Here is a 144,179-nt window from a genome sequence, read left to right as displayed (position 1 = left end):
AGAGCGAGGGATTGGAAATTAGATATATAAGTAGAGTGAAATTTAGACAGTGGTTAGAAAGAAGGAATAGGTAAAATCCAAAGCAGGAATAGGGTAAGAGAAACAAGACAACAAAAGGGGAAAAGTGAGGAAGAGAGTTTTGGCTTAAGGGTAAATGTGAGCTAGAGAGAAATGATGCTAAAGGAACGATGAAAATAGTGTGTATAACACTAATCCCAAAATAAAATAAAGAAAAATTAAAAAAATAATAAAAAATAAAATGACACTTGAAAAAATGGTAAAAGGATAGCAATAATACTGGTTAAAACAATGTAGTAATTAAAAAGGTAAAATCAAGTGATGAAAAAAATAAAAATTAAAAAAAAATAAAATAAAATAGGTTCTTAATGAAATGGTGAAAAAAGAATTTAAAAAGAAATATATATATATATATATATAAAAATATTCGGAAGTGAAGGTGCTTCAGATCTTCCACTCTTCTTTTTGGCACGCCTCAGTCCTGCCAGGCATTCAGGGGAGTGTTGAACTTCCCTGCGATACACTGTCCCTCCGTGCGGTAAACCACAGACCTGATTTTAAGGCAGCTTGTATTTGTTTACCAGACTGCCTTTATTTGTGATCGTAGAAGAGACAGTTCGTGGCTCTGCCTCTGGGTGGCAGTGTGTCTGGATTGACCTCCGAGGCTATAAGTCCTCTCTATCAGTAGGGTTTTTTTTTTTTTTTTTCCTCTATGGTATTGGGAACTGATTCAGGAAAGACCACTGCCCAGAGCTGGTTCCTTGCCACTGCCTGCTGTTTCCCAGGCTCCCCAAAAAGAACTTTCCCCTACAGGCTCTGTGAATGACCCCAACTGGGGAATCCCATGCACTGGGTTTAATAATCAAATGCACGGATCTAAGGGGAACTGTAACAAGAGCCTGATAGTTGTGCGAATTCGCAAGCCTCCACCTTCCAGGTCTGCGCACAGTCTCCGCGCGCAGTCTCCGAGCGCTCACTCGCCCCTGGCACCAAGCAGCCAGCAGATTGGCAAAGTCCAAGGCTGCTCCCTTACATCCAGTCCAGCTATGGGCTCATTTTTCGCGTTCCCTTCTGCCAGCAGCCCTGTGGGGCCCCTTCCCCACTCGCGGGTCACGCTGGTCCCAACGGCTGCAGACTCTGTGGGGCGCAGATTCCGCCCCGCGCGCGCGAGCTCGGTCCTCCCTCCAACCCGAACTTCAAACCGCACCTTTAGGGGATGTCCAACCTTTCCGTGAGAAGAAGCAGTGCTCGTCTGAGTTCAGGCAGTGACGCTGCTTGAGATCCCTTGTTTCCAGGGTAGTAGCTGGTCTCTGGATGCCGGCAACAACCACCCAAGATGGCGCAGTCTCCGCTGCTTAGCTGGCGCACCACGAGAGGCTTCAGCCGCAGTCTCCAACCGTCCTTTTTTTCCTGGGGGTTCTCGGTCTTTCCTAGCTGCAGACAGTCTCTCAGCTGAAAATCCTCTGCCTATTCGGGCTGCATGTTACCCGTTTCAGCTGCTCACCCTTATCTGCTCCAGGACAAGGCACAGGACACGTCCGTTTATACCGCCGCCATTTTTCCTCCTCCCAGATTTCATTTCTTAATGGCTGCGTTCGTCGGTGGAAAGTAGAGCTGCAGGCGGGAATCTGATTTTCTCCTCCCTCTCCCACACCTCCTGGGATTCTCAGGGACATCTCCCCATTCTTGGTACTTAAGGTGGCCTGGAAGTTGCACAGTGAGACCGGTGCTGAGTTCGGGTGCTGTCTTTGAGGCCCAGTACACAGAAACGTTGCCTAAGAATATTGGGAACCAGGAGTAGATCATGGAGGGAGCAATAAAAGCATTTCACAAAGTAGGAGTCCCCATCTTCCAGGCTGCTCAGCTCTGGTTGAAGAGTGTTATCTCATTGACTAATAGTCTTTCCTTATCCCCTCTCCAGCGGTTGCATAGATGCCTCTCTTTGGATATTCTCTTTTGATCCTTCCCTTGGATATTAGTTTTTACCACCTCATACCAGAGTTTTGTGTTTCCATTTCTCTCCTAACTTTTCCACTCAAGGTGACCCTCTCATACATCCATTGCATTTTCAAACATGGCCATACCCTTGCTCAACTGGTTGTGTTCAGTGGCCTCCTGCCACTGTCACTGGCCAGGGGAAACCATTGCCTTACCTCATCGCTCTATCATTTTATGACAAGTACTTTTCATTGCCTTGATACCAGGTGTTTTGATGAACATGAGGTGATGATTCAAACACCTGTTCTATCCTTGCAATTACATAATTACAGACACAGACATAGACACACACACACACACACACACACACACACACACACACACACACACACGTACTTTCTCTCTCCTCTCTCTCTCTCTCTGGTTTTTGGAGGGAGCATATTATCTAAAAAGGCAGACGGATGAATCTCTGTGTTTACATTACACTTGTCTAAGAAAGCTGCCAACTTTACTTCCTTTTTATATCTTTCTCTGGTTTTCAGGAAAGCGTTGTAGGAGCTAGATTATCATGGGTGGCATGGGCTTGGGGGATGGTAATTTTTCAGTCACATCATTAATAAAAGTAAACCTTTTTTTTCAAGTTTACTTAGTTCAAGAGTAAGGAACAGTCTGGGCTCATAACTGTAGAGGGCGCTCTTGTCTTAATAATAGCATTGTAATTGTCATTGGAAAAAGAGGCTGGTGGAGAGTACATATCCTTTTATTACTAGATATTTTATGGTAAAGAAGATAGGGTGCATTTTGGAATAGACACTAAATCCGTATTGTTTTCACATTATCTTTGTAATTTTTCTTAAGAATAAACTCATCTTCAAATTTGTATTCTTTGGTTCAGTTTTTGTTAAAAGTGCTCAAGCCCCACCCAGTGGGAATTAACCTCTTTAATGATTTATACCTTGTGTTGGTCCTGCCACTCGGTAACTGATGTTTTGTGTGCAGGAAGCTGTAAATGGTCTTTCAAAAGTGGCAATTGGAGCAGGACACCCCTTGGCATTAGAGTCTTCAGTGGTTTTCAATCTAGTTTAGAATGAACACCCCTTTTCTTATTGTGCTTACCAAGGTCTTGTAGGAGATTAGCCTCTTCTGACCCATCAGCCTCGTCTCTTTTTCTCTCTCTCACATCCTTCCCCGCCGTCCCACCCAATCTGGGACAGTTGATCTGCCCTGCAGAGCTGGTCCACACTCAACGGCCTCTGCATTTGCTCTTCCGTCCGCGCAGGGAGCCTGTTCATGGCGCTCCTTCCCATTTCTCACTCCCTTATTTCATACAAATTTTTCCGTTGTGTACCATAGCTAAAACAGGCCTCCCCACCCCAGCTTTTTAGTTTTAATTAGAAAATTTAAATTGTGTTATGATTCACATAAGAATAGGTTACATAGCATAGGACTCAGTAGGTTTTATTGTATTCACAAGATTTTACAATGATCATCACTGCCTAACTTCAGAACATTTCCATTACGCCCAAATGAAACCCTTTGCCCTATGGATTTACCTATTCTAGATATTTCACACCCACCTCTTTTGACCATTAAAGCACCCAGTTTATTTCCTTCCCGGCACATATGCATTTGTTTACTTGTTTATTGCTTATTCTCCATGATTAACTTGTAGAGTTTCTTCCTAGTTCAGTCTGCCTAGCAATGCAACCAGCTCAGCCTCTCACTGTCACCGTGGAATGGATCAATGTGGTGGGGTGACCACTTCTGGGGCTGTTGTAGAAGAGACCCCTCTGTGAGGCCCTCTAAGAACGCTTCCAATTCAAAGCATCTACGTTTCCGTGCAACAACTTCCCATTCATTACATTTCCAGCAACAGCTCTTTGGGGTTCCAGGTCTTCCCCACATTTTCCTATTCTTTACTTGGAACCCACAGAATTGCCGGGAGCCAGTCCATCCTTGCTGTTTCAAGGGACCTGGCATATATGGCATACCGTTCTTAATATGTTTGCTCACCTTCTTGGCACTATGTGTTTTAACCAAGGTCTCTGAGAAAGGTTGTTTCCCCAGGTAGGGATTTTCCCCTGAAGTTAGGGAGGGAATAAAACCTCTTAACTAAGTGCCAGGCGGGTAATTAATCACTTTAACTATGAACAATCATGCTTAAGCTACATAATCTTTACTCCCTGGAATGGAGATAAGAAACGCCCTAACCTTTGTAATAGAGATTGATAGGATTGAATCAACTGGTATAAATACAGATGTAACAAGACAGCAAGACACAGAACGTAGAACACAGAACTTAGAAGACAGAACTTAGAAGACAGAACCAAGAGAGACAGAACCTACACACAGAACTTAGAAGACAGAACCCACACAGAACCTACAGACAGAAGAACTTTGCTGGAGAGAACATGGCAAAAGATCCTGGACTGAACCTGACTACAGAAATTGACAAAAGAACCTGACTAGAACCTGGTGACTGAACCTGGCTGGAGAACCTGGACAGAACCTGGCTGGAGAACCTAGCGAGGGAACATGGCTACAGAACCTGGCTGGAGAACCTGGAGAACCTAGCAAGAGAACATGGACACAGAACCTAGCTGGAGATCCTAAGCAGAACCTCTCTGGAGATCCAGACCAGAACTTGGCTGGAGATCCTGGCTGGAGATCCTGGCTAGGCTGCTGATCAACTGAACACTGTCTCCGTGTCCTTCCTTCTTCGCCGACTCCGTCCACACCTTTGGGGACCCCTGGACCTGCTGGGGCAGGACCCCGGCACAGAATCATAACTGATTTAATCCCATTCAACAAAGAGTTGCATTGAGTTTCTAGAATGCTCTTTAGGGCTGGGATCATGCTGTAGCAATAATAACAGTAACACTCATAGAACATGAGCCACATGCCAGGCATGGAAATGTGTGTGCTACTTAACGTATTTTTCACCTATCCCAGTGGTCTTATTATAACCTTGTGAGACAGGTACTACTATTATTCCACTTTGAAGATGGGAGCACTGAGGCTTAGGGAATGGACACATTTTATTCAGATGGTTTGTGGCAGAGGAGGGACTGGAATCCTTGGGCCCACTTTCTTAACCACTCTACTCTCTATCTGGCTTCTTAGGTTTCAGCCGCATGTTTGCTCCAAGTGCTGCTGTAAAGTTTGAATGCAATGTATAATTTAACATTATTGCACCTGTTAGGATTGTTCACTACAATGACATAAATAAAAAACATATTCCTTGCAATTTTTAGCACAGCAGCACACTACCAGGTTTTGTAATATGGGATTCTGTGCTATCCTTTGGGCTAGGGACGTGTCCAGCTAGTGTCCTTTGGAATGCCCAGGGGCTGTGTAAGCATTTGTGCATGGATTGAGGGAAGAATTCCTGTCAGTGACAGAACCTCAAGCTTCCACAGCACTGGCACTTGGAAGAGGGTTATTTCCTGCAGGAGACTTGATCCCTAAGAGAAGTGCCTCTGAGAAGCTTAGGTGCTGTATTAGTCATGCTTCTCCAGGAGCAATAGGAGATATCTATCTATCATCTGTCTATCTCTATATGTCTATATCTATGTCTATGTCTATCTAGGTCTAAGTTTATGCCCATCTCTATGTCTATCTCTATATAAAGAGATTTATTCTAAGAAATTGACTTACATGATTATGGAAGGCTGATAAGTCTAAAATCTGTAGGATGAGCTTGGAGGCTGGAGACACAGGCCGATGCTGAAGTTCAGGTTAAAAGGCTATCTGCTGCCAAATTCCCTCTTGCTCAGGATAGGTCGATCTTTTGTTCTAGTCAGCTGATTGGAGGAGACCCACCCACATTAGGAAGGGCCTTCTGCTTTACTCAAAGTCCACCAATTGAAATGTTAATCTCATCCAGAAATACCCTCACAGAAACATCCAGAATAATATTTGACCACATTTCTCAGCACCGTGGCCCAGCCAAGTTGCCACATAAAATTAGTCATCAGAGCCAAGTACTTGGTGCTTGGGTTAAACCTGCATAGAGCTTGGGCTGCTATGACGGGGGCAGTATTGTTGGAAAACTTTCTACCTCCCACACAGTGAAGGGATTACAGCTCCCACCTACTGTAAGGTACTGCCAGTTGACTCTCCAAGGGAAGTCCTGGTGGGTAAGGATGTGTCTCAGCTACTTTGAGGTTTGCCAGAAAACAAGCACTTGTCTGAGACCTATCTTTGAGTTGGGGGTCCATAAGCAGATGGTTCCTGAACTTTCTAGCTGGGTGGGCCACAGGGACCTACTGATCACTCACCTAAAGAGGACCCACTTTGTGCAGGCTTGAGTCATCTCTGGACTGCATTTATTTGTTTGTTCATTCATTCATTCACTCATTCAACAAACTTTTTTTTTTTTTTTTTATTAGTTAAGGTATTACAAATGTGTCCTCATCCCCCAACAAACATTTGTTAAAGGTCTATTGTGTGCCAGGCCCATTCTAAGTGCTGGAAGTACAGCAGTGAGCAAACACAGTCAACATTGATGTTCTCAAGAAATTTACATCCTGGGAAATGAAGAGAGACAGACATTTAAAGAAAATAAATACATAAAAAATAATATGTTATAGACCAGATGGTGATACGTGTCATGGAGAAAAAGAAAAGTGACAAGGGAAATAGGGAATGCCCCGGCTGTGGTGTGGGTGGGGTGCTGGTTATTTGCATTATGAAGTAGAGTAGTCAGCGAAATCCTCACTGGGAGAAAAGGTGCCTTTTGAGTAAGAACAAGTCCTACAGACAACAGGAGAAAGAGAACTCCAGGCAGAGGGAACAGCAAGTGCAAAGACCCTGAGGAGGGAGTGTGCCTGGAGTGGAGTGATAGAGTGGAGAATTGTGGAGGTGCAATTAGAGAAGAAATAGGAGGCCAGAGGGAGTGGGGCCTCGAGGACCACTGTGAGAGTATCAGCATCTTCTCTGAATAATCTCAATAGCTGGAAGCCATTCAGGGCTTTGTGTAGAGCAGTGGTGACATGGTCTGGCTGCTCCGTTGAGAACAGGCTGTGGAGCGTCTGTGTGTGGTGGGGGGAGTGTCTTAGTCTATTTGGTTGCTATGACAAAATACCATAGACTGGTGATTGATGAACAACAGAAATTTATTTCTCATAGTTCTGCAGCCTGGGAAATCCAAGATCAAGGTGCCAGCAAATTCAGTGTCTGGCGAGGGCCCTCTTCCTGGTTTGCAGCCACCTTCTCATGGTGCTCTTCCCCTGGAAGGGGAGAGGGAGCTCTCTGGAGGCACTAATCCCATTCATGGGGCTCCACCCTCATGACCCTAATCACCTCCCAAAGGCCCCACCTCCTAATACCATCACATTAGGGGTTAGCAGTTCAACCTATAAATTTTGGGAGGACACAGACATTCAGAACATAGCAGGGAGTGTGAGGCAGAAGCAGGGAGACTCATGCCAGAATTCAGGGGAGAAATGGTGGGGCTGTGGAGCAGGTGGTGGCGAGAAGTGGCTGGGTTCTGAGTCTGTTTTGAAGGCCAGGCTAACAGCATTAGCTGCACGCAGTGTAGTGAGGCCTCTGTGAAGTGTGTGCAAAGGTGGAGGAGTGCCGCAGGCGAGGCTTAACTTTTACGTTCCCATCCAGCCCTCTCTTGCACATTTATAGTCAGGGTAGGAAGAAGATGGCGTTTAGATTTTTAGGATTCTTGCCCTCAACAAGTGTGTCTGAGCACAGCCTTTGGGACTGTTTGCGGATGTGTGGCCAGTTTGGTCTTCATGGGAGAGAAACCTCTCCTGGGACCAAGAGTGGCTTCCCCCAACTGCTCGTCTTCCCGGTCCTTGTGTGCTGTGGACACACATGGCGCAGTGGCCATTCCAAGGAAGTGACCTCATAAGAGTGCCTTTCAAGCCACACAGGATGGGTCCTCCTGCGACATTCAGCCGTCGCTCTGGTTTACACCAAATTCAACAACTTGTGGCCTGCAGATCCTCAGTATAAATATCTGGAAAAGCCTGACCTTGACAACCTCATTTCTCATTCCTTTCTTGTTACAGGTAATAGAGCTGAAAATGTGGTTTTAATTATAGCGCTAATGAAAACTGAAAATCCAGACAGACACTTGACGAACTCTGCTGTGCTTTATATTACATTTGTGCTAACTACAAAGTGCCCAGCTGGGTGTAACATTATCCGCCTTTCCTCGAGCATCCGCCTGACTGAAGCTGTATAATTGATGTGTACTTTGGCAGGAGGTCAGCTTAAAGGGTTTTTTTAAAGATTTTTTTTTTTTTTTTTAAAAACATCTTTAACGGTATTTAGGGAAAGGAATACGTTTATTACCTGGGCTGGGAGAACATTTCTCTGGGTTGCCCAACACTCCCCACCCCCATTGCAAATTCTTCTAAAGCATTCCACACATTAGCATCAGGAGAAACTCCGGCCAGAAGTGAGCTTAGAGACTGACTTTAACTTGGAGCCATGTACCTTTCTTTGCCTTTGGCCGGCGACACTGCCTGGGCAAAGTCACGCCTTAGCATGCAAACCTGTGCTGCAATCTGTTCTTTCCAGTCGGAAGGGAATGTTCAGTATCCTGGAAGGGAAAGGGACGGTGGCTGCGAGTGGAGGCTATCCTCACGTCTGCCTGGCCCCATCTGTCCCTCACCTGCTGGCCCACGGCTGTCCCGTTGCCAAATGAAATACAGGATGCCCAGTTAATTTTGAATTTCAGATAAATGACAGATAATTAACATTGGAAAAGCATTTGCTGTATTTAAGACAACTTATTAATTTTGATCTGAAATTTAAATTTGAACCGAGCATCCTGTAGTTTTATTTGTTGAATCTGGCAACCTTATTTACAGGGTGTCTGAGACTGGACAAGGTTTCTGCAAGGACTTCTAAGGAATCCTTGCCCTTGACTTAAAACAGGTATAAATTCTCATTTGGAGACAGTGTGAGGTTAGCTCCAGCTGACACTTACTTTCATTCAGAACCCACCTGACGATGAAATCACCCCTCTTCCGCTCCCTTAGGTCACGTAGAACGCCATGAGTCCTGGGCCACGGCTCCAGAATGATTAGAATTCTTGCCATTGCCGGTCTCAAAAATAATGAGTTTCCGAAGAGACCCATTGATGGGAATGGCATCCTCACTGACTTGGTGGATGGCCTCAGTCAAGCTACATAATTACTTTCGTGTTTAATTTATAATCTTCTTGTTTTTATTTGAATTTTTGAATAGGTGATCTATTCATTACGTATACTGATCTCAACAAAACATAAAAGGTATTTGTTAAGCCATCTTTCTTTCTCTCCTAGTGTCTAGCCTTCTAGTTCCCTATTTGTTTCTTATCTATTTTTCCAGAGATTTTGATGCATGTATATGTAAATAAGTACTATATGTATTTTCCCTCCTCCCCACTTTTATATAATTGTTAACATATCGTACCCACTGTACTTATACTAAAAGCATCTTCCTTTTTTCTTTTATTCTATCTTGACAATCTTGTCACATCATGACATAAAGAACTTTCTTATTTATTTATTATTGCTGCATACCAATACATTGTGTGGATATATCATTATTTAATCAGCCTCCCTTTGATGGTCAGTTACATATGGTCCAGTTGTTTGCTGTTACAAAAAAACAATGCAGATCATGCTTCATTCTTCTGTGTGTGTGAATATATCTTTGGTTAAACTCTTAGATGTGTGGAGTTGTTGGGCTAAAGAGTATATGCATTTATAGTTTGCCGAATTGCTCTCTCTCTTAGTTTCCTATTGCTGCTGTAACAAATTACTATAAACTAAGTAACTTAAAACAACACAAAATTATTCTTACCATATTGGAGGTCAGAAATCTTACAATCAAGATGTTGGCAGGACTGCGCTGCTGCTGGAGGTTCTGGAGAGAATCAGTTTCCTGGCCTTTTCCAGCTTCCAGAGGTCGCCTACACTCCTTGGCTTGTGGCCCCTTTCTCTGTCTTTAAGGCCAGAAGTGTAGCATCTTTAAATCCCTTTCCAAACTCTGTTACCATCATCACATCTCCTCTGACTCTGAGACTCCTGCCTCTGTTTTATAAGGACCCTCATGATTATATTGAGCCCACCCAGGTAATTTAGAATGATTTGCCCATTTCAAGATTCATAACTTTAATCACACCTGTAGAGTCCCTTGTGCCATGAAGGTAACATACCCAGAGCTTCTGAGTTAGCATGTGGAGATCTTTATGGGGACATTATTCAGATGACCATATTCATAGAATTTGTATCAATTTATCATTTAATTAATTAGTTAACTAATTAATTAATTCCTCACCTGAGGATATTTTTTCTTTCTTTCTTTTTTAATTAAATCTTTATTGTTCAGATTATTACAGTTGTTCCTCTTTTTTCCCCCCCATAGCTCCCCTCCACCTGGTTCCCACCCCACCCTCTGCCCTTACGCCCCCACTATCCTCATCCATAGGTGTATGATTTTTGTTCAGTCTCTTCCCGCACCCCCCACACCTTCCCCCCAGAGAATAGTCAGTCCATTCCTTTTCTATGCCCCTTTTCTATGTATTATATTCACCAGTTTATTCTGTTCATCAGATTATTTATTCACTTGATTTTTAGATTTACTTGTTGATAGATGTGTATTTGTTGTTCATAAATTGTATCTTTACCTTTTTCTTCTTCTTCCTCTTCTTAAAGGATACCTTTCAGCATTTCATATAATACTGGTTTGGTGGTGATGAACTCCTTTAGCTTTTTGTTATCTGTGAAGCTCTTTATCTGATCTTCAGTTCTGAATGATAGCTTTGCTGGGTAAAGTAATCTTGGTTGTAGGTTCTTGGTATTCATCACTTTGAATATTTCTTGCCACTCCCTTCTGGCCTGCATGGTTTCTGTTGAGAAATCAGCTGACAGTTGTATGCGTACTCCCTTGTAGGTAACTGACTTTTTTTTCTCTTGCTGCTTTTAAGATTCTCTCTTTGACTTTTGCTCTTGGCATTTTAATTATGATGTGTCTTGGTGTGGTCCTCTTTGGATTCCTTTTGTTTGGAGTTCTCTGCGCTTCCTGGACTTGTAAGTTTATTTCTTTCACCAGGTAGGGGAAGTTTTCTGTCATTATTTCTTCAAATAGGTTTTCAATATCTTGTCCCTTCTTCTGGCACCCCCATAATTCTGATGTTGGTATGCTTGAAGTTGTCCCAGAGGCTCCTTACACTATCTTCACATTTTTGGATTCTTTTTTCTTTTTGTTTTTCTGGTTGGGTGTTTTTTGCTTCTTCGTTTTTCAAATCTTTGACTTGATTCTTGTGATCCTCTAGTCTGCTGTTGGAACTCTGTATAATATTCTTTATTTCAGTCAGTGTATGCTTAATTTCTAGTTGGTCCTTTTTCATATCCTCGAGGGTCTCACTAGATTTCTTGAGGGTCTTACTAAATTTATCAGCGGTTTCTAGAAAATTCTTGAAAAACCTTATAAGTGTGGTTTTGAACTCTATATCCAGTAGTTTGCTTTCTTCAATTTCTGTCATTTGTGACCTGTTTCTTTGTCTCCAAATTTTTTATGCTTGCCTGTGTTGATAGAGTGGCTTTCTGTGCTAGGTGTCCTATAGGGCCCAGTGGCTCAGCCTCCCCAATTACCTCAGGTGGACACTCTTGGTGCACCCCTTTGTGGGCTTTGTGCACAGTCTTGTTGTAGTTAAGCCTTGATTGTTGTAGGTATAGCTGGGAGGAATTGACCTCCAGGCCAATTGGCTGTGAGAATCAGCTGTGTCTACAGTGGGAGAACTTCTGTGCTGAAGACACCCTTCTGGGGCAAGACTTGCTTCAGTGGGGCTTTGGTACTCACTGAGTCTGCCCCCTGAGTGTGTCCCTTATGGATCTGAGGAGTTGTAATCTGGATGGTCCAACTCTGACCACTGGATACACTGGCTCTTGGATCTCTAAGCAGGTGCTAATTTAGCCTGTGCCTGAGGCTACCCAGCAGGAGCTATGGAGAGATCTGCAGATTCCTCTTCTTTGTTTGGGATTTGGAGGTGCCCAGATGAGGCCCAGCTGTGAAGCAATGCAAACTGCTGTGGGACTTTGGGCCTTCTTTTGGAAGTTCTGGGTCTCTCTGACCCAGCTGCAGTTTGTTAGGTAATTTTCAGATTGCAAAGGGCCACGCCTTTCATATGCAAAAGCCTCTGTGCAGAGCTTGGGTGGGGCGGGGTCTCAGGGAATCAACAGGGTAGAGCAAACAGCTAGGGCTGATCCTCAGCCCTACCCTAAGAGGCCCCACATCTCAGTGTCCCAATAATCGCTGCAAGCACCTCTGAGAGAAAGCTGCACTCGAGTTCCAACCGATGCCAGACAGTCCACTTTCTCCCCATGTGAGTCTGGGTCCCCAGAGACTCGCCTGGAACTGGAGTTCAGAGCAGTCGGGAGCTTGAGCCTCCTTCCCTATTGAAAAAGACAACTGTGTTCTCAGTTGCCAGCCCTTTCCAGGTGTGCCTCTGTACCTTTGCACTTTACTTCCGCACCTCCTCTGAGTCTCAGTGTGCTTTTCTCTTTCCTTCTAGTTGCATAATTTCCACTCAGCCAGCCTTCCTGTGGTTCTGGATGATGTCCGTTTTGCCTTTTAGTAGTATTTTTGAATTTGTTGTGGGAGGCAGCAATTTCTGGTATTTACCTATGCCGCCATCTTGGTTCGGTGGCAAGGATATTTTTTCCATTGATTTTTAGAGAGAATGGAAGGGAGGGAGGAAAGGAGGAGGAGAATGAGAGAGATACATGGATTGGTTGCCTTCCACAGGCACCCCAACTGGGGCAGGGGATCGAACCTGCAACCCATTTGCATACCCTCGAATGCGAATCAACTCTTGACCCTTAGGTGTGCAGGTCAATGATCTAACCACTGAGCACACTGGCCAGGGTGAATTTGTATCAATTTAAATCCCATCACAACCTCACTCATAGAATGTGTTCACATTTTTTGAAACTTCACCAATCTGATAGGTTAATAAATGGTATCTGTGTTAAATATCAAGTTACATTTCTCTACTATAGGTAGGTGAGTGGACTCTATCTAAGCCATCTCCTTTTTTCTTATCTTTTTGAACTGTCCAAATCATTACTTATTTTTCTATTAGGTTGTCAGTTAAGAAATGATTATATATTAGAGTAAATAACGTTTCTGCGAAATAAATTACACATATTTTTCCCAGTTTGTCATTTGTATTTCAATTTTGCTTATAAAAGCTTTTTTTTCTTTGATATGCAAATGGTTTTATTTTTATGTTGTTGAAATTATCAAATTTATTTATTTCTTCTAGGTTTTGTGTAATGGTTACAAAGATCTCCACTCCAAGGTAATAAAAAACCCCAATATCCTTTAAAATTTAAATAAGTGAAAATCAACACAGGAAACAGATGGTTGAAAGGTGGAAAAGGTGGAAATATAGATCAACAACATGAAAGAAATAAAAACCACCTAAAACATATATTCCATAAGAGTGGCCTATAGCTTACAATATGTGTGCAAGTTGGGGCTAGGCAGTGGGTGGCTGAGGCTGGCTCACATGGCTTTGCAAGAGCAGTCGAGCCTATTGTATCTCTTCTCACACCACCTTTAGGAACATCAATTTGTAGTTTAAAACTGATCCCGTTGAGAGTACTGACACTATGAAAATTGGCGAATGCTTCAAATCAGACCTTTTCCCCTACAAAACCAGTTGTCAGCACACCACTGGAGAGCTTGTCTAAAAGCCTTAGAAAAAAAATCTAAGTACTAACTTTTCTTAGATTTTTTTGTTTTATTTGGGAGCAGCTGGGGTGGGGAGAGGGTCTCATGTGTATGGTTTATGCATGTGGGTAGCTTTAGTTTGGTGGTGCCTCTGCACACACACACACACACACACACACACTAAAACATCACACTGTATATTAACTCTGGTGACCTGCTTTGTCTCCTTATGACATATTGTTGGCACCTTTCTATCTCAATAAACATTTATCCAAATCGTTATTTTAATGGTTGCACAGTATGCCACACAGTGATTTATTATTGCATTTGACCAACCCCCCTATTAGGAGGCATTTATGAAACTTCTGCATGTCTTGGTTGTCCCCTCTGGTGGATAAGATATCAAAGATGTTGGGATTATAAGTGAGGGAACCTTCAAGAAGTGCTTTGATATCTTCAGATATGTGAGGCCTTTACAATGTTGGCATCGCTGCTCTAATAACCCCCGACCAGGCAGGTCTTTTGGGAGATGCCCTGGTTTCGTTTGGTATAACTTGCTCAGACCCCTTAGAAACATACATTCTGAAGATATTTATGTGGCCATAGCAGCTCAGGAGGCAGGAATGCTAGCACTAGAGATGTGGATTCCAAGAGACAGAAGCCAGGAGACAGCCGGGGAAGGTGACAATTAGGCCATAGATAAAAATAAGGAGGATAAATCCTATCAACTCACTGCGAGGTTTCAGACAGGCTAGCAGGCATGGAGAATTCAGAGTGGAGGATAACCAGAGAAGATGTTTTTGGGTTCAGAGATTTAAAGTAAGAATGACATTTCCTAGTTAGCATAGATTTTTAAAAAAAGTAACACAATGGTTCTTTCTCAAGTACCCAGAATGTCCTTAATACTGTGTTAGTCACTTTGGAGAATGTAAGGGAAATTTAAGAAAGGAATGGCGATTAGGGAAAAATGGGAATTTTCATAAGTTCATAACAACCTTTGCAAAGAACAGTCACTTTTCAGAGCATCAGTTGCTGTATCTTCTTGATGATCAGATACAGGGTTATTGCACTCAAGTCAGTTTAGCGTTTTCCTGTGACGTCTGAATAGCATAATTGCTCAGAATGGGAGTCCCATCTACACAAGGGAGGTAGGGGCTCTGGATTTTTTCAACAAGCACTAAGAACAGTATTGCTAAGAGTGGAATTTTAATTAATGCTTACATTATAACTTTGAAAATAATATTTTTGTATTTCCTTGAGCCTAAGAGCAAACGGACACCACCTAGTTGAAATACTATAGACCAGTGGTTCTCAACCTTCTGGCCCTTTAAATACAGTTCCTCATGTTGTGACCCCAACCATAAAATTATTTTCGTTGCTACTTCAAAACTGCACTTTTGCTACTGTTATGAATTGTAATGTAAATATCTGATATGCAGGATGGTCTTAGGTGACCCCTGAGAAAGGGTCGTTCGACTGCCAAAGGGGTCGCGACCCACAGGTTGAGAACCGCTGAGACCCTGTGGCTTTTTTTGAGTCTCAAAACACACTGTTGCCACTGGAAGGCAGTGTTGCCTAGTCAGTGTGTTCAGCCAAGCCGTTGGGTGGATCTGAAGCTCAAAGAAGTGCTTTTATCTTGGCCTCTTTTCTGAATCTGGCCAAGATCCTGGGCTGCCCATAGAGGTGCCATCCAGGTTGGGTGTTTTCTTGCCGCAGGTGTGCTGGCAGTAATTATATGAAATCAGCCTGTACGACTTAAAGTGTTGAGACTTGATCAATTCTCTTTGGCCTCCACTTTTCATAAATGTAAAATAGGACCATCAGCCCTTGCAAATGCATAGCTTACTTTTTTTTTTAAAAAAAGCAAATGGTAGGATTTCCATACAAATACACACAAGCTGATTAATGAGTTAAAAGGTACCCTTTCAGAAATCTCACTTTGACTATTAACTTTCATTAGACCAAATTATTTTATGATTATCTTACATTTTTTTTTCTTTCCTATCACCTATTACACCTGCTAGAATTCTATGTAGGTCAATCATGAGTTCACAAAGAAAACAGGTTCAACCATTAAATTGTCTTCCTGCATTTTTTCTTCTCATCAACAAATATTCAGGTAATGTTTTGACTTAGAAGCACACTTCAGAATTTAGGTTAGGGAGTGTTCTCTGTTGACTTTTTCATAGTTGACTCCTCTTTAGACTATTAACAATAATCCCTTATCTTTGTACAGTGCTTTAAAAGTATAAAGCCTTTGTCTGTATTTTCTCATTGGCTTTTCATAGCCTGGTGAATTTGGTAAAGGAGGAATCATGATTTCCATGTTGATGCTTAGGAAACAAGTTCAGGGTGAGTCATGCTCCCGAAGCCACCTAATCACTTTCAGGTTATAAGCCATGCTTTTCCCTTCCTCATGCACACTACCTGTAAACAAAGGCCCCTCCGTCGTGTGGGCCATGACAGTATGGCCGGAGTTATATCCTTTTATTCACAGGTTGTTGTATTTTTGTCCATCTTTCCTCCTTCGGTGCATAGACAAACACACCCTTTTTGTGTGTGATGTCGGTAAATGGTCAGCACAGTGTGATTTTCTCATGGACTTGGGAATGAATAAGGGACTCTCTACATTAAAAGCCTTTCTGCTTCTTAGGGCGCTTTATCCTAAAGAGTGTTTCTGTAGAAACGTTTTTTACTTGAAAGACTTTGGATCACTTTTCAAAAGCAGAGTTGTCTTATCTGAGACACATTCCTACCTGTGCTGAAAGACACAGGCATAATCGATGCCTTGATCATAAAGACAATCTTTATCAAAAGTGCCTCAGATCCCAGAGAGCCTGAGGGGATGAGAGAGGAGGCCCTTGCTTGTGTCAGAATGTGGTCAGCAGCTCAGCCCCTCCGTGGACCAGGCATGAAGGAGGGTTTTAGGAAACTGCGTCGGAATTCCTCTCATCTCTTTCAGCATCAGATAATCAGCATATTTCTAGATGCAGGTCACTTCAGTTCAATTGATACCTATATGTCCTGTCACATCTTAGGTTTAGTGTCAGTTTGAAAATTGAAGGCTAGAATGTACTTGCAGTGGTAGGCAGTACACTAGTTAATAATGATTTTTTATCTATTATACTAGCTACCAAAATGGATTAAAAATTAAATTAGTCTTCCTCACTGCCCTCTAGCAAGATTCATAAATAAGGAGTAGTCCCTCAGTGCTGCTTCAAAAATTCAGTTTTACCAGTCGTATTCAGACACAGTCTGTAAGCACCACGGTTAGGGTTCTTGTGTCCTTGAATAATTCAGCTCTGTGCCAGGCATGTTTTTGAGGAGACAAGAGAGGTCCTAGTTGATACTCTTCTTTTTATATTAATGTTGTATGTGATAGTGAATTCTCTTACACTGTGCTTGTGCCATTTAACAACATATCACAAACATAACTTTTAATTTGAAATTTAAAAAAATTTTAAAGTTTTTATTGCGATAATCATAGATTCACATGTAGTAAGAAATAGTACAGAGAGATCCCATGTATACTTCTCCCAGTTTTCCCCAATGGTAACTTTCTGCAAAACCCAAGTATAATATTGCAAACAGGATACTGACATTAATACAATCCACTGATCTTGGTCAGATCTCCCCAGTTTTACTTGTACTCATTTGTGTGTAAGTATATGTGTGTGTGCACATGTGTGCACATGTATTTAGTTCTGTACAGTTTTACCACTTGTGTAGGTTCATGTATCCACCACCACAAGCAATACACGGAACAGTTCCAGCACCAGGAGGATCTTCACATTTCTCCTTTATAACTACACCTACCTCCTCGCCATCCCTGGCAGCCACTAATCTGTCCTCCATCTCTAAAATTTTGTTATTTCAAAAATGTTATATAAATGGAATCACACAGTGTGTAACTTTTTATGATTGCCTTTTTTCACACAGTACCATTCCCTAGATATTCATCCAAGTTGTGTATGTATCAATAGTTCACTCCTTTTCATTGCTCAGAAATAGTGATGAATCACAGTTTGTTTAATCCTTCACTCGCTTAAGGACACCTGTGTTAGTTCTAGTTTTTTTTTGGAAGTTTTGAATAAAGCGTCTATGTACAGATTTTGTGTGAACAAAAGTTTTCATATGTCTGGAATAAATGCCCAACAAATTTTATAAGAGTAACAGGAGTAGAAGAATTTTTATGTTGCCTTCTAGAAGATATAGTCTTCTAAAAGTTGATCCATTTCAGCTTGTGTGGAGACTCCAGACCTGTCAACATGTCTTGGAGACATGCCTATTGTCTTCATCTGGTCAAAGGTAAATAGAGAGCCATTTAGCATGAAAATAATTTGAAGTTCAGCTCATTATATGGCTAATGCATGGGGGAGATGAGGTATAAGTACTTAAAAAACAAAACAAGAAGGATGTACAGGTAGAGTTGTCCCTTCCTGCTTAGCCCTCCCACCTCTAAATTCTCTAGTCATTTGAAGTGCCTCTGTTGTTGCCATGTTACATTGTATTCATCTGTTTACACACCAGACTCCCAACCCTGCTGGTCTCTCAATTCCTTTCCTAGGTAATGTCAAAAAAATGATATAATCCAACATTAAGCCCACATCTGCATTTTACAGTGGGATTAGTGTATGTGTGATGTTTTTAAATATATTACATTTTGACAGTTGGAAGACATTTAATATTATTTTAATTCAGGTTTACATAAGATGATTTCATCAACATTCTTTGGAGGCTATAACCATCATGGCAGAAGGAGTATCAGCAGTGTAGGATAATTTTATTTTACCATCGTGGTTTAAGTTTGATATTTTATTTTAAACTTTATTATGGATATTGTGCTTCTGGTATTAATACCATAGCCTTTGTATATTACATTGCTTTGGTTCTCACTCAAGATGGTAAAGCCTAACAGTCTTAGAGGCCAGATTCTGGCTTTATTTATAGAAATAAGTTTAACTTTAAAATATCTTTGTCATAATGAAAATATTATCATAGACCAGTAAAACATACAAATAATTATACAACTATCTTAAAAAATATAAGTGTAAACTCTCATAACTCTTTTACAGGAATTTCTAAAAATAACAGTATTTAATAATTGTCTTATAATGTCTCCTTTTGCTGCCTGAGCTAGGCATATTTATTTGTAAAGTTGCCAAATGACAGAAAGCTTAGAAAAGTTAGGTTTTGAACAATATAAAAATTTAATTATCTGAAGTAGTCCACACACCCACGTGATTTGTTATGAAATGTTTTTTTTCTTTTAAATATGACAAATTCTACATTATGGGGATTATAGATATCCTCCTTATGTGAAGATCAGCAAAAAATTATACACTCTTCTATTCTTGACATCTTTTCTATTACATTTGGAGAGTGTACATTGGCAGGCAAGGATGTGATATTGTTTTAGAAGCAGCAGCAATTTATAGTTTGGTTGAAGCAAGTTCTTGTAATAATGACAGGCACAGTTCAGCACTAATCCATAGGGATCTATGCAACATGGCAAACAATACACTTTCCAAGACATGTTTGAATTATGAATCCAATGGTGGGCAGTCTCTTTAGTTCTGTGCAGAATAGCTTTGGTGTGAGTTGATGGAGCATTTTGTACCTGGGATTCAGAACTTTTATGAAGGCCAATACCCTGAAACTCATTCAAGCAATAAATTCACTTGTCTTTGAGTTTACAAGGCAATAAACAGTGAAGGCCTTTGACCTTAACATTTACTGAATACATTTGCAGCAGTTGTGTTTATTGACAACTATTTATAGGGAAGCATTGGGTACTGAATTTCTTAAGAGGAGGGCAAGACTAATTTTGCAGGTCTTTTTTTTTTTTAAAAAATAAAAATTCTGAATTTAATTTTTGGCCATTAAACAAATTTTCAGTTTTGGAGTTGGGATTTGAATCTATCTGCATACAAATCATGTTTTGGGAATTTGTTTCTTTATGATGCAACTTAAAGATGACTCCATGGGAGTAAATGCTTGCATGTTCAATTCAAAGGGTATTCCATATTTTGGAAGTAGGACAGAAGTGAATAGCGAATGATAAAGAGCTTTTAAGGCCCCCCCCCCCCCATAGATTCATTGTATGTCATGAAGTAAATTACTTCTCTTCTGGATAAACATCCACTTATATGGATCAATAATGCTGAGTCTCCCAAACATGTTGAGGAATTTATCAATTTCAAATACATTATGCACTTTTAATTTCATGAGTTAGAAATGTGAAAGTGAAACAGGAATCCTTATGATTGAAATAATTACTCTGTTAGGAAAAGGGCAGCCCGCAGCTCTTCTTTATTCCTGAAAGTTGGGCGGGATTGCCATTACTTCTCATTGCAGATGGGGAACCGAGGCCCCAAGGCAATCAAAGTTTTGTTTCAGTAAGAGGGTGAGTCTGAGGTGATGGCTGATTGAGAAAAGATGTTGCAAGCACCTGGGGTATGGGGCATGAAACAACTATAAAAGGAAGAGTCACTTGTACTCAAGGAGAGTCTTCGGAACCACGTTTTCACTGTAGACTCAGAGCACAGTTACTTCTCACCATGAGGACACACCTGAGGAAAACAGGTAACCCCTTTCTGATGATGCTATTTGTACACATTGGAAATAGGGAGAAATCCCTTGCTGATCTTGGTGGGGCTCATGTCTTGGAAAACAAGATTTGCTGATCATTATCTTAACATCTGGTGATGGTGGGAGTTCTTGAGTGGGTCGTTTACAGAATCCATTTCTCCCAGATTCCACCGTAACATTGATACCATACTCCTAGTAGATAAATTCTGCAACAACAGCCTTTGGCAGCCTTGCAGTTGGCTTAAAAAGCTTTAGCTCACAAAATTCTTGATGTGTTCTTTGGGTTGTGTTGTCACTTTTTATTAGGCAGTGTGTTTCTGCAGACCCACTCCACTGGGGCCCAGACTGTATTTTTGCCCATTGGCCTGAATCTGGGCTTGCTCATGTGTCTCTTTTAACAGGTTGTAAAAGGAAAGTAAGTTTCATCTGCTTGTTGATAGGAAGAGGGTATGATCTGACTGAGTTGGTTTCACTAGGTAATCTAGTGTTATGGTGTCAGTGGTTAATGGTTCTAGTTCACTCTGCCTAGAGAAAAAAGTACATATTTCAATCGTGCAGGCTACCCTCTTACAAATGTGGTCATCATTCTAGGAAGTGGAGGAATGGTGTGACTTAGGACAGTTCGTTCATTAAAGGTGATTCCCAGAACAGGTGCTACTGTTTGAAATTAGTTGATGAGGTTAAGGATCAATAACTGGAATCACTTGTTATTTCACAGAAGACCAAGTTTTACATTATCCTTTTCATAATGACCCTATATTTGGTGTGTATAGTAATTATAGCAACTTTCTAATTATATACAACATAACATTTCAATATGGTTATGTCCCATTGAAATAAATTTCATCTTAATGTAGCCATTTGGGTGGCATGTCTCTGGCCTGGAATTGAAGATAACACAACACTCTGCACTGGGTCACCGTGGTGTGTGCAATAATATTAGTTGGGCAAAGCAAGTAGCTGCTTTGAAGGTTATCATGTGTAGCTCCTTTTTCCAGCTCATGAGCATATCTTGTTTTAAACAACTTTTTGAAAGGCAGCCAAAGAAAAGTTTGGCTTAGCTATGCCCTTACCAGCCCTGTTTCGGGGATACAGTGTTCCACTTCTTGGAGGAAGAAGATAAAGCAAAGCTGGCGGTGTGTAGGAATCTCTGTTCACATGTTTAAAGGCCATGCATGAGAGTCAAGCCCAAAGGAAAAGAATGACATAGAGAAACCTGGCAATAGGAAGGTTGATGGCTATCTTATATTCAGTCAAAGGTCCTGGGGTGAGAGTGAAGTTCTAACAGGGTGAATGAGAAGAGTGCATTAGTCAGAGCTGGTGAATACAAGACTGACTGGCTGGCATTGCTTTGGATGGAGGGAAGTTGGGACACGAATGTGAAAAACGGCAGGAAGAAGTCTTGGAGGACCCTCTTTTCTTCCCTGTTCACTCTGATCAAATGTACAGGGAAACCATACAATTTTCTTTGAAAGCCCACGTCTCTAGGGAGTCTGGGTTGTTTTCGTGATTCAGCTGATCTCACATTAACTGGGGCACTTGCCTCCAAACACGGGAAGCTTAACTCCCTGAAACAACTAGGAACTTCCCAGAAAGTGGTGCACTTGTGTTGGCAACAAACAAAACAAGCCCGAAGGCTGCGGAAACCTGTTTGCTAAGCAGCGAGGGGAAATGCCCTCAGCCAGACGGCAACACAGGAATGTTGGGCAGGAGATCAGATCCACAGTCGGAAGGGGAGAAGAGGCCGATAAGGCTGCAAAGAAAGCAGCTTCAGTCACTAAAATTGGTTTCAGGGGTAAAGTGAGGAGGCCAGGATGTTTATGATACAATCGCTTTATGCTGCTAAATCCTGGCACACACCACAGGCGCTGTGACTAAGAGGCACTGTTTGAATAACCCCGCAAATATGGGGCCTACCAAGTGGTGCTCAGGCGAGAAATGAAGTACATTTCATTTAAGGAAAAGCAGTCTTTCACATTCTCAACAAGACTTCTCACTTGGGCAGTCATCACCTTTGAGCAACAGATCAGTTGCATAACTAGGGTTACTGGTAATCGGAGTTTGCACTCAAGACTCAGCACACGTGGGGCTCATTCCATATGTCAATAGGAAGATCATTTTTGTGGAAAGGGGATTCCATATGGTGTTACTTTCCTCAAATGTAGGCGTACTTCCGTGAGCTCCAAGACAAGACTTTTTCATGCTTCTCTTTCACCTTGGAAGTGTAACCTGTTTGGGGTCGATGGCAACTTTGAACATTTCCTGTGCCTTTATGAGTTTCCATGATTTCAGTTTATGGCCCCAATTCCTACCGTGGCCATAATGATAAGAGGTGGAAATCAGAGCATCTCTCAATGGGCCTGCGGCCAGCCTGTGAGTGAGCCTGGTGCCTGTGCAGCCCAGCACCTGAGCCTCTCGCTTCATCACTTCGATTCTGCCCACCGAGGGCACTCAGATAAGAGAAACCACATGCCGGGGGTTCCCGCGAAGCTCAGCTGTATTTCCAGTTGTCCAGAAGCTCATGTTTGGCCGATCCAAGCGCAGTGTTGCTGAGAAGTGTTCAGTCAGGTGTCCACATGTGGAAGCTGAACATGATGCTGAGTGGGAATTGTCAGTAAGTGGAAATCAGTGGCGGACTACCTTAGCCTTCCTTCTTGTTCAGCATTAATCTCGGCGCTACGTTTATAGGCTGATTCCAGATGTGCTTGACTCTAAGGCCGAGTGCTCAGAGTGACAGGTGGCGTGCTTACCTCAGCATAAAGAAGGTATTATAGATCCCCGGGGCACATGTCTGACTGTCCCCCGGGAGTGCCTGGCCGGGCATTTGGCTGCAATCTGGCTGAGAAGCCGGAGGAGAGCGCTCGTCCCAGGGAGTAGGGAGATGTAGTTCTCAACAGTGGCGATAGAGGTCGCAGCTTGAAAGGAAAGCGCTAAGTCACCAACGTGAAATACGAGCTTGTAACTTGGTGTCTCCCTGGTCATTCCTCCCGGTGCAGGGCTCCGAACTGCTGGCTGGCTTTCGGTGTTGTTATTCTGCAGCCATGGTATTTGGTGAGCCCTGTTTTTAGGAACACTTAATTGGTTTGACCTGCCCCGCTGCTTCTTACGTGAGGGGGAGCATTCCAGGAATAGATCTCAAAACTCAGGCCTCTCAAACTGGAGGAATGTACATTGTCTGCGTGCACCCCTGCTATTGACTTCTTTTTATTATTTATACTCGAATACACACCTAACATTGGACACATATTCTTTATGCGTACAAACCCGGTGCTATTCAAAAATATCAGTCTGATTCATGAAACAGTGGATGGTGGTGTTTTGCTAAAGCCCGAGTCCCTGCTTCCTCGTAGAAACACCAACTTGAGATCCAGTCCTACATTTAATTTGTATTTTTAACTTCGGTGGTGCTGGTTCAGAGAATTTCTGTACATGCAAGTGAGTTGTAGGAAAAAGATTAATAACTTCCAGGCTTTGCTAGTTTAGGAAAGTCAGACCTCTTATTAAATCTAAGATTTTCCGAGAATCAATTTTTCAAATAGCAGTTTGAATGAGGCATCAGTTGGGGGAAGGTGTTTTTTGTACTAGAAGATAAGCTTCGCAGCACAGTGGGCTGAAACCTGAATCAAATGGCTGTCTGATTCAGTGATTGTTGGAATTGGGACTAGACATATTCTTTATTGCTTAGTTGCTATTATGCTTATGGTAACAGACTGGTGCAAATAGTTATGTACAAAGGCAGGGGCCACCCAACACATTCACTCACATTATAAATGGACTACAGACTGTTCCGGCAAAGGCTCTTTTGAGCACTGTATGCCTGTATTACTATGTGCCTTGTGATGTCTCAATTCCTCCACCAGGGTTTTTAATGTGAGTACCACAAGGCTTTCACTGTGAAGATCCATGTGGATCACACACTATGGAAGGCAGAAGCAGGCTTGGTTGCCTCAGAGCAGGGTTCAGTTGTTAGGCACCAGCAAGGTGATGCAGAATTTTCTTATTCTATATGCTCGAGGTTTTTGCCATGTGAAAGCAATAAGTTAAAAATTCCAATAAAGGGCTTTCTTTAAGAAGAGGAGGGAAAAAAATAAAAATAATAAAATGGCTATAAATCCATATCTATCAAGGAAAGAAAATAACTGCAGAAAATAAAAAGTTGACAAATATATGAAACTGGATAAAACATCACTGAAGAGGATGCTCTGGATTTTGAGCAACAAAGAAGAAAGTAAAGCAGTTTTCCTTAATTTCAGAGAGATAGGTAAGAAAACTGACAGTATTCAGAATCAGAGGTTGTTTCTGAGTTTATCATATGATTTTTATATTTATCCTATTTGTGCATTGATATGCTTGCCTAAAGGAATCACTGGTAGCATTTCCAACTTGAAAAAATTAGAACAGAGCACAATAACCAAAAGATGGAAACAGCCCACATGTCTATCAACGGATGAATTGATAAATAAAATGTGGTATGTACATACAAGGGACTATTATTTAGTCTTAAAAAGGAGGGAGATTCTAACACTACAACATAGGTGATCCTTGAAGATACTATGTTAAGTGAAAAAAAAAAACAGTCACAAAAGGACAAATATGATTCCACTTATATGAGGCACCTAGAATAGTCAAATTCATAGAGACAGAAAGTAGAATGATGGTTGCCAGGAAGAGAAAGGAATAGGGAGTTAGTGTTTAATGGGTATAGAATTTCAGTTTTGCAAGATAAAAAGAGTTCTAGAGATGGATAGTGGTGATGATTGCACAACACTTAAAAATGGTTATAATGGTAAATTTTATGTTATGTATATTTAATATATAAAATTATAACAGAGCAATTTCGGACACCCAAGAACACTGCCATCTGAGGAACCCCGCCTTGGACTGTGGTTGTCCAGCGTGAGTTGGGGCACCAGGACCAGCCACTGTCCTCGGTGAAACGAGGGAAAGCAGGCTAGTGTGCTAGGTTTTCATAAAGCTGTGTTTATCCATTTAAAAGGTTTTCCTTTATTCTAGGTTTATGTTTATGCCACTTTATTTGAGGGGGGGGGCTTATTCTTCCTTTTATGAAATGAAGACAGTAACAACTAAAGATTGTTTTTCTTAATGCACCTACTTGGCAAAGTAAATAGTTGGAAACACCATGTTGCTAGACCCCAATTGAAAGGTTATTTTAAAAAGTGATTAGTGCTCTGGCCGGATGGCTCAGTTGGTTGGAGCATCATCCTGTACACCAAAAGGTTGTGGGTTCGATTCCTGGTCAGGGCACATACCTAGGTTGTGGGTTCAGTCCCTGATTGGGGAGCACGAGGGAGGTAACCGATTGATGTTTTTCTCTCATATGGATGTTTCTCTCTCCCTCAAAAAAAATTAAATAAATAAATCAGTAAACATATCCTCGGGTGAGGATTTAAAAAAAGTGATTAGTGAAATCCCAGTCTTGTAACTGCTGCTTTTAAAAACTGGCATGTGGTCCTGTTATTCCTTCCCATTTTGATGGCTATACTTACTCAAGGTACATTGAACAAGAGAAAAATTATAGCTTAGCATTCTAGAGCCAGATTGCACCATCTCCCTCAGCGGCCTTTGCAAAACATAAGGACCTGTACAGATGTAAGCTGTTGTTAACTCTCTTTCAATATTTATTGAACACCTATGGTAGGCTTGGGGAAACAAAGATGAATAAGATTTGGTCCCTGCCCTGGAGGAGCCCATGGCCCAGCAGGGGAGGCCCTCACATAAGCGACTCTAACACAACGTGATAAATTCTGTCACAGAGAGATGGACAAAGTGCTATGGGAGCACAAAGGAGAGGCAGTAAATCCGTAACGTTATCCTAATGTTTTACAACTTTTATAGAAAGGACATATATTGTCTAAGGTTTGAAGTCAAACCCTTCTGGCTGAGATGTGGGCCTATTTCCCCTCATGTTGACCCCAGATTAGAAAACAAATCATCCCACCAGGACGTGGGCAGCAGCGGATGGTGAAGTCAGGGTGAGGATCTGTGACAGAAGGCATGTTTGGGGGACACGGCGTTTATCATGACTCCAGCACATCACAGGGAAGAATTAGGGGCTCAGGAGCTGGGTGAATCAAACAAGACCCAGGATGGCCCAGACCCCAGGGAACAGCACTACACGCCAAGCAGGGCTGCACACCCAGCCCACACAGGCCCTCAAGTGGCAGAGGGGCAGGAGGAAGGCTGGAGAGCAGTATTACGAATTGAGTTGATCCCCGAAATGAAGGGACTGGCTCCTTAGGAAGAAGAATAATAGACATTATTATTATTGAAGGCTTACTGTGACCTCAGGACTGTGCTAACATCTATTCTCTCATTTAATCTTCACAACGATGCTGGGAATATTACCATTGTTGTTATTATCATCCCATTTCGTGAATGAGATCACTGAGACTCTGAGAGCTTGCTGACTTGTCCCAAGTCACATTAGTAGAACATGCTAGAGGAAGAGCCAGGGCTTGACACCAGGCCTCCAGGACCCCAAAGCTCATCCTCTCCACCCCAACCTCCACATCATCCTCCCACTTTCCAGCAACAGTCTGTAGCTGAATATTCCAGCAGAACCTCAAACTTAATGTGTGGAAGTAACATTCATGCCTCTTCTGTCTGATCCTGTTAGCATCCCTCCTCTCCTCTCCTCTTCTCCAAACCTCAGCTTGTTCTTTTCTCCTCCCACATCTTTCTTGCCACATCTGAAAGGCCACGCCCCCCTGACCCAAACTTTCCATTCCGATTGCCACGACTGCAGCCCAGCCCCACACTGCCTCTCACCTGCTCATTTGTCCTGGGCACCGGTCTCCACCATGTCCAGTTAACAGGAACTTTGCTGCCAGATAAAACCTCTTTTGAAGCCCAGCTCTGATTACATCACTCTCTGCTCAACATTTAATATAACAATGGAGTTCTTCCTGTGGACTCAAAAGAATGTTTGGCCTGCATAGTTTGTCATTCAAAGCATTCAATGATATTTCAGCCCAGTGTTAAATTGCATTAAGTTACCTTCATGTTCCTTTTTGCCCCCTCATATCCTTTTATTGCAAGCAAAACTTTCGTGTTGCCTTACCCTTTACCTCTGTGCCTTTATTTATGTCCGCCGTTTGTCTGAAATGTGCTCTCCATCCTCTCTACCTGCTGACATCCTACCTGTTGTCCTAAGTCAGTTTCAGGTGCCGTTTCTTCCCCCTCTCACTCTTGTTGGAAGGGAGCTCTGTTGCCTTAGGATGCTGGTGGCATTTTCTATAATGTAAGGCCGTAGTCCCACACTCCCTTTCACTTCCATGTAGACTTGCCTTAACTCCTCCATTAGACTTGACTTTCTGAAGATAGGCATCTTGTCTTTTTCATATTTTGGTTCTCCTTAGGGCCTAGCCTGAGAGCTCAAATATTCACTGAAAGAATGAATGGGGTTGGAAGAGGGTATCAGGCAGAAGAATGAGGGAGCTGAGAGAAAAATGGGTTCTAGCCATATAACCAATGCTCTAGATGCCCCTTGAATGTCTCCTGAAAAAATAGTTCCAGGATCATCCATAGAATTCTGTCTCAGGCTGGATGTTGCTGATGTCATGTCACATTGTCTTCTCTTTCTTCATCATCAAATCGTGTTCTTGTCACTCTCTTTTACTCTGCTGGAAACTGGCCACCTTTTAGGATCAAATCAACACTCTTCAACCACTCCGGAAACTCCTTTATACTTATTTCAGGGATTTGTGTTATATAAGTTCTAAAACTGTTCTTATAGCTTTCTGTCATGTGCATTTTGGGCAATTTAAACTTGTGTTTTTTTTTGGTCCTTGTCCTATATTCCCCAGTTATCCCTTAGCCAAGGGCAGGGCCACTGCGTGGCACAACATCAGGGCCGCACAGTAGCCTGTATGGACGGCATTCTCAGTGCTCAGCCTGCTCAATAGTACCTACCTGCAGCCTTGACTGTGGGCCCATGAAAGTCAGGTACACGTTTGGCTGATTTCTGGTCATTCTGAAAGTCATCGTGGGCTCTACGGGGCCCTGGATAGCTCCAGAGGGCCAGATGGGAAGCCAACTGCATGCTGGTATGTTCAGCCACTCACAGCGTTTCAGGAAAGCAGCCTCGTGTTTGGACGTCCAGCCCTCATCTGTTACTACACATGCGCACTCACAGCAGTTCTCAACCTGTGGGTCGCGACCCTTTCACAGGGGTCGCCTAAGAGCATCGGAAAACACATATGTAATTACATATTGTTTTTGTGATTAATCACTATGCTTTAATTATGTTTAATGGGTAACAATGAAATTGGGGGTCACCACATCATGAGGAACTGTATTAAAGGGCCGCGGCATTAGGAAGGTTGAGAACCACTGCTCCACAGACTGCCAGGGCGAGAGTTGGGAGCCCAAGAATCCACGTGCAGGTGCTAAATATCACATTTGGGTATTCAGAGGGGGCACTGAGGGGGGAAAATACTTGGATCCAACAGCATTGCCAATTATGAGAAGCTAGCTGTGACCTTTTGTGTCAAAATTATGTGCTTGTGGTAGCCCTGGGTACTATGGCGATGGGTCTTGCATAAACAGAGACAAATAACGCTTTATGTTAGTCTACCACCTGCGCCTGTCGAGTTGCCTCTTCACCTCTTCGTAGGCCCACTTCCTGTGGAATAAATGTCGTCGGCAGTGTAATGAGATGCTTCCCCTTCAAGTGTTGGGCCGCTTACTCCCACTTGGGATGCCCAGCCCTCTGAATGCCACAGCGACTAGGGACGGGGCTTTCCTGCGGAGGAGTCATGGTGTGCCGTTTTCATGGAATTTAATGTGAGTTTGAAAGGGGAAATGACCCAGAGGAGGACAAGGATGAAGAGACAGCCCATTAGCAGGCGAACCATATGACAAAGTAAAAAGCAACTTCAGAGCTGTCAACGCGGCAGCTGCAGTGGTCGGCAAACTCATAGTCAACAGAGCCAAATATCAACAGTACAACGATTGAAATTTTTTTTGAGAGCCAAAGTTTTTAAACTTAAACTATGTAGGTAGGTACATTGTTATTAACTTAATTAGGGTACTCCTAAGGCTTAGGAAGAGCCACACTCAAGGGGCCAAAGAGCCGCATGAGGCTCGCGAGCCGCAGTTTGCCAACCACGGAGCTGGGGGAACATGCCAAGAAGCCAGATGCTGGTGCTGATGTTCATCGCAGCCCCTTGCGTGGCCCTGAACACCGGGCTTCATTGCTGGATGAAGTAACAAAGGCAGGAGAGGGGGGAATTGCAGGCATGCCCAGGGGACTAATGACCAAGGTATAGTTAAAGGAAACCAGAAATAGTGAGATGTCTTACCACCCTCACGTGGCCTTATTAAGTCAAAGAGGACAATGACAAGTGGCAACCCTGTTCATTATAACCTACCAGCATTATTAGGAATTTGAACTCCGTACATACCTCCTCTCTAAGGGATTTATTTGGAAAATGACCTAGCTAGTGGCATACTTTAATTTGAAGCTGGATATTAGATTGGTGAGATCCCATTGCTAGATCATCCTATCAGAGTTTCTAGCTTCTCTTTTGTGGTCCCAGGAACATGCATACATGTGAACTCCCAGATAAGTGGAATTTGTTCTCATTTTAACAGATGAGTGAACGGAAAAGAATCTCACTGACTTAAAGGAATGTGAAGTGGCTTGCTTAAAGTTATTCCATTTGACATTTCCAGGAATAGAACTTCCTGAGTGCTGGCGCCCTTGCCTCAGCACTCACCACCAGACTGCACTTTCCTCTCCTTCCCACTACGTCATTGCTCCTCCCCATTCACCTGTTTCCCTCAAGTTTCCTTCCTGTCCCCCACCAGTCTGGCCTAACGCTATCAGAAAATTTATTTTCTTTCAGACCCAAAAGGCTACTGGAGGAGTCATTCCTAGACTTTTTGGAAGAGGAAATCACTTTTTAAAAAAGATTACTTGTACTAAAGAGAATTTCTGGAAACAGGCTGGGTAGATAACTTCAAAAAGATTTGAGGTGTGAGAAAAATGATTCTTTCTGCATCAGGCAAATAGAGCAGTCAGAAGATAAACTGCAGAAATCAAGTTTTATATATTTCCTTAGGTCACTGGGATACTTTGCCTTCACACTCAGAGAGGTGGGTTTTAGTACTGTCTTTGTGTCCACCCTGGGTTTATTCTTCCTCCTGAAAGAGAGCAGGCATGGGACTAAAGTATTCAGCGGTTCTCAACCTGTGGGTCGCGACCCCTTTGGCGGTCGAACGACCCTTTCGCAGGGGTCACCTAAGACCATCCTGCATATCAGATATTTATATTACGATTCATAACAGTAGCAAAATTACAGTTATGAAGTAGCAATGAAAATAATTTTATGGTTGGGGGTTACAACATGAGGAACTGTTTTAAAGAACCAGAAGGTGGAGAACCACTGTATTAGATCATCTAAAACTAGTATGGAGTGTGGTTCTGCCCAGATGCATTTTTATGTGGTTGGGGGAAGTTTGAAGATACTGGGACTTGTTGGCCAGGTCATTAAGCACCTGGGGGTGAATTTCAAACAGGCATCATAAGAATGAGGTATTTTCCTCATTGTTTTGTCTCTCCTTTCTGAGCTTTCCTTCTGTTACAGAGTAACAAGACGTCCTCACTGTCTATCTTAGTTTGGGTTCTCTCCTCAGAGCTAGAGGGAAGGGCTTATGTGCAGGTAGTTTATTTTATCAAGTATCCCAAGGAGCCCTAACCGATTTGGCTCAGTGGATAGAGTGTCGGCCTGCAGACTCAAGGGTCCCAGGTTCGATTCCAGTCAAGGGCATGTACCTTGGTTGTGGGCACATTCCCAGTAGGGAGTGTGCAGGAGGCAGCTGATCGATGTTTCTCTCTCATTGATGTTTCTAACTCTCTATCCTTCTCCCTTCCTCTCTGTAAAAAACCAATAAAATATATTAAAAAAAAGTATCCCAAGGAAATAGGTGTGTGTGTGCGCGTGCGTATGTACTGGGGGTTGGAAATAGTGAAACAGGGAAAGAGTGAAAGCCAAGGCAAAGACACATTATTGAGCTGGTCATTACCATATGCAACTGAGTCTAAATCCACTGGGAACCTCCAGAGAAGCAGTGGAAAATGCATCTTTGAATTATCCACTCCAGGGGCAGAACAAGGGAGCTTTTGTCCACTGGCTCCCATGCTCCATAGGTTAAGGGTTGTGCCACGGGATTACCTTCCTCACACTTCCAGGTTTGTGCATGTGTGAGTGCCAAGGTGCCTCATTCTCCACTTGCCCTCTGATCCCATTGGCTGACCTCAATTAGAAGCCAGAGGGCAAGGGAGCCCAAGATAGAGTCCATGCGGGTCAGGCATCCTTGGCACAGAGCAGAGTGTAGACAGGTGGAGAGTAGACCTGGAGGTGCAGATGGAAAACGTCCAGCAAGGCTGGCGCACTTTTACATGGACAGTTATGGTCCAGTTCTCTCTTATTGGGATTGGGTGCCATTCACACCCACTTGGCAGTGGGTTGTGTTGGCACAAATAAAGAATCTTTAGGCTTACAAAATGATAGGCTTGGCCCTGGCCAGGTAGCTCAGTTGGATACAGTGTCGTCACAATACACAAGGTTACTGGTTCAATCTCAGGTCAGGGCACATACAAGAATCAAACAATAAATGCATAAAAAAATAAATGGAACAACAAATTGATCTCTCTCTCTCCCTTTCTTTCTCTAAAACAAATCAATCAATAAGTTAAAAAATGACAGGCTTAATATAGATTTAACTGGGGGAGGCGGGGTGAGTGGTATGTGGCTCAGAGGGTGACTAGTCTGATCACTATGGGATTTTATTGTATTCAAAGTTACCTGGAAAATATTTTTTTAACAGTGAGATTAGAGAGACATTTATTTAGTATGTAAAAATCATGTTGGCCCCTGGACAAGGAGTAGAGGAGGAAGATGAGATTAAAAGCAAGTTCACAGTTTGTGGTGTAAGTGAGGGAACTCTTCTCTCTTCTAATTTCCTTTGTTGCTATTTTAAGGCTGTTTTTGCAATAAATCAAAAGTAAAGAGAAGCCACTAGTCACCTCGAAGAGCTTGTTTAGGCTTCTGGACAACCATGCTGGCAATACCGAGTATCTTGGATAAGGAAGGCTTTAAACATGAGTATTTCTTGCCTGAGTCTTGGAAACTTAAACTAGAGTCCATGTGAGGTTCATTTTAATAGAGCCCTCTAGGTTTTTAAGCATTTTTTCCCATAATTACTTCTGTTTTCTTTATAAGCAGTTTTATGGGGACTGGAGGGGAGGTATTTTCCTTACCCCTTCAAGTGGCTTCGTGCCAGTTCCCAGGTCACTGTGGATGCACAGAATGAGATCCAGTCTCTAACACAACCTCGTGAAGTGGGGCATCCAATGTTCTGAGACCTGTCCTTTCTTTCGGGCAGCACAGGGTGAGAGGTTGTGATTATTGGGTGTTGGGACGAGGCTGGACTTTATCAGGACACAACAAAGAACGGGAGCTTGCCCACCCTCACCTCCTCCCTGGTGGGGAGGCTACAGCCAAAGCGGGTGTCACTAATGTTTATCTGTGTACACAGACCAAATGCCAGATGCTGTTTCTAGCACATGACCCTGAGGAGTGGAGACGGGTGACTTTAATACTTCTCTTTCTAACCACAATTGCAAACCTGACTCCAATATCTTTGGGATGTCATGAGAATTTACCCTGAGAAAAATATGTCAGTTGAAAGGTATTGTTTCTGATCTCATAGACTATGACCAGTTGACACGTTATCTGAGCTGACTGATTCAGGGGCCTGCCTGGCTTCCAGATGTGACTGGTAGTTTGGTTTTCCAGTCTCCTTTCACCCCCATCTGCCCAACAAGGACAAAAAATTTTTTTTTCCTGTTTACTCTTTATTATTATTTTTAAAAATTCTTTATTGTTTAAAGTATTACATATGTCTCCTTCCACCACCACCCCGCCCCCCCGCCACTGACCTCTCCCCAGGCACCCCCATCCCTCAGCACATGCCCTCATCCCCCTAGTGTCTGTGTCCATTGGTTATGCTAATATGCATGCATACAAGTCCTTTGGTTGATCTCTAACTCCCTCCCCCTCCCCCGCCTTCCCTCTGAGGTTTGATGGTCTGATCAATGCTTCTCTGTCTCTGGATCTATTTTTGTTCATCAGTTTATGGTGTTCATTACCTTCCACAAATGAGTGAGATCATGTGATATTTATCTTTCTCTGACTGGCTTATTTTGCTTAGTATAATGCTCTCCATGTCCATTCATGCTGTTGCAAATGGTAAGAGTTCTTTCTTTTTTATAGCAATGTAGTATTCCATTGTGTAGATGTACCACAGTTTCTTAATCCACTCATCTGCTGATGGGCAATTAGGCTGTTTCTAAATCTTAGCTATTGTAAATTGTGCTGCTATGAACATTGGGGTGCATATATCCTTTCTGATTGGTGTTTCTGATTTCTTGGGATATGTTCCTAGAAGTGGGATTACTGAGTCAAATGGGAGTTTCATTTTTAATTATTTGAGGAAACTCCATACTGTCTTCCACAGTGGCTGCACCAGTCTGCATTCCTACCAGCAGAGCACAAGGGTTCCTTTTTCTCCACATCCTCACCAGCACTTGTCATTTGTTGATTTGTTGATGATAGCTATTCTGACAGGTATGAGATGGTACCTCACTGTCATTTTGATTTGCATCTCTTGAATGACTAGTGACTTAGAGTATGTTTTCATATGTCTCTTGCCCCTTTGTATGTCCACTTTCAAAAAGTATCTATTTAGGTCCTTTGCCCATTTTTGGATTGGATTGCTTATCTTCCTTTTGTTAAGATGTATGAGTTCCCTATAAATTTTGGAGATTAGACTCTTATTGGATATAACATTGGCAAATATGTTCGCCCATGCAGTAGGTTCCCTTGTTGTTTTGTTGATGGTTTCTTTTGCTGTGCAGAAGCTTTTTATTTTGATGTAGTCGTATTTGTTTATTTTCTCCCTAGTTTCCATTGCCCTCGGAGCTGTATCGGTAAAGATATTGCCAGGGACATATGTCTGATATTTTGCTGCCTGTGGATTCTTCTAAGATTTTTATGATTTTCAGTCTTTATTTAAGTCCTTTATCCATTTTGAGTTTATTTTTGTGTATGGTGTAAGTTGGTGGTCTAGTTTCATTTTTTTGCAAGTATCTGTCCAATTTTCCCAACACCATTTATTGAAGAGATTATCTTGACTCCATTGTATGCTCTTGCCTCCTTTGTCAAATATTAATTGAGCATAATTGCTTCGGTCGATTTCTGGGTTCTCTGTTCTGTTCCATTGGTCTATATGTCTGTTCTTGTGCCAGTACCAGGCATTTTTTGAGAACAGTAGCTTTGTAATATAGCTTGATATCTGGTATTGTGATTCCTCCAACTTTGTTCTTCTTTCTCAGGATTTCTGTGGCTATTCAGGGTCTTTTTTTATTCCATATGAATTTTCGGAGAGTTTGTTCTAGGTCTGTGAAATATGCCATTGGTATCTTAATGGGGATTGCATTGAATCTATAGATTGCTTTGGGTAGTATGGACATTTTTATGATGTTGAGTCTACCAACCCATGAACACGGTATATTCTTCCATTTGTTTCTCTCTCTCTCTCTCTCTCTCTCTCTCTCTCTCTCTCTCTCTCTCTCTCTTTTTCGGCACTTTATTACGTGTTATTGCAGAGGCCATGTATGAAGTGAATGATTCAACTTTTTTAAAAAAAATTTTGTCTATTGATTAAGGTATTACATATGTGTCCTTATCCCCCTATTGCTCCCGCCCCACCCCCTGCTCATGCCCTCAGCCCCCTGGTGTCTGTGTCCATTTGGTTGATCTCTTTCCCTTACCCCCGCCCTCCCCTGCTTTCCCTCTGAGGTTTGATGGTCTGATCGATGCTTCTCTCTCTGGATCTGTTTTTGTTCATCAGTTTATGTTGTTAATTATATTCCACAAATGAGTGAGATCATGTGATATTTATCTTTCTCTATATTTTTTTCAATAACCTGTAGTTTTCTGAGTATAGGTCTTTTACATCCTCGGTTAAGTTTATTCCTAGGTATCTTAATATTTTTGTTGAAATAGTAAATGGGATTGTATTTTTAGTTGCTCTTTCTGTGAGTTCATCAATGGTGTGTAAAAAAGCCATAGATTTCTGGTTGTTAATTTTGTATCCTGTTACATTGCTGAATTTATTTATTAATCTAGTAGTTTTTTTGATGGAGTCTTTAGGGTTTTCTATGTACAATATTATGTCATCCATGAATAATGACAGTTTTACTTCTTCTTTTCCAATTTGGATGCCTTTTATTTCTTCTTCTTGGCTGATCGCTACAGCTAGTACTTCCAGTACTATGTCAAACAGGAGTGGTGAAAGTGGGCATCCCTGTCTTGTTCCTGTTTTTAGGGGAAATGGTTTTGGTTTGGACCCATTGAGTATGATGTTGGCTGTAGGTTTGTCTTTTAAGGCTTTTATTATGTTGAGGTATGATCCCTCTATTCCCACTTTGCTGAGAGTTTTTATCAAGAAAGGGTATTGGATTTTGTCAGATGCTTTTTCTGCATCAATTGATATGATTATGTCATTTTTGTCTCTCAATTTGTTTATGTGGTGTGTCACATTTATTGATTTGTTGATATTGTACCACCCTTGCATCCCTGGAATAAATCCCACTTGGTCATGGTGTATGATCTTTCTAATGTAATGCTGGATCCAGTTTGCTAGAATTTTGTTGAGGATTTTAGCATCTATGTTCATCAGGGATATTGGCCTGTAATTCTCTTTCTTTGTAGTGTCTTTATCTTGTTTTGGGATTAGGGTAATGCCGGCTGCATAGAAAGAGCTTGCAAGTGTTTCTTCCTCTTGAATTTTTTGGAAATGTCTGAGGAGGGTAGGTTTTAGTTCTTCTTTGAATGTTTGATAAAACTCCCCTATGAAGCCATCTGGCCCAGGGCTTTTGTTTGCTGGAAGTTTTTTGACTACTGCTTCAATTTCCTTCATAGTTATTGGCATATTTAGATTTTTTGATTCTTCCTGATGAGTTTTGGAAGGTTGTATTTTTCTAGGAATATGTCCATTTCTTCTAGGTTGACCAGTTTGTTGGGATACTAGTTAGTATTTTTTTTTGCAACCCTTTATATTTCTGTGAGGTCTCTTGTTGTTTTGCCTCTTTCATTTCTGATTTTTTTTTATTTGGGTCCTCTCTCTTTGCTTCTTAGTGCTGTTCAGATTGGGTATTTTTCTGCCATGTGTTTGAGCTTGCTAATACGGTCCTCCACTACTTCTAGACTACTATTGAAACCTTCCATTGTGTTTTTTTGTTGTAGGTATATCATTCTTGATTTCCTCTTGATTCTTACATTCCTCTTGATTCTTACATAAGTTATTGATTTTGTCATCCATCCAGTTTATGAAATGTATGACCCTTACTCTGAATTCTTTTCCTGATATATTGCATGCCTATATTTCATTTAATTCCTTTTCTGCTGAGCCTTTTTCTTTCCTCTGTGGGTTGTTTCTTTGTCGCCCCATTTTTGCTCTCACTGAAGGGTCCACGTGTCGAGTCACGCAGGGCCTGCAGCTGAAGCAGTGGGCTTTGCAGGAGGGGAGCACACTCCTGGACTCACAGGAGTCTGCAGCGGGGGAGGCTGGAATCCTGGAGTCTCTGGGTCTGCAGATCAGTGCTATTTACTCTTTAAATGGAGGCTCATCTCTAAAAATTTTTTTTTGAGGCTAAATTATTAGATGGCTCAATCCTGGCATGCGTCTGATATCATCAGGTAGGACGGAATCTAAAGAGAATTTTGTTTGTATGAAATAGAGATGCCTATTATTCTGTGTAAACTGTGGCAAGATAGTTCTGTATTTGCCCAGTGCAAGGAACCAGAATTTAACAGCAGTTGATTATGGTCTCCAGATTTACAGTAAAATTAAAAAATGAAAAGATTACCTGGTAAAGTTTTCTCCTCCTCCTCCTCCTCCTCCTCCTCCTCCTCCTTCTCCTTCTCCTCCTTTTTTTGTCTATGCTTACTTGATATTCCTATCCTTGGTAGGAAATTTGATGTTGAGTTGTCTGAAATGTCGATTGTGCATTTGCGATGGAGTCTAATAAGACAAAGAATGGGCCTGACCCAGGGATCAGGCATGAAGGGGAGGAGAATCGAGAGGCCTGGGTTTGGACCCGGAGTTTTTCCTGTGCTCTTTAAACACGTTCCCAACTTTTGGATGAGTCCCTTTTGCTTCTGTGCCAGCTTTCCTGTCCTTTTTAAAAGGGGATTTTTTTTCTGAGTGTTTGTACTTCAAGCAGCAGGGCATGTGTTAGAGTGGAAACCTTGCCAGCTTTGGAATTGCACAGCATAGATTCAAAGCTTTACCTGTAAACAGCCAGGAAACTGAAAGCAAGATAATGCACCTTTCTGTGCCTCCTTTTCTTAATTTATAAAAGAGAATACCAATTGCTTACCCTGTAGGATTCTCGTGATTCCTAAATGAAACAGCATGTCTAACGATCTTATGCTAAGGTTGCTTTTAATGAAATTATCTATTAAACTAATCTTTTCATGCCCCACTCTTGTCTCACTTCCTGAATCCTCAAATATAAGAAACATGAAATATGGGAGAGAAGGTGCTAACTACAAAAAGAGTGAGGGAGGCTGAGGATCACAAAGGTACCTGTGATTGGTAGGTGGACGATTAGCTGTGTCTGCAAAATGTGCTTTTACCAGCACAGACAGAGCTCCATGCTGTTTTCAAGGATTTCTTTACACCCAAATGTTGGAGGTGAATGTCTGATTTCCCTAAGGGTTTCAATCCACCTCCAGGCCAGTCACCAGACAAGTGATTCACAGACTCGCCTTTTCTCAGGCCCTAAGTCTCTGACCGAGAGCTCCCTCTGGCTCTGCTTTGTAATTGTAGCCGCGCCGCCACACGAGAGCAAGTGCAAATGCAAGGACAAGACAAAAACATTGAGAAATGTTTCAAAATTAGAGACCAATGTAAACTAATATAAAAATAATAGCACTCCCCTGACCCTGTATCTTTGCTATTTCCAGGGCCTCAGAGCTCTTTAACATGTTGTTTCATGGTTCGGTCTGCTTTGTATTTCTCTGAATTGAGGGATGCTGAGAGTGCAGGATACAGGGCTCTGGGAACTTAAACAAAGAAGAGAAAAACAAGGGATGCTTGGCAACACTAAATTTTTAAATATAGTTTTTGTTCTCTTCTCAGAATGTATCCCATCAGACTCTTGAAACAAATTCATGCAGAAGGATTTTTCAAAGAAACCCGTGTGTATGTGTATAAAGTTTCTATGTATGTATTTATTTATGTTTGTCACTGATAGATTTTGCTCATCATATTAGAATAATAGGACAATATTAGTAAAGAGCAATAGGGGAGAGAGAGATGATGAAGAAAGCACAGTAAAATGTTAATTATAAAATCAGCGAAATTCTTTCAGCTTTTCTGTCTGCTTAAACATGATAAAATGGGAGAGAAAATGGCGACCAGCAGGAAGGTAGGGAGGGAGAGAGTGTGAGAGCGCAAAGAAGTGATAGAGGAGTGTGTGGACGCGTGTGGTGTGCGTGTATGAGCAAGGGGCACTTAGATTCTGCAGGTCTTCTAAGGGGCTGCTAAACCGGGCAGTCTTAGGCTGCGGAGTCCTGCTCCCTGCGCGGACACTCCGGGGTGGCCAGCACAGGCACGGCGACCATGCCATCTTGGGAAACAGAGCTCCTTGAGACTAGGATCCTGGCCTCAGCACCACCCAGTCTGATCTCAGACGCATACCAGGACCCTGCAGCCACTGGGGACAGAGACCTGTGACCACAGCTACAGACCTGCGGACACCAAAAGTTCAGAAATCCCCGCGGCAGATCCGTGAGTAACAGAGCCCATCCCCACTTCCCACAGGCTTGCGGGCAGCACCGGAGTAACTAACTGATAGACCCATCCCTTGCCGGGGCCTCAGCGCTCCAGGAACTTTAGCCTGGAAGTGCGCGAGCACCTTGGAACTGATCCCTCATAGGGCCGGCTTCTGAGCCCTGGGCTGGGAGCAAACGCGCGAACACCAGGAACTGAGCCTAGGCGCACTGCCTGCTTCGGAGCCCTGGGCTGGGAGCAATCACGCGAACACCGGGAATTTGTCCCGCGTATCACAGGCCCAGGGACCCCGATCCTCTGGGCAGGAGGCAGCACCAAGCACCAGTGACTTGACTGTGTTTCTTATCACCTGTGCCTGAGATCCTGATTCCCTGTGCATTCATACTAAGAGCCAGTGACTCCAATTCCTGGTGCAAGGGCACACAGGGACCCTAATTCTCAAGGCAAGGTCACGCGAAGCAACAGAGACTCTGATACTGGATTCAGGGGAACTCTGACTTCTGGCACACGCTAGGGGGCTCTGGTTTTCAACACGCTTCAGGGGGTGTCTCTGTTTCAGCACAGTGCAGTCAGGGTCCCTGATTCTAAGGGCGCGTACGAGGCCATATTGAGTGCTGACAACACTGACTCTGAGCGAGCCTGGTTCCCACCAACCCACCACAACCACACATCTTAGTGTCAGAGCTCTTCAGTGACACTAGGGTGGTGGGAGGCTCCCACTGCACACGGCCCAGGCCCAGGCAACTCGACCTTTGAACCATCGGGAGATAATCAGAATGAAGAGACGAAACAACACCCAGAGGAAAGACAATGACGAGTCACCAAGAAAGGACATTAATGAAGTTGAAGCATGCAACATGATAGAAAAAGAATTCAGAATAATGGTTGTACAATTCATTCACCGGATGGATGAGAAAATCAACAACCTATGCAAGAATCAGGAAGAAATGAAAAATGATATAGCTACAATCAAAAACACCATGGAAAGTTTCAACAGCAGACTAGAAGAAGCAGAGGACCGAATTAGTGAATTAGAAGATAAGGCAGAGAAACAAGCTCAATCTGAACAGCAACTGGAGAAAAAAATTAAAAAGCAGGAGGAGAGCCTAAGGGAGCTTCGGGACAACATGAAACAAAGTAACATACGCATAATAAGGCTCCAAGAAGGACAAAAAGAGCAGCAAGGATTAGAAAATCTATTTGAAGAAATAATGTCAGAAAACTTCCCAGATATGGGGAAGAAAAAAGTTACACAAGTACAGAGAGTCCCAGGCAAGATGAACCACAAAAGACCCACACCAAGACACGTCATAATAACGATGGCAAATGTACAAGACAAAGACAGAATCTTAAAGGCTGCAAGAGAGAAACAGAGAGTTACCTACAAAGGATCCCCCATCAGATTATCAAATGATTTCTCAACAGAAACACATCAGGCCAGAAAAGAATGGACAGAAATTTACAAAGTGATGCAAAGCAAAGGACTGAATCCAAGAATACTCTATCCAGCAAGGCTATCATTCAAAATTGAAGGGGAAATAAGAAGCTTCACAGACAAAAAAAAAGGCTAAGGGAGTTTATCACCACCAAGCCAGCAATGCAAGAAATGCTAAAGGGACTGGTGTAAAAAGAAGAACTAAAAAGCCCAGAAAGAAAACAGCCAAAAAAAAAAAAAAAATAGAAATGGCTACAAACAAGTACCTTTCAATAATAACTTTAAACGTAAATGGACTAAATGGTCCAATCAAAAGACATCGAGTGGCTGAATGGATAAAAAAACATGACCCATATATTTGCTGTCTACAAGAGACCCACCTCATTAGAAGGGACTCACACGGACTGAAAGTGAAGGGATGGAAAAATATCTTTCAGGCAAATGGAAATGAAAAAAAGCTGGGGTAGCAATACTTATATCAGACAAAATAGACCTCAAAGTGAAGGCCATAACAAGAGATAAGGAAGGCCACTTCATAACACTAAAGGGATCAATACAACAGGAGGATATGACCCTGATAAATACATATGCACCCAATGCAGGAGCACCCACATACATAAGAAAACTCCTGGAAGATATCAGGGGAGAGATTGACAACAATACAATCATAGTAGGGGACTTTAATACACCACTGACATCACTGAATAAATCCGCTAGACAAAAACTCAGCAAAGAAACAGCAATCCTAAATGACTCACTAGATCAGATGGACTTAATTGACATCTTCAGAACACTTCACCCCAAAGCCACAAAAATATACGTTCTTCTCAAGTGCTCATGGGACATCTTCAAAAATAGACCACATATTGGGTCACAAACAAAGTCTCCCCAAATTCAAGAAGATTGAAATCATATCAAGCATCTTCTCAGACCACAAGGCCATAATATTAGAAATAAACTACAATAAAAACAACCAAAAATACTCAAACACTTGGAAGCTGAATAGCACATTATTAAATATTGATTGGGTTACCAATGAGATCAAAGAAGAAATTAAAAACATCCTGGAAACTAATGACAATGAAAACACAACAAACCAAAACCTATGGGACACAATGAAAGCAGTCCTGAGAGGGAAGTTTATAGCTCTACAGGCCTATCTCAACAAACAAGAAAAAATGGTAGTAAATCATCTAAATCTACAGCTCAAAGAATTAGAAAGAGAGCAACAAGAAAACCCCAGAGTGAGCAGAAGGAAGGAGATAATAAAGATTAGAGCAGAAATAAATGACATAGAGACCAAAAAAACAATACAAAAAATCAATGAAACAAAGAGCTGGTTCTTTGAAAGGATAAACAAGATTGACAGACCTCTAGCCAGGCTCACCAAGAAGCAAAGAGAGAGGACCCAAATAAACAAAATCAGAAATGATAGAGGCGAAATAACAACAGATCCCACAGAAATACAAATGATTGTTAAAAAATACTATGGACAACTCTACTCCAACAAACTAGACAACCTGGAGGACATGGACATATTCCTGGAAAAATACAACATTCCAAAACTTAATCAGGAAGAATCTAAAAATCTCAATAGGCCAATAACTATGGAAGAAATTGAAGCAGTCATCAAAAAGCTTCCAGCAAACAAAAGCCCAGGACCAGACGGCTTCACAGGGGAGTTTTACCAAACATTCAAGGAAGAACTAAAACCTATCCTCCTCAGACTACTACAAAAAATCCAAGAGGAAGGAACACTTCCAAGCTCATTCTATGAAGCCAGCATCACCCTAATACCAAAACCAGGTAAAGACAACACAATGAAAGAGAATTACAGGCCAATATCCCTCATGAACATAGATGCCAAAATCCTCAACAAAATCTTAGCAAATCGGATCCAGCAGTACATCAGAAAGATCATACACCACGACCAAGTAGGATTTATCCCAGGGATGCAAGGATGGTACAATATCCTCAAATCAATAAACGTGATACATCACCTAAACAAATTGAAAGAAAAAAACCACATAGTCATATCAATAGATGCAGAAAAGGCATTTGACAAAATTCAGCCCCACTTTTAGATCCTTCCTGGTGGCAATTTGTTTTTCATGGGCCTCTCCTCTCCAATTCTCTCTGGCCAGCTCCCTCTGTGGGCTGTTCTTGTTCTTGGATGCTTGGATGGCCCTTTATCTACTCGCCATCTGTGTAAGGGGATCCTGCCAAGATGATCAGATGTGAACTCAGTGCCAGAAACATTTTAATTAATTTATGGTGATAAAATGCGAAAAGAAAACTATCGAGGAAAGCCTGGGCCAAAGAAAATTAAACATAAGAGGAAACAAAGAAACCAGAGCCATGTGGCCTTGGAAGGAAGGGCCTGGTTGGCAAGGGAGCCAGCAAACACTTTTCCTCTCTTGCCCTCTTCACTTTTTTAATAACACCAAGTGGAAAGGCCACACAGGACCCAGGGACTGGAGGGGGCAAAGGAGAAAACGGAGTAGCTTGCAATTGTGTGACAAACAGAGAACAAGGCTCCAAGACTGCAGGCCCCCTGTGACAGGGTGACCTGTGCTTCTCAGGTAGGAAGAGGGGAGTCTCTGAAGCTGTAGCTCTGGAAAACAACCTCAGTGGATGTTTAAAATGTCAGTATTTAAAGTGAGTATGGCATCCTTGCAGCCTGGCAAGTAGTACTTGGGTAGGTAATTAATGCCTATAAGGCTGAAATACTAAAGAAGGCAGCATTAGTTAGCTTTATCCCTCCTATGACAAAAACAAGCCAGCAATATTTATTTGTAGACTTCTGGGTCATTTGACTTATTTGAGAGGTTGATTTGATTTTGTTGTTCTTTCTTTCCCTCCTTTTTTTTTCTCTATCACTTTTTATCCTCCCATACCCTTTTCCACATCTCTTTAATGTGAAATACCTACTGAGTGCTGAATGAAGACAAATTTCTCAGTGATTCCTCCCAACTGAACTTTAGATGAAGACAAAAGAAAAAGAGAAAATACCCATGAACCAGGAGTTCTAACAAAATTATTTGATTTCTAATTTATTTGGATATTGCAACTTTATAGATCTGATGGTCTTAATCCAACTGGTGTAATTCTGGGAAAATAATAGACTTTAAAAAAGCAACTTGGAGAAGAATACAACAGTGAAGGGAAAAGAAGGTTACATTGGCTGAAGACAGGGAAAAAAATTAGACAAACTTCTCAGTGATTCGAAGGAATCTAGAGTATATATTGCCTACTCATCATAATTAAGAGGGAACTATATAAAACTGAATAAATAATGTTGAACTTAGTGATGGATTATTTATACAGCTAATTTAATAGAATAGTAGAATTTTAGAGCTGTAGTAACTTCATACTATGTCTGAATCACAACTGCCTAGAGAGGTCATTATTTTTTCTTTTAAAAAATGTATATGATTGAGTCCCACCCCTTGTGGGATAAGGCCTTGGCATATATGTTTTGAAAAAGCTTGTAAGAGATTCTGATATATATTCTCATGCATTTATTCTGTGTGGCATGGCTACAGTGTTTTGGACAGGTTCAAGCCTTGACTGATGAGAGGGCATAGTCCTCTCATTTCCATGTGCAAGTCCCAGCTTAGAGGGCAGGGTCCTCCCAGCACAGTTATAGCCAACAGCTATAGTTGTAAGCTTGAACCCATGGTCCGAACACGTGGTCACACATGCCTGCGTGATAGAGTTCAGGTGCATGTAGTTGAGTAGGATTGAAACCCACGAGAATGTTGTAAACATCTTGATCACGCACCTCCTTTGCCTCGTGGCATCTGCTGTAAAATAAAGACACAGCTTGTGGGTGCTGGCGCTGTCTCTCCATCCGGGAGCAGCGTCCCACCCAGACCCAGCTTTCATTCTCTTGTCTGTCTTTTCTCCATCCTTCACTGCCCCCTCTCAGGGTCACTGAACCTGGCTGAGCTGGCGTGGCACATAAGGCACCCTGGGGCTGCGTATGCCATGGCCGTGCTGGCTCGCCACATTATTCAACATTTATTGAATACCTGCCATGGGCCGGACACATGTGCAGATATAGCAGTCAAGAGAGAGAGAGGCATGGTCCCTGCCTTCTTCTTATTTTTTTAGATATGTTTTTAAATTGATTTTTAGTGACAGAGGAAGATCTGAGAGGTATAGAGATAGAAACATTGATGAGAAACATTATTGATCAGCTGCCTTCTGTACACCCACTACTGGGAATCAAGCCCGAAACCTGGGCATGTGCCCTGATCATCAATAAAACCAGTGACCTCTTGGTTCATGGGTCAACATTCAACTATAGAGCTTCACCAACTGGGCAGATCCTGCCTTCTTAGCTGTATGGTCTGAGTAATTTACAGCCCTTTCATGTTCAGTTGAAGATGCTGTTACTCTGAAAGTTCACATGACCTTCCTTGGATCACCCTATCAGGTGATGGTAAACTGAAGTGGAAGTTATACCCAACTCTCCTGATCTTATTTCCAGGTTCTTTTCACTAATCACACTTGTGATGTTCTGATTATCTTTTATTTAGTCACATTAAGATGCTTGAGATTCCAATTATACTGGAAAAACAGCTGGGTTTGGGTCTAGGTTGAAATCCTTGCTCTACTCTGTTCTAGATTTGTGACACCAGGCAATGGTGTAACCTCTGGCAACCTCCAATCTCCTCAAATGTAAAACAGAATCATACCTGCCACACTAAGGTGGAGGCGGTGGATGTGACTGATCAGACAACATAAGCAGAAAACCTATCTAGAGGCTATGACTTTGAAAGGAGAGCCCAATTATTAGAAGTTCTGCTCAGCTCTAGGCAAGAAGTCTCAACCCTTACTGGGTGCTGGGGGTGGTGTGCATGGGGAGCTAGACTGAATACTAGCAGAGTGACCAAGCTGACTTCACCCTTTGGATTATGCCAAGTCAGTGTTGGGCCCATTGGCATCAGGCGAATCCTGCCAGCAGTGATGTGCTTAGGACGCCAGTGGCTGGTCTCTGGGACTCCTGAGAAAGCACTAGCAGCTTTCCTGGAGCGAGCCAGACATTCAAAGCTGCCCCAAGAGGCTCCGAAACCTCAGCGAGCAGGCAGCCCTGGAGGCAGCCCGGAGTGCTGTGGCAGTGGTTGCAGGAGCCCCTGTTGTATGGCTTCCTGCCTTTCAGTGCAGACCTGGCCCCAGGGCTGGCTGTGGTTCCCAGGCTGCCTGCTGCTGATGCGTCAGCAGTGTTGGTTACAGCCTGAGTCTTGAGTGAATTTCCCCAACAGGACATAATTCACCACCTAACCTTCCTCCAGATACCAGATCATGGTACACAATAAAAAAGGACAAGATGAGAAGAAGTTGTTTGGATTGAGGTGGAACCACCTATATCACTGCAGGTAGTCAGGTTTATAATGTACCACTGAAAGCCTTTTCAGGCCTTTATTATTCAAAAGAACGTATCACCCCTCCTAGGTGTATGGCCAAAAGAAATGAATATCCATGTTTCCCCAGAAGACACATAAAAGATTGTCTACAGCAGCATTCTGTGCAATATTCCCATCCTTATGAACAGTAGGATGGATAAATACATGGTGGTGTAATCATACAATGGTATACACAGCAACAGGAATGAACAAACCAAGGCTACATGAAACAACATGGTTGACTCTCACAAACAAAATAGTCATGCAGGAAGCCAGGTGCAAAAGTGCCATCACTGATTCCATTTATATAATGTTCAAAAACAGGCCAACTTATCTGTGACGTTAGAACTCAGAATAGTGGCTACCTTTGGTGAGGGGCAGTGACTGGAGGAATATGCAAAGTAAGTTCTGGGGTGCTGCTGTTGTGTTCCTTGATCTGGGTGTGGGTTGCCTGGGGGAGGGTCGAGTTTGTGAGAATTTTCATCGAGCTGCATACTTAATGATTTGTGCCCTTTTGTATCTATAATATTGAGCTTCAATGGAAAGTTTACAAAAAAGGAGATGTATTAGTATCTCTGCACCATCATCATCATCATCGATTGCTCCCTGGACTGGGAGTCAGCACTGTGGTTTCTCCACAAGTAAAATAATAGCTAAGTAATTACTTGGCATTTTCTTGTGTCTGGCACAGAGTAGTCACTCAGTAAATACAGGGGTGGGCAAAATGAGGTTTACAGTGGTTCATATGGAAAACAACACAATAATTAATAAGTAATAATACAAGAATAAACTGAGTACTCACAACAGTAAAGCTACTTTTCCCCACCCCTGTATTTGTTGACTAAACGAAGAATGTGTCCTGGCTTTTCTGTGGGAGTGGTAAACTATTCAGTAAGAGTCCCAGGGAATTTACAAATGCCCCCAGGGAAATTTCTATTATCAGGGATTTTCCTCTTCTAAACCATTGCGTCAGACTTTTAGGAGGGAGCCTGCCTCCTCCTGGGTGCCATCTGGCTTAGACCACCTGTGCAATCCCTTGGTACTCCTCGTTGGCAGTGAGAGAACCACCCAGATTGAGGGTGCCCTCCCTGTGGGGAGCCCTTCCTTTGGTCCACAGCACCTGGAGCCCTTCATTAGACCCAGTTCAGCTGGATCTTTGATGTCATCTCTGTAAATGCTGCCCAATCATTTTCTCTTGGTCTTTGATGAGTCAAATGTGAGCAGGAGATGTTTGACCTAGGGGCATGGCTTGTGGTATGGCAGGAAATACCTCATCTTCTTGGGGTACAAGAAAGGGAAATTAAAAGGTACTGTGAGCTGCTTCATGCCAATTGACTCTGAGATCTGCCAAACCTCTTCCAGGAGGTATGGCGGGGCATGAACACAGACTTGTGAAGGGGGCAGAGCTGAGGGAGCAGCCGCTCAGAGCTCCCTGACTAAAAGCCCAGAGGAATTTCTTTCAGTCTGAGGCACTCTGGTCAAATCTGTTGGTCAGGAAGCCAAAGTGTCAAGTGTTTGAGAGCTGGTTTAAGCCACATAAAAGGCCGGTTGAAGTCATTTTCCATTAGAAGATCGCAGGTGCAAACATGCATTCACACGTAGACCAGTCCTATCCATAAAGCTTGGATTTCGCTTCCTTTTTGAATGCTCCAAAGACATCACACTACACAACTCAGATCCAATGCACAGCCCAATATCAAGAAATGTGTACCTTTAGAAACCAGGTTTCCACATAGGTGACTCCTGTATCTCTAAAAATAGCTGCACTTCCCTGGGCCCTGGTGAGATGGGCCAAGAAGTCTTGGCTTTCAGAGCACGAGCCCACACTGAATTCTTTACACCTGCATGGAGTGGTGGCAAGCCAGCATTCCAGTGGAATGGAAGCTTTTTGCTGGGTCTCCTGGAGATTTGCTTCTTTCTAATGATGAAGCTGCTTAATCAGCTTGTGTAACATGAGTACCTATGTTGTTTGCCCAGATCTCAGATAATGATGCTGACATGTGCACAGAGATGAAGTGAAGGGGTGAAGCCTGCCTTCCAGGGGCGGCCTGGCTCACAGCGTCTTGTGGAGCCCGTCCCGGAGGACTGGACACCCGGCTCTCAGTGCTCAGGTCTCGCTCTCAGCTCTGGATGTTATCCTCAGAGGATGGTCATTGTCAGGTAGTACCCTTGGAGGGTACTTTGGCACTGCTGGAGGCTGGGATGATCAGTCTAAGGGGCGGGGGTGGAGGCAGTGCTGGGGAAGGAGAACAGAGAAGAGTTGGATGGCTGCAGGCCCTGGAACTGCCAGAATATGCTGAAAGACTCCAGGTGTTGCAAGACAACCAACAAACATGCAATTAGCAATAAACCCTGGGTCTCCTACTGAAGAACCCCTCTTCTAACACTGCCACCCCAAGAGTTGTGTTTGGGGGTGACAAAAAGGCTTTATTTTAAAATCCTCACCTGAGGATATGTATTTCATTGATGAGAGAGAGAGAGAGAGAGAGAGAGAGAGAGAGAGAGAGAGAGAGAGAGAGAGAGAGAGAGAGAGAGAGAGAGAGAGAGAAAGAAAGAAGAAAGAAGAAAGAAAGAAAGAAAGAAAGAAAGAAAGAAAGAAAGAAAGAAAGAAAGAAAGAAAGGAAGACAGACATATCAGCTGCCAGATGCCTTCCCTACTGTCCCAACTGGGGATAGAATCTGCAACCCAGGTATGTGCCCTGACCCGGAACTGAACCTGCCACCTTTTGGTACATGGGACGACGCTCCAACCAACTGAGCCACACCCGCCAGGGCAAAAGGTTTCCTTTTTATTTGCTTGAGGAAGAGAACAAGAGAGAAAGATTGATTATGAATATTCCTGCCAATCTGGCTATGGGACCGTGGGAAGGTCTGTGGTCACGTGTCCCCCTTGGGTCTCAGTTTTCTTCTCTGCTGTAAAGCAAGATATTGGACTCTCTGATCTCTAAGGTCCCATTTTGCATGGAAGTTCTGTGTTCCAAAGTATCTTCCAATAGCTTCCCAGGGAGATGCTATCACCAGAGGCTTCAGTTAAAATCCAAATCTGTTTCCTGTGAAGGATAACATTGTAAGCCTCATTAACATGAATACCTCAGGTCAAGTGCATTTGCCAAATATACTTGATAGTTTGAGGATCCAGGACACAGGCTTGGTTCATTTATATTGCAAGGGAAGAGAAGAACATTCTGAAGAAAGGGGAGCTGACCAAGGAGCTCAGGTTGGGTGGCATCCTTGGAGGATTCTCTGCCCACTATTTACATGAAAGTTTACGTGAGGCAAATGGCAAGATTCTAGTGGCAGGGTTTCTTTACTCTTATAATTGTCATTGGGAAAATGAAACCCGGCAGGATCTATAGCTGAAAACAGAAGACAGGCAGCCTTTGAGGTGGTCCCCAATGAGGCCCTCCTATTGGAATTCACACACTTGTACAGTATTCTCCCCCAGGGTGCGGGCTGGACCTGGAATCTTCCGCCTAACTCATACACGGGTGGGGAGGGTCTGTGACATATTTGTCATCAATGCACCTATCCTAATACTTCCAATTTCACAAATGAGAACCTGTTTCTAACAGTGTTATCCTAGTAAACAAACCACTACTCTTGTTTTTTGTTTTTTTTTTTAAAGCAACAATGACCCATTTCTGACACTGAAAGCCTTGAGTTTGATTGCTTTATGGATTTGAAACATTGAAGTAGCAGCATCTGGACTGTGGGTTTCCAGCAGAGAATCCCAGCTGACCAGTGACCACTGCAGGTCTGTGTGTTCTTGAGTCAAGTGCTTTCTTGAGCTCAGACAGCCCAGTCCCAGATTTACAAATGAAACCAAGATACACACTCAATGTCCCTTTGCACGTACTGAAGTATCTTAAAGCGAATTATAGACAAGTGGTAAATAAGGGAAGGTTTGCAGAGGGTTTTAATTTCTTGTTCATGTGGATGGGCAAACCCCTAGTTTCCTGTTTGTCTTTTCCTTTTCTTTCTTTTTTAAAAATCCTCACTCGAGAATATTTTTCCATTGATTTTTAGAGAGAGTGGAAGGGAGAGGGAGAGACAGAGAGAGAGAAACATTGATGTGTGAGAGAGACACATGAATTGGTTGCCTCCCACACGCGCCCCAACCTGGGGTTGGGGATCGAGCCTGCAATTGAGGCATGTGCCCTTGACTGGAATCAAAACCAGGGCCCTTCAGTCTGCAGGCTGATGCTCTATCCACTGAGCCAAACTGGCTAGGGCCTGCTTTTCTTCAAATTTTTTATTTATTTATTTATTTATTGAATCAAAACCAGGGCCCTTCAGTCTGCAGGCTGATGCTCTATCCACTGAGCCAAACTGGCTAGGGCCTGCTTTTCTTCAAATTTTTTATTTATTTATTTATTTATTTATTTATTTATTTATTTATTTATTTATTTCTCTCTCATTCTCCATCTCGTGCCCCTGGGTCTTTTTGACACCTGATGGGGATAAAAGAGATGTTCTTTAAGGTAAGATTATCGTTTCCTCCTACTCTAAGGAGGGTTCAGAAAAAGAGGTGAGGAGTGGAGGGAGGGGCTGAGATTGTGGAACTGCCGGTTACTAAGGACTCTGGGTCCATGGCTGTGGGAAGTTGCACAGGTGCAGCAGTCATGGCTCAGACTCGGTGGGGCGTCCCAAGGCTGCATGTGTGTTGGACATCTGGCCGTTGGGCCCCTGTGTTTGTGAAGATACATTTGGACTGGGCTGCCTCAGCACATAAAGAAGGGCCAGACTCTCTGGGGCTCGGCTGCCCAGGCTCAAGATGCCATCAATGTTTGAAAACGTCTAGCTCACAACCAAGGAGGGCCTTGGCATCTACACTGTCTTTTTAGGTGCTCTGCCCAGCACCATTGGAGATGCGTCAGCCTGTTTTAGCTTGACTATCTCCAGGCTTCAAGGTCCCTGGAGGGCAGTTGGGTGACCTAAGTCCGTAAGCCTCATTACCAGATGGGAATTTTGGGATTCCAGGCCCCAGGGAAGGTATATCCTGAAACCCCCTTATCAAAATGCTCCTAAACTGGTAAACAATGGAAATGAAACATTTTAGATTAGATAGAGGCTTGCAAAAGGAAAGCTAAATTGACCATAAAGCTACTTCCTGTTCTCAAAAAGGTTTCTCTTTCCTGTTTTGAAGAAAGACACTGGTGATAAGCAATGACTTAGACCCACCTAAAGCAGTCATCTACCCCATCTCATGGGCTTCACCCGTTCGCTAGTGTTCTACCTTTGCTTATGGTAACTGATCCCCCTTCCTCCTGCAGACCAGCGTTTTAAAACGCTGACTAGATTGAGGAATTGACTTTCAGCACGTGCACACAGGAGATTGGGGGACATAGGTGGTGTCAATACCGTGCCATTCACAGGCTCCCAGCCATTACACAGGATTTGTCCAATGACAACCTCTGGGCCTTTAAGCTGGTCAGGACTGCTTGGCTCCTTGCCTCTGACCTTAGTCTGTGCTGACCAAGCTCCGATTGTGTTTTGCTTGTCGGTCTGCCTGGGTGGGTGAGAATGGAGCAGGCTTCCTTTGGGTGGGGAGGAACATTCCTTTCTTCCTGTGGGGAAGGTGGTATTTATGTTTCTCCGAAAAGAAGTTCCTGGAGAATAACATATGGCTATATGCTTTGGATGTCTGGGATAAACAGAACGATTTAAGCAATCTATTTCTCCTCTGAAGTGCTGTCAGAAGGGTCAAGAGGGAGTGCAACCTAGGAGAGCCCTTCTTCAGATTTAATGTGTGAAGAAAGCAGTGATGCTGAACTCTGCTTAAAATCACCTTGGAGCTTGTTAAATAGAAACAAAACACACCGATGCCAAACTCCGTCCCAGGCCAATGAAGTCCGATGCTCTAGGTGGCGAGGCCCGAGTCTTGGTATTTTTTAAAAGTTGATTGTCAGCTGTGGCCAAGTTGAGATCCACTGCAGTCAAGTACTGTGTAGCTTCTGTTAGAGCATCAGGAGATGAAGCTTGACTCCCTGAGGTTAACGGAGAAAGGATGAAATGCCTTCTCTGAGTCAGGCATTGTGCTGGGCACTTGCCTTATATTATCCCATAATTCCCACAAGGACACGGCAAGGTGGGTACTCTGTCCCTCTCTCCATCTACAGAAGAGGAATGGAGGCCTAGAAAGATGAGCCCATATGCACAAGGTCACCCAGCTAGGAAGTGGTGGAGCTAGGATTTGAGGTAATGTCTCTCTAAGGGCAAAGCCATTAACCCTCATGCTCCTACAAAGTACCTACTAGGGCCAATGAAAGGCAAGGACCACAGGCTTCGGGTGGATGGTATATTTGCGGCTAAAGTAATGGACTGGTCAAAAAAGATGGGCAATTTCAAGGTAGTTTTAAGGGCAGATTTCAAGTATTGCTTGCTGTGCAGCTTTCATTGGTCCTCCCCGCATTTTCTGTGGCTGTTTCTTCTGCCCCTCCCATTTAGTCTGGCCTCTTCTGGCTTTCCAGAAGATAAACTGGCCCAGAATACAATGCATGTCAAAGACAGAATTCATTGTCTTCTGTCCAAACCACTTTCTTCCCCTGTGAGCTGTGTCCTGCCGAGTTGCACCTCCATCTCACCAGGCCCTCCAGCCTGAAAACTGGGCCTTGTCCTCCACCCTTTCCACATTCTTATTTCCCCACATAGATAGAGCTTGGAATAGTGCCAACTCCTAATTATAGGATATCTTCCTCCTCTCTGCTCCCTACTGCCATTAGACCATTGCATTTGTCCTTCTCTCCTTCTTCATTCCATTTGATGACTTCGTTACAGAAAAAGAATGCTACCTATTTAAAAGCAGGAATAAAACAGTGCAAACTTATCTTAGTATGACTTTTTGTACCGTTTTGACTTTTGAAAGCATGTTAATGTTCTATATATTCAAAAAATAAAATCAGCAATGATGCAACGTAAAAATTATCCTGAAATTAGAAGAAAACAGAAGCATTTGAACCCAGCTTCATTTCAAATGAATAAGATTACCACAATGAAGTGGGGAAAGTAACCAACCAGAGTAATTTATGAAACAGTATCAGACCATATACACACAGGCTTGGTAGGTAGGGAGGTGGGAGAACAGCAAACAAGTCCTGGATTCTTTCTAGCAGGTTTGCTCTTCGGAGAAGCCCTTCTGAACAAGGGTTGTCACTGTGGAATGAGAGAGGTACAAATGTGAAATAGGAAGTCAAAAAAGAACTCTGTGAGGACTGATTGGAATTAGAGGCATTGGTATGGACTCAGAATGTAGAATTGTGTGTGTATGTGTGTGTGTGTGTGTGTGTTCTGTTTGGATACATATATATGTAGATTTTCTAGCTTTGTCCACTGAAAAGAGCAAGAAGCAGTGACATCCCAGCAGCAATGAGCACACCTAGTGCTCTGATCTTGGTCTCTAATGCCATTCTTCAATAGAAGGAACCAGGGCTCCTTGGAGCAATGGCCGATTCCAGGGATGAGGCAAGTAGATACAAGATGAACCTGGAATATCTTGTTATTCCAGAAAGTAATAAAATGCTAAAAACAACAAACAACAAAAACCAACAATAATGGAGTATATCACTAAGATGCAGGGGCCAGTTTAAAGGGATTCTCACTGGTCAATTGAGAGATAATTTGACCACTAAAATTAAAGACAGTCATGAATTATAAAACAGTAAAGAAAAAAGAACCCATGAGTCCATCCTGACACTAAAGAGATGAATAAAGAAATCGATGGTTAATACAGGAGGACTCTTGCTTGTAACGGAATGCCAACTCCCTACTGGTAAATGTGGAAGGAGTCCGAAAGTTGGCAGGTCATCATTTTGCCACCATCACAGTAAAATTGCTTTGGAAAGAATCATCAATAGATGCTAACTCCAAGAGAAAAGTTTTGACGGAAAACAATATTTGCTTGATTCTAAAACATCTCCTCTTAATGACAACTACACAGAATGGAGAAATTGAAAGCCCTTTGGTTGGAGATAGAATTAATATCACAAATGAGGGAAAGAAGGACATCAATGTACCTCCAGATGGGAAACTGATAAGGACACAGTGCCACTCGTGTATCATCCCTGAATCTAATCAATAAGGAATATCAGACAACCCTAAATGAGCAACATTCTATTAAATAAAAAGTGGGAGGAGACTATTAGTCAGAAACATCGATGTTCTAAAAGCCAAAGAAAGGCTGAGGAACTGTTTCATACTACTGAGACTAGAGACACCATGACTAAAAATACTACGTGGTCCTAGACTGGAGGGGGAAAATGCTATCAATGACAGTTTTGCGATAACTGACAAAATTGGAATTAGAATAGAAAAGTAAAATACATGTTAATTTTACTGAAACTGGTAACTATAGGAGAGAATAGTATATTCTTAGGAAATATACACTGAGGTATTTATGAGTAAATGGTCATGATGTATGTAACTTCCTTTCAATTGGTTCAGAAAATCAAGTACTGTACACACACATATTTATACATATTTTTTTTAAAAGAGCAAGAATGAGAAAACAAATGATAAAGGAAACAGGGCAAAATATTAACAGTAGGCGAATCTGGGTAAAGCAGATATGGGTGTACTTTATACTAGGCTTACAACTTCAAGTTTGAAATTATTTCAGGAAAAAGAAAATCATTGAAGAACTAGTAGCATGAACTCTCTCAAATGTGCTATGTACCAAATTGTAACACTTAAGACGTCACCAGTTCACAACTCATATTCTAACCAATGTAACACTGTCAGCTTTATTTTTAATACAGTGAGTATACATTAATGACATAAGATGCTTGTTTTATAAATGGCAATCACACCTGACATTTTCCTAGTAAAAGGGTTCCATCTACTGAAAACAGGTTGCAAACGCCTGGCTGACAAGGTAATCATCCAAAGCCCTCCTGACTCATCTCCAGCTTAACTCCGAGCCTCACATGTGTCTCGCAGCTTCTGGGGCCTTCCCTCCAGCCATTCTCACAGTTCCTGCTCCCCCACCCCCTTATGTTGCATTCCGGTGGGGCTTTGTGCATAGTATTTCCTCTGCACGCCCTTCCCCCACTGCACTTGTGAGTCTGGTGAACATGTTTTCAAGCGTAAAGGCATCTCTCCCTGTAAGGCCTCTGAGGGCCCAACTCCAGCCCAGGCAGGGGGATCACCTCACCGATGGACCATTTCCATTTGTGCCTGTATCCTAGCAGTTACCACACTGCCTTGAAATTACTGATTTTCTTCTCTGTCTCCTCCGAACCATTCCCTTGAAAGCAGGGGCCAGGTATAATTCAGGCTTTTGTAGGTGCGTATGGAGGGGTGTGCTGTGTAGTATGCTCAGTGGTGTGCTGGAGCTGGCTTGTACCTGCTGTTATCTGCTCAGCCAGGCCCTGGAGAGCCCTCAGCTCAACACTGGCCAAGGTGGGAGTATTTTCACCATGGAAATCAGCACCGCTTCCTTGAACCACTGGGAAGGGTCCTTTTCTTTCTTCCTTTCTTTCTTTTTTTTTTTCACCTTCTGTGAAGCATTTTATTTATTTATTTTTTCTTGGTTTGCCATTTATTTGGTAATACATATTATTAAGATTTTGAAGGATATGCTTAATTTACTTATTTATAATTTGTGTATATTTTCAAAATTGAATTATATTGTACATAGTTTTTAAAAAATCTACTTGTACCAAGTAACTTTATAATGTGTTATTAGTTTTATATAACATCATTTTAATTTTTTCCCTAATTTTTATTTATTTATTTATTTTTATTTTTTTTTAAGTTTTATTGCTTAAAGTATTACAAAGGGTATTACATATGTGTCCTTTTTTTCCCCCCACCCTTGACAATCCCCCATCCTCCCCTACCCCCCAGTGTCTTATGTCCATTGGTTATGCTTATATGCATGCATACAAGTCCTTCGCTTGATCTCTTACCCCACTCCCTCCTGCCCCCCAACCCTTTCCGGCCTTCCCGCTGCAGTTTGACAATCTGTTTGAGGCAGCTCTGCCTCTGTATCTATTATTGTTCCTAAGTTTATAATGGTCTTTATTATCCATGAATGAGTGAGGTCATGTGGTATTTTTCCTTCATTGACTGGCTTATTTCACTTAGCATAATGCTCCTCTGTTCCATCCATGCCGTTGCAAATGGTAAGAGTTCCTTCTTTTTTACAGCAGCATAGTATTCCATCGTGTAGATGTACCACAGTTTTCTAATCCATTCATCTACTGATGGGCACTTAGGCTGTTTCCAGATCTTAGCTATGGTGAATTGTGCTGCTATGAACATAGGGGTGCATATATCCTTTCTGATTGGTGTTTCTGGTTTCTTGGGATATATTCCTAGAAGAGGTCAAATGGGAGTTCCAGTTTTAGTTTTTTGAGGAAACTCCTATAGTGTCTTCCATAGTGGCTGCACCAGTCTGCATTCCCACCAGTAGTGCATGAGTGTTCCTTTTTCTCCACATCCACTCCAGCACTTGTCGTTTGTTGATTTGTTGATGATAGCCAGTCTGACAGGTGTGAGATGGTACCTCATCGTTGTTTTGATTTGCCTCTCTCGGATGATTAGTGACTTTGAGCATGTTTTCATATTTCTCTTGGCTTTCTGAATGTCCTCTTTTGAAAGGTGTCTATTTAGGTCCTTTGCCCATTTTTTGATTGGATTGTTTATCTTCCTTTTGTTAAGTTGTATGAGTTCCCTATAAATTTTGGAGATTAGGCCCTTATCAGATATGACATTGGCAAATATGTTTTCCCACACAGTGGGTTTTCTCGTTGTTTTGTTGATGGTTTCTTTTGCTGTGCAGAAGCTTTTTATTTTGATGTAGTTCCATTTGTTCATTTTCTCTTTAGTTTCAAGTGCCCTAGGAGCTGTATCAGTGAAGAAATTGCTTCGGCATATGTCTGAGATATTATTGCCTTTGGATTCTTCTAGAATTTTTATGGTTTCCCATCGTACATTTAAGTCCTTTATCCATTTTGAGTTTATTTTTGTGTATGGTGTAAGTTCGTGGTCTAGTTTCATTTTCTTGTGTTATCTGTCCAATTTTCCCAACACCATTTATTGAAGAGACTATCTTGACTCCATTGTATGTTCTTGCCTCCTTTGTCAAATATTAATTGAGCATATTGGTTCGGGCCGATTTCTGGGCTCTCTATTCTATTCCATTGATCTATATGTCTGTTCTTGTGCTAGTACCAGGCAGTTTTGAGAACAGTGGCTTTGTAATACAGCTTGATATCTGGTATTGAGATCCCAACTACTTTGTTCTTTCTCAGGATTGCTGAAGCTATTCGGGGTCTTTTTTTATTCCAGGTGAATTTTTGGAGAGTTCGTTCTAGATCTGTGAAGTATGCCGTTGGTATTTTAATGGGAAGTGCGTTGAATTTATAGATTGCTTTGGGTAGTATGGACATTTTAATGATGTTGATTCTACCAATCCATGAACACGGTATGTTCTTCCATCTGTTTATGTCTTCCTCTATCTCTTTTTTCAACGTCCTGTAGTTTTCTGAGTAGAGGTCTTTTACCTCTTCAGTTAAGTTTATTCCTAGGTAGCTTAATTTTTTTGGTGCGATAGTAAATGGGATTTTTTTTTTAGTTTCTCTTTCTGAAAGTTCACTATTGGTGTATAGAAATGCCTCAGATTTCTTGGGGTTAATTTTGTATCCTGCTACATTGCCAAATTCGTGTATTAAGTTTAGTAGTTTTTTGATGTAGTCTCTAGGGTTTTGTATGTATAATATCATGTCGTCTGCAAATAAGGACAGTTTCACTTCCTCTTTTCCAATTTGAATGCCTTTTATTTCTTCTTCTTGTCTAATTGCAATGGCTAACACTTCCAGTATTATGTTGAACAGGAGTGGTGAGAGTGGGCATCCCTGTCTTGTTCCTGTCCTTAGGGGAAATGGTGTTAGTTTTTGTCCATTGAGTATGAGGTTGGCTGTGGGCCTGTCGTATATGGCTTTTATTATGTTGAGGTATGATCCTTCTACTCCCACCTTGCTGAGAGTTTTTATCAAAAATGGGTGTTGGATTTTGTCAAATGCTTTTTCTGCATCAATTGATATGACCGTGTGGTTTTTTTCTTTCAGTTTGTTTATGTGATGTATCACGTTTATTGATTTGAGGATATTGTACCATCCTTGCATCCCTGGGATAAATCCTACTTGGTCATGGTGTATGATCTTTCTGATGTACTGCTGGATCCAATTTGTTAAGATTTTGTTGAGGATTTTGGCATCTATGTTCATGAGGGATATTGGCCTGTAATTCTCTTTCATTGTGTTGTCTTTACCTGGCTTTGGTATTAGAGTGATGCTGGCTTCATAGAATGAGCTTAGAAGTGTTCCTTCCTCTTGGATTTTTTGTAGTAGTCTGAGGAGGATAGGTTTTAGTTCTTCCTTGAATGTTTGGTAAAACTCCCCTGTGAAGCCGTCTGGTCCTGGGCTTTTGTTTGCTGGAAGCTTTTTGATGACTGCTTCAATTTCTTCCATAGTTATTGGCCTATTGAGATTTTTAGATTCTTCCTGATTGAGCGTTGGAATGTTGTATTTTTCTAGGAATTTGTCCATTTCCTCCAGGTTGTCTAGTTTGTTGGAGTAAAGCTGTCCATAGTGTTTTTTAACAATCATTTGTATTTCTGTGGGGTCTGTTCTTATTTTGCCTCTATCGTTTCTGATTTTGTTTATTTGGGTCCTCTCTCTTTGTTTCTTGGTGAGCCTGGCTAGAAGTTTGTCAATCTTGTTTATCCTTTCAAAGAACCAGCTCTTGGTTTCATTGATTTTCTGTATTGTTTGTTTGTTTGTTTGTTTGTTTGTTTGTGGGGTTTTTGTTTGTTTGTTTGTTTGTTTTTTGTCTCTATGTCATTTATTTCTGCTCTAATCTTTATTATCTCCTTCCTTCTGCTCACTCTGGGGTTTTCTTGTTGCTCTCTTTCTAATTCTTTTAGTTGTAGAGTTAGATGATTTACTACCATTTTTTCTTTTTTTTTGATATAGGCCTGTAGAGCTATAAACTTCCCTCTCAGGACTGCTTTCATTGCGTCCCATAGGTTTTGGATTGTTGTGTTTTCATTGTCATTAGTTTCCAGGATGTTTTTAATTTCTTCTTTGATCTCATTGGTAACCCAATCAATATTTAATAACATGCTATTCAGCTTCCAAGTGTTTGAGTATTTTCGGTTGTTTTTATTGTAGTTTATTTCTAATATTATGCTGTCGTGGTCTTAGATGATGCTTGGTATGATTTCAATCTTCTTGAATTTGGGGAGACTTTGTTTGTGACGCAATATGTGGTCTATTTTTGAATGCGTCTTATGAGCACTTGAGTAGAATGTATATTCCGTGGCTTTGGGGTGAAGCGTTCTGAAGATGTCAATTAAGTCCATCTGATCTAGTGAGTCATTTAGAATTGCTATATCTTTGCTGAGTGTTTGTCTAGAGGATTTATCCAGTGATGTCAGTGTTGTATTAAAGTCCCCTATTATGAATGAATTGTTGTCGATCTCTCCTTTGATTTCTTCCAGGAGTTTTTTTTATGAATTTGGGTGCTCCTGCATTGGGTGCATATATATTTACCAGGGTTATATCTTCTTGTTGTATTGATCCCTTTAGTATTATGAAGTGGCCTTCCTTATCTCTTGTTATGGCCTTCACTTTGAAGTCTATTTTGTCCGATATAAGTATTGCTACCCCAGCTTTCTTTTCCTTTCTATTTGCCTGAAAGATATTTTCCATCCCTTCACTTTCAGTCTGTGTGAGTCCCTTCTAATGAGGTGGGTCTCTTGTAGACAGCAAATGTATGGGTCATGTTTTTTTATCCATTCAGCCACTCGATGTCTTTTGGTTGGAGCATTTAGTCCATTTACGTTTAAAGTTATTATTGAAAGGTACTTGTTTGTAGCCATTTCTTTTTGTGTTTGGCTGTTTTCTTTCTGAGCTTTTTGTTTCTTCTTTTTACACCAGTCCCTTTAGCATTTCTTGCATTGCTGGCTTGGTGGTGATAAACTCCCTTAGCCTTTTTTTGCCTGTGAAGCTTCTTATTTCCCCTTCAATTTTGAATGATAGCCTGGCTGGATAGAGTATTCTTGGATTCAGTCCTTTGCTTTGCATAAGTTTGTAAATTTCCATCCATTCTTTTCTGGCCTGATGTGTTTCTGTTGAGAAATCATTTGATAATCTAATGGGAGAGCCCTTGTATGTAACTTTCCGTCTCTCTCTTGCAGCTTGTAAGATTCTCTCTTTGTCCTGAACATTTGCCATGGTAATTATGATGTGTCTTGGTGTGGGTCTTTTCGGGTTCACCTTGTTTGGGACTCTCTGTGCTTGTGTGACTTTTGTCTTCCCCACCTCAGGGAAGTTTTCTGATATTATTTCTTCGAATAGGTTTTCTAATCCTTGTTCCTCTTTCTGTTGTTCTGGCACCCCTATTATTCGTATGTTGTTTCATTTCATGTTGTCCCAAAGCTCCCTTAGGCTCTCCTCCTGCCTTTTAATTTTTTTCTCCAAGTGCAGTACAGTTTGGGTGTGTTTTGCTTCCTTGTCTTCTAATTCACTAATTCGGTCCTCCACTTCTCCTAGTCTACTGTTGATACTTTCAATGGTGTTTTTTATTGCAGCTATATCACTCTTCATTTCTTCTTGGGTCTTACTTAAGTTGTTGATTTTTTCATCAGTTTCTTCTTGCTTCTTGCATAAGTAGCGGATTTTTTCATCTGTTTCTTCTTGCTTCTTGTATATGTTGTTGATTTTTTTCCTCCATCCGGTTTATGCACTCTAGGACCCTTAGTCTGAATTCTTTTTCTGTCATGCTGCATGCCTGGGTTTCACTTAGCTGCTTTTCTGGCGAGTCCTCCTTTTCTTTCCTTTTGGGGTTTCTGTGTCTACCCATGTTTGATCTCACTAATATATCTAGACGTTGAGTCGTTCAGTGGCTGCTCCCTGGGTGGCAGTGGCTCCTTGGGCTGTGGTTGCTCCTCGGGCGGTTGCGGTAGCAGCTGCTCCTCAGTTGGCAGGAGCTCCTCTGGTGGGTGCTGTTCACAGCTTTGGTGGCTCTTCTGGCTGGTGTGGGGGGGTTTCACGTACAGCTGCTGATCCTCAGAGGGTGTGGTGATCAGGAGGCTGCTGTTGCTTGGATCTGCTGCGTTGATTTAAGGGCACATAATACAACACAACAAGGCACACGTACCAGGCACTGAACACAAATATATTCACGATATTAATAACCCCAAATAAAGGTGACTGCCTGAATTAAGAGGATTAGGGGGTAAGGAAGAAGGAAGAGAAAAAGATAAAAGAGAAAAAAGAAAAGAAAAGAAAGAAGGTGAGAACCAAGATGGCGGCATAGGTTAACGCCGGAGTTTGCTGCTTTGAACAACTACTTCAAAAGTGAAACCAAAAAACAGAAGGGACATCACCCAGAACCACAGGAACGCTGGCTGAGTGGAAGTCCTACAACTAGGAGGAAAGAGAAATGCATACGGACACTCATAGGAGGCACAGTGCTGAAGTCAAATTCTGAGGTGCGGAGTGTGAGAGCGGGCTGGCGGCGGAGGGCGCGGTTGGCGTTTTCAATCGGGAGGGAGTCGCAGACTCTGAGCTCCAGATCCGGGCGAGTCTTTAGGGACCCAGACTCAAACGGGAGAAGCGGGACTGTCTGGCTTCGGTCAGAGCGAGTGCAGCTTTCTCTCTGAGCTTTGCAGCGGGTGCTGGGACTCAGAGAGGCAGAGCCCCTGGGGACAGGACTGAGAGCCGCCATAACTGCTCTCTCAGGCCCACCCTGTTGATCCTGTGCGACCCACCCCGCCCAAGCCCTGCACACAGGCATTTGCCGGATAGCCTCAGGCAAAGGCTAGATTAGCACCTCCCTAGAGGACAGAAGTTCTCTCACTGCTGACACAGCTGATTCTCATAGCCACTTGGCCTGGAGGTCAAACCCTCCCTGGAATTAGCTACAACAATCAAGATTTAACTATAAGACTGCGAACAAAGACCACTAGGGGGTGCACCAAGGAAGCATAACAAAATGCGGAGACAAAGAAACAGGACAAAATTGTCAATGGAAGATATAGAGTTCAGAACCACACTTTTAAGGTCTCTCAAGAACTGTTTAGAAGCTGCCGATAAACTTAATGAGATCTACAAGAAAACTAATGAGACCCTCGATCTTATATTGGGGAACCAACTAGAAATTAAGCATACACGGACTGAAATAATGAATATTATACAGACTCCTGACAGCAGACCAGAGGAGCGCAAGAATCAAGTCAATGATTTGAAATACGAGGAAGCAAAAAACACCCAACCGGAAAAGCAAAATGAAAAAAGAATCCAAAAATGCGAGGATAGTGTAAGGAGCCTCTGGGACAGCTTCAAGCGTACCAACATCAGAATTATAGGGGTGCCAGAAGATGAGAGAGAGCAAGATATTGAAAACCTATTTGAAGAAATAATGACAGAAAACTTCCCCCACCTGGTGAAAGAAATGGACTTACAGGTCCAAGAAGCGTGGAGAACCCCAAACAAAAGGAATCCAAAGAGGACCACACCAAGACACATCATAATTAAAATGCCAAGAGCAAAAGATAAAGAGAGAATCTTAAAAACAGCAAGAGAAAGAAACTCAGTTACCTACAAGGGAATACCCATACGACTGTCAGCTGATTTCTCAACAGAAACTTTGCAGGCCAGAAGGGAGTGGCAAGAAATATTCAAAGTGATGAATACCAAGAACCTACAACCAAGATTACTTTATCCAGCAAAGCTATCATTCAGAATTGAAGGTCAGATAAAGAGCTTCACAGATAAGGAAAAGCTAAAGGAGTTCATCACCACCAAACCAGGATTATATGAAATGCTGAAAGGTATCCTTTAAGAAGAGGAAGAGGAAGAAAAAGGTAAAGATACAAATTATGAACAACAAATATGCATCTATCAAGAAGTGAATCTAAGAATCAAGTGAATAAATAATCTGATGAACAGAATGAACTGTTGATTATAATAGAATCAGGGACATAGAAAGGGAATGGACTGACTATTCCTGGGGGGGAAAGGGGTGTGGGAGATGCGGGAAGAGACTGGACAAAAATCGTGCACCTATGGATGAGGACAGTGGATGGGGAGTGAGGGCGGTGGGTGGGGTGGGAACTGGGAGGAGGGGAGTTATGGGGGGGAAAAAAAGAGGAACAAATGTAATAATCTGAACAATAAAGATTTAATTAAAAAAAAAAAGAAAGAAAAGAAAGAAAAAAAAGGAGTGCAAAAATGAAATTGGGAAAAAAGAGGGGGAAAAAAAGAAAAAAAAATGAGTGAAAAGAGAGAATGAAGTAGAAGAGGGGAAGAGACTATTTATATGAGGAGAAAACTCTGATAGAACCGCCACTAATCCCAACAAATTCCAGCAACAGATCCCTGGAGATGAATGCAAACTACAAATAACCAATAATATCAAGAGAGGCAAGGGAAAACAGAAGCACAAAAATAACTGGGGTGGGGGTGGGGGTGGAGGGAGGGGAAAAACCAGCAGAAAAAAGAATAAAAAGAAAAAGCAAAACAACCTCACAACCAGTCCTAAAAAAAAACACAAAAACAAAACACACACACACACACACACACACACAAACACACACACACAAACCCACTATAGTCAACAGTCAAGCAAACAGCAACAAAACAATAGAAAGAGGAAAAAAAGAGAAAAAAATTTTTGGATAGTGAAGAAAGATAAGGGATAGGTGTATAAGGATTTAGAGCAGTGGAGTGGAAATAGGATATATAAGTAGTGTGAAATTTTGACAGGGGGAAAAAAGAAGGAATCAGGAAAATTTAAAGCAGGAATAGGGTAAGAGAAACAGGACAACAAAAGGGGAAAAGTGAGGAAGAGGGTTTTAGCATAGAGGTAAAATTGAGGTAGGGAAAATTGATGCTAAAGGAATGATGAAAATAGAATGGAGAACACTAATCCCAAAATAAAATAAAGAGAAAATAAAATGGCACTTTAAAAAATGGTAAAATGATAGCAGTAATAATACTGGTTAAAAAAATGTAGTAATTAAAAGGGTAAAATCAGGTGATGGAAAAAGCAGAAAAAGAAGAAAAAAAATTGGTTTCTTAGTTAAAAGGTGAAAAAAGAAAAAAAAATTGCAGTAGTGAAGGTCCTTCGGTTCTTCTACTCTTCAGTCTGGCTTGCCTTGGTCTTGCCAGGTATTCAGGAGGGTGTTGAATTTCCCTGCTATACACTGTTCCTCCGTGTTGTAAACCACAGTCCTGATTTTAAAGCAGGCCGTATTTGTGTCCCAGACTGCCTTAATTTGTATTTAGCTATGAGTCAGTTTGTGGCTCAGCCTCTGGGTGGCAGTGTTTTTGGGTTGGCCTCTGAGGCTATATGGCTTCTCTATCCAGTAGCAAGGGTTTATTTTTTTTTATTGCACTTAAAACTGGTTTGGGGAGGTCAACTCCCCAGAGATGGTTCTTTAATCATTACCCTGCTCTGTGTTATTGCTGGGACTGAAAGTCCCTCTATAGGCCAGACCCTGTTAACTCCCAGGGACTGATCAGATCTGGGTGTGGCTGTGCTCCTTGCCTGGGGGATAGGTGGAGGAGTCCCACCCTCTGGAGAGAATGGCTGCCCCAGTCCTGGGCCCAGGGGTGTCTCAGCACTCAATTCGCTGGCACCTCTCCCGGCTCCCCCTCTCTCCCCAGCCTCTCCCCAGATTCCACTCATCTGCACCTTCTCCCTCTCTTCAGCACAGGTGAGTGTCTGTATCCGAAATCTCCCATGAACAGGGTTCAGCGAAAATAAACAAACAAACGCCGGCCACGGAAACGGGGAAGGCTGAACTTCTGCAAGCTCCTCTCTTACCAGCACCGCATGGTCTGGTCAGCTCTTCAGGCTGCCCCCTCCAGGCTCAGTCCTCCGCAATCACAGAACCCAGATCTCAAATCCCCGGGTGCCAGGAATCCCGCAGACCTCCCTTCCCCAGTCAGGGGCTGTGCCTGTCCCAAGAGACATGGCTGTTTGCCATGTGGTCTCCCTCCGACCCTCTGGGCTCAGAGGTCTGGCAAACTCTCCTGCCCAGACCCCTGGTTCTTTTACCTTTCCAGGGGAGCTCTGCCCCTCCCGGCTGCAAACCATCTCACCAGCTGAGCAATTTCGCCAATTCGGGGTGGGTGTTACTAGTTTCAGCTGCTTACTCCATCCGCTCCGGTACAAGACCTGGGACACATCTGCCTGCGTCGCCGCCATCTTGTCAAATCCCCCTGTGAAGCTTTTTAATAAACCAAGCTCTTCATCCACACAACAAACAAACCGGTATTAGAGACCCTTTTCTTTCTGATGCATAAGTGGTCAAGATGTGAACTGGGAGGTCAGGGTTGTGTTTTCTGGAAAACCCAGACTGAGGAAATGGTGCTGATGCACAGGAGTGAGACATAGAAAGCACTTGAGCATTTCACCCCTCCGTCCCTAAGGCCAGATCCACATGCCCCATGGTTTAGGTGGGCGAGCCAACCAGTTCCCACTTCACTCTACTTTGTGTTTTGGTTGAGCTACATCAAGTTGTGTTTCCTGAATCCTCAATTGTTTTGAGGAGTTTGAGACTAGAGATAGTTGTCCATATTTTATTATTTCACATGGCACTTACAGCCCTAGACCCATAGGAGATGGTCAGTAAGTCTATTGGACCCTATTTATGAAACATCTACAGTGGGCTGGGCACATGGCTGAACCTGTGGCATTTCTGGAATGTTTTACTGATTTATGGGGATAGTTAACTCAGGGAGAGTCACATGTACCATATATTTATTTAAAAATTTGTTCTAATAATATTTTAAAGAATTTCACACCATTGGGATCCGATAGATACTCCTGAACAGGGTTGGAAACCAGAGGCACCCAAAACATAGGTGATGCCTCTGAGTCAGCCACCCAACAAACCATCATCTCTCAGCATCCATGCCATAAAAAAGCATCCATGGTTTAGTCCTAAAGTTCTATTTTAGGTTTAGTTTCTCAATGACTTTAAACCTTAAAATAGAAGTGTACCCAGCAGACACCTCATTTTTCAATATAGAATTAAGTTCTGCCTGATAACAGATGGATACTTTCCACATTAATGTAAAATGTGAGCATGCATTGTGAGATAGTGTAATGCACTCCAGGAACCGACGGTGATATATTTAGGTACTGATTAGAAGTAAAACTGATACATCATTCCTTCTAATGTACATGAATAGTACCAGTGCATAACAGTGCCTCCTGGGACTGAGGTCATTTATTTTTCCTCCCGGATATATTGTTTATATCATGTTCTCTCCCTCATGTTATATATTAAATTGTTTAATGTAAGCCATAAGAGAGCACATGTCACTAAAGGTCTTCCCCGCCCCCTCGTGAAATCTGAAGAATCAAATCTTCTAAAGCAGGTGATCTGTCAGTTTTCATTCCTGAATGTCATTGGTACGTACAGCTTTTCTTATCAGTTCATTTCACATTCCCAAATCGAATGACTATTAATCTATAACATCTGAGCAGAGCGGCGGGGGGCGTCCTGACTTCTATGCAGGCTACTTTCTGGTCCCAAACATGTGTCCATAGGAACAAAGCTTCTCTACAGTAACTAAGAAAATGAAGAAAACTAATTCATTACTAGAAAGTTTCTTAAGAGATGAAGACTACTTATTTAAATATATTTTTATTGATTTCAGAGAGGAAGGGAGAGGGGGAGAGAGTTAGAAACATCAATGATGAGAGAGAATCATTAATCGGCTGCCTTCTGCATGGCCCACACTAGGGATTGAGCCTGCCACCTGGGCATGTGCTCTGATCGGGAATTGAACTGTGACCTCCTGGTTCATAGGTCGATGTTCAACCACTGAGCCACACAGGCTGGGCAAGAGGTGAAGACCATTTAAAGTCATAACGACTACTCTGATTATTTTTGGAAACTGTGTGTGTGTGTGTGTGTGTGTGTGTGTGTGTAATAGTGTCTAAGAGTTAAAGCAACTATACGTCTTGGAAAATAGTATGATCCAAAGTTAAACTGTTCTGTTATCATAAGCACCTCTTCAATCTAGAACTACAACAATAATAATCACCATTATTGAGGGTTACAGTGAGTCTGGCACTGGGCAAGAACTTCATATACATCATCTCATCTAATTTGCACCACAATAAATACGCTGTCTGATGGTTATGATTATCCTACATCCAATCCATCAGCAAATCTTGTTGTCTCCGTCTTCTGCATCTGTTTTCTAACACTGCTCCTGTGACTGCCTGGCCGAACCGTTCTCATCTCCTGCCTGGATGACTGTCCTAGCCTCTTAGTTAGTGTCTCTGCGCCCCTCTGGTGTGTGTGGTATTCGTTAGTGCTGCTTACCCACCACCCCGTCTTGCAGGCACATGGAAGGATTGAACTTTCCCACAGCCTTTGAAGTTGGATGTGATAAAAAATCTGGCCAGTGGGTGGGGGTGGAAGTGGTGCGCGTCCCTTCCAGGTTAAGGTTGGAGAGCCTATGCACGAGTTGCCGTGGCCTTTTCCTTCTGTCACGATGATGATCTGCAATGAGCCAAGCAGAGGCTGGTCCATCCCTGGGCTCCAGAGTGAGGAGAGGGGCACAGAACCTGGCTAACTTCCATGGATATGGAGTGTGACTGAGAAGTAGCCTTTGCTTTTGTGGTTGTTTATTGTTTTACCATTTTATAGGTTGAGGGAAACCAAGGCCTAGGGGTTTGATTCTTTTAAAAAATATTTTTATTGATTTCAGAAAGGAAGGAAAAGAGAGAGATAGAAACATCAGTGATGAGAGAGAATCATTGACTGGCTGCCTCCTGCAGGCCCCCTGCTAGGGATTGAGCCCACAACCCGGTCATGTGCCCTTGACCGGAATTGAACCTGGGATCCTTCAATCTGCAGGGTAACACTCTATTCACTGAGCCAAACCGGCTAGGGTGGGGTTTGATTCTTGTAGAAATGGTTATGTCCTATTCTAAGAAGGAAGGATGGCCTAGCCCAGCAGTTCTCAACCTGTGGGTTGCGACCCCTTTGGCGGTCGAATGACCCTTTCACAGGGGTCACCTAAGACCATCCTGCATATCAGATATTTACATTACGATTCATAACAGTAGCAGCATTACAGTTATGAAGTAGCAATGAAAATAACTTTATGGTTGGGTCACAACATGAGGAACTGTATTTAAAGGGCCAGAAGGTTGAGAACCACTGGCTTAGCCTATCCTGATTGCTATACCTTGCCCTGCTCCCTTTTAAACAGCAGCTGGAACAATCCTTTCAAACATGTGTCAGTCTATGCTGCTCAGAACTTCTGATGGCTCCTCATCGACATAGGAAGTGAGACTCACTTTCAGACTCTTTTTGATCTGACTGCCTCTTTGCCCTCGTTTCCAACCACTCTCACTCCCTCCCTTTCCTTGAGCCACACTTGCCTCCTTCCTGTCACTGACCTTCCTCAAGTGCTCCCGCCTCAGGGCCTTTGCACCTGCACTTGCTTCTGCCTTGAGGGCCCAGATATTACAAGGCTTCTTCTTCACTTTATTCTGGCCCCTGCTCAAATGCCCCTTCCTCAGAGAGGCCTTCGCTGACCACCTTATCTGAAATAGCAGCCCATTACTCTCTAACTTCTTACTCTGTTTTATTTCTTGCCATAGTGTGTATCAACTTACCGCTATTGGACACTGCAGTTTCTATTTATTTGTCTTTTGTCTGTGTTCCTCCTGAGGGCAGGGATTGTTGCTTCTTTTGTTCAGTGCTTGAGCTTACTGTAGTGTTACCGGCCCACTCCAGGCACTCGGAGAAGATTTGTTGAATGCAGCAGTTACCCTTTATCTGTGGGGGATACTACATCCTAAGATGCCCTGTGACGCCCGAGGCCACGGAGAGTACTGAACCCTAAATATACTTTGTTTTTTTTTCTTATCTATGCATACCTGTGATAGAGCTTAATTCCTAAATTAGGCCAGTAAGAAATTAACAATAACTAATAATGAAATGGAACCATTATACCAATATCTATAATAATAAAAGTGTAATATGCTAGTTAGACCAGATGTCCTTCCGGACGACCTTCCGGACAAAAGCTGGGCCTGTGAGGGAAGCCGGGGTCCCGGGTGCCAGAGGGAAGCCGGTGCCAGCAGCTGGGGGAAGGGAGGCCTACTCTTGCACGAATTACATAATTCTGTAATAAAAGTTATGTGCATGTGAATCTCTCTTTCTCAAAATATCCTGTAGTTTCTCATCTTTTCACTTAAAGGAGGAAGTTTGCAGCTTCTCTGTGGTGTAGCTGAATTGCCAGCATCACTACTCTTGCACTGTGGGGCTGTTACTAAGTGAAATAGGGTGACTGGGACGCAAGCACTGCGATAAAGTGACAGTCAATCTGCCAGAACCGGTTTGGCTCAGTGGATAAAGCTTCGGCCTGCGGACTCAAGGGTCCCGGGTTTGATTCCGGTCAGGGGCATGTGCCTTGGTTGCGGGCACATCCCCGGTGGGGGGCGTGCAGGAGGCAGCTGATCCATGTTTCTCTCTCATGGATGTTTCTGGCTCTCTGTCCCTCTCCCTTCCTCTCTGTAGGAAATCAATAAAATATATTAAAAAAAAAAAAAAAGTGACAGTCAATCTGATAACCCAGATGGGTACTAAGAGACTAAGGGGTGGGTAGGGCATAAGGAGTGGATGTCCTAGACAAAGGGATGGTTCGCATCCTGGGTGGGCTGGAGCAGGACAGTGTGAGATTTCATCATGCTACTCAAAATAGTGCACAATTTAAAACTTTTAAGAATTTTTTTTAAAAATATATTTTATTGATTTTTTATAGAGAGGAAGGGAGAGAGATAGAGAGCTAGAAACATCGATGAGAGAGAAACATCGATCAGCTGCCTCCTGCACATCTCCTCCTGGGGATGTGCCCGCAACCCAGGTACATGCCCTTGACCGGAATCGAACCTGGGACCTTTCAGTCCGCAGGCCGACGCTCTATCCACTGAGCCAAACCGGTTTCGGCAACTTTTAAGAATTTTATTCCTGAAATTTTCCATCAAATATTTTTAGACCACGGTTGACTGCTGGTAATTGAAACCATGGAAAATGAAACTGAATTATGGGAGACAATTATAACTGAGCCCCATTTCATACATAGTAAACTGAGACTCAGAGAAGTGGAGTAACTTGGCCAAGATCACACAGTAGTTAGTGAGGAGTTCTGACTTCGCTCCTAGCTGGCCTCTTCTCCACGTAGCACCCTGTAAGTTCCATCAGCATGATGGGCACTGGGCGCTGGGTCAGACCAGCCACTCTCTTTCTCTGGTTTTCATTTATGAGGCCTGAGGTTAAGAGGAGTGGTTTGGAAAAGTTCCACGCTCAGTTGTGGTTCATTTGTCACTTGGGTCATAATCGGTTTTCTAACTTCATCCCCACAATATTCCCTCATTGTGCTAATGGAGAAGACTTGTCATACAGTAAATAAAAAAATCATGGGTGATCCCAAAGTCACCACTGGCCTTTAAAATGAAAGGTTTCTGCACTTAACCTTGACAAATAAAGCGTCTGCTGTTTTGAACTCACTTTGAACACCAAAGGGATGTAGCATTTTGAAGAGCCCCCCTCTCTGATGCTGGAAGGAGCCCGTGGGCTGGGCTGGGCGAGGCTGATGTGCTCAATCTTGGAGGCCAAGGCTGCCATCCACACTGAGCCCAGCCTCAAACCCCCAGTGGAGCAGACACAGAGAGTGGAGAGGCTAACGAGGTAAGTGCCCAACGGGAGACAGGTTGCCATTAAATATAAGATTTGCCCAGATAACCAGTTAATATCCCATTAAAGTTTTGTGGAGTCCAGTCTATTGGAAGAGGAAGCACCTTGGAGTCCATCAGAGCAGTGTTCTTAGAGCGTGGTCCATGGCGAGTTGAAAATGGAATATTCCTGGGTCCGACTTCAGCATCACTGAATCGGAATTGCTGGGCGTGGAACTCGGGAATCTGCATATTAGACAAGCTCACCAGGTGTTTCTCATGAACACACAGCTTTGGGTCTAGTTCAACCTTCTCATTTATAGGCTTAGAGAAACTGAGGCCTAGGGATTTGATTCTTGTGGAAATGATTATGGCAAATTGCAACAAGGAAAGGTGAAAGCAATTTTCATGGTAAAATAAAATTTTTAAGAGTCATCATTCATCCTTTTTTTTGTGTGTGTGGCACAAATCTCCTTAATAAAAAAATATAAACAGAAAAACACAGGCCTATATGTGAAGCATGTGGTGAATTGAGGTTCTCTAATATTCCCCGAGGTCGGTTTTGGACTCTGTGCACAGCCCATTCTAGAGCTGTGGACTTTTGTCTGAAACAACAGCCTCACATGAATTTTGCTCCTGTGCCAACCAGCAGATCCAAGGCTACTAGGAGTTAGTAGCTGGAGAAAGTGAGAGCAACAGTGAGATGTTGGAGAGGGACAAAAAAAAAATGAGTCTAACTCCAGTCGATCATTCATCAAAATAAATATCGTGAAGAGCTTTCGCAGAGGCCCTTATTACATTAGGCAAAGGGATAAATGCAGCACCTAAGAAGCCAAGGTGTCTATGTGAACCACCAATTTCCTCCCCCACCCTCCACCGATGTGAACTAAGGACATATCAATTACCCAGGAATGACTAATTATTGGAGAACAGAAGATTCTCTGTAGTTTATCCTTCGTATCAATATATGAAAAAAATCCCTAGAATTTTGTGGTCAAATGTGGCTTTAAGTGAACAGATAAGAGCCCAAGTAAATGGAATCACTCCTCCATCCCTAAAGGAAGTTGGTGAGCTGCCCACGTAATTTGCTGATAAAGGCCCATCTGTTAAAACAAAGTGGGGTTACGTTGGCAATACCTTTCAGGCGAGACCACAAGTGGTTATTTTTTTCTTGACAGTCTGGTGGGCTTTTATTTTCTTTTTAAGCCCAGAAAACTGTTTGAGAATAAAACATAGATGATGATATTGGCTTTAAGTTAATGCTACACTTTTTGCCCGGAGAGGGGAAAATCCGTCGGCACAAGTTCCCTGGTAAACACCGTCGCGTGATAAATTGTTAGGAGAATAAAGTCATAAGGAAAACTCGGCTTCGCAAATGACACATGTAGAAAAACAGCAGATGTCTGATGAAGTAAAGAACCGACTTATTGCCAAGACCTTGAAAAACAAAATTAATTTCCTTTCGTCTTTGATAATGGTGATGTAATGTAGCTAATAGGAAGAGCCTGCCACGCTCAAGTAGTTATAAAAGGAGAAACGTTTGCCAGGCCCCAGGTCGCTCCATGAGGCGAGAGAAAGAAGCAGGGGACTTGCTCGGTGTTGTTTGCAATGTAAATGAGCTCGGGCTCTCTGAGTATTTCTAAGGAGCTATTTCATAAAGAGGGGGGAAAGCAGTTAAGTCAATTTTACCGCTGACGAGGATTTCAGATCTTTGAAGCCTTTGGAAATCATTGTCTGACGAGGATTTCAGATCTTTGAAGCCTTTGGAAATCATTGTCTGACGAGGATTTCAGATCTTTGAAGCCTTTGGAAATCATTGTTGGTGAAAAAGATACTCCTCGTGAATAAAACAGTCAGTATTTTACAGAATAATTAAACTTCCGTAGGGAGGAGAAGCCTTGGATTTTAGGTAATGGAGGCACGTGGCTGGTGAAATTGACAGGTAAAGCACACACAAAGGAAATGTTTATCTGCTGGTGAAATTGACAGGTAAAGCACACACAAAGGAAATGTTTATCTACTACTAATCCGTGGACAATGCACCAGTGGGCCCAACCGTCTCCGTCAGCCCCACTGAGAAAGAATGAACACAAAAGCTCATGCTAAGGGACATCCGCCGCTGCTGGCAGCTTGCGTGTCAGGATGTCGAAGCTGCGGAGCTTTCTGGCCCCCAATAAACGAGGTTTAAAATAAGCCAAGTGGCAGCCAGTCTAACTGTGGTCTCGGCATCAGGCATCAGCATCCCCCCCCTGCTCTACTGCACATCTGAATTTGTTTTGTCTATTCTGAGCGACATGCCTTTTGAACAACCTTTCGGTGAGGTTACTCTGTCTCAGGAAGATTATTCTGTCCATCTTAGGGCAGCCGGTGGCCAGAGGGTCAGAACAGCAGCCCACAGAAGTAGCGGTTTGGTGGGACTGATGAAGTCGGCCTCGCTCTCCAGTCGTTCCCTGCAAAGTGAGGGCATTTGGGACTGAAAGTGAACGGAACCCCTCTCTCAGCAATTCCACCAGCAGAAACGCTGCAGGTGGGTCAACACTCCTGCCCTAGAGACGGCCACCCCAATGCGAAGGCCAGAGTTTTGAACTTTGTCTTGGTATTTGGAGGCCAGTCATTATTTCTCTTCTCTGGGGGAGAAAGAGCTTTGAAGAACTGATGGATGGGCCTTTTCCAGATCCTCGCTAGTGTATGTCGAAATCTGGGAGAGATGCGAGCTTTGTCTGTTGTGTCTGTCCTTCTCCTTTGATTTTCTTTTTTTCCTGCTTCTAGACCATTTATATTGAAAACACATTGAAAAGGTCCTTTGTTTGTTATTTTTTCCTTTTTTCCACTTAATTCATCTGGTATAAATTTGGGTTATCTAGGAGGGAAACCTGACCATGTACCTGTTGGCTCAAGTTCCTTTGCTATCATGGCTGTTACAGCAAACAAAAACAATAGCAATGATAGGATCCACTTACCCACTGTGGTGCTGCGAGAGCGTTCAGTGCTTTTTGTCCGACCTTGTCAAATGATGGCGATCTTTGCCCCAAGAAAATGACACATTAGGTACTATGCATAGCCCCACTTCACAGATGAGGCTCAGAGGAGTCAATTTGCCCAAGATCACACAAACTGATCTGTGCCCACTGAGCTCCCAAGGCCTTTGCTCTTAACCACCAGGCCACACCTCTTTCCGATGCCCTTCTACATTGCATTTTCTTTGCCTTTGGTTTTTTAAAACCTCTTCTCCCCCATAAACCTCGAGTGGGGAGATGCCCTGTGACATGGACACTTGCTGTTCTAAACGGCCTGAGAGAGAAGAGTCATGTGCACACGGGCTCTCCCTGTTGTGAAAAGGCTCTTAATGAAATCCCGTCATTGGGCTAATCCATCATGGAGGCAGCTGAACGTGCCCTTTGAGAAAGTTGGGTCAGGCTGTGGGCACTCCTTCTCCACCATAGCACAGCGAGTTTGAAAGCTGTTGCTTTTTCGGTTGAACTGGGAGATTTGGATGTATCTTCAAAACCTTCTATCTGTTGCTCTTTCAGCTGAGGAGTCAAGCCCCAGAGTAGATGGAAAGAGAGCCTGCTAAGCACAGTTGTAAATCTTGCACACTTGCCTTTTTATACAGAGTCAAGCAGAAAGGAGTAAGAACTTGGAAGCTCATCTCACAGAAAAAAAAAAAAATGAAGGGAGGAGCTGGTAAACTTCATTGGGGCTCGGGGGAGGGATTAAAAGGCGGGTGGAAGGGACAAGAGCTGGATAGGTAGATACTCTTGTGATGAGTTTTAGGAAAGAAGAAATTAAAAAAAGAGAGATTCAGAGAGAATGAGCGACATGATGGACGGATTAAGAAAGAAAAGTCAGATACCAGGATAAAAAACAACAGTAACTAAGGGTTGGAAGAGAGGCATTTATTTCCTTCTCTGTTTTTATCTGAAATAATATCCCAAATTTTTATAGCTTTGGGTGGTGTTGATGATGATCTAGCTCTTATTATAGAAACATTAGGAGCTGTAAATTTCTGTGTAAGTTTTACTCTTAGGAATATTAGTTTTTCAGAAGGTGTTTACTACTGAAAAAGGAGGAACTCAGCTTGTATCTTCTATAAATGTAAGGTATTTGTCATTTGGAACAAAGAGTAGCAGTTTCTACAGGTGCTAAACCTCAAATAATTCTGCTTTCTTTCCTTGGAGCTGATGGGAGCAATATTTGTAAACCCAGAAAAACACACAAGGTAACTTGAAGTAGTTGTACTCTTATCTTGCAAATAAGCATTTGTTTAGAATGGGTGTGAAGGGATTGGAAAACTATTACTACAAACAACATTACACAAATGCTTTCAAACCTCGAAAGCAGATCATATGTGTGTGCACCGTGAGCTGGCTATCTTTACTATATTGCTGTTTTGGTTTCTCAAAACAAAGAAGCAGTTAAAAGCATACGCCTTCAAGATGGATGAGACAGACAAGGTTCAAATACCAGCTCTAACACTTATTTGTTCCATGTGTTTTTGCAAATCACTTGAGACTCAATCTCCTCATCTATAAAGTACAGATAACACCCCTACCTCATAGGGTTGCTGTGCAGGCTAATGAAAGAATGTGTTGTACATGTTCCTGGCAAGGAAAGTATTCACTATGTGGTAACTATTATCATTATCTCAATATTAAATATATCTAAGCATTATAATATGTAGGCAATTTTGTGTTTGGAAACTGGAGGATCCCCCAAAGTCAGGCAGGTTCTCACAACACCTGGACACTACACAGAGTGTCAGAGTGTTTGAAGTGATTAATCTTCTTCAAACTTCCTAAGTAGCAAGATATCCAATATTTGATCATCTCTCTGGAGAAGCTGTGCCTTGCCTCTGAGGAACACTAGACAATTAATTCATTGACTAGGGGCCCAGTGCACGAATTCGTGCACCTTGAAAGGAACTGTGGGCCATGAGGCTGCGGTGGGCACAGGGGTGGGTCTCGGCCCATCCTCTGCGCCCCCACCTGGCCCCTCCTGCCACGACCCCCGGTCCCATATCTGCTAGCAGCCCATGCACTGATGGTGCCAGCCCTGCTCGAACCTGCTGCCAGTGTGGAGCGATTTTGGGGCCAGCGCCAGCAGCGGATGCTAGTGGCTGCTGTTACTCCAATCACCCCTCAGGAGCAGGGGGAAGTTGAGAAGCCCTCAGGGGTGATTGGGCTGGCAGCCGCTGCTGCTCGAACCTGCTAATGGCACCGAGCAATCGGGATCGGGCGCTGGGCGCTGGATGCTGGCAGTGGATGTGAGCGGCAGCTCCAGCACCAGCAACAGGTGTGAGCAGGGACATCGCTGGCAGCAGGTGCGAGAGGCGGCTGCTTCCTGATCGCTTGCCAGGAGCAGGGGGAGGTGGAGAAGCCCTGAGGGGCGATTGGGGCTGGCAGCTGCTGCTCACACCCACTGAGAGCGCTGAGCGATCAGGGCCAGCAGCAGGTGTGAGCACTTGGTGGGAGCACGGTGTGGTTCGTGGGAGCAAAGAATTTTCAGTAACCATCAGAGGCTCGCCCTGATGACAGTGACCAGTGCCCCACCTTGTTCTGGCACCCCCACTCACCTGCTCCACAATCCCGCCACGGCTGATGCCTGCCATGTGCCGCGCTCTGCCGCCTGCTGCCAACGCCTGCCCCGGTGGTCAGCGCACGTCATAGCAACTGGTTGTTCAGTTGTTCCGCTGTTCGATCTACTAGTATTTGCATATTAGGGTTTTAGATATATAGATTGTTTATTTAGCTCCTACTATGTGCCAGACATTGTTTAGGTGCTGGGTGTTCGAGAGTGAAAAAAAAATAGGTGAAGTTTCCTATTATAGATACTCTAGGGAGGAGAGAGCTAATAATGAATAAATAAGTACACACAGAAGATTTCTTGATGATGGTAAGAAATCTCAGGGGTTTGGAAAAGAGAGTCCTGGGTAGGAGTGGAGGACTGATTCTGGAAGGAGCTCAGGGAGGTGTCTCTGAGCAGGTGGTTGCTGAGGTAGAAAATGAAAGATGAGAAGGAGACAGGGAAGGGTCTTCTGGGTAGAGTGAACAGCAAGTGCAAGCGCCCGTGGGCAGGAAGAAGCTTGGTGTGTTGAGAGAGGCCATCATGTTAGGAATGTGGGGAGGGAAGGGGGGAGCGGTGCAGGCTGAGGTCCTGGCAGAAGACAGAGACAGGAGCGAAGGATTGGAAAGGGGAAGTGCAGTCACTGCAGGAAATCATTCAGCAGTCAGACTCCACTTAAGCCCCGAAAGCGGAGGCTTCCATTGTCGGCAGACTCTGCCTTTTAGGCACCCAACGGAGAGAAAGACCAGGAGACTAAGTACGAAGAGGACTTGCTGGGAAAAGGGACACTAGGATTTTAGTGGTAATTTTACTTTGGAAAACAAACAAGCAAAAAATCCTCATTTCCAGTCTTTTCATGAAATGTAGTGAAATGGAGCCACTGGAAAGCTCTGCACTTATTTCAGTTTCTGTTCAAGAAGGGTATAAAATTATATATACAATTTAATATGTAACTATAATTTATGTTATATTAATATATGATACATAGTACGTTATAATAAATAGATATTACATTTATAAATAAAATATCTATCTACCATATATAGGTATGATAGGTAGATATCTATCTACTATACATATATATATTTTTCTTAAAGGCTCAAAATCTACAACTTTTATTCTGTAATAATTCTGATATATTTGAAAGTAGGAAGAACATCCTATATGAAGTACACTCCTTCCCAGACATAGATGTGTAGACAGTATTTCAGCCTGAATTTCCCCAGACATTTACCGCCCATCCAGGGCTCACATGCTTAGTGGTTCCATGGTAGGTAACATGGCCACGTGGAATACAGCTCCTTAACACTGTTGGGGAAGGCATGGTGCTAATGAGGTCAAGGCCAGGGGGTCCAATACCAGTCGTTGTTTTGTTACAAGGCCAAGAATTCATTTAGCCAGTTTGGCCATGAGGCGCTCAGGCAACAGGGTGTCAGTGGACAGGTCAGATCTACTGTGGCCACAGGCATGTGGCAGGGCAGGCAATTGCCTCACTGTGGCCCCCACAGAGACACTTTGAGCTGAGGCTCCTCCCTTGTCAGCAAAATCTTCTGATATTTGAGAAATTTCATGAGGCATGTCCTAGGAAATGGTACTCTTCATGGATGCTCACTCATTGGGCAAGTTAGCTCTCCCTCCATCTGCTAAGACATCACTGTTCTTTGTCCATCCACTGTTTCCTTGACTATTCAACAACTTAGTTTGATTACATTTTGACATAAATCTCAGCATATTACAGGCCCTTCTTCAAGTTATACACTATCGAGGGAAGGGACCGAATTTGATTTTCTTTTTTTTCCATAGAAAGCAGAAAAATAATTTATTTTAAAGATGGCAGAAACAAGGAATTCATCCTGAAAATATACTTTGCTGTAATTCTGTTGGGTCAGATCTTCCCTCTGAGCATGCTTTCCTATTGTCTGCCCTCTAGAGTCTTAATTTGTCTTGTAGCAGTTTTTAAACTCTTCGTTGATTCCCATGTTGTGAGCAGGCAAGAGCCATCTTCAAACCCATAGATTTTAAGGAGAGAGCAACATATTTCTCACAGGAATAGCACCTTCTATCTTAGAAGAGTGCACAAACATTTTATGGAGCGGGCACAGTGTAGATTAAGTAAGCCTATCATTTATCAAAGTGTAAAAAAGGTGATAGGAAAAAAAATACTGTATTGTAAAATAAGATATTCAAATGTGGCATGAATATTTAAAGCAGCTGATGGCCAAAACAAGTAAGTCAAGGAAGGTGGTCTGGGTTTTCAGGTGACTTTGCATCAAGAGGGATTCTCTTCACAACCACAGTGAGAGGCTCCTCCGGGTCATTATTTGCCATGGTTGCCATCGGAGCTGCCAGCCCCTGCCCTGCCACCTCAGTCAGTCCCAAGTGGGGGAAAAATTGCATCTTGGCTAGCTTGGGCTTCTCTCTCCCCACCACTACCACTTTGGCGTTGTGTGGTTTGGCTCACAGATTTTTTCCACAAGGTGGGCCAGTGGTACTGATCAACCTTAGGCTAAGGATGCCAAGTTCTGTCTCCAGGAAGGCAGGCCATTCCAGGTGAGTTTGCTGAGATTGTGACATAAATACATCCAAAGGCTGTCTGACCCTGAACTTTCACGGTGAACTACTTGAGAGGGTTTGCAACGTAGTCATTAAACACATGGTCTGAAAGACAGTTGCCTGCTACCTTAATGCAAGGGTGGGGAACCTTTGTCCTGCCAAGGGCCATTTGGACATTTATAACATCATTTGCAGGCCATACAAAATTATCAACTTAAAAATTAACCTGATGTATTTGGTCAAACATTGAATTAACTCAACCCTAATGCCTTGGCAGGGCCAGACCAAATGATTTTGTAGGTCTTATATGGCCTGTGGGCCGGACATTCTCCACCCCTGTCTTAATGGAACAAAAGGCTTCCCCACTGCCTCTTGGAAGGATTAGTACTAATCATGGTGCTAAGAGAGGGAGAGGAAAATGAGTAAAATGTATATACGCCTGCTGGGGCACAGACGTCAACAAATCATGCCAGGCTTCTTTAAACTGTTGTCCTTGAAAACGAAGGAAATCCATGTAAAAGATGTGCTTCCTGCAGGTCACAAGGCTCACGGGGAAGGCACATGCATCATTGGACCTGTTTGTAGGTCCCCACCAATGCACTCTGTGGTCCGTGTTCCTATATTCCTATGAAACATTGGTTTTCTCATGAATTAACAGAAATGCAAGAATGAGGGGAATGTGTTTGAAAAATATATAATTGGAGATAGGCAACATAAACATACTCATAAATAAAACAAACATAATTTGAAAGGAGATTGGGAAAAGATGTTACAGAAGAGCAAGGCTACTGCCTCTTGGTTGATGAAAAGTGGGGGCTAGCAAGGAAGTGTAGACATGTGGTCTCAGGTTGGCAGTTCATGTGCTGGCTCTGAAGTCAGATGCCTCCACGCAAATCCCAGCCTTTCAGTTACTCCCACGAGACCTTGGGGAAGACAACCTCGTTAGGACCACTTCATTGTGAATAGGTACCACCTGTGAAATGGTACCTATTCCATAGGACTCTGAGACCTCAAAGAAATAATATAAAGCTTGTCAAGTGCATTGCTCTGTGCCTGGTAAATGTGAGCTCTCAATAAATGGTAGCTATCAATATTAAGTCATGCTTTAGAAGGAAATATACAAATACACAAGGGGTCTATATTCTCCCCGTAGGCTGTAAATGTACACCTGGCACATCCCATTGTCTATATTCCTGGCTTAAGCTATAACTGTCATTGTGTCACAAGACACCCTCTCCCTCTACTTCCTTATATTCTGGCCTGTATTCCTGACTACTTTGCTTTCTTTTATCTAGATCCTAAATCAGAATGGTTTAATATGCTTCTGTGATCTTTGTCGAGCATTATTCATATCTACTAATGAAGAGCTCATATTGATGTAGCATATGTTTATATAGCTTATAAAGGAGGGAGATGCAAGACTTGATTTCTTGTATAAAATTGTAACATATAGGTAAGATACACGAAGGCACATGTGAGTAAAGTTAAGCTGATACGTAGTTAATGGGGCAAGCTAGATGGCCATATAACAAAAGCGTCCCATGGACTATTTTAACAATTAGGCTCTCCGTACTCTCTCTTCATGGATTAAGGATTTAGGAATCAATGAAAGTCATAAGAGAGTGATATAGGAATCAATTATTTGAATACTCTTTTTTTTTAAATATATTTTATTGATTTTTTACAGAGAAGAAGGGAGAGGGATAGAGAGTTAGAAACATCGATGAGAGAGATCAATCAGCTGCCTCCTGCACGCCCCCTACTGGGGATGTGCCCGCAACCAAGGTACATGCCCTTGACCGGAATCGAACCCGGGACCCCTCAGTCCGCAGGCCGGCGCTCTATCCGCTGAGCCAAACCGGTTCGGCTATTTGAATACTCTTATGAGCTTAAAAATAATTGGTATATCCCAAATGCACAGCATCCTGGATTTAATTCTTTTTTGTTTGTTGTGCTTTTTGGTCCATAGTTTCAGATGGTTGTCTGTGAAGCACTTTGGAATTCTTTAGCATGACAACTAAGAGAAGCATATTCATTGTTATAATGCTTACTAGAGGCCCGGTGCATGAAATTTGTGCACGGGGGTTGGGGGGCAGTCCCTCAGCCTGGCCTGCAATGACACCAGCATCCTTCTGCCGCTGGGGCGAGGATGCTGGGCTTGTGTCGCTGCGAGCCCAGCGTTACTCGCCCTGGCCTCTGGCCCGAGGCCCCTCCCCTCCCCTACCTCTGTGCGGCTGGGGCACAGACACTGGGCTCGCGTTGCTGGGGCGATGCCGCCGGCATCCGGCCCTGGCCACTATGGGCGCCGCCATCTTTGTTGGGAGTGATGGTTAATTTACATATTACTCTTTTATTAGATAGGATACTGCAAAGTTTATTGTTAAAATTAGACCTACTTGCTTAGGGAGCTCTTCAGTAACTCTTGCAAACTTAGGTGGAGTGGGTAGAAAGTTGCTTTTGGAAGATCCCCAAAGTCCAACATCTGTACCGCAACATGGGTTGTGTGTTTAAGACCAACAAAGACTAGAAAAGTGTTCTTGGGGTTATTTGGGCATTTCTGTTTTTAATTCAGAGAGCGAACTATTTTGAATGCCACACCAAATTTCCATGGTTCTCAACAGGAAAGGCATAGCCATGCATTGCTAGTCCATGGGCCACATGAATCCTGAAGGAAAATATTGGATTGTTCTGTTTATTCCCTTGTCAGAGTTTATTGATCGAGTGAGCTCTCCTGTAGCTTGGGCAGCCTTTGATCTGCCAGGGAGAAATTGGGTTTGGGATTTTGGTGGAAGGGAGGGGAGGAGGTTAGGGAAGGATTTGAAATGTAATGGCCCTTGTTATCTGTAGTGGCTAGAGACAACCTGACACAGGCCAGCTTGGAACTGTTGCCCGGGAGGAGCAAGACCAGGGGATGGTGGGCGGGAGCAGAAGGCAGACTTTAACATTGTCAGCAGGAGAAGCACTTAGTTAAAGCTGCTGGAGTGATTTCTTGCTGCTAATAGATTTGTTTCTTTAGAGGCAGATAAGTAAAGGAAACGATGACTTTTAAGTGAATAGTTCCCCTGCATGGGGCTGGTTAGTGTCAGCTAGTCCAGTGGCAGGAAATACCGACTTTTTTTTTTTGTAGCCCAGTGACAAAAGGCTTTGCTGTCTCCCCTCCCCCTCTCCCCACCTTCCCACCCTCGCTCCTTCTCGCCTACAAAACCCAGACGCTGGCCCCTCTGCCTGCTGGTGGAGGGCCAAGGCTTGTCTGAAAGCCGTTTAAGTAATTGCTCATAATTGCACATGTTTCCCTGACTGGGCTTTTACCTCTCCACCCCTGAAATTAAAAGGGGCCAAAGATGTGTGACCTTTTTCTAATGGGATGGGTTCTGGAACAAAGGAATTCAAGGAGGAGGCCCAGGGCCTTTATCAGGGCTCATCTCTGACAGCTGGCCCAGGCCTGGGGGAGAGGCAGGATTGTCCTTTTTCAAGTTGGAGAGGAGCAGGGGTGGGAGGGAATTCCTCCTCTCCAAACCTCACAGTTCTGTGTGGTGTGTCTTGAAGTTCTTCTCTCTCTTCCTGCACTCTGCCTGGACATCAATCTTTGCCTGGACATCATTTAATTCTGAAAAGGGGTTGACCGATAGCACCCTACAGCAGCTCAGGAGGCTTGCTTTCCCCCAGATAACTCCTTATCCCTGGGATAACTCACTCAGCTTCTCCAGAGCCCCAGGTTCCTCATTTGAAAAACAGGGATGATGGGATAATGGCACCTGTCAGAGGGATTGGAGATAATATATGTAATGTACAGTGCTTGGCACCAAGGAGTCCAATAAGTGGCCATTATTTCCTAAATATAATTTCTTGATGTTACTTCACTCCCCTTCCTTTTATGTCTCTGAGTTGGGGAATGACAGATTCTAGGCCTTGAATTTTATGACCCAAATTAGTTAAAATCCATAGAGTTTTAAACACAGAAAGGAATTTTAGAATTATCTAGTCTACATTAGAACCATCTAGGGGTGTTTTAAAAAATATTTGTATTGATTTTTAGAGAAAGAAGAAGAGAGAGGGAGAGGGAAAGGGAGAGGGAGAGGGAGTGGGAGAGGGAGAGAGAGAGAGAGAGAGAGAGAGAGAGAGAGAGAGAGAGAGAGACTGATGTGTGAATCAGCTGCCTCCTGCATGCCCCCTACTGGAGATCAAGCCTGCAACCCATCATATGCCCTGACTGGAAATGGAACTGACAATCTTTTGGTGCAGTGAACAATGCCCAACCAACTGAGCCACACCAACCAGGACCCTAGGGAGTTTTTAAAACGATTGATGCCCAAGTCCCAGTGTCTAGAGATTCTGACTTGTTTGGTCTTTGGTAGGATCTGGGTGTTACTGTTTTTGTAAAGTGGTTCAAGGTTATTCCACTGTGCAACTGGAGTTGAGAACCACTGATCTTGTCAATCCACTTCATTTCACAGGCGAGAAACCTGAGGCTGCTAGAAATTTGTTAGCTTGCTGATCCACCCATCTACGTGTGCAACACCAAATATATATGGTATTTACTATGTTTCAGGCAATGTTCTAAGCACTAGACATAGATGGGTCCCCTTAGAAGAGAGCACAAGAACCAGAACTGACAGCCGGCAGGGAATAGTTCTGTTCTACCAGCTACTTAGCTTGTTGCTTTAAGTTGCTTCTTTATATCAGTACAAGTCACACTTGGGGCCAGGAGGAACTGGTCACTTGAGATGAATGGCTGATGGCGACGTGGGCTTCTAGCCCAGCTGGTGTCTTCTCCGTGCTGAGATTCCTGTGATCATTACCGAACCCCAGCATCACAGGCTATGCTGCACCTGAAAACTCGGCACGCCCCGACTCCTTTTCTCTGGGCTCTCCTCTTGCCCTCAAACTCACCTCACACATTCGGGCACAGCTCATGAGCCACAAGCAGATTCCGGGCCTGCAAATCCTGCTGACACAAACAAAATGGAGACAACATGAACATTCTGTGCCTCGGTTTATGCTGTTATAGTTAATGACCTGTCAGTGTTTCCATTATAAACCCCTGTTTTCGGGGATGTGTAACCCAGTCATAAACGTTCTCCGCAGGCTGAGCGCTGGCACTTGTGATTTCAGCCTGGGAGCACATGTGTGTGTTGGTGTGTGCATATGTTTTTACAAGGATATGAAGGAAAAAAATAAGTTAGCCATTTTTAAGCAAAGGATGGTGAGAAACGGGGAAAAAAAGGTGGTAATTGATTGCAGATGCTCTTTTGATGCTGCCAGGACTTGAAAACTGCTGAGTTGCTTTGCCCCCCCATTTGGGGATATGAAGAGTTGAGATGCTATTCTGTGCCTTAATTCCATGCAAGAAATGTTAATTGACAAAGTAAAACTCCACATATGAAGGGTAAAGTATGGACTTGGGCAGCTTCCACAAGAACGGGACTTGACTCAAATCCAAAGGCTGTAGAGGCCAGAAGCCAAAGAATCAGGACAATAGGCTGCAAAGACAAGTTCCTTTCACCTAGGCTGGCCTGTTTTCCTCTCATTTCCTCTTGCTCTGCCCTAACCAGTAGGAGAGAGAGAAGATACAGGAGGGGTTTCCCAGAGCCTGCTTCACCTAGTTTTTGATGGTATCCATAGTTGTCGGGGTGCGTGCTTGATGGATGGACTTGTCTATTTTCCCTTTGAATAGAGAATTCCAGAAAACGTCTGATAATTTGGATTTAATGAGATTATGTCAAAACACTTATGTGAAACCAGGCTGATCGATGTTGGTTAGAATCCAGGAGTCAAACAATCCGTAACACTCAAAAAGTTGTAAACCCCATAGTGGCCAATGTGCATTAAAACAAACCCAATGAAACAAAACCTCATCTGGTGAGCTGCTTCCCTTAAAATTTTTTCAGAGAGATGCTTTTGCTTGAAACCCAAGAATGACGAATCTTTTTAAAAAAATATTTTATTGATTTTTTACAGAGAGGAAGGGAGAGGGATAGAGAGTTAGAAACATCGATGAGAGAGAAACATCGATCAGCTGCCTCCTGCACACCCCCTACTGGGGATGTGCCCACAACCAAGGTACATGCCCTTGACTGGAATCGAACCTGGGACCCTTCAGTCCACAGGCCGACGCTCTATCTACTGAGCCAAACCGGTTAGGGCAAGAATGACGAATCTTGAACAATGAAGAAATCCGCAGAAAAGAAACCAGGGCCAGTAAAGTCAGAATCTCTTTTGTCCAAAGACACGCCTGTCAATCAAAGTGCACAAGGTCTGCCTCTCCAATGAGAAGCTTCAGACCTGGGTGATGAGCACAGAGACTGGCATTCCCAAGTGAGGTCAATGAAGTGTCAAGATCTGTTTTCTCTCACAACTGTTCAACAACCATCTACAGTGGATAGTACTGTGGACTTATATATAGACTCACTCATCTCATGCAACTTGCTCACTGTATGGTAGCCTGTTTGATCATTTTTATGTTCCTTGAGCATACCAAGTTCCTTCCTTCTTTAAGGCCTCTGTAACACTCCTCCTTGCACCTGGAATGTTCTTCTCTCCTCTCTTTGCATGGCTGGTTCTTTATCCTCATTCTAGTCTCAGCTCGAATGCCACCTTCCTTGCCCTGTCCCTCTATTTCAGGGGCCGACAAACGATGCACTGGGGGCCAAATCTGGACATCAACCTGTATTTGTATGGCCTGAGAGCTAAGAATGATTTTTACATTTTTTAGTGGTTGGAAAAAGCAAGGGAAGAGGAATATTTTGTGACACATAAAATTACATGAAATTTGAATTTCAGTGCCCATAAATTAATTTTTATTTGCACACAGCTGTGCTCATTTATTTACATGTTGTCCATGGCTGCCTTCAGGCTGCAATGGAGGAGTCAAGCAGCTGCAATAGAGTGTGTTTGGCCCACAAAACCTAACATATTTTCTCTCTGGCCCTTGACAGAAAGAGTTTTCTGACCTCTGTTCTAGTCTGTTCAAATGCTACACTTCAGTATGTCTCTAGCACTTGCCGTTGGTTATAAATCATCTATTTATCTACCTCCGTGCATATTTATGTGTATCTTTCCACTAACAGTGATGGCGAACCTATGACACGCGTGTCAGAGGTGACACGCGAACTCATTTTTTCGGTTGATTTTTCTTTGTTAAATGGCATTTAAATATATAAAATAAATATCAAAAATATAAGTCTTTGTTTTACTATGGTTGCAAATATGAAAAAATTTCTATATGTGACACGGCACCAGAGTTAAGTTAGGGCTTTTCAAAATGCTGACACGCCGAGCTCAAAAGGTTCGCCATCACTGCACTAGGAGCTCCAGAGGGTAGACCTCTTCTGTCTTGTTCACTGGAACATAGTTCAAGAAACTAAGTGGACACTCAAAATACATGTGCTGAAGGAACTAATGAATGAATGGGTATAGTTCCTGGACCAGATGATTGTCTCTGAAGCTTAAATTGGCTCATCCATCCATTCGTTCATTCATTCATTCATTCATTCATTCATTCCATAACAACTTACTGAGTGCCTACGATGTGGCAGGCATTCGTGCCCTTGGCTGGCCCATTCATTTGCTTTCACGGGGGTTGAGCTGCTGTGGAGTTAGCTCCAATGGGCTTGGTAGATTTTTCAAGTCATCAGACAGTCTGACTCTCCTGGTCCACGAGGCTGCCTTCAGTCCCGTTGCATCCTTCCCCGGCAACAGCACGAAGGTTGTGCAGCTCAGAGCTCTAAATTGCCTCTTGGATGACCCATCCGCCCTCCCTCAGGAAGAGGCATCTGTCCCATTATTGCTCATTCAAGCACAACCGCAGCTTCTGCTTGTGTCCTAGAAACCCTCCTCTCCCCACACCCCCATTCATCCCAGCTTGCCCCAGCAGCCTCCCACTCACACCTGCAAATCTCGTTCACAAGGCGTCAGATTCATCATCACTGGCCTGGAAGCACCCTCCTGAACGGGAGCAGCAGAGTCCGAGAGAGAGCAGGGCGAGAGTCCGGTGGCCCACAGCTTTCCCTCCCTCCTCCTCCTTCCTGCCTTCTCTGCAGATGAGCTCCTGGGAAGGAGTCCCATGTGCATTCCCTGGAGTGGATGCTTCGTTCGCTAACCGGGCTGTTCGAGGCGGAGGATGTGACAGTCTACTTCTATATGTTACAGATCTCCGTTCCTGGTGATGATAGGAATATCAGTACCCACCCTGTGTTTACAGAGCAATTGCTACCCTGAACAAGATGTTGAAAGACCTCAGGTTTGGACACAAAAGGATACATCTTTAAAGAAGCCTGACTCCTTTCCTCATGTGTTAGGATAAAATGCCCACTTTTATACCTATCTGGGTGTGTAGTTTTCATGACCATATGATCTGGGTTTTCCAAGCCTGCTCCGGTTTAACATGTACTTTCCCATTTTTAAAAAACATGAACCCCAGAATCAAGTTGGTGAGTCTGGTCACCCCATCTGTGAGATTTTTATAGGAAAAATTGGTCTTTCTGGACACTCTTTTCAGCACTTGATGGAGTGTCACATTTTCCTTTGGACCATAAGGAGCAGGCGGAGTTCAGCCAGGGTGGGGTTGGCCAGGGAAGCAGAGGACAGCTGTTGGACAGGGCTGGTGGGGGAACTGAGGTAGGATGAAACTGACCAGTTGTACGTAGCTCACTGATTTACCTGATTACGATTCGGGGGCAGCCTTTCATGTGTCCTGGCTGTGCCCCTTCCTCGTTCTCACTTTAAATATGAGCCCGTTCACAGAGTTCCTAAGAGCCTCCAAGAACACCAGAGTAGAAAGTTCAAATAAAGGGTAATGCCATTATGTTGGCCACCTGGCAATCCTGAGCCCTGAGCAAAGCTCCAGGCCTATGTGGGTGCTTCATAAACATCATTTAACGTTTAATGGAGGGAAGAGACTAGTAAATGTGCTCTTGGTTGGCAAGAGAATAGGGAATCTGATCCCTTCCTTCTGACATTTGAACCCTGCTTTTTTTCCATGCACAAAAACACACACAGCCAGGACGAAGAGATGAGACACATATAGGAGCTTCAGGAAAGCGATTCATACAGAAAAAAGAATTCATGTTTTTGTTGTTAAATGGGCATTTGAAACACCAACCCCACAGTGCAGAAGTGGCTACGTCCTAACATCATTAAATAGAAGGTCTGAAAAATATCCTGGCCAGTCAGCCCCATTTGCACTTGGGTAAAATCTGAGCGGCTCCAGCCCCTCTTCTCTTCCCTGCTCCCATCCCTTGTTCCAAAGACTCCAGGTCTCCTTCAATCAAAGCACCTCACACTCTTCAGTACATATGTATCACCTGTGTTTTAAGTGCATAGGGGGGTCTTGTAAAATACACTGCAGATTCACTGTGTCTCAGAGCCTGCATATCTGGAAAGCATCCAGCCATTGCCCATGCTGCTGGTCCGCGGTCCAAACTTTGAGTTGTGAGGCCTTAGAGAGCCAGTTCTCGAGTCTCAGTGGCTTGCTCGTTCTTGGCCTGAGGTCCAATTCAGTCCTTGGGCCAGAACTCTGAAGTGGGGACATTGTCCGTGGGCTGGAGGGCTGGAAACGTGCATGCGTGAGTGTTGCTTGGGCTCCTTATCATCCTGCTTTAGGAGTTCCTCATCAGCCAGGTGTCCTCAGCTTCCAGAGGGACTGGGGTGCTTTTCTGCCATCCCTGCCACTTCTCCATGCTCGGTCCCCATCGGGGTCCTGGGTCCGAGGCCGACTGTGGGAGCACCTTCCCACTCCCTGGCTGGGAAAGCTCAGCAAATTAGCACCCGGCACCGGTGACCTCACCTGTAAAATGGAAAAAAGAACAGCACCTTCATCGGAGTGTTTTTAGGATTCAATGAGTTAACCCAGCCAGACTCAGCCCCCAGGGAATCTGCTTTGTATGGTCACATGCCATGGTCTCCGCCCTTCCTAGATTGCTGAGATGCTCAGAGGTTTGTCATTATGGCCGAATTTGTGACCTAGTTTTCATTGTATAATTTGGCCTTCAGGGACACATTCAGGCGCTTGTGATTAGAAGACTGTGGAGTGAGCCAGCTCTGGGGACAAAGGACGGGGCTAGGCTACCTCGGGTAATCTCAGGTGGCAGGTTCTGTGTACAGACCCTTGGGGAAACCAAAGAGACTAGCGATGATCCCAGTGGTCTCAGCCAAAACAGAGAACTGTTCCAGATATATGGCAGCTAGCAGGCATCATTCCTTCTCCCAGAGGTGATGGCCATTGCCTCCAATCCAGACCAGGTCCTCGAGATAATCCTGCTTATCTCTGCTGCCGCTTCTGTCATCACCCCGACCCTTCTCTCACTGTGCCATGGCACTGCTCTACTCTCCTTCCCTCATGCTTTCTGCTTGCTGTCTCTGTGTCTGTCTCCCGGTTCTGCAGCATTCTTCACCTGCTTACTGTCTCTTCCTCTCTGTCTGGAGCTCAAACTCTCCCAGAGACGATGTGATGGGTTCATACAGATCTAGTGTGGACACCTCAGTGAGCCCCTTAATTGGCCACTGACCAGCATGTGGCCAGTACCCTGTGGTTATAAAATCCAAGTCATGACAGTCTCCTCTGATTGGTAAAACTGCTTCAGGCAGTCACACATAGGTCACTTAGGGTGCTTTTCTTCAAAAAAATCTGACTCAAGTGGTTACCAAATAAGGAGTTAATCTATATATGTAAAAGCCTAATATGCAAATTGTCCCCACGGGAGTTCGACCAGGAGACCAATTGCTCACTATGACATGCGTTGGCCACCAGGGTGTGGCGTGGAATGAAGGAAGGCCCCAGCCCACAGCTGGCAGCTGGGGAAGGGAGGCCATGGCCAGCAGCCAGAGGGAAGTCCCTGGCCAGCAGCCGGAAGGCCCTGATTGGCCGTGATCACTGGCCAGGCCTAGGGACCCTACCCATGCCGGGCTGAGGGATCCCTCAAGTGCACCGGGCCTCAGTTATCTAATAAAGAAGGGCCAGAGGTAGCATAGTTTCTGAGAGGGTCATCATTTCTTGCCTGCCTAAACCTATTTTTCTTCTCTTTCTTGCTGAAAGAGCCTAGATTTTGTTTCTATATGAAACTATATGAGCAGGGGAGAGTGTCCTTTCCCTGTAGCCATGAGAGCGGATTAGTTTCTTTCTGTTCCTTCTGCCAGAAGTTTAGGCAGGGACATGTGATCCAATTATAAGCAATAAGACATGGAGGAACTTATGGGAAAAGTTTTCTTGCTCTTTAAAAGCAATGTGTGTTAACCTTCCAACTCAGCAATCCTATGCCTAAGAATTTACTCAAGGGAAATGAAAACATACGTCCACACAAAGACCTGTCTGTGAATGTTTACAGCAGCTTCATTCATAATAGCTAAAACTGGAACTAGCCCAGACGTTCATTTACTGGTGAATGAATAAACAAATTATGGTATATCTATACAATGGAATACCACTCAGCAATAAAACAGAACAAATTACTACTGACACCTGCAACAATGTGGATGGATCTCAAATGCATTGTGCTTAGAGAAAGACACCAGACACAAATGGCTAATCTACTGTATGATTCCATTTGTATGACATCCTTGCAAAGGCAACCGTTAGGGACGGAAATCAGATTAGTGTTTGCCAGGTGCTGAGGCTGAGGGAGGGGATTGACTACAAATGGCCATGAGGGAACTTTTTGGCAAGATGGAAATGTCCTACACCTGGATTGCTACATGACTGCATACACTTGTCAAACTCATCAAATTGTACACTTTCAATGGTGAATTTTACTGTATGTAACTTATATATCCATAAGCCTGGCTTTTTTGAAAAGAGCCACATACTAGGGGAAGCAGACCCTTTTCTGTCTGCCTTTGGACAATACCTTCATTGATTATCGGAAGCTGCAGTATCATTTTGGCACCATGAAGGGCACACACTGAGGATGATGGAATGGAAAAATTATTGAGCTGCTGGATTAACCAGCCCTAGAATCACCCTACTTTTGACTTCTAATTTTTATGTAATGCATTCCTTATTATTTAAGCTAGTTGGAATCAGGCTTTCTACCCAAAGTACCCCATCCTAAATGACATGTGAGCTGTGAGTATGGAACTGCCCGCAGTAGCTTTATGCTTTAGAATAGGACTGAAGATGTGGAAGAAATTCCATCAAGCATCATCATCCCTTTAGGACAGTAACCTATATGCTACGTGGTGGCCTTATGCTTTTTATTTCTCGAGCCTCTTAGTTTGTACTTCCCACTCATTACTGACGTCTCTGGTTGGTATATCTGTTTCCCTTAGACCTCTGAAGCACCTACTTCATAGGCACATGAATACCATTTTCCCATTATGAGTACGGCAGTGTTGGCTGGTAATGCTTCTTATCCAGATCCCTCCAAAATGCCTGTAGCCACTCTAAAGCCACACAATTCAAGGGGAAGTGTGTCTGAAGGAAAGCCCCAAGTGGAAATGTATAATAGGCTTCAGCGAATTGCAGTTAAAATAGTATACATTTGTACATTTCATAAAACATTCAACTATGTAAAACTCTTTGCTAAGTCTACCCCCTCCCCGTCAGGGTCTTGGAAAGTACCTATTCCAGGGAGGGACCCCAAAGCTTAAGCTTAATAATTTAGGGTGAGGCCATCTCCGATTTAACTAAATGAAACTGTGTCATATGAACACTACCTGGCAAATCATTGTGGGAAACACATGTGCTGCTCACACTTTAGGGCCTCAAAGAATGTTTGTTGAGTGAATGAATGAGAGAATGGATCAGCCGTTGTCATTGAAGCTTGCCTGAGGCACTGGGAAGCATTTAGTTTATAATACACAGTTATTCATTTTGTTTCTTTCCTACAGGTTTTCCTCTACCCCCAAGTGATGGGTTGGGAATCAGGAGTTAGACTGGTTAGTTTCTTAAGAGCCCATCAGTGGATATTTAGAAAAATTAGGGTATGTTTATCCCTTTATCATAAATCTAAATACTACCTAATAAGCTCTGGTTGAAAAGGGGCTCAGAGAGAAGGTTTGTTTATCTGTAGCAAGGGGAGCAAAGGGGCCCTTATGTGAAATCAACACCGAGCTCTGAGTGGGGCCCTGTTCCTCTAAGAAACCAAACAGGAATAGCCATGTGGGATGACATAGTGTTGAACACTGTCCACCGCTGGGTGAGGTCATCCATCAGCTGCTGGAAGGGAAAGAGAGGAAACCTGCTCACTTACTTTGAGACGGTTCTGACAAACAAAGCCCACAGGACTGGTGCAGCAGAGAGCCCGCGGTGGTGTGGGCTATAGTTGAGCCATGCCCTCCACCTCCCGGAACTTGTGCTTCTGCATGCCTAACCCTAGCCACCTTAGAGTTTTACCACTTCCACCGCGTGTGCTCTGATTCCCAGAGCATCTGTCTCGCAGCTATGGCTGGGGTCCCCAAGTCAGCACGCAGCCCTCATGGGGTTGTAAGCTGCCCATCCCTCCTAGATGATTTCCAACCCCAGCTTGATACAGAGCTTCCTCCTCCTAGCTGCCTGTCTCCTCTCCAGTCCTACCTTGCACACACCTATTCTGCACTTTGCACGTGGTGCTCTATTTTCTGCAGGCTCCTGGCCTTGCCACGCCTCAGTGCCTTTGCTCAGTCCTCCCTCCTCTGTTGGGAGGGCTTGAACCCTCTGCTTCCTCAGAGCAGGTCCCACTCAGCTTTGAAGTCTGACCTCACGTACCAACCCCTCCAGGGTGTCTTTGCTGCCTCTGTGCCCAAGGGCTCACTCCCTGTTGATTATCTTCCTGCTCACAGAGTCTGGAACACAGTAGTTGCTCCTAAGTGCATTTTGCTATATGTTTGAGAATGTTGAGTTCTGCTACAGAAAACAAATAGAGCGAATGAAACTCATTAAGATGTGTTAAGCACAGGCTGTGAGTAGCCCATTGGACAAATAAATTAAATAGAATACCTGTCTATGAACATGACAGGAAGGGCTGAAAGGACCAAGTAGTTACTAAATAAATATGATACACGAAAAACACACAAGGTGCTGAATATTTAAGAAGTCTTCATTTGGATACTCATTGGCACATCTATTTTGGCCCTGTGTGTCCCCCTACCCAAGAAATGCAAATATAACCCATGACTACACAATAGGCTAATTGCCAAACTTCAGCTAGGGCCAGATGGAATTCTTCTGATAGGGCAACTATGTGCCCTTCACCCCAGGAACCTTCATCTGTTGTGTGCTCTTGCCCATACCTAACTTGGTCCTCACAACAACACCATCCACGGTGAAAGCAGAACCCAGCATGTAGATCGTGCGGTTTCTCCCACCGGCTTGCACTCTAGCCTAAGTGTGACAACTTACACCACATCTATTCCCCTTGTTCCTTGCTGTGGGCTTTAAATTCATGTAATGAACCATGTGGTTCAAACATATAAATGTAGTTTGAGAGCCTTTCTGTTCCATGACCCCCAGGAGAGCTTGGAGGCTGCCATTGTGTCCAGGTAATTTCCCACCCATCACTACTGAATACATATTGACTAACTGAGTGCTTCCGTGAATGAACACTACAGAATTCAGCACTATCTTTCAGGGCCTCTTTGGCTCTTGCACAGTTCTACTCACCATGGGCAAAAAATCCCCAAAAGCCTGACTATTGCTGCCACCTTTCATGCATTAGAGATGATGGCTACTTTTTCTTGGGAGGCAGGGGGAACTCTTGCAAGTGTCTGAGTGAGGTAAGCAGATTGGAAGCAGGTGGGTGCAGTAAGAAGGAGGAGGCGGTGCTGTGAGGATGCATGGGAGATGGGGATGTCACTTCCCAGTAGTGATGGGAGGAGGATAAGAATTGTGGTTAAACATCCAATAATGAAGCAGAACAATTCAGGGAAGATGCAGAGAAATGTGGGATTTGGAAATGTGAATGTGGTGTATAGGAGAGTGTGGAATATAGCTGACCTGAAATATTGGGGCACTGGCAATGTTCTGGGCCAGTGTGGAAATGAATTCTGGGTAAATACAAACTCAAGGAGAACCCTGAGCGTTCAGGACTCTTTGCCTCATGAATGTACAAGGGCAGATAGTTTCCGCTTTATTGGTGTTTTGCTTGCTTGTGCTAGGTTAATTCTCCATTTGCACTTTACTTATTTTTTTAACATTAGGTTCCTTCCATGTTGTTTGATATGTGTTTTAATAATACAGATTACTTCAGTCTCCTTTTTAAAATCTGTTCCTTGAAGTATAAATAAGAAAATAAATACCCAAACAATTAAATGAAATTTCCTTCTGTTGATGGCCTGTGACCATTCTGAAAAATCACATCTGCCCTCTGCTTGGCTCGGAGGGATTTTATGAGCGTTAATGACATGTCTGAAAAGCGTTTCATTTCCTTGGAAACGAGGTTAACAAAGTGTTTTTCTCTCCACAATGATATAACAAGCCACTCATGCTGTGCTACTGATTTCTAATAATTAAAAGTTTGCTAAAAAATTAAAATAGTTGATGGCAATTAAGAATAAAATTTTTAATATTTTTATGTCTCCTATAGGTTTTTAGGTGATAGATAGGTAAATGTCCTTTTCATGACTTAAAAAACCCCACACATTCCATAATATTTTATTCTCCCATCATATTTTAACCAGTCCTTCCATCAGTTCACGAGGTCATGGACTTGGCCTGTTTTTCATTTTGCAAACATCTGGATTTATAGTAAATGATTCATGCAGCCTGATACATAACTGCCCTCTTTTTGCTCTCTCTTATTATCACTTGTGGAATTCGATTTACCTCCTACCCTGTGAGCCGTTCTTTCATTTGGAACAATTTCCTCAGTTATACAGGTCTTCAGTTTATGGGATAATCGTGATTAATTTGTTCACTATAATGAAAAAGGCTTTCTGGGGTGGGTTTTCTCATCTTTGGATAGAAAGCTTCATGTCATCCTTTGCAAAGAACGTAAAAAGGGCTGAGACAATGACAACGACAACAGCAGCCTCAGAGCAGGATAGAATAGAGGAAATAACATCTGCATCTTTAGATACTCTGTCCCTGACTTCCTTTTCTCCTTATCATCACCATCTGACAAATTACATGATTATTTGTGGATTTATTTATCTCCCTCCTATTCCCTTAGCCTGTAACTTTTGTGAGAGCAAGGATAGTATCATCAGCATCTAAAATGCCTGGCATATAGTAGAAACTCAATAAATATTGGTTGTATTAATGAATGAAAGATTTATCCATCCATCAGTCAGTCAAAAAATAAAAGTAGTAGATACTGCTCGGCCTCAGTGGCTCAGTGGTTGAGCGTCGGCCTATGAACCAGGAGGTCATGGTTCAATTCCTGGTCAGAGCATATGCCCAGGTTGCAGGCTTGATCCCCAGTGTGGGGTGTGCAGGAGGCAGCCAATCAATGATTCTCTCTCATCATTGATGTTACTATCTCTCTCTCCCTCTCCCTTCCTCTCTGAGATCAAGAAAAAATATATATTTAAAAAGTAGTAGATACTAATAATTATTGTTGATTGAATGCCCCTGTATAGGGTTGAGTAGTGTCTCCCCAAAATTCATGTCCACTTAGAACCTCAGAATGTGACCTTATTTGGAAATAGGGTCTTTGCAGGTATAATTAATTAGATTGTGATGATGTCATAATGGATTAGGGTGGACACAGAGAGAGAGACACCTACAGGGAAGAAGACCATGCGGTGACATAGGTGGAAATTGGAATTAAGTAGCTGCAAGCCAAGAAATGCCAAGTGCTGTCAGCAGCCACTGGAAGCTAGGAGAGAAGCATGGAACAGATTATCTGTCAGCTCCCAGCGGGAACCAACTCTGATGACACCTTGATTTCTGACTTCTGGTCTCCAGAACTGTGAAGGAATAATCCTGGTTGTTTGTGGTACTGGTTTTGGCAGCTCTAGGTACTCTTTTTTGTGTGTGTGACAAGCCCTGAACAAGTGCCTTTATATGACAATTGTCAATTTACAGATAAGAAAACTGAGGCTCAGAGAAGCTAAATGACTTGCTAATATGTGACTGAACCCAATCCAGGTCTTTGCACATAGAAAGTGTTCTTCAAACTGTTACCATGCTTGCTGGCTCAGAGACGGGGGCTTAGGAGAATTGTAAGTTTAAAGTCAAGGCTCCTGTACTGAGGTCATCCCATGACTGCTTTTAGCAAGTTATGACTAGTGAAAGGGGTATGAAAAGGAGGGGATATACTTTCTTTATGAAGAGGTTTATGCCCAGTGGAGTCAATGGAAAAGGCAAGTCAGCCAGAAACCAGGAAATGTGCTCACTGGATTTCCAGAATTTCTTCTAAGTCTACGATTCCAAGATCAGTTGTGGTTTCCCCTGAAAGAGCTAAGGCTTTCAGACTTGTTTGGTATTTTCATGCATATCCTGTGACACTGAAGTTTTACCCTGAGGCATATATGACCAACTGAAAGGCATATACTGTATATGTTCACCAAAAGACATGCACAAAAAAGCTCATAGCAGCAGTATTTGTAGTTGCCTCAAGCTAGAAACTACCCAAATGGCCATCAACAATAGAATGAAAAAAAATTATGGTAGATTGATTCAAAGGCAGATTATCCAACAATGAGAATGAAAAAACTAGTGCTACATGCAGCAATAATTCACAAAAATAATATTGAGTGAAAGAAGCCAGCTAGCAAAGGATACATATTGGATGATTTCATTTACACTGAGTGGCCAGTTTATTTTGACCGGCCAGATTATTATGACCACCCCATCAGTACTTCCTTGGGCCACCTTTTGCCTTCAAAAAGAATCGCCGCAGTACTGAAGGCAAAAGGTGGCCGAACAAAGTACTGATGGGGTGGTCATACCAATCTGGCCAGTCATAATAATCTGGCCACTCAGTGTATATGCATTTCAAAGACAGGTAAAATGGTTTATTTCTGAATGGGTAGTGAAGCACTGGTAATAGTTTGCTTCTTGATCTGGGTGCTGGTTACATTAATGTGTTCAGTTTTTGAAAAAAAAATTTTCTTCATATTACTTTTTTAAACTTTTCACTGAAGTATTATCTATTAGTCCAACCAGCCAGGGTGAGCCTTTTAAGATTTTAATAATATTGTCAAAATTCAGAATGCTGGTTGCCTAAAACAGAGGGGCAAAGACACCAAAGAGAGGGTGTCAGTGCTTAGGGTGAGAAGAGAGAAGCCAAGGTTCAAAAACCATCAATTTCAAAATTATGCAATGTAGATGGAAGTGGGACAAAGGGCTTGGGAAAAAAAAACCCCTTTGACAAACTGGTAGAGTTAAGTGTTCATCGGGGCCATTCTGATGCTATCAATATACTTTTTAAATACAGAAAACATTCCTGGACAGGATAGTTATGATTGTCTGTCTCTAGCCTTGGCCCCTCCTGGTCTGCTTCTTGAGATTTGGTCAGATTGATATGAACAAAACCCAATAGAAATAGGAGGATGCAAGTCCTATGTGTTGGAGACATGGCCTTTGGAGTCTCTGACTTTGGGTCACAAGATATGCATTTGATTCCCAGCTATGTATTTACTGGCTATATGACCTTGGGGATGTCATTTTTCTTTTCTGAGACTAATTTGTCTGGACAAAAATGTTCTTCCAAACAAAGTGGTTGTATGAACTTAAGATAATGCATGTGAAAGTGCTTGGCTTGCAGTAATTGCTCAATAAGTATCACTTTGCTTTCCTATCAGTTTATTTTTCTTTCTTTCTCCTGTTGTTCTCATACTTTCAAACTCCCAAATACATTGTTTTTATTATTTTGGTGGTATTTCTCACCATTGTAGGCTGGGAATTAGATATCTACAGAAGCTATAGAATTAGATATCTCTAGGTTCAAAATCTGGCAGTCACTTGCTAATTGTGGATCTCAGGGAAGTTAACTTCTGGGAGCCTTGGTTTCCTCACCTATAAAATGGGTATAATAAATTCTTCTTTAAAAATGTGGAATAAATGCAGATATTACAGTTGCTTTTGGTACCCAGTGTCATTCCTGTTTGGCCCATCTCTCATTTCTACTGTAGTACTATAGCTGTGGTTCCCTGGGAACTGAGACTCATGCTGCCAGTACCCCATTGCATGTGTTTCTGCTTTTTAGCCTCTAGTCTTCTTTGAATTATGCTAATACAAACAGAAAATGGGATAGTTGGAATTTCAAATAGAGTCTGATACTAAATTATCATGTGCTGTGATCTAGGATGAACAGCATATAAGCGTTTGGACAAAATTTCAGAAACAATACAGATTACAAAGAGGAGAGAGTCTAATGAGTTAGCCTCAACTTGCATCTCCCATATTAATTTGGGCTATATTTTCAATATAATCAGGAGTAGAATGCAATATATTAACCTACCAAATACCCATCAGTACTTATCTCTATCTCCAGAACTTTGTGTCTTAGTAGGTCATGGAAATCTACTGCAGAGATTCAAACATTGGTTTCAAAGAATGTGGCTCAGGATTCATTTTTGTTGGTAAACCCTAGAGCGTTATACTGTTGTGTGGGGTTCTTAGTGATGCTCTAGTTCTCTTAGGCAACAGCTCATTTAAGTCTGCAAGGCATTATGTGTGATATAAAGTTGAAAAAGATACAGTTTGTGCCAGGGAAAGGCAAATGGAGCTACACAGGGATAAAATGGCACCAGGAATGTATTCCATATGGTTTTGTGCAGCTGTTTGAGGTGAAATGCATATTTGGCTTTGAGTTTGCCAAAGACCAAAGTAAAAAGAAAACAGGCATAGTTTCAAGAGCTGTAGTGGCCTTGAGATGAAGCTGAATCAGTTTAGAGATGTACGGTTTTTCTATGGAGACTGGAAAGCAAGTCCTCCCATTGGTCTTTGTTAAGAGCACACTGTACAGTAGTGGACATTATCCCATATGGTGTCCTTGTAGTGAAACTGTAAGGAGAGCTGTTATTCGTCTGTTTCATATATTGTTCCTCAATATAAGTCTAAGACAAAAGTCCATTTTAGCAAAATCAACAGAAAATAAACGTTTGCTGTCTTTCAAATGATTCTTTATAAATGTAATTTCTTAACAATATTTTAGATTTGGTTTATCTGAATCAGGATTCTCACATTGCATTTTGTTGCAGTTTTTTTTACATCTTTTTTAACCTACAATAGTTTCTATCCCCTTTGTTTTTCTACTTGCCATTTATTTATTGAAAACACAGGTAATTTATACTGTGGAATTTCCCACAGTCAGGATTTGGCTGATTGTATCCTTGTGGTTTCACAGAGTTTTAAATAACAATTATTTTATTTCCACCACTAGAAGTTTTACTTAGTTCTTTTAAAAATTTGTCTTTTTTCTCTCCTTCCCCATTTTAGATAGGGGGAAAAAACACCCAGACTCTCCTTATTCACAACTTTAATTCCTTCATTTGTTTAGAAAATATTAAACATACTTCTCTTTCATTTAAATTTGATATCATTATCTGAAGCCTTTATGGGTCTGGTTCTATTGTTTGTTGTTTCTGATGACTCTTGTTCATGCGAGCTTGTCTCCTGGTAGATTTTGTCATTTTTGATTGTGTGTTCATGTTTGTTTATATCTCTGAGGGAGCTCTATGAGACCTGGGTTGAGGGTTTGTTTCTCTGTGTGGATGTTCACTTGTCTTTGCCAAGTACATGGGAGCACCACATACCTGGGTCTACTTTTAAGTGAAATTCTCCTCTAGATTTTCTGGGTGGCACAGATGTGTAATTTCTAACCCTGAACTCCTCAGTGGGGCCACCTTGGGTTTTTAAAATATCAGAGGAAGAGTTTTTTTGTTGTTTTGTTTTTTCAAACCTCCATCCATAGTGTCCTTGGTGGTTGCTATTGCTGGACAGGCTCTCTTTTAGTTCACCATTTTCCTGAGGGAATAACCCCTGTGAATGCTAGCTCTGTGAAGATGGGTCTTCAACTCTGGCTTCCTGTCTTACACAATGGCTGCATTAGAACTCTCTTACCTCTCTGGTCTTAGCCTGATTAATATATGTCTATATACTAGTAATTGTACAACTTCTATACATTATAATTACATAGAATAATATATATGTAAAACTTTTTTTGTAGCTGGCAGATTTTAGGATTTCTAGCCTACCATTTTACCAAAATAGAAGTCATGATAAGACAATGCCTACTGATTTACCCCTTGACCCCTGCTGTCTCTGGATTATTGCAACATCCTTCTGAAATGTTTTCTTGTTTCATCTCAGGCACTGCAAATCTGCTGAGTCTTTCCCTGCTTAAAACCCTTTCCTTAGTGGAGTCTGGCCTCCTCTTCCTACCGGGTGAGGCTCTCTGGGTTTTGCAATCTTGCTCTCCAGCTCCTATTTCCTGATACACATTTGAGAGATGGTTCAGCAACACTGTTTTTTTTTTTCTTCAGTTCTCTCATTTTGAACCATGATGTCTTTCTCTTTGACACCCTTATAGACACACCTTGGTCTGATTTACCCCTGCTGCCCCATCTGGATGAAGTCCCACTTTTAAGATTCAGCTTCTGTATTTCTCCCTGCAGGGATCTCTTCTCCTCCTTTCATGCCCTTTTTCACCCTCTCAGCTCTGTGCCTAAAAAACAGCCTGAGGATATACTATCCTTGCTCTATCTACTTGCAAGATCCTCTTTCCCCATCTCTCTCACTAAGGCAAAGTAAATTCAAATGCCTCTCTATTTTATAAGCGTCTTTGGGGCTGGGACTATGTCATGGGCACCTTTGTATTTCCTGCACTCACCTTTTCTCTTAGCGCTTAGGAGGTGCTCATTCAATTTCTTCGTTAATTGTAGAAATAATTCCTGTCTCTGTTACTAACAACATTATGATTTGGGAAAAATTTCTTGAGTTCCAAAATTTTAACTGAGCTCCAAATTTCTCAGCTGTTACTATAAATAATAATGTATACCAACCTTAAAGAATGCATGATTATGTGTTTGTTCCTATTTCCCTTGTTTTCTAGTAAAACACCTATTGATGCTATGCTAACATATCCTATCTAATAATAGGCAAACATGATAATTAACCATACCTCCGACACGCTTCCCATTGGCTAATCAGGGTGATATGCAAATTAACTGCCAACCAAGATGGCGGCCGGCAGCCAGGCAGCTGAAGCGAACAGGAGGCTTGCTTGCCCTGGCGATGGAAGAAGCCAAGGTTCCCCACCTGCCACTGCCAGCCTCTGAGCTGCACTCTAAGACACAATGTTGCAATTATAGAACCTAAACAAACCCCAGAAACCTGCTTTCAGCCAGCTGGGCCTCAGAGCTGGAGCTGCAACAGTGTTTCAATTATAGAACCCAAACAAACCCAGATACCTGCTTTCAGCAGCCGAGGTCTCAAGCTGGAGCCGAGCCTCAGAGCTAAAGCTGGCTCTCAGTTCCAGTGACAGCCATAGAAGGTAAATAAATCCCAGAATAAAAAAAAAAGAAAGAAAAGAAGGAGAGGTTGGGAACTTCAGTCACCTGCCAGCCTGAAAACGGCCCTCAGCCCCTCACCCAGACTGGCCAGGCACCCCAGTGGGGACCCCACCCTGAAGGGGGTGCGACCAGCTGCAAATAGCCATCATCCCCTCATCCAGGCTGGCCAGGCACCCAAGCGGGACCCCCACCCTGATCTGGGACACCCATCAGGGCAAACCAGCCGGCCCCAACCCGTGCACCAGGCCTCTATCCTATATAGTAAAAGGGTAATATGCAAACTGACCCTAACAGCAGAAGGACTGGGAATGACTGGTCACTATGACACACACTGACCACCAGGGGGCAGACGCTCAATGCAGGAGCTGCCCTCTGGTGGTCAGAGAGCTCTCACATGGGAGGAGCTCTGCTCAGCCATAAGCCAGGCTGATGGCTGCCAGTATAGCAGTGGTGGTGGGAGCCTCTCCTGCCTCCTCAGCAGCGCTAAGGATGTCTGACTGCAGTTTAGGCCTGCTCCCTGCTGGCAAGTAGACATCCCCCGTGGGCTGCTGGGCTGCCAGAGGGATGTCTGATTGCCATCTTAGGCCCAATCCCCCGGGGAGCGGGCCTAAGCCAGCAAGTGGTCATCCCCTGAGGGATCCCAGACTGCGAGAGGGCACAGGCCGGTCTGAGGGACTCCCCCTCCCCCCCGAGTGCACAAATTTTTGTGCACTGGGCCTCTAGTCCTATATAAGAGAGGGATATGTTAATTATCCCTGATATGCTAATTAGTCATGACCAGTATGCAAATTGACCATCACTCCAACACACAAGATGCCGCCCCCATGTGGTCAAAGGTAACTGCCCCCATGTGGCCACAAGATGGCCTGCAGGGGAGGGTAGTTAGGGGTGACCAGGCCTGCAGGGGAGGGCAGGTGGGGGAAATGAGGCCAGCAGGGGAGGAAAGTTAGGGGTGACCAGGCCTGCAGGGGAGGGCAGTTGGTGGTGTCCAGGCCTGCAGGGAAGGGCCATTGTGGGGGATTAGGCCTGCAGAGGAGGGCAGTTGGGGGCAACCAGGCCTGTAGGGGAGAGCTGTTGTGGAGGCCCAGGCCTGCAGGGGAGGGCAGTTGGGGGGGGGCAGGCCTGTAGGTGAGAGAATTGGGGGCGACCAGGCCAGCAGGGGAGGGCCATTGGGAGCAACCGGGCCTACAGGGGAGGGCAGTTGGGGGTGATCGGGCTGGCAGTGGAACAGTTAGGTGTCGATCAGGCTGCGGGGGAGTGGTTAGGTGGTGATCAGGCTGGCAGGCAGAAGCAGTTAGGGGGAATCAAGTAGGCAGGCAGACGAGTGGTTGGGAGCCAGAAGTCCTGGATTGTGAGAGGGATCCCAGATTGGAGAGGGTGAAGGCTGGGCTGAGGGATACCCCCCCCCCCCCAGTACACGAATTTCATGCACTGGGCCTCTAGTTAATAATAATAATTCTTAATTCTATTAATATAGTAATAGCAACAATGATAGCTGTGACTTTTTTAGCTTACCATCTGCCAGATACCATTCTCCATGCTTTCAATAGATGAACTCCTTGAGTAATCATGATAAACATGTGACCAAGGGGATATTACACCTTACCTTACATTTGTGTAAAGTGAGGCACACATTGATTAGTGGTAGAGCTGGGATCTGAACCCAGGCTGTCTTGTGTGCTTAACCAGCTCCTTAACCTGCCTAATTTCAATTCCATAAAAGGAGTTGCAGGTTTTATCTTTCTTTCAAAGAGGAAGAAACTGAGGTTCAGAGAGGGTAGGAGACTAAGCCAAGGTCACACGGCTAGTATGTGGTGGAGAGGGGATTCCATCGTGTTCTCCGCTGCAGCAAAATGTTCATGTTTTGTATGGGCTTTGGTTAAAACTTTGCTAATGTTAAAATGGACTCTTAAAACATGAGTCAGGTTATAGACGATACATTTAATGATAATGTATCATGTTAACAATAACAGTTTTCTTTTTTGGTCGAGTTAGGAAATAAGAGGCTCATCCTTTTGGGTGGCTGAAAAATGTCTAAAGTGGCCCTGGCTAGTGTGGCTCAGTTGGTTGTACATTTTCCCGTGCGTCTTCCCATGCGTCAAGAGGTTGCTGATTCCATTCCTGGTCCTGCCTGGGTTGCAGGGTGTGGGAGGCAGCTGACTGATGTCTCTCTCTCTCTCTCTCTGTTCCCCCCTTTCCTTTCCTCTCCTCTCCCTAAAATCAATAAAAACACATTTAGGAAAAAAAAGTCTGAAGTGGAATAAAATGACAGTAGAGTATTTTACATTGTTATTTATATTTTAAATAAAGTTTCTAGCTCCCAATTAGCTCAAAATCAGAGGCCTTGTAGCCCTCACCACCTCTTTCTGGGACATTCCTGCTTCCAGAAGAAGAGAGAGGATAGCCCCACAGAGGTGCAGGCAGATGTCTTTTCCAGCACACCGTCTGGGATGCATTTTGTGGTGACTAGCTCCTGATATTTATGTGAAAAGGAGTATGACTGGGTCGCTCTTTCTTCTCATTGAGTTTTGCCAGAGGTCGCCCTCACACAAGTTGGAAGAAATGGGCTGTGTAGGAATTTGGCGCTGGTAAGTTATTTATTTACTTAACCGTGTTTTAAAGGCTGCAAAGCCATCCATGAAGTCTGTGGAATGCATTGTCATGAGAGGTCAGCGAGTCAAGCTCTGGGACTGCGTTTTCAAAAGGGCCAGATCATTTTGTGACCAATGGTGGTATTTGTCGTTACGATTAACCATTGGGCTTTGGTGGGGCTTGAGTTTGGGGGTGGGAAGCAGAAGAAGCATTCTTCTCTCCTCAGTCCCAGTCTCTGAATACCAACTACATCCCTTCACCGTATTGGAGATGAGCCGCTGTGGGGATGGAAACCATCACAGAAGAGCTGTGAAGAGAAACATCAGAGTATGGAACAGGGTCCTCCACAAGGGGCCCGGAGCACGCCAGGAAGAGTGACTGTTCCTCCAGTGTTAGGATCGTTGGGATCCTGGTACTGAGAGGTGCTCGGCCGTAGAGATTACCTGGACCCATCTCCTCAATTAAAAAACCATTAGTAGCTTGACATATTTTCATTCCTTGTAGACCTGACCTATTCTCAGGGTATCTGCTCTATAAAATACACCCACTCTGCACGTTCATGCTATTTCATCCTGATAGCCAGCCAGTGAAGAAGGGACTGTCATTATCCATGTTTTAGGTCTAGAGTATGGAAACTGAGGCTCAGCGAGTTTAAGTCAATTGCTTAAGCTCAGAGAGCTGGTTTGCCTTCCTACATATGATCTGAATTATCAAATTATCTAGCTTCCAAGGAAAAGTACATAAAGAGACAATAATAGTAAAACATGATATTATCCTACCACCTAGGGGGACCTCCTGTTAGCACGTGGCATCTAATAGATGTGGAAAGGACACGCAGCGTGCACTTGGGTTTTGTTGTTGCTGTTGCATAGAGCACTTTCATAGTTCGGTGTGCAATGGTTTCGGTAATATTATCTCCCCCAGTAGGCCATATGGTCTATGAGTGAAAGGATTATTTGTTTCTATTTGTTCATTTCTGCATCCCTAGGGCCCGGCTCATCCTGGACTTGCATCAACATTTCTGAGTGAATAAATGAATGGACAGAGCTAAGTTGCACAGAGTCCTGTATTTTTCCTGCCCTCCTCTAGGTTTTGTGACAGGAATTGTTTCCTTTGATCAGTGGGACTAGAGAAGTGTCATAATCTTGTCCCCCCAGGGAGCTTGACCTCTTGATGTCAACATTTCACTAATGTCAGGTGTGCAGTGCCCTCTCTCTCCTCCTTTATCTCCTCCTATCCTCAACACAGTGCAGGAAGCCCCTCCAGGTGACGTCCCTGTGCCCCAGGAGGCAGGCCCGGGAACCTTCCTGGGATCCCAGGAATAACTGAAGGGATGCAGGCAGCCCTGAGCCAGCTGTGAAGGGGCTGCCGGCTGGTGAGAGTGGGCGATGACCGTGGCCATGTGGTAGAAGCGGTTGTTATGGGGAATCCTTGGTTTGAAACGCTCCCCTCTTGTGCTATTTTTTGGGCCACATACTGGAGTTTTTGAGAGAATCCAAGAAAAATGGAAGGGACGATGAAATGTTCCTAGTGGGAATACTCTCTAGAAGAGAAAAATAGAAGTGATTCTCTGGTTTCTAGACAGAATAATTCAGTATGATGGTCTTTTGTGCAGGAGCATCTGTCTCCCAGAGCAAAAAGAAAGTATCCTCTAACAGATCTATGGAGCCCGGGTGAGCATGCAGCCAGACTTCAAGGGCAGCCTGCGTCGAGGACTTCAGTGCAATTAATTCCGCAAAAACCAAGACAGGCAGGCTCCCCCCCAGACTAAAAGGGCTCTGGGACAATTAGGAGACGATGGCCTCCTTGGCCCCTTGTCATGCACATGCATGTCACAGGCCTCAGCAGAGGACTTGGGGGGCTTTGATGCCCGATGTGCTCCATGTGGTTTCAGAGATCACCAATTCCTTGCACCTAAGCACATGTCCCCCACAAACAACTAGCACCAGGCAGATTCTCCTGCAGGCTGCGGAGGCTTAATGACCTCAGCTCCGAGGTCTTCACCGCTGAGAGCATCCCAGATACAGGGCAGCATTAACATTCCTGGAATTGTGTTTGGCCGGCCTCTGTAAAGAAGTTGAATCCTGCCTCATTAGCTCAGGCTCCTGGGGCATTTGTGTCTCTGACAACAGTTTAATTATGGACATTGTTTACTAATCAGTATTACATTGACAGACTAGAGGGCTAATCTGAAGATTAACACAATAGCTTGTTTTTGGTTTATTCTTTCAGCCTGTGAATGGAAGAGTTAAACAAACCTGTTTTTGTAGCCCTTGTTTTCTATAATAAGATTGGGAAACATGTTCTGAGGCATTTAAGGGCTTCTAAGTCTCTCTCCAGTTTGATTTAAGCTGGTATGGCTAAGTTTAAAGAGAGAAATGAAAGCTTTGGGGAATATTAAGGTTGGACAACCCAAAGATCTAGGGACCGGCTTGTTAAGACAACTGAATTTAGGAACTTTTGACCTGAGCCACGAAGACCTTTCTCCAGAGGTCAGTAGTCATTTGGGATTCTTAGGGTTGAGTTTTACAGAAATGTGAAGTGCATTAAAATTTTTCCTTTATGCACATTTGCTTTTCTCCGTGCATCGTTAAAGATTCAGCTTGCTTCTACTTGGGGAGACAGTACTGTGAAAACATTCTTTATTGGGGAGAAATATGAGTCATTTGCAGACAGATTCTGGAACTTCAGGACTGATTCTGAAGTGTTTCAGTGATTAGGAGTTTTGTTGTTGTTGTTTTAAATATATTTTTTATTGCTCAGAGAGGAAGGGAGAGGTAGAGAGAGACAGAAACATCAATGATGAGAGAGAATCATTGATTGGCTGCCTCCTATGGACCGAGCCCACAATCCGGGCATGTGCCCTGACTGGAATAGAACCAGCGGCGACCTGGTTTATAGGTTGACACTCAACCACTTAGCAACATCTGGCCAGGCAGTGATTAGGAGTTTTGATGAACTGAGGATATAGCCTTGTGCATTTATAAGCTTAATCCTTCCAATCTCTTGCATATTGAGGCAGGGCAGCTGTCAGATAATTCAAGTTTCTGAAGTCCTATTTCCCCCCAGAACAGAAGGTGAAGGTGAAACATGGGTACAGCAGTGAGTTTGGGCAGAATCTGGGAGCCGGAGGTGGGGTTGCTTGACTGTAACATGGGCTGGGTGGTGGGCTTCTGGAGGTGGAGGCAAAAGACAAGAAGAAGCAGTTGTGTTTCATCTCATGGATGTAGGCAGAACCCCTGAGCCCCACGCCCAGCAGGAACAGGCTTGCGTTTCAAGTAAGCCTTAACCATGCTGTCCTTTGGGGACAGGGATCCAACTGCACTGACTGCATACAAAGTGGAATTGGAAGCCCTTTGCTGCTTACTGCCATGGTGATCAGGAGTGCCGGGCATGGTGCTGGAGACCAAGAAAGCTTGCATGACTGGACAAAGGGCGAGGAAGCGGGTATCCTGAGAGCCATACCGGCTGGTTGATGAGGGTTGTTTGCCCTGATATGCTTTAAAAGTTTTTCAGCTAGCCCACCTAAAAATACTGTATTTTGCATGCAAATTTAGATTTCTGGCGTTTCTTGAATAGTTGGAGGCTCTGAGAGCAGGGATAGCACTCTCACAAGGAGATAACTGTCTGCGGTCTCCTCCCGGGGGACTCCCTTCCCCAGACCCCCCAGCCATTAGGCTTTGCTCACTCAGGTCCCTGCCTGCCCCTGGGCACTTACTCTATGTGAGGCAATTGGTGGAACCCAGAGGACCCTCTCACACAGGTACTGGCTGTTAACAATTAGAGATGTTCTTTCAGGCAAGAATGTCCTTCTCTCTTTCAGAATGTAATACTTTGGTGTAGAATTCAAGCATGTCAAACTCGCAGCCGGTGGTGTGGATGTCACTCATACCCTAGTGACGGGTGTGAATTAACTTGTCAGATGGTGCACAAGAGTGGGAGAAGGGAAAAAGAGGAAGAAGACAACTCAAGAAAAGACACTGTGGTCACTTGAGATTGGGTTGAGGGCAAGGATGGGGCAGAAAGCACACTTCCATTTGTTTGAAGCCTCATCCCAGACAAGTGAGTAAGAAGGAAGCTGTCTTGAGGCCTGTTAATAGGCTGAATGTCTGTGTCACCTCAGAATCCAAATGTTGAAACCTAATCCCCATGGTGATGGTATTAGGAGAAGGGCGGGGTGGGGGGGAAGCTTTGGGAGATGATTAGATCACAAAGGTAGAGCCCTCATGAACGGGATTAGTGTCCTTATATTTAAGAGACCAGAGAGAGCTCTCTAGTCCCTCCCACCATATGAGGACACAGCGAGAAGATGTCCGTCCATGGACCTGGAACCGGGACACCTTGATGTCAGCGCCTTGTCTGTTGCCGTCTCAGCCCCCAGAGCTGTGAGTTGTCGATCTGTGTTGTTTACAGCCACACGGTCCATGGCATTTTGGAATAGCCACCCAAACAGACTAGGATAAGACCCAGGGAGGCTCTCATGCTTCCTGTTGATAGAGATAGTGGAACTGTTCTACTTCCATAGGTTTCTGGAATATTTTGAGAGGAGAGTGAGTATAAAAGAAATAGTTATGCAGATAGGTTTGAGCAATGCCACTAATTGAATCATCTCCACTTAGCCACTGAAAAGAGTGTGTATAATTGTTTTAATGTCACCTCCTCTTAACTCCCTATCTGGGAAAGGCACTAAGGGTGGTAGGGTGGCCAGAGGCAGGGAGCTAGAGTGAAGAGGGGAAAGAGAAGGGTGGATGCTGGAACGCTGGCCCGGAAGGGCATAGGCCTCGCCCACAGCTCCCTCTGTCAGCACCCACACAACTGTGCTTGTCCCACTTATATAAGGAGTCTCAGGTTTAGCCAGTCCACGTGGTGTGATTTGGCTCCTAAGAAGAATAAATCAGCAATGTAGAGCCTGAACTGATTGTACACAGCCCATCTCCACCGAAAATGGCCTGCTTGTGATTGACCCCACGCGAGGATGGTGGCTCCATTCAGGAGATGCAGCTGCCTTTAAAATAACATGGCTGCAAGGAAACGTACCTTGACATTGGCCGTGCGCATGTTTTCTTAAGAACTTGAAAGGACTTCTCTCTGAGGCTTAGGAAGAGAAGGAGAAGGATGGGAAAGCCGGCGATGGAAAAGCTGGGCAGACTTCAGCCTTGCTGCTGTATCCCGCCCTCACACCGCTCCCGCCAGCTTTGACCCGGTGACATGTGCCCGGACCTGCTCTGGCCTCGAGGACACTCCCGGAAGGCACTTGGCCTGTTTAGCAGGAGGGAGCAGACAGGTTTCAACCAGTGCCCTGTGTTTGGTGTGTGTGCTGCATGGGGCACGGTGGCTTTTCCAAGGCCTGGTTCTGTGCGCCTAAGGCTGGTCCCAGGTTGGCGTGTGCTCTGCCGGAGGCTGCCTGTACTCCTGGCTTGTCTATGGGGTGTACATGGACTTGGGGTCCTAGCACTCTTCCCTCTTTGCTTGTGATCCAGAAGCCCCACAGTCCCTGGCCTCTCCGTGGGATGACTGCTCAGGCATATTTCGAAGGTGTTATTTTTCACTGAAAATGTGCGTTTCCAGCCTTGTGGTTCCCTGGAATCAGAATAAGTGCATTCTGAGTCTTGCTTAACTATTGTTAGTTTGGGGAACTTTCGAAAATTAAGTTCTAAACCTCAGTTTTCCCGACTGTATGATGGACATTGTAACAGTGGCTTGCTTCACTTACCCATGGGACCGCCCTCATTCACAGAACCTACTTCCTAAGGTTGTTGTGAGAAATGAATTTCTGTAAAGCACTTGTCAGGGTACTCGGCATCCATTGAGTGTTCAGTAAATGCTGCTATTGTTATATCTTCATGGATGTGAGAGTGAAGAAGGTGCCCTTTTAAGCATCATGGGTTGGGAATCACAGAGAAACCTCAGCGCTGCTATGAGTGTCTGTGCCTTCCAAGCTGGACCTGGGCTCCAGTCCTCCTGGCAGGTGTCTCCGGCTGACCTCACTCTGGTCTGGGCAGGAAGTTCATTGCTGGCAAAGGGAAGAGCCTGCCTCCCTGGAGGGAGATTCCAAACTCACCAGCCAGCCTTCAGCCAGCTTGCTATACCCGGGGTCTGAGGCCACAGCAGGATTCTCACTTCCCCAAACGATGTGAATTGCTGCTTCCTCTGCATCCTAGGACACATTAAGAGCAGCGTGCACACAGAACGCTTTGGCCCGTGTTCACAAGTTGAGCCAAATTCCGATCTGAGGGTTGGACGTGAAATAGCAAACAGAAGCAAGGCAGACAGACACTCACACCTGGCTGCTAGGAATGAACTAAACAGATGCCCGGAAAGTCGGCAAGGATTCGTATGTGAACACAGAGTCTTATGGATTTACCATTTTGACTCCAGCAGCTCCTAGAAGACTTTCAAAGTGAGGGAGTGCCCCCTTAGGATCACTGGAGCAGCCAGGCACCTGCATGGGTAGCCACGCCCGGCCATTCCCGGGAGGACTCTGATTTATGGAGAGAGGGATTCTGAGCTCAGCTGCATTTTTGTGGCTGGGATCAAAAGGGCTTTCTCACTGACCACAGATCACATCCCGGGAATCCTCCCCAGACAGAACATTCCTGAGAATGACGGCGGCCGTGGCCACAGCTCCTGGGGTGGAGTAAGACTGGGAGGGCACGTCTCCAGGAGGGTGGTATTGTTACTACCCTAAAACAAAGGTTTTATGTACCCCCAAACAAGTGAACTGCTAATTTTGGGAACGTTACCATTTTTTTCTTCTTGCCTAAGGGCAACTTGTTTAGTGGAGAATGAGCTAAAATGAATTTTCATCCTGAAAAATTACTTCATTTCTTTGGGACTTAGCTTCTTCATGCCTGAAATGGGAATGTTGCATTAGAATCAATGGGACTGTTTTTAGGCAGTTTGCCACAGTCCTCACTATTCCCTATTGTCTTACATGTGGCTTGCTTCACTCATTTATACTATCTCCCTGAGCCCATTTGGAATCTGAATTTGCAATCTGTGGACTAGATGACCTCTAAGCCATGCCTCTCCCATCCTCCGCTTCCCAGCTGTAACATTATTGAAAACCACAGTGTGAATAGATTTTAGAATTTTTGATTGATATGCTTATGTGTCTTCTGGATTGAGATGTTTGGAGCAGTAGGAGGAGGAAATAGACACAGCTAGGGCTTGGGGTGCGGTGCCTGTTGATGGAGTTATGTCTGACAATTCCAAAGCAGAGAAGAGTGTCCGTGGTAAGTAGGAAAACCTGTGCACAGGGTTGACACACCCAGGATATTCCACTGTTTGCTTTTCCTGAGTATTCTCAAGAGTTGCCTTGCTCACTTGTTCCAGAGCAACTTGTCCCTGAAAGGGTCAGCTAAGTTGTGCTTTCTTCCCTGATGGGGTGTGTAAGCCTGGCAGAGAGAAGAAAGGGATGAGAAATGCTGGGCTTCCTTCTGCCAGCCAGGACCATTTATGCAATTCTCAGCTGCCTGCCTCTGCATGAGAAGAAGAAGAAAGAGTGCTCAATGTAGTTGGAGCTCCAATCCCCTTTTGGAAGACGGAAGAGGTTTCCTACCCGAAATGTGCTAGTACAAGAACAAGGGGGCTGCGCAGATCTCCTTTTGTTTTTATTCCATTCTCACTGGAGTCACAGCTTAAAAGACTGCTAACACAAATATTAATATTTAGATCTGGTTTGAGGGGTTCTGTTTCTGACAAAATAGCTTGAAATGTGCTTAAAATCCTATACATCAGAGGAAAGTGAATGCTCTGATTAATTAGAGGTTTCTCTCCTGCCCTTCCTAATGGACTGGGCAGATGATACCTCTGGGTGCTGGTAACTTGCCTTTCTCCCCAAGCACGGGGCCCAGAGCAGCAGTATGGGGGAGGGAACTGAGCGGGTGGGGAGAGTATTATAGAGCAATGAGAACATGACGTGATAAATGGCTCCTAGCTCACAATATGGTATCCAAAACCCAAGAAAAACAATATTCTGAATACTGAATCATTAACTGAGGGATCCGATCTCACTCACAGACTGGGGACATTGGAAAAAAGGATAATGTATGTCTCCTTATTCAACATTTTCTTATATGTATTAGTCCATTTGTCTTATGGCCTTCTTTCTGCAAAGAGAACTCATTGAATCAAGGATGGTAGGCTATCCATTTGGAAGGTGGGTTCTGAGGAATACCAGGATAGAGATACAAGGCCCTTTGGAGATCTAGCTATCTAGTAGATAAGAAAATGAAATGGTTATATTAATATTAGAGGCCCGGTGCATGAATTCATGCATGAGTGGGGTCTGGCTGCCCCCCTCCCCATGGGGGTTGATTGGGGCCGACTGGGCTGGGCTGGCAGGAGGGAGGGAGTGCAGGAGGTTGGCTGGCCGGCCCCATCCCTGATCGGGTTAGGGAGGGTCGGAGTTGGGACCAGCCTGAGGGAGGAGGCCCCCCCCCCCCCATTGGGCCATTGTCCGGCTGCAGTGTGTGTCATAGTGACCAGTCATTTCAATTGCTTGGCTTTTATGTATATAGATATAGGCATATAGATGAATTAGCTTATTTACATAGTTTTACATATACTAGAGGCCTGGTGTACGAAATTCATGCACGGGTGTGTGTGTCCCTCAGCCCAGCCTGCACCCTCTCTGATATGGGATCCCTCTCACAATCCAGGACTGCTGGTTCCCAACCGCTCACTTGCTGGCCTACCTGATTGCCCCTAACTGCTTCTGCCTGCCAGCCTGATCACCCCCTACCCACTCTTCTGCCAGCCTGATTGCCCCTAACTGCCCTCCCCTGCCGGCGTGGTCACCCCTAACTGCCCTCCCCTGCAGGCCTGATTGCCCCCAACTGCCCTCTCTTTCAGTCCTGGTCCCTCCCAACTGCCCTCCCCTGCTGACCTGATCGCCCACAACTGCCCTCCCCTGCTGGCCATCTTGTGTCCACATGGGGTCGGCCATCTTTGACCACATGGGGTGGCCATCTTATGTGTTGGAGTGATGGTCAATTTGCATATTACCTCTTTATTAGACAGGATATTCAAAATCACCTACTGTATAAAATGATTTAAATTAGAAATATTGCATATTTCACTCTTACAGTTTATGAAACTATTGTATTAAAAGGTTTCACCTGTATCTGTAATATCCAGGCCTTCTTTCTTTCTTTTTTTTTAAATTTTAAAAAATATCTTTGATTTTGGAGAAGGGAAAGGGAGAGAAAGACAGAAACATCAATGATGAGAGAGAATCACTGATCAGCTGCCTCCTGCACACCACCCACTGGGGATTGAGCCGGCAACCTGGGCATGTGCTCTAACCAGGAATTGAACTGTTACCTCCTTATTCATAGGTTGGTGCTCAACCACTGAGCAACACTGGCTTGTCCAGGCCTTCTTTCTGGATCCTCTAACACAATTTGACATAGCACATGGTGCTCACATCTATTTCAGACAGGGCACTGTTGGAATTTGTTTATTCCAAGCCACAGTTATCCATTTATGTGACATTAGAGAGTTATTTGATTTTTTAGTCATTCTCTTTGTGTGTAGTTGTGATCTCCACAATGTAACCTTTACTCTGACTTTTAAAAAGCTGCTTTGCAGTGACACAATTAATCTGGACTAAATTTCTGTCTTTTTTTTAAAGAGCAGTTTTATTGGTGACCTCTATAAATATCCCAAATTACTTCTGATTGTATTCTATTAATCTAATTTTTTATTTTTTGATTAAATAATATAAGTGAGAGCATGTTTATAATATAAAAGTCTGCCGCTCCTACACATGCATAGCCTCTCCCATTATCAACATCTTCCACCAAAGTGGTACGTTTGTTACAGTGGATGAACCTATACTGACACAGCATAATCACCCAGACTGCAGAGTTTACATTAGGGCTCACTCTTGGTGTTGTGCATTCTATGGTTTGACAAATGTATAATGACATCCATCATTGTGATATCATACAGAGTATTTTCACTGTCCTGAAAATCCTTCTTGCTCCACCTACTCATCCCTCTCCCCTCCCAGCCCCCAATCCCTGTGAATACTGATCTTTTTATTGGCTCCTTAGTTTTGCCTTTTCCAGACTGTCATGGAATTGGAATCATACAGTGTGTATCTTTTCTTGGTTACTTCCAAGTCTTGGCAATTATGAATAAAGCTATGTGTAGGTTTTTGTGTAGACATACGTTTTTAGTTCATTTGGGTAAATACTAAGGAACATGATTGTGCATACTGTGAGAGTATGTTTACATTTGTAAGAACTGCCACCACTGTCTTCCAGAGTGGCTGTACCATTTTACATTCCCTCCGCAATGAGTGAGTGTTCATGTTGCCCCGCATCCTTACAGCATTTGGTGTTGTCTGTTCTGGATTTGGGCCATTCTAATAGGTGGGTAGTGGTAGCGCATTGTTGTTTATTTTGCATTTTTCTGGTGACATATTATGTGGAACATCTAGTCATATGCTTATTTGTCATCTATGTATCTTCTTTAGTGAGGTATCATCTGTTAAATTCTTTGGTCCATTTGTTAATGAGGTTGCCTACTTAAAAAAAAAAAATCCTTCCCTGAGGATATGTTTTTCTTGATTTTTAAAGAGAGTGGACTTTTAGAGACAGCAATGTGAGAGAGATAAACAGCAATTGGTTGCCTCCCATACATGCCTCAACTGGGGATCAAACCCACAACTTAGGTATGTGCCTTGACCAGAAATCAAACCTGCAACCTTTTGGTGTATGCTCAACCAGCTGATCCACCCGGCCAGGACAGGTTGCCTACATTTTTATTGTTGAGTTTCAAGTTCTTTGGATAATAGTTCTTTATTAGATGGGTCTTTTGTGAATATTTTCCCCAAGTTTTGACTTGTATTCTCATTCTGTTGATATTGTCTTTCACAGAGTAGAATTTTTTAATTTTTAATAAATTCTAGCTTAGCATTTTGTTCATAGATCATGCCTTTTGTGTTTTATCTAAAAAGTCATAGTCCAACCCAAGGTTATCTAGCCTTTCTCCTGTTATTTTCTAGGAATTTTGTAGTTTTGTGTTTTACACTTAGATTTGTGATGTATTTTGTTAATTTTTTGTGAAAGGTGTAAGGTCTGTGTCTAAGCATATTTTTTATGTTTTTGGCATGTGGATGTCCTGTAGTTCAAGCTCCATTTGTTGAAAAGTTATCATTGCACCATTGTATTGCTTTTGCTCCTTTATCAAACAGCAGTTGACTATATTTATGCAGGTCTATTTCTGGGCTCTCTATTCTGTTCCATTGATCTATTTATCTATTCTTTCACCAATACCACACTATCTTGATTACTGTAGCTTTATGGCAAGTGTTGAAGTCAGGTACTATCAGTCCTACAACTTTGTTTTGCTCCTTCAATATTGATTTGTTATTCTGGGCCTTCTGCTTCTCCACATATACTTGAGCAGTTTATCAATATCCACAAAATTATTTGCTGGGATTTTGATTGGGATTGTATGGAATCTATAGATCAAGTTGGGAAGAACTGACATCCTGATAATATTGAATCTTCCTATCTATGCACATAGAACATTTCTCCATTTATCTAATTTTCTTTGAGTTCATTCATTAGAATTTTGTAGTTTTCCTCATATGGATCCTGTATGTATTTTGTCAAATTTATGTCTAAGTATTTCATATTTTGAGTGCTAATGTAAATGGCAATGTGTTTTTAACTTCAAATTACACTTGCTCATTGCTGGTATATAGGAATATGACTGACTTTTATATATTAAGTCAATTTTATATATTACAACCTTGCTATAATCACTTATTAGTTCCAGAGGTTCCTTTGGTCAGTTCTTTCACATTTTCCACATAGCTGACCATATCGTCTATGAGAGACAGTTTTATTCTTCCTTCTCAATCTGTATGCCTTTTATTTCCCTTTGTTGTCTTATTGCATTAGTTAGTACTTTCAGTAATATATTGAAAAGGAGTTAGTGAGTGGGAACATCCTTGCCTTGTTTCTTATCTTAGTGGTAAAGCTTTGAGTTTCTCATCATTAAATATGATGTTAATTGTAGGGTGTTTTTTTTTTTTTTTTAGATATTCTTTATCAAATTGAGGAAGTTCCCCTCTCTCTCTAGTTTACTGAGAGCTTTTACCATGAAAGTGTGTTGGATTTTGTCAAATGCTTTTTCTGTATCTACTAATATAATAGTGCAATTTTTCTTTTCTTTTTAAATCTTTATTGTCGAGATTATTACAGATGTCCCTCTTTTTCCCCCCCATTGCCCTCCTCCACCTGGTTCCTGCCCCACCCCAGACCTTCACCACCCTATAGGTAATGCATATATGCATATAAGATCTTTGTTTAATCTCTTTCTGTCCCCCCTTCCTCTGAGAATCGTTAGTCTGTTCCATTTCCATGCCTCTAATTCTATTTTATTCATCAGTTTATTCTGTTCATTAGATTTATTATTCATTATTTTGATTTTTAGATTCAATTGTTGATAGGCATGTATTTGTTGCCATTTTGTTGTTCATATGTTTGATATTTTCTCCTTCTCCTCCTCCTCCTCCTCCTCCTCCTCCTCCTCCTCCTCCTCCTCCTCCTCCTCCTCCTCCTCTCACTTGGTTGTGGTGTATAATTCTTTTTATACATTGTTGGATCTGAGTAATTTGTTTTTATTCCATTGTTTCCCAAATTAATTTTAATATGGAACCCTTTACACAAAGCAGCTGTTAACAGTTTGTGTAACAAGTTCTGTGTACTCACTTCTCTCTCTCTCTCTCTCTCTCTCTCTCTCTCTCTCTCTCTCTCTCTCTCTCTCTCTCCCATTTGCCTGCAGACCTGTATCCTCCTCTTCTCACCCCTGTCCCTTTCTTCGTTTGCCCTGTTGAGGACTTTTCCCTGTGCTCACCTGCCCAAGCCGGATCCTACTCAGATGTGTGCAGATCTCTGCCTGTTTGAATCCCTTCTGCCAGGTGCTCAGTAAAAGGATTTCCAATTTGTAATTTTTACTCTTGCTTGGATTATTTACCCTTTGATACTTACTATATAATCTTATTCCCCATTCCTGAGTCACTGAACTAGAAATGGCCAGGGGGCACTTTTCTATTTTTAATGGTAACCTTAGAGCCAGACTCTCTTCTCAGAGGTCAATTTCGTGTAAGTCTCACCAGGCGAATGCACCTGCAAGGAGACTCAGGCCAAAAGGGAACACACTGAAAACTCCACGCTTCCAAGCGGCCTCCTTATGGTAGTTCCTGTTTAGATTTTTGCCATTTGCAATAGGCAACAGTCTTATTAGTTTTGTGTCACTTTGCAGAAATTTGGGGCAAGATGCTCATGCCTCAGTTTCTCCGTCTGTAAAATGGAGACAAGAATGTGATCTTATATAATATGAACTTTTTGCAAAGAATTTTGCCATATAAATGTGGCTGGTTCAAATATAACTAACCCCAAATGTGTTCATCATTTAAAATGGAAACCTGCAAAGAGCCATTTGATAGTAACTGCATTTCTAATGAGTGGCTTGAGGTCACAGTTCATAAAATAGTCCTGCACCGCTTGGGTCATTTTCTACAAAATTTGTAAACTGAAGGGATGGAATGCTCTCTGCTGTGTAAATTCTGCATCTGCTGTTTCTTACAACTGCTTTCCCTAGGGCATAAGTGACCGAAGCAGTGGAGTTAGTAGAGAAAACAGGTGTGCCTGTTCAAAGGAGGAAAGTAAGTGTATTTATGAAAATGATCTCCCCAGCACCCCGGCTCCTCTCCAGGAGAGATGCACAACGCAGGCATCCCTGTGGGCAGAGCCGACTGGTGCAGAGCTGGCTTCTTGCATGGACTTCCCAACTTGTAGCTTGGCAAGTTCAGGATGGCAGCTTGCCCCCAGCCCGTGAGATAAGAGATGCGTGCTTGTTCTCTGCGGCACTGCCGAGTGCCTTTGGTTTTAGCTTGTTGAGATTCTGTCAGTGAGAGTTAGAGTAATGCACTAGTCTGGGTACATGCTTTCAAAACCTGAACCCTAGAACTGCTCATTAATAAGTAAGACAGGTCAGGAAAACTGTTTTCCTTTCATTTCAAAGCTATTTTTTCAAGGATCTATGGCTGAAGGGGATGGTAAGTCTAAGTGAAAACGTAAGGGATCTTTTTTTTATTTTTATTTTTATTTTTATTTTTATTTTTATTTTTATTATTAGTTAAGGTATTACAAATGTGTCTCATTTCCCCCATTAACCCCCAACCTCCCCCCCACACACAAACTCATGCGAACGTAAGGGATCTTAATGATTAATCTGAAAGGAGAGAACCAAATCTCAGGAAGGGTGCCCAGGAACTCCTCAAGGTCCCTTACTTGGTGAAGACAATAAGGCCCAAGGTCTATCAGCTCTGAACCTTTGAAGATTTGGAAACTGGATCTTGTCAGTACCTAGGAACATTTTTTTTAAAAAAATATATTTTTTATTGATTTCAGAAAGGAAGGGAGAGAGGGGATAGAAACATCAATGATGAAAGAAAATCATTGATTGTCTGCCTGCTGCACACCTCTTACTGGGGATCAAGCCCAAAACCCAGGCATATGCAATGACCAGGAAGTTCATAGGTCAACACTCAACCACTGAGCCATGCTGGCCAGGCGGTACCTAGGAACTCTTGAAGACTATCTGATGTCCACAAAACTCGAATGAGATTGTACAAAGCAATGTTGGTTTGACTTATACGGAGAAATGATCTGTCAGATTGACTGGACACCCTTATTGACTGGATAGAATATTTTTATTAATTTACAACAAGAAATAAAATTCTCAAGCGTGCCAGGCATTTATACAAACTTGTTTAGCACTTTTCTCTGTAGGATGGCTATAGAGAAAGCTAAAATATGGTCAGAACACTGAATATTGAACATGGAGAGTCATTTAGTTAATATTAATATTGAGCCCATCAAGCCATATAATCTGATGTATCAAGATTTATGCCAAGCAAACTAGATGTTTGAGCCAGGGGTTCAGAACCCGTTCTTCCCTGGCAGTATTGCAAGCTTCCTGGCCCGTATGAATTACCTCTTTTTTTATATTCTGATGTGAAATTCCTTTCCTCACTTAGTATTTCTCAAATGTGTCTTATGGATCACTAGTCCTACCAGATGCTTTGAGGATAAAAGGATTCTGGGGTGAAAAATTCAACGCTGCATACCATATCCTCATTTTGTGGTTCATTATTCTCATTAGCACATTAAAATTTTGGAGTAAACCTGATTAACTTAGTTTACTCCCACATTTTTCAAATTTACTTGATAAAGGAACACTTTCATTGTGGAATATCTACTAACATCCCAAAGAGTGTTCCAGAGGAAGACACTTTGGGAAATGCTAACATAGCCACAAGTGTCACCAATTGGGTAACAGTCAAGGTCTCTTGCTTCTTACGCTCTGCCTGGATAACAGAGTTGGCTGGGTGCCTTACTGTTGTCTCCAGGTCCTGCCTATATTGACAGAAGACAAAAAAAGCAAAGGAAAACAGGGAAAAACCTAAAGAAAGGGGCAATGGTCCTAGAGTGAAATAAGTTTTAGAGCCTAGAGTGGTTGGCTTCTAAAGTTCCTTCTAGTCCTAACTATTTGGGGCTCTAAACACTCTGGGGAAAGAATATTCCTTTATTCCTTTATTGTGCTACTATACTTTTTTTTTTCCTCTCACAGTGGAGAAAAATACAACTTTGTTTAATGGGTCAGAGAGGATTTTCTGAGAACCTACATGAGTCATTATGAGTTCTTATTTGTAATGGTGTTTAAGCCTTAGCAGGTGGCATGTTGGGAGAAGGCCAGACTTGACATTGGAAAACCTGGGCTCAAATCCCAACACTGGCCCATTGTTATTTTGGGCAAGTGACTTCAGCTCTCTGACCTTTAGCCTTCTTCAGCAATTCAGATGGGGATGACAGTGTTGGTTTATAATGTTATTGTGAGTATTAAATAATGGGTGGATAACATCTAGAGCTAAGCACTGTGCAAAGTCTTTGGCATGCTCTTTTCTTTTCAATCTTCCTAAACAATTCTACAGAGTAGGTACAGCGGAAGCAGAGACTGAGTCTACTCAAGGACACACAGCTAGTATGTCCTTGGGTGGAGCAGAATTTGACTCCAGAAGTCCTTTTTCTCTGCTACAATCCTATATACAGATACCTCATCTAGCAGATAAGTATGAAATCCATGTTTTTTATTTAACATAATTAGCCCATAGCCAAGTGATTAGACTGATCCATGTTAGGTATGAAAATATGGATAAAGGCAGAGAAAATAACCCTCTAGGGAAGAAAAATCTCAAACCAGATAAAATGTATATGTTATTTAACAGCAGTATTTATAAAAAAATATATTTTATTGATTTTTAAGGGAGAGGGATAGAGAGTTAGAAACATCAAGGAGAGAGAAACATCGATCAGCTGCCTCCTGCACACCTCCTACTGGGGATGTGCCCGCAACCAAAGCACATGCCCTTGACCAGAATCGAACCCGGGACCTTTCAGTCTGCAGGCCAACGTTCTCTCCACTGAGCCAAACCAGTTAGGGCGTATTTTTATTAGATGGTATATACGAAGGTCTGCATGATGCTTGGTCATCACTGCATACAGAATTTTTTGTTTTTTTGGTTGTGTTCATATATGGCTATACTGGACTGCATGCTCCACATTGGCAGCCTGTAATATTTTACAGTGAACACTTGCGGTCACTCAACCTTCTGGTGATTTCTCACATTATGGGAGCTATCTTTCCAGATAATGCATAGAAGCCAGATAATGCATAGCTCAGATTCTGTGGCTAGGGGACAGGCCTGTGACCTAGGATCTGTGACATGGCCCATGCAAGGTAGACTTGGAAGTGGGCCACAGGAGGCCGTGGCTGCATGGGAGGGAACCAATCTTCTGCTAAGATTGATGGTGGAGATATGTGGGGGAGGTGACAGTGGCAGAGTTCCTGGCTTCCAGTCCTTAGGGTCATAGGTATTGGGTATCAGTGCAGTGGTGTTTCCTTAGAGAAGGCCCCCGTGCGGTGGTTGAGCACCATTTCTGGCTGTGAAGTTTCAGGGTTTGACACAGGGGTGGGCAAACTTTTTGACTCGAGGGCCACAATGGGTTCTTAAACTGGACCGGAGGGCCGGAACAAAAGCATGGATGGAGTGTTTGTGTGAACTAATATAAATTCAAAGTAAACATCATTACATAAAAGGGTGCGGTTTTTTTTTTTTTTTTTTAGTTTTATTCATTTCAAACGGGCCGGATCCGGCCCTCGGGCCGTAGTTTGTCCACAGCTGTTAGCCTGTCTGGGGAGACCTGAGCTACCTAATAATACTGTTTAATTTCTTTTTCCATTTAAATTTGCCAGAGTGGGTTCTGTTGTTTATAACTCAAAATCATTACCAATCCACTATGTAATTATAATGCCTGACACTGTGCCAGGCACGAAGGAGAGGTTCAATGAATGCCTGCTGAATGTATAAATGGGGGACAATTGTGAGACTGTTTGGTGGTGGTGGTGGTGGTGTGTGTGTGTGCACGCACACATGCATGCATGTGTGTGTGCATGCATGTGTGAATGCTGCTATAGCTATTAAAGCTAAAAATGCTTTGATCTTGATTCCCTTGGAATCTTTATGGATTTGGTAGAGGGGCATTTTTTTTCTACCTGTGACTTTGTAAGAACATTGACAATATTAATATATCACTTCTTCACTATCGTCGTTTTGAGGGGCTGTAACTGATGTATAGATACGTTTATACCAGGTTTCCCTCTACTGCAATTATGTAGATAAGTTTTCTTCCTTTCTGCTTGTCCAAAAGAAACTTGGAATGTATGAGGTCTGGGGTTAACTTTTGTGTTAGAACTGACAATTTTCTAGTGAAGAATCTTCCTGAAAATTGCTTCCTCCTTTGAGAGACTTTTAACTATGAGTCTCAAAGAGTCAAAGGAACATTTTTTAATTTGTTATTTTTGTTTCATATTTTGAAATACATTTTACTATTTATAAGGGATTATTCAGGAATTGGTCCAATTTAGTATTGTGATTTGTGGTAGTTCAGGGATTGAGCAGAGCTTTGCTTGCCACCCACTCCTTAGACCCCAGGAAGCCCCAAATAACAACGTTTTACATCTCAATAGCATAAAGGATTTGTTCCAGAAACTTTATAAAATGGGAGTGTTAAATGTTGGGACAAAGTTTCCCTTACTTTCCTTGACAATTTTGTAATTTTGTTTGATCATCCACTGGTTTCTGAGACATCCTTGAAAAAGAGGTTCTGAATAAAAAAGCCATACTCACTTCTGGATTTGAAATTCTTCTCGGAAAGAGACAAAAGGAGGTCAGTGAGTAGTAAGGAAGGAGAATGCAAGGTCACGTCCCCACCTCTCTCTCAGGCCACAAGGAAGACTGGCATCCCTGGGCGAAGCCACCTAGTGCTGCTCTGGTCTCTTTACTAAAGCAGCACACCTATGGCCTCTCCAAGAGAAGCATTTTATATCCTGGAGTTTCAAGATCATCTTTTTTTATAGTTTTTTTTTTTTTTATTCAAAAAGGTGTTAGTTATGGAAATATTGTTAAATAGAAGTTGTTTTGGGAAGGTTATTTTTCCCCCAAAAGGAAAAAGAGAACTGATGGCCACATAATCACACAGTAGGGTGCTCTTAAGTGTCTGCTTTATCTGCAACAGGACATTGAAAAGATAAAGCTGCACTCCAGTTTAATCCCACCCCCAGCACAGTCAAATTTTTGTGGCACTTCTTTTTGTCAAGAATTAAGGATGAAATGTGCAAGAAACAGTTTGTTTTTTTTTTAAACAACAGCGGCTAACTGACCACTATCACCTACCTTCTGTTACCAAGTTTCATACAGATAGTAGCTGGCTGGGTACTTCCAGGAGCTCTCTCCATATTTTGGTGCAAATGGGAAATAGTGTCTCATTGTACTTATAAAAGAAGTACACAAATAGTACTCAGTCATAAAAAGAAAGGAATTCTTACCCGTTGTGACAGCATGGATGGACCTGGAGAGTATTATGCTAAGTGAAATAAGCCAGTCAGAGAAAGGCAAATACCATTATAATCTCACTTATATATGGAATCTAATAAACAAAATAACTGACAAACAAAATAGAAACAGAGGCATGGATACATGGAATAGACTGACAGCTGCCAAGGGGAGGGGGGTGGGGGATGGGAAGAAATTTACCAAAGAACATGAATATATCACATAGACACAGAAAATGGTATGGCGATAACCAGAGGGAAAGAGGGGTAAGGGTAGGTGGAGGTGGGCAAAGTGGAGATAAATGGGGAAGGAAAGAAACTTTGCTTTGGGTTATCGGCGCACAAAGCAGTGTGCAGATGATGTTTTGTTGAGTTGTACACTTGAAACCTATGGTTTTGTGAACCAGTGTCACTCCAATAAATTCAATTAAAAAATAAAATAAATTTAAAAAACAAGTGCAAAGGAAACAGGTGCTAATGCATAATAGTTCTTTCTTGGCATATCTGAGTTAGACTCTTGTTAATTGGTTTCACCTTTGGAAGAAGTCTATACTGGCCAGTGGTTGCCATAGAAATCATAGGTGCTTAACTTAGAACTAGGCAGCTGATATTTAGGGCTGGCGAGGACAAATGGTGTTAACTTCATCCACCAGAGTTCTAGAAGCATAAAGGCATTGCCTCTTACCAACACAATAGGAATATTTGTTTCACATAAGTGTGTTTTGCTAGTAAAGGTGAATCTTTTGCCCTGTGGGAAGGGAAAAAGTCGAAATAACCTTTTTATTTTAAGGCCTTGTATGTTGGCATTTATATTCTATTTTATAATGTAGAATAAACGTGATTTAAGAAATAAGACTATTCATACCACAAATGCTTGACATGATGTATATACATATTTAAATTCTCAACTTTGCTATTTTTAAGATTTGGCTTTGTGCTCTCCCTTAAAACCTGGGTCTTATTTTTAAACTAATACGTATATATCATATTATCACATATGATATGTTATGCATCATATAAAATTTATATAACACTAATATTTTAATATACATGTTCAACCTATTTTTTGTGCTTGAATACATTTATACAAGTACACTTGTGTGTATTGAAAAAATTGTAATTATATTATACTAGAGGCCCAATGTACAAAGATTCATGTAAGAATGGGCCTTCCTTCCCCTGGCTGCTGGCACCACCTTCGCCCCAGCCAGGAGTTGCCTTTCTGCCTTCCCACACTGCCCAGAGGCCCGAATTGGCTGGGGCAGTGCAGAACACCTGTGTCGTGGCCATGGTGATGATGCAAGTGTCCCGCCCCACCCCTGTCCACTCAGGCCTGCATATGCAAATTAACCTGCCATCTTTGTTGGGTTAATTTGCATACCCACACCTGATTGGCTGGTGGGCATTATGAAGGTACAGTCAATTTGCATCATTCTCTTTTATTAGTGTAGCTTTACTGATTTATAATTTTCATTTTCCCACCATATCATATCTCAAATATTTTGTTTTGTTAAATACTCTTTAAAATCAGGATAGTGCTCCAATATAAGCATGTACCATGGTTTAGCTAATCCCTAATATTGCACATTCAATTGTTTCTCAGGTATATTGAAAGTGCATGCTCCTTATGTGGAAATCCTTGGATTTATCTCTGCTTAGGTTCTTGGCATAAATCCTTAGAAATTAAATTGCTAATTCAAATGGTGTGTACGTTTTGACACATGTTGTCAAATTACCTCTAAAAGATGAACCAAGACAACAGGGGTATGAGGGCATGAGTGAGGGGATTGAGGGGTAATGGGGGGATGAGGACACATATGTAATACCTTAATCAATAAAGAAATTTAAAAAAAGATGAACCAATCGCACTCTTACTCGTATTGTATATATGTGTTCATTTCTGTCTATGCTTGTATATACTGGTTATTACTGCTTTTTAAGTTCTTGTTCAGGTAATAAGCAAAAAAAGAAAATATCTCATTCTTCTTAGATTTGCATTTTGAGGTGCAATAGTCTTATCATCAATGTTAGTATTTCTGGAAACTCCTAGTTTATCTGCTTACTGTGTTTTAAAAGGAACAGAAATGGTAGTATTTTAATACAGTAAAAGTTGTGGAAGTTTAAAGCTATGATTTAGTAGAGAATTCACAATTTTTCAGATGTCCAGCTGTTGAGATTTCACTGTAACAAATACAGGCTGCTTCATTGGTCATATCAAATGGGCCACTTTATCTAATATTATTTCTTAACACAAATCTTGGAAATGTATAATCAGATAAGTTCAATGGGAAATTGTGCAGAGATTTTTTTGGGCTACCGCTTGAGGAGATGTGTTTGTGAATTCAAGGATACGTTTAATTTGGCCAAATTGAGGTACCAGGTAGCAGCACTCAAAAGGGACGTAATGCCCATCTGATCATATTTCTGTGTTCCTTGTTTCATCATAAATGCTTACGTATTTTTGCATGCTTTTTAAGGTTGAAATAAAAATAGTCACAAAAAATGTTCAGGTGTTTCTGGACAATATGCACACAGAGGCACTTTGGGGTCAGTTCTTCATCTCCTACTGTTTCTACTATGGCATGAAGGATGGGAAGAGAAATCATGATTTAGTTTTCTCAAATTGTGGAATCATTGTAAGGTCACTTGAGAATACAAACGAATCCCCTGAGAGCTCTGAGAGACCAACCTGCAGATCTTCTCCAGGAATCAAACAGATGGCCAGCAGATAAGCGGCCACTCCAATTGGACAAAAAGGGAGCAGTTCTTGCCCTTGTCATAACACACCAGGTCTAGTTGCTTTCCTTGGCCATTGCCTACTTCTCCATCGGAAGCAGAGCTAGTCCCCTCTCTGTGCTCTCTTGTGCATATCTCTATTTGGGCACTGGCTTCAAGGCATCCTTTTTAGATATATTTTCATCAGGCTGCCCAGATACTACCACACTGTGAGCCTCACCTCTTACCCATTTTATACCTCAAGTCCCTAACACAGTACTTGCTACAGACAGGCATCCATATTTGCATGATCTTTCTGTGACAAGATTATCAGCCTTAGGCTCCTCTGCATGGTGACCAAGAAGGGCAGTTTAGAGCATCCGGAGGCCCAGGCTTTGCAAGGCTTGAGTAGACCTGGGTGGGAGTCTGCTGTATTTCACTTTAGACTCAAACCCTGTATCCCCCCTGAGACCTTGAAATTTTTGCCTGAAGTTTTCTTAATATTGCCACAATTGGGATATCAAAGGCGCTGTAATTTTTAAAACAATTATTATTGAGATCTGCTTGATCATTATAGGAGAGGAGTAGATATTATGAGAATTCATTGAAAGGTAATGTGAAGTGATGACCTCTGGTTTATCACTATAACTTGAAAGGATGGGGAAGGGACTATTTATTGTAAGGAATCGCAAGCATTTTTGTTATTCTTTTAAGAGACTATGGTTCTAAACATGCTGGAGCAGCCCCACTGGGTGCCTCTTAAGTCATCAGGAGCCTATGATCTAATCACTGCCACGTGCTCAGTTCTTGTGAGGAGCGTAAGATGCCCTTCGTGTAAAACCTAAAGTTCTCTCTTTAGTTTACCTGGAAAATATCTAAGTAGCTCAAATAAACCATGAAGTGATGAAATAATGCATGGGTTATTTCAAAACAGACATGCAATTTTAGATTAAAATATAGTTTACTTCAACGATTATTTGTGGTTTCCCATACAGTGTTCAGATGCTGACTATTGAAAAGTATCAGACGACTATTCTTTATACCTCAGCACTTAGAAGAGATTCGATAAATACACATATGTATTTCAAAGTCTCAAACCTGCTGGTGAAAAATCATTAATGTTTTATTTTGGTTAGAAAGATGGAGAAAACAATAGGCTATGATTAATTAGCCTTTGGTTTCCTTCTGAGTAATAAATATGTATCAGATAAATATGATCCTCATGACAACATTATGCAAACATTTTCTACTTTTGTATTTTCTGTGGCCCCCTGAGGAAAAATCACACACGTTTAGCGATTCTCTAATTTGAATAGGAAGAAAAAACCATGGGAGGTAGGCAAAGTTTGTCTCAGTGTCTACTTTTTACTTGAGCAGAACTCTTATCTCACATCAAATTACACAGGGAAAAATTCTGTTCCTCTGAGATTAGCAGTTGCGTCACTCCATGTGTGTTTCTTATTTTGGCTGATAGATTTTTTAAAAAAAATTCTAGTTTCTTTCCACTTTTGCATGTGCTTTGATTTTGGGCTCACGTGTATATTGTAGTTACTAAATTATAACTGTGATTTGGCTTCTCTTACTAGAGGTCTGTCAGCTTTATTCATATGAACAGCATTACTTTGGAGAAATCATTTTTGAGCTTTTTGGATTGCTGTGCCATTTTCACAGTTGCAAACCCTGGTGATGGGAACTTTATATGCCCACAGAGATTATCTGAGTGTATAAAACAAGAAGTGGGGAGGAGAATGAGTACAGATAGAGCTGATGAAAGAAAACAGATAATACCTTAACTATTCAGCAGGTCTTTGTCACTTTTAAGACGGAGACATTTTTTTTTAAAAGAGAAAAATCCTGCCTTAACTTAAATAACACACTGAATCCGTCCCAAAGAGCTTCGGGTGGAGTTTTCTTTATCTCTTAGTAGGTCCCTCTTCATCCCTGGCCTCTGGTCTCTCAATTACAATATCGTTTTTCAAAGGGAAAAATTAGAACCATCCTTTGTATTTTTGCAAAGTTTTGTAAGGCATTATCGGTTTTGGATGCAGGCTCTTTACAAAGTGTAGGGAAAAATAAATGGCAGATACAAAAAGGGTGAGTTCATTTCTCAATATGGAATTTGGTTCTACTCTAAGAATTATAGCAGGAAATGTTGAACTTGAAAAACGAGATATAAATAGGAAAATGGTGTTTCTGTACTCTGTGCTATTATTAGCCTTTTACCAGAATCATGTAGGTTTATCTAATGATGGGTAGCAAACTTGGAGGTCTGAAGGGCCAGGCTGAACATGGGGCTGGAGACAGGAGCTTGTGGTACAGGGAGTGTGGGTCCCACTGGAGGAACTCCCATTTCTGATAAGTTGGTTCCTGGTGAGAACTGGGCACAATGTTGCTGGATATTTTCCTTTTTTTTTTTTTTTTTTTAAAAAGGAAAATATGAACAATTTTTTAAGTTGAAAACAATTTAAAAATTCAAAAGGATTTGCGAACTTCAAGATACTAGTTTGCAGTACTGACCTGGAATGACATATGAGACAAATTGTTAAAGGAAGAAAAGCAACCTATAGAACAATACATACAATGTACTCCCATTTATTAAAAAAAACCCTGCCATATACAGGTGTATATGTATATATATATTTGTAGATGCATAGAAAATGATCTATAAAATAGTCTCCACATTGCTAACTGTTGTGACCACTGAGGAGGAGGGTGGTGTTATGTGGGGAGGGTTGTGAGTGTTTAGGGGAGGTTTTTGCTTTTATTGTATAAGGTTTTGTATTGTTGAAATTTAAAAATAATAAAAATGCTTTCATATATTGCTTATGTCATTAAAAACTGTTTAAGCCCTGACCAGCTGGCTCAGTGGATAGAGCGTCGGCCTGCGGACTGAAGAGTCCCGGGTTCTATGCCAGTCAAGGGCATGTACCTTGGTTGCGGGCACATCCCCAGTAGGGGGTGTGCAGGAGGCAGCTGATTGATGTTTCTCTCTCCTTGATGCTTCTGACTCTCTATCCTTCTCCCTTCCTCTCTGTAAAAAATCAATAACATATATTTAAAAAAAAAACCTATTTAAAACTAGGTGTTAATGTCCCATTACCAAAGTTTCCTCTTTTCTTAGGAAGTACACACAAAAATAGGGAAAAAGAATAAAAACATTTTGTATCCTTTTATGGGCATAGCATAGTGTCATTCATACTAACAATAGGACATCGATCAGCTTTTGAAAGTTATTGCTGAAATAAGAGCATTTTCATGTACTGCTATAGCAGACTCAATTCCATGCCTCTAAAGCAGTGGTTCTCAACCTTCCTATTGCCGCGACCCTTTAATACAGTTCCTCATGTTGTGGTGATCCCCAACCATAAAATTATTTTCGTTGCTACTTCATAACTGTAATTTTGCTACTGTTATGAATCATAATATAAATATCTGATATGCAGGAAATATTTTCATTGTTACAAATTGAACATAATTAAAGCATAGTGAGTAATCACAAAAACAATATGTAATTATATATGTGTTTTCCGATGGTCTTAGGCGACCCCTGTGAGAGGGTCGTTTGACCCCCAAAGGGGTCACGACCTACAGGTTGAGAACCGCTGCTCTAAAGAAATATCAAAGTTCTTTTTAGAAAATATATCTTTATTGATTTAAGAGAGGAAAGGAGAGGGAAAGAGGCAGAAACATCAATGATGGAGAGAGAATCATTGTTCAGCTGCTTCCTGCATGCCCCCCCAGTGGGGTCCAAGCCCACAACCCAGGCACGTGCCCTTGACCAGAATAGAACCTGGGACACTTCAGTCTGCAGGCTGATGCTCTATCCACTGAACCAAACCAGCCAGGGATCAAAGTTCTTTTTTTATTTTACATGTATATTGGTTTTGTTTTTCATTAATAAATTGAGAGCTCCTGGGTCATTAAGCGTGTGCTTTGTTGTTGGTGATTGAGTGCCACTGTCTTCAGTCTTTCTATTCTGTCAATGGTTGACCATTTCCCTTAGTGGCAGCTGTCTTGGGAATGTATTTTACTGATCAAGTTTTAGATGGATGAACTGTTGTCAATTCATCACTACTACCGGGATGGTAACTCAAAATAAATAACTTACTGGCTGTTGATCCCTCTATAAGAGGGCAAATAATGCAAACTCTGTACATTGAAAAATTATTTAGCTGAAGAAGATCATCTCTCTTTACTTGAAATTGCTAAAAGGAAAAAGAAAAGAGAAAATAAAATGAAAGAGCCTTTATCATTTAGATGAAAAATAGTTGGGAGAACAAAGCCACTTATTTCCAATATGAGGTATATAAAATGGAAATACCAAATGTGTTTTCTTACCTCTTTGCATTTTGCAGTGGCCCATATGCTGCAGAGCTTAAAATTGAATGATTCATAGACAACATGGTGAAATGCTATGTAAGTTCATGCTGTATGTGAACTCTTGTAAATTGCAGTGCTGACATGAACTCAAACCCTTCACCATTCCAATTCGTTGTTAGAAAACACATGTTCAGTACCAGAGTGGCAAAAACTCCCTCGACAAGAGTTGCTGCTCTCAATTTGCACTCCTATTAGCAGTTTTAAAAAATCTAACAATTAAATACTTAAATAATGTTACCATCACCCCTCCTGTTTCTTATGTCAAACGGTGCCATGGAATTCCATTTAGAGCTTTCCTCAGCGAGAAGGAAAGAAGAATGAATGAAAGCGTACCATTCAAAATATTAAAAATGATCTGGGAGAGAGACGGAAGGTCGTTTCATTCCCCCAGGTTCCCGAATCAGGGAGAATAAAAGCACGTTGTTGCAGGATTTTATTATCCACTCCCCAGCCGAATGCAGCGGTGGGGCTCTTGGAAAAACCGCCGCTTTATCTTAAATGCACTGTGGCATGCTGCAGCACTGAAGGGTTTCAGGGGAACAGTCACTCCATTATTTTTGCAGAGATTACCTGCTTCAAGTGAAACCTATCCGGAATCCTTTCTGACCTGGCTGGTATTGTGATATTGATAACCAGCCACACTTTCCAGCCCCTTATCTTGCCTTCTCCGGGATAATCTTTTCTTCTGGATCTTAATTCTGCTAATAGCACCCTTGACTGGCTGCCAGACAACAAACACAGGCAGGTGAAAAATGAATGGCTCCAGCCTGACCGCTGATAACTTCCAAAGGCTTTTTATTCTCAACGTTCCCTCCAAAAAATACAAGATGACAGGCTGCCTGTCAATTGCATGCCTCTTGCTCTACGCTGCAGTCACCTCCCTCCCCCACCAGCCACCTCCCTTCTTATGATTTATTCCTGCGGGGAAATGACTAGTTGATCTCTGTTCTATTTGCTTTTTATTCTTCAATGCATTTTTACTTTACTTTTTTTTTAATTTGGAAAGTAATATATACGTGTTAAGAAGAACTAGAAAGCCCACAGGAGGTTATGAAGTAAAGTGTTCTCCACTCTTATTCGTAATGGTTAATCACTGAAGACAGTTTGATGTGAATTCTTCCAGACTCTTCTTCATTCAGGGATCAACAAAAGTAGGTTTATAGTTGTGAGTATGCAAAACACAGAGTTTAATCTTGTATCATTACTTATTAATTATTGTATTATTTATTTGTATTACAACTATTAGCCTACGTAGGCCCACTCCAATGTACACAGTAACATATATGTCTATTTTTTATTTTGAACGATGACAAAAAGTGATACAATCTATTCATATTGTGTTCTTCATAATATATCATAAAGATCCTTCCTTACTACACACAAATATTCTTTATCCATATTTAATGGCTGTAAGATAGTCCATATTATGCATGTAACATAATTCACTTAACCAGTTCCCTGTTTATAAACATTTTTATTGTTTTTAAATTTTTTCTATAGTTTGTGTGTAGTACATATCTAATTTCATTTTCTACTGCAATAAAGACTCATATTTTTACAGCTACCCAAGAATTATTTCTAGTTGAGGTTTTGAAACCTCCATAATTTTTGTGTGTTTTGTTTGCTATATTTTGTTTAAAAATGAGGAACACATGACATTACCAAATCAAAGGTGAGAGTTGGAGAAAGTAATTTCCCATGTCACTGGTTAATGCATAGATTTACCTCCTGTGATTCTCAGTCTTGGTGTAGTTTAAAATGAACAAAATGCATGTGCACCACAGGTATGCAAAATAGTTTTAGAGAAAATACTTCCCTGATTTATTATCTGTGGAAATAAGTTATACAATTCTGGGGAAAAAAACCCCAACGTTTTATTCTGTGAAATCAATATGCTACATTGTATAGCACGTGAACGCTGGAAAGTACGGCAAACAGCTTACTGCCTTCCCCTGCAAGGGGCTCCGGAGAGCCCGTAGTGCAGGCTGTCGGGGAACAGTGGCTTGTTTGCTCCAGAGTAAACTTCTGGACTCCTGAAGGGGTCTCCGTCGTTTGGTGTCTCTCAGACCTGCGTACTGTGTTTAACAACGTAGTGAAATCAATCTCAGAATAAGACTCATTTGGTACCAAAGCAATGATTTAGGTGGGACATTTGAACATATGATTATAAGGTAAGTCCTACTAAGGAGGCCTGGCATGATTAGCTTTGCTGGAATATAAAAAAGTATCAACTGTTTCTTCAGGGAAATCATTTTAATAGATAACAGCATGTTGTACAATGTTTCATCAGTGATATTTAGATCTAAATTAAGAGCAGTTGTGAGATGGGTTGCCGATTTTTCTTGTGATAAAAGGGAAATAGTTCAAGAAATATAGACCAGATGTTATCTTAATCCAGACCTCATGTAAAAAAGCACACTATGGGACAGTAATAATAGTCTATTCTACCTGTTTTTAATTTTCCTACTCTCAGACACCCCCTGTGAAAAATAGATTAAACCAACACATCATTTATGCATCAGCACTAGACTGGGGTTTGCTTTATATGGAATGTACAGATTGAAGTTTGCAGCCACTGGTTTTTGATAAATGTTTTAAAATGCTCGTTTGACAGTAACATTTAAGAGGGAAAAACCCTTAGATGGTCAATGGCTTAGAAGGAAAGTTCACAATTTGAGGATAATCCAGACTTCAAAAAAGATTGTTCAATTCATTGCTCCTTGACTCAGAGTTAAAATCTGTAATAAATTTATACAAAGCCAAAATCAGAAAATGGGTAGTAGGGAACTTCTGCTCCTGAAAAGTGCTTCTAGTTCTTTTAGAAGCATCTATGCATGGCCTGTCTGCAACTATTGATAAGGAATCATGGCCTAATTGGTCCAGAATGTGACATCCACTGCCCTCCCCCAGGTGGGAGCCGGAGAGGGTGTCAAGGGTTCATTTTGCAGGAGAGGAACTTCTCAGTCATGCTTCTGTCCTGCCCCCCGCCCCCCCATGCCTCTCACCTCATCTCACCTGTGCCTGAGAGAGACTGCATTAACTGTGGTGTTGCATGTTAAACTCGGATTCTAGGCAAGTCTTTGAAAGGTGTATGTGTATGTGAGAGCTAGCCATAAGGCCCCTGAGAGCAGGAGAAGGCTGCAGGGGCTGGCAGGGAGCCCTTGTGGGTGAAGTACAATGGGTGGAAAACCAGAAGGAGGAGTGGGGACCCTGGGACCAGATGCACACATGTAAGGGTGCAAGGACTACTCCATGTCAATCTCTATGATCTCAGGTATGCTAGTTATTGTAAAAGTTACTTGGTTATCTTTGTTTCTAGATAAGTTGGAAATCTCTAGTGTAATGTAAAATCTCAATTTTTTAAAATCATGGCAAAACATACATACATAACAAAATTTACCATTTCCACCATTTTTTTAAGTGTACATTCGGTGGCATCAAGTACATCCACATTGTTGTGAAACCACTCCCAGAACTTTTTCCATCTTCCCAAATGAAACTTTGTGTTCGGGAAACAATAACTCCCCTTTCTGTCCTCCCCCTAGCCCTTGGTAACCACTGTTGTATTTTCTGTCTTTATGGTTCTGACTCATTCCAAGAACTTCATATGGGTGGACTCATACAATATTTGTCCTTTTGTGACTGGCGTTTTTCACTTGGCATAATGTCCTCAAGTTCATCCATGTTGTAGATGTGTCAGAATTTCCTTCCTTCTTAAGGCTGAACAATATTCCATGTATGTATATACCACACTTGGTTCATCCATTCGTCTGTCTATGGGGACTTGGGTCGCTTTCCACTTTTGACTGTTGTGAATAATGCTGCTATGAATTTCCTGGTTTTCAGAACAGCATGCTGGCTGCTCAGGCACGTCTTCAGGCTGGATGGAGGCCTGGGGAGGCCAGTTGTGACCTTTGCCTAAGAACAAGCCTGTAGCAGCCAAATGCTACTTTTTCTCTAATGGAAAGTAGCTGTGCATAGAAAAGGATACTAAAGCAATCATTGAATGGCCCCAAGAATTAAAATAGGTTGGAATTCTCTTCCTGGGCATACTTTCTCAGCGGGAGAACTGTGCTCTTTTTGATTACGGCTGCCTCCAGGCCTTGCTTCTTTCTGTTTGTCTGTGGCCAAAGGCAGTTACTGTGCTGAAGGCAAAAATCCGGACAACCTCGGGGAGAGCAGCACCTACTCGGGGGAGGACCCGGAAACTGCCGGCAAAACGCTTCGTTATTTTCCACCGAGGCTCTTTTCAAAATGCGATATTTCCATTTTTATTTCATGACAGAGAAGCAAGACTGTGTAATAAGAAAAATGAGCCTTTAGGGGCCGCCCACACAGCTCGACCTCTGCAGGGGGAGTTGTTCCAAATGCTTCAATAGGGATTACAAGTCAGGATTTACATTTTTAAACAATTAACCTTCCGATCACCAGTGACAGTCTAAGGGCATTTTAATGACCATTGTTGTTTTAATTGGAATGACAGCAAACGCTTTGGAAAATGGCCTCTTCTTATCGCAATCTAGGCAAAAACACGGGTTGGGTCATGCTGAAGAAATAACGGCAAGTTTTCCTAACTCTAAAGTACCTCCAAAGGTTTCTCTCGCTCAGCACTGTCTTCTCAGTGCTGAGCACAAAACCGTGCACACGCTGGGTGCGTGAGAACCCTTTTTAAACCCTGGACTTTGGGACAACTGTATGCGATTAGTATGGGGAGGTACTAGAAGTGTTTTAAGAATGAGGAAACCCCAACACACAGGATGAAAAGTACACCTCTGTTTATGTGTCTCCAATATTCTTCCTGAAATCTACATTTGCTTTTAAGACAAAGACTTGCAAAAATGAACTCTTAATGGAAAAAAGGCTCCGCCGGTAGTTGCAGCAGGACATACAGGTTAATACCGAAAGCGTGTTATTAGTAATGACCAAAGACCTTTAGCCTCCTGTCCAGAATTCTGTTTTACTGTATAGAATGAGAATGTAAACTCTATCATGTTGGGCTATTTAGTAACTTATTAGTGCATTCATCTTTTCATCATTTGACAGGTGGAAGTAGTAGTTCAGTTTTTAGTTTTAATTATAAGGGATTCCAGATGTAGAATGCTACCCAAATTAAAACCAGAGCTGCTCATATGTCTTTTCAAAGCAGGCTGACTTCAAGGTATCTGCTTTTCATTTCAAAATGTTATTAAAGCTATTACTAAGAAATTCATAGTCTTAGCCTGTTCCAATAATTGACACCTTTAAAGTGACTAAACAGATTTAGAGTGTGCAGAAAAGTAAATTTGTCTTAGAGAATGACCCTAATCATCTATTTCCATATAATGGACAAATCAGGGCCCTTGGTATTAGCCTGGGAGCTGATGAATTAAGCTAACAACCCCCCCCCCCTTCTGTCGCTCTTTCTCAGTTTTACCTTTGTCTTCCTAATTAAACTCTACTTTGACACAGTTGCAATTTAGAAGTAAAGATTTAATGATCTGTGCTGACCCAGTTTGTAGTTCCTCAATCTCATGTTTGCCCTTTGGAACAAAGCAAACTATTTGCATAGAAACAAAACAACTGAAGCCAGAAGACTTTTTTGTTTGTTTTTAGTTCTTTTGATAAGCAGTCTCGGGAAGTCCAGTCCACCCCAACTTTCCAACACCCACGTCTAGCTCGGTGTTCATTGTACACCTATGCAAGCGGCTTCATAAGCGGCGGAGATTTTTAGTAATTAGAAGGATAACTGGCCGGGCTGATAAATTAGAGAAATAACTTGTTTGGTGTAAACCGAGCCTGTTTCTGAGGCAGAAATGTTAGGCTTTTATCCTCTGGAGTGTGATTGAAAGGGTGAGAAGTTAATTTGGCAGCCTCGCTTCTATGGTTTCATAATGTTTCTCTCCACCCCCTCCCTCCAGCCCCAGCGAAGCCTGGGGTTGCAGCGCTCTGCGCCTGCCCTCATACAAGGCAGGACCGTGACCCCAAACGGAACCCCTCTCCCCAGGGCACTTTCTGAGCAGCAACAGCTTGGCTCAAGTGTTTCTTATGAACAGCCGTCCTGAGCACTTGATCTAAATCATGCCATTTCCTTCACAGCATGGCACAGTTAACAAGTCAGTGCACCGACACAATCTACAGATGGCAGTTCAAAAGGTGCGGGTCCCCCCAGCAAGATAAAGGGCAGGCGGTTCCAGGGGGATGCTCATTACCCGGATGCAGCCGGGGCTCGGGAGGGGTGTGAGCGCGCGGTGCTGGGCGGCGGGGGCGGGTGGGGGGCGGGCGTGGGTGGGGGTGCTTCAGCCCAGCTCCGAAAATGCACGCGTCTTCGCAAATCAGGCGGGTGTTCGGAGAGAGACGTTATTGAAGTAAAGTGCAAACAGCTTGCAGAGAAAGGCTGCATTCAGCCTGGGCTCCTTCCAGAGCCTGGAGCGGAGAGAGGGTGGTGACAGGGTACAGCACTTACCTTGCTCCATTTATCTGCAAACCCTGGCAATTTCCTGAGCAAAGCCCCCAACATCAAAAGCGGTGGGGGGAGCTACCGGCGGTTGCACGGGTCCCCCCCCCCCCCCCCAGGCGCTGGGAAAGCGCCCCGATCCGCAGAGGCGGGGCCCGCCTTCTAGATCGCGGCCTGCGCTCCTCCGCAAATTACATTAGCGCTAATGTCCAGCGAAGAATCTACGAGACATATTGGGCCTTTAGACTTCAAAACAGGCCTAAATTGGAACCACATTGCGGGAATACTTCTTAGCTAACATTTATATTACTTCAGTTACCAAATCCAGACTAAGTCCCGGACTCGGCAGGGGAGGACATAATATATTAGGAAGTAAGAGGAGGGTGTTCTCTTCTGGCCTCCTTGTATAAAAAAAGTACACACAGACACACACACAGACACACACACACAGACACACAGAGACACACACAGAGACACACACAGACACACACACAGACACACACACAGACACACACAGAGACACACACACAGACGCACACAGACACACACACAGACACACACAGACACACACAGAGACACACAGACACACACAGAGACACACACAGACACACACACAGACACACACACACAGACACACACAGACACACACACAGACACACAGAGAGACACACACACAGACGCACACAGACACACACACAGACACACACACACACATCGTTCCTCGCACCAGCAAGGAAATGACTACAAGGCTCTAAAATGTGGATTTCCAGAGGCAGCTGGGGGGCCGCTCCCCGCCCAGGCCGGCCCCCCAGCTGTGCGTCTGCCGCGCCTCGGGGGAGAGTTTGCGCAGCGGAGCCGGAGCCGGGGGCTGCGAGGGGAAAGGCTCGGGTATCAGGCAGGTAATTAGACGCGAAGAGCGAGATTCCGTGGGGGCTCGGTGCGTTGTGGAGGATGAGAGCTATCTCAGGAGACCCAATCAGCCTCTCCTGCAGGATCTCTGAAAGCAAATCTCTTTGGGAACGCGCGAGCCGGGGCTTTACCACGCGTTTCAGCGCAGTGTATTTCTGAGTTCTGTCAAGGCGGCCAGCGAAGATGTTTCCTTTCTGCACTTATTTTACTGCGAACACACTGAAATGGAGAGCATTCCTATAGCTCAGAAATTTCAACAGCAGGACTGCCTGAGAGGGGCTCGATGGTGCAAGAGATACTACTATTAAAGACTGCACAGGGAGAAGAACTCACATTTACAAAGAGTGACTTGGGGGTCGTTCTGTTGCCCGGACTGGTTTGAAGTTGACACTGGTGTGAATGCCTTTGGCCAGCCGATTTCCACAACGAGCTCCCCTATCCCCACCCCCACCCCCTTTTAACCACTCCATCCCCTACCCCCTGCCAAAAAGGGAAGAAAAAGGAAATAAAGCTGAAGGGAGATAAGCGAGCAGATTTAAAGTTCAGACTGGGCAGAGCGGGGTTTAATTCCAGCTGTGCCCCAGTAGGACAGATTTCACAATGGTCTATCCTATTAAGGGCCCCAGCCATAATCTAGGGGCTGGCACTATTGTCCTTATCAGGTTCCTGAATGCCCTTCACACCATGAGAGCTTGAAAAATCTCTTGCTGATTTTCAGAAGGAAAGTCAACTTTCAGAATGGAAATCAATGAGTTACAGTGCACTGCTATGAGCTTTAGGCATTACCTCTCTAAAGTGTATTCCTACATGAAATTTCCAAGGCTTGGCTATGACTTTGGAGAGAAATAGTCATATTTCCATATATCTGTAACTGAACAGTATTTGTTTTGTCAGAGGCCCACATTGCATCAATTTACCTTAGATTTGTTATCATCAGGGAAAGTTTAATTTGCCATCTCCCGTGTATTTAGAATTTCCACTGGGACACACATAGGGATGATCAGTTTCTCTTTGCTTTGAGTTGAAGAGGCTATCAGCTTAAAGTACTGGTGTGGACTCATAGATGATGTCTAACATGCAAATTTATGAAATTGGTCAAGGACTAGAACTGACTTTGTATCCCCATGGAAACGAGCATCGTGGAGCGATCATCTCAGGCTCTCAGAATCGCTATTGGCAGTCTGGATAACCTGTTTTGGCTTGCTGTAGAAAATGGAAACAAATACTAACTATGTTCACTGCAAGTCATCACTCTGAGGTACATGTGGGGAAGACCAGAGAACGAGAATTTGGAAGACAAGACGAAAACAACAAAAATCAGAACTTGCATCATCAAGTGAGTTTTACTTTTTAAAGAATCACCTTAAGAGCTGATGCATTTATACTAATGATGCTCCCATTGAGGAAAATATTCTTGAAAATGCTCATTGGAAATTACCTTCAGAACCAGTATGCAAAGCTACTCAAGAAATCTACTAATTGCTTTATGCGGCATTTTGCTCTTGCCCATCCCCAACTCTGTCACTTACCTTGACCATTTATTTATCTGATACGGAAGACTTGATACCAATTGAACTTTTCAAATCCAGCCTCCAAGAAGGGACATTTTTCCCCCCACCAGTGATACCATTCATGAGAAACAGACTGTACTGTACCTTTGAAGACAAGGCCAGAAGAGAACATGGAAAAATATTTGAACAAAGGAAGCACCATATACTTTATGCTATTAAGGATATTATTCATTATCTGTTGGTCATACGCTTTGGATGGAAAAGCAAATAGTGATTGAACTGGGAGAACTGGAATAAAAACTTTCAGCAATCCCTGACTTCCTCCTTTGGGTCCTGTAGTATTTATTACACTGAATGTGTCAGATTTGATGTGACTTCAAAGTACAACTTTGTTAATGAACACCAACTTACTTGTATTTTTTCCCTTTCCTATCATTGACTGAACAAAGGAGCTATGTGAAACTTCATGCTATATTGGATTATTGTTTGCCACAATTCACTCCCTCCCTGTAATGGAATTCTACATTCCTCTTCCTGTGGTGTGTGATTTGTGCCTGCCTCCCGTATACTTGCTTGACTCATGGCTTTGAGCTTGATCGTGTGACGTATTCTGGCCAATGGAGATGAGTGGGTGTGGAGCTGAGCAGAGACCAGAAGAACTATAGCCAACCAACAGCACTCATGAAACCAGAGCAAGATAGATATTTGTTGTAAACCATTGATGTGTTGAGGTTGTTTGTTACTGTAGCAAAATGCGGACATATTAGATATAATATCATAATTTATCTATACAAGGCGGATAAAATTTAACTTAGTGAGGACATAAAAAAATTTTCTAAATGTCAATCACCTGGAAAAAGAAATATCTAAGGAATTATATTCAGGACACCTGGTCCAACTAAAATATTTAAAGAATTCCACAAGGATCTAATCTTGTTGCGTTTATTAAGGCAATATTTGTTGGTGGAAGGTAGTCAGTGCATTTCTAATCATTACAAATGAATTTCAAGAATCTAGACATCATATTTGATAACGAAATCTTGGCATTTTTATGTTATGGAAAGCTGCAAGCACTGTCAGTAGTGTTCACAGGCAGGTGGTGCACATTCTAGGAGTACAAGTTACATGATAACTTCCAGTGGAGACCTCCAGAGTGTAATTGCCAAATCATCTATAGGAATAACATATACACTTGAGAAAGCAAATATTAGCTCATCTTATCCTGTGTCAAGACACAAACTTTTACTCCTTGCATTCTCAGAACTGGGACAAATATTCTAAAAATTTATGTGGAACCACTAAAAACCCTGAATAGCCACAGCAATCTTGAGAAAGAAGAGAAAAGTTGGAGGAATCATGCTATCTGTTTTCAAACTATACTATAAGGCCATAGTAATCAAAGCAGCATGATACTGGCATAAAAACACACATATAGATCAATGGAACAGAATAGAGAGCCCAGAAATAAACCCACACCTTTATGGTCAATTAATATTTGACAAAGGAGGTAAAAACTTACAATGGGGTAGAGATAGTCTATTCAATAATTGGTGTTGGGAAAATTGGACAGGTATGTGCATAAAAAAAGAGAAAAGAAACCACCTTCTTAACCTCTACACAAGAATAAACTCAAAATGGATTAAAGACTTAAATGTTAGACTCAAAATCATAAAAATCTTAGAAGAAAACATAGGCAGTAATATCTTGGACATTTCTCATAGGGATATTTTTTTTCTGATATATTGCCTTGGGCAAGGGAAACAAAAGAAAAATAAACAAATGGGACTACATCAAACTGAAAAGTTTTTGCACAGGAAAGGAAACCATCAGCAAAATGAAAAGACAACCCACTGAATGGGAGAACATAATTGCCAATGATACATCTGATAAGGGGTTAATATCCAAAATTTATAAAGAACTTATAAAACTCAACACCAAAATACCCTCAAACAATCCAATTAAAAAATGGGTAAAGGACCTGAATAGACATTTCTCCAAAGAGGGCATACAGATGGCTAATAGACATATGAAAAGATGCTCAATGTTACTAATTATCCAAGAGATGTAAATTAAAACCACAATAAGATATCACCTCACATCTGTCAGAATGGCTATTCATCAATAAATCAACAAACAAGTGCTGGTGAGGATGTGAAGAAAAGGGAACCCTCACATACTGCTGGTGGAAATGCAGATTGGTGCAATCATTGTGGAAGGCAGTATGGAGTTACCTCAAAAAATAAAAAATGGAACTGCCTTGTGACCCAGCGATTCCACTTCTGGGAATATATCTGAAGAAACCTGAAACACCAGTTTGAAAGAATATATGCACCCCTATGCATTGCAGTGTTATTTACAATGGCCAAGATTTGGAAGCAGCCCAAGTGTCCATCAGTAGATGAGTGGATAAAAAAAGCAGTGGTATATTTACACAGTGGAAAACTACCTGACCATAAAAAAGAAGGAAATCTTAACCTTTGAAACAGGATGGAGGGTATCTGGAGACCATTATGCTAAGTGAAATAAGCCAGTCAGAGAAAGACAAGTGTCACATGATCTCACTTATATGTGAAATCTAATGAACAAAATAAATTAACAAACAAAATAGAAACAGACTCATAGGTAGAGAACAGATCGACAGCTGTCAGAGGAAAGGGGGTTGTGGGGCTGGGTAGAAAAGGTGAAACCAAAAAACAACTCACAGACATAGATAATAGTATGGTGATTACCAGAGGAGGTAGAAGAGGATATAGAGGGGATAAATGGTAATGGAAGGATGGAAGGAGACTTGACTTGGGGTGGTGAACACATAATACAATATACAGATGATGTATTATAGAATTGTACACCTGAAACCTATATAATTTTATTAATCAATGTCACCCCTAATCTATATATATAAAAAATCAGTGACTGGAACGCTGTAACAACTGGAATGACTGGTTGCTATGACGCCTCCTGCATCCAGCAAACAGGCCTGCTGGGAGGTGGGGCCGGCAGGCCAACCTCCTGTGGCCCCTCCACCGGGGCTTCCCCCACCCCCAAAGGGCCCCCACCACCCCGATTGGCCTGAAGCCCCTCCCCCTGCTTGATCCCACCCCAGATCAGCAGCCCCCCTACCGGGATCAGGGGCAGGGCTGGCTGGCCAACTGCCTGAAGCCCCTCCCCCTGGTTGGCCCTGCCCTGGATGGGTCCCCACCACCCCCATCATCCCATTGCCCTTCCCCGCAGCCAGATCCGCCCCCCTACTCCAATCAGGGGCAGGGCTGGACGGCCAACTATCCATGGTCCCCCACCCCCTAGGCCGCTGGCCCCCACTCGGCTCCCCCACCCCATTTGAGGGCGGGGCTGGCTGGCTTACTGCCACAGCCCCTTCCCACAGCCAGCCCCACTCCCGATCATCCCCCACCATCCCAATCGGCCCACGGCCCCTGCCCCCAGCCAGCACAACCACTGATCAGGCCCCCCACCCAATTGGGGCAGGGCAGGCCAGCCTACCTCCCACAGCCCCTCCCCATGGCTGGCCCCATCCCCAATCCGCCCCCACACCCCAATCAGGGGTGAGACCCACTGGCCAATTGCCTGCGGCCCCTCCCCCCAGCCGTCCCAGCCCTGATCAGGCCCCAATTGGGGCAGGCTGGCTGGCTGGCCAACCTCCCACCATCTCCTCCTCCGGACAGGCCCAGCCCTGATCTGCCCATTGGGGCCAGGCTGGCCGAACCCCACCCATACATGAATTTGTGCACTGGGTCTCTAGTACATTCAAGAAAAAAGAATCTTTACACTTTCCTTTCTGGATCTAGTTAAGAAAAAGCAGCTACAAGCAAAGATATTGCTATTTTAACATTAGACAATTTGTAGTTCCAAATACTTCCTTGGGCTGTTTCTTAAAAACAAGCTCACTTCACTGAATAAATCTACTAGAATAGTGTACCAATTTTTTTTTCCCGTCATCTATGATGTCTTTGCATCTGGGAAGTGAAAACTTGAGGGTTTGAAAGAAAGCATAGTATCGTCATCTCTAAAATTTGCTAGATGACAGCTACATTGGGAACTCCAGGTTCTTTGTCTTTGTCCTATCCTCCTCTCTCAGAGGTAGAGACATATTTTCTCTATGGAATAAACTCTGTAAATTGAGTATTTAAGATATAGATGTTTATTACAAAAGGGTTTTAGGAAACCATCCCTCAAACTTTGGCTATACCTGGTTGAATTTAAAAAGTTTATACCCTATCAACCGGCATTTTCATTTCTAGGTATGTAATAAGTTGAGCGATATGAATTTGTCATTTTGTAGTTCAGAATGATTGAATATTGGCAATTTCACATGATTCAATCTAAACATCAAAAGGAAACCCTCACACATGTTTAGAAGGAGGTAAAATGTTTATTGCAGCATTGTTTGTTTCAATAATCAAAAACTGAAAACGATCTAAATATTCACCAATAGGAGAATGAGTAAATTACAGTGCTATACTAATAAAGCTAATAAATTGGATGGAAAGAGCTACCTCTATCAAGCTATTGCAAATCTCAGAGGGATAATTAAAGTGAATTAAAGAGATGTGAAGATTTTGATTGAAATTGTACACTATGATATAATTTATGAAATGTTTAAAGGTATGCAAAGTGATAACATGTATTGGTGTTGATATATTAATATATGGTAAAGAATACAAACATTCAGGGGAAGGATCCACTGATAAGAGCAGAGAGGAAAAGGCTTGGGAAGATCTATTATGTTTTGTTAAAAAATGATCCAGAGATTCAAAAATGGTGATGGAGTAAGTGGAAGCTATACTGACACTCTTCCAGGACCATATGAAGTACAATAAAAATACAGAAGAACCACCCTGAAAAATCAACCGAAGACTAGGTGGAGAGAATCCTGATAACCAAGAATGGAAAGTGGAGACCATTAGAGACTAGTAGGAGTGGTGGAGGTGTGAAAGGGCTGGCTGGGCTCTCACAGATAGCAGCTGAAGCTCTGGATGGATATCTCAGCTGTGAGGGTTCTCACTGAGACCTCTAGGGTCTAAACCCCAAACTGGGCTCCCTAGAGCATCAGATGCTCCTGAGTCCGGAGCATCAGAACTTAGAAAGGTGCTCACATAACATCTGGCTGTGAAAAGCAGCAGGGTTGCTTTGAGAGATTGTTGGAAATGCAGGCACACTCTTAAAGGGCCAACACACAAAATTTCGTGTGCAGCCACTCACCTTGGGTTCCAGCAGAGGGAAGGAAGAGTGGAGTGGAGCTGTGCGAGCAGAAGCAAGGTTTGGGGGCTCTGGGGTCAGAGTTTGGAGGGTAGCCACTCCAGTTTCCTGTGCTGAGTCATTCCCTCTGGCTGCAGAGAAAATCTTTCTCTGGTGGTGGACCTTTGCTATCCAGGAGGTTTTTGTTTGGGGGGAAGGCAGTTGCGCCACCCTGTTGGAAGACCTCTTGCCTTACCCTGTAGTTAATAGCCTGAAGCTAATCAAGTCTG

The sequence above is a fragment of the Myotis myotis genome, unplaced genomic scaffold (assembly GCF_014108235.1).
Source record: "Myotis myotis isolate mMyoMyo1 unplaced genomic scaffold, mMyoMyo1.p scaffold_m19_p_1, whole genome shotgun sequence".
Taxonomy (NCBI): domain Eukaryota; kingdom Metazoa; phylum Chordata; class Mammalia; order Chiroptera; family Vespertilionidae; genus Myotis; species Myotis myotis.
This window is presented reverse-complemented; position numbering follows the sequence as displayed.